Source organism: Pituophis catenifer, unplaced genomic scaffold (genome assembly GCF_029215685.1).
Source record: "Pituophis catenifer annectens isolate HBS135680 unplaced genomic scaffold, rPitCat1.0.hap2 SCAF_7, whole genome shotgun sequence".
Classification (NCBI taxonomy): Eukaryota; Metazoa; Chordata; class Lepidosauria; order Squamata; family Colubridae; genus Pituophis; species Pituophis catenifer.
In genome coordinates, this window is record NW_027256887.1 from 49,137,066 (window position 1) to 49,239,192 (window position 102,127).

General features: G+C 34.9%; 1 protein-coding gene across 1 annotated transcript; it reads left to right on the forward strand.

The window, feature by feature from the left end:
• The first annotated feature begins 505 nt into the window (after positions 1 to 505).
• Positions 506 to 91,238, forward strand: OTOGL (otogelin like). The gene is given in 56 exon segments (XM_070947882.1): positions 506 to 584; positions 4,347 to 4,417; positions 7,601 to 7,661; positions 8,642 to 8,740; positions 10,266 to 10,420; positions 12,330 to 12,451; positions 12,936 to 13,141; positions 13,715 to 13,842; positions 14,971 to 15,077; positions 17,059 to 17,165; positions 17,677 to 17,802; positions 18,251 to 18,359; positions 19,172 to 19,218; positions 21,666 to 21,811; positions 23,026 to 23,152; positions 25,439 to 25,616; positions 27,651 to 27,775; positions 28,163 to 28,372; positions 29,048 to 29,213; positions 30,511 to 30,585; positions 32,061 to 32,113; positions 33,159 to 33,321; positions 34,397 to 34,504; positions 39,386 to 39,524; positions 51,139 to 51,273; positions 53,107 to 53,253; positions 55,075 to 55,194; positions 56,706 to 56,822; positions 57,106 to 57,262; positions 58,053 to 58,079; positions 58,854 to 59,021; positions 60,081 to 60,359; positions 61,055 to 61,172; positions 61,383 to 61,482; positions 62,190 to 62,204; positions 65,609 to 65,858; positions 66,622 to 66,764; positions 67,141 to 67,164; positions 67,269 to 67,361; positions 68,967 to 69,156; positions 69,803 to 70,017; positions 71,317 to 71,458; positions 72,875 to 73,060; positions 73,928 to 74,140; positions 75,599 to 75,703; positions 75,831 to 75,938; positions 77,486 to 77,587; positions 78,315 to 78,419; positions 78,523 to 78,563; positions 80,187 to 80,250; positions 80,867 to 81,045; positions 82,372 to 82,473; positions 83,282 to 83,401; positions 84,908 to 84,953; positions 89,213 to 89,292; positions 91,038 to 91,238. Coding segments are annotated over 56 exon segments (6,999 nt in total).
• Positions 91,239 to 102,127: the final 10,889 nt, after the last annotated feature.

Genomic DNA, 102,127 nt, shown 5'->3' on the forward strand with positions numbered 1-102,127 from the left:
TATCAGAAAAGCAAATGTAAAAATCAATCTCAAACTACCACTTTGGTCGAGAGAATGGATTGGAAATGGCCAAAATGCCATTATAGTAATATTATTCTAGATTCCGTGTAAATAATATTAGAATGTCACCTGATTGCTAGAAGCTTCAAAGCAGACATGCAAAACGATCTCAAGTATTGTGGCTTGCCAGGTTTGCTCTCCCCCAGCATTATAAAGGATTGATTCAGTTCCACAGAGGAGTAGGAGCGTAGGGGCTCATGTAACCAATACTGATACAGGTTGCCATGCATTGCTAATGAGAAAAGCCTGGCTAAAGCATCTGCAGCATTTTCAAAGCTCAAAAGCTGTAGGCAGCAAGCTAATTTCATTCCCCACCACTACCTAACATTTCACTTTATCGAACTGGAAAGAGCCTGCAAATGATAGTGACTTTTAAAATGCCTTCCTAATTAAGGGACAAGGGACAATTTGGACAATATTTTTTACCTTAAGCTTCTGCACTGAAATGAACGTAGTGAGAAAAATCAATTTCATGATACTGTGGTATATTTTGGGAGTTCACATTCTGTTTTTAACCTTCAAAGGTAAGTCTTGGTTTTGTTTTTAAATTTAATATTGCTTAAAACACTTATAAATATGTTCTTTATTTATTTACAATTACTAATTGTAATTATACTATTAAAAAGAGGGTTCAAATATATTCTTTGGATTAAAAACAAGACCAGTGATGTCTACTAAAAATTACGTCCTATTGTGTCCAAAGGGTCTTACTAATAGATTGTATTCCACATGTGCTTCTCTTCACCATAGCAATTTTTTTCGTCATAGTAGGTAGAAAGTAGTTAACTGCAATGTGTTGGCATATTAGCATAAATGTTTAATTAGTAATAGCATTCTATGGATGATTTTGTCATTCTTATTTGTTTTGGTAGTTGAAAGAGTATTTAACAATCTCCTGTTTTGATTTTTTTTTTAAATTTTAATAACTAAACTCCAATAAAAGGCTGCCTTTAGAACTCAGATTATTAATATAGATTTCAGAAGAGTGTGAGAGAGAAAGAATGATTTTTCACTATTTTTATATAATAGAGTCTATCTGTGAATTACATCTCCTGAAAAGAACTGCAAGGTGAGTTTGAATTCCTGTTTGTTGATAACAACACATTCATGTTGGGGAATACAACACTGTACTAAGATTTAGAAATTTAAGAATTTTTAAAAAAATCTAAGCAAAGCTGTTTTAAACAACTTTTCAATAACTTCGGTGTTTTTCAAATCATGAACTGTCAGAGAAGGATTGCCTAAAGATGTTTGTATAATGTACACAGCAAATTTATAATTTCAGAAATCCTTATACGGCACACACTTTACAGTTGAAAGACCATGGTTTTGAGATACCCGCTTGGAAACTGAGAAATCCCCGTTAGGAAAAGTCTTAATTGTACTAGCATGTTTTGAGAAAATTTAGGCATTTTCTGTTAATCCTTATTTGATATGGATCCCAGAAATCAAGCACAGGATCCCTTAGCTGTTGCCTTAGATTCATCTATGTTTCTTAAACTTTTTTTCACTCAGGGCTGCTTTCCGCTTTTAAAAAATAATGGAAGACTCCCAAGAGCTTCTGTTTTTATGGGTTGTATTTATTTATAATTGCCATATTTAAAGGAAAATTGATGCATTTGCTGCTGTTACTGCTTTTCATGACTGATGGGATTTTAATATTGTATTATTTTTTAACATAGAATGGCAAATAACTTTGATTTTGCAGACCCGTGGGGGGTTCTAGGATCCCATTTTAACACTGCCTTAGGTCATGTAGGTCTAGTTTGGTATCATGGAAATGTGTTGAAATTGCAACTCCCAAAAATCCCAGGTCACAGAGGAAATGCAATACTATGATAAATGTATTGATGATAAAAACGGAGGGAGGGAGGGAAGGAAAAACTTTAGTATAAAATATTATAAAATCCAGCCAGATAATATGTTCAGTAGGTCTAAACAGTTAGGTTAAAAGAAGTAAATAGTGAAAATAAGTGGTTAATTTTCATAGCAAATCTTAAAAAAGGGATTTGCTGATAATTTATATATTAGAGAATGTGAACTTGAATATTTGGGCAGATTACCTATTTTCTTCTATAGCAATCCATAAAACAAATTTATATTTTTGTCAGCATTTTTATTATAATACCAACTGCACAAAAGCAAAATCAGTAAGATTATGCTTAGATTACTGATTCCCACCTTGCTCATATCTAATAAGAGCAACTTGATTTTAGATTTGAATCACTTATTGGATCGTTCAGATTATTTTTTTGTTGTGCTGGTCTCATTATTAATGTTATTATTAGCCCCATTATTACCCTGAAACCTATGCTTTCCTAAGACCAGGGGTGACAATTGTTCTAACATTAAGAACAGATAGGATTACATGTATTAAGCAATCTTGATTTATCATGAAAAGTTAAGCAGGGCTGGATCTAATTATTATTTTGATTGGAGATCACTAGGAAATGCAACCAATTAACATGGATAGTTGAAAATTATATCCTTGAGGGCTGTGGCCATTTTCATATTGTTGCTAAGAAAAGTAAGTGGAAGTGTTCACGAAGTCCTAAGTAACTAAAATTGACTCAAGGGAGTCTTTTATCTTTATCTTAGTGGTAGTTATAATACAGGTAGTCCAAAGGTGGGTTTCAGCAGGTTCTGACCAGTTCTGGAGAACCGGTAGTGGAAATTTTGAGTAGTTCGGAGAACTGGTAGTAAAAATTCTGACTGGTCCTGCCCCCATCTGCCTCCCAAGTCCCACCTGATCAGGAGGAAATTTTGCAGTAACCTTTCCCTGGAGTGGGGTGGGAATGGAGATTTTACAGTATCCTTCCCCTGCCATGCCCAACAAGCCACATCCACCAAGCCATGCCATGCCCACCAAGCTACACCCACAGAACCGGTAGTAAAAAATTTTGAAACCCACCACTGAGGTAGTCCTCAACTTACAACCTTACAACCATTCATTTAGTGAAGTTACAACAGCGCTGAAAAAAAGTAACTTTTGGCAATTTTTCATACTTATGATTGCAGCATTGCAATGGTCACATGATCAGAATTTTGACACTAGGCAACTGGCATGTATTTATGACAGTTGCATTATCCTGTTGTCATGTGATCATCATTTGATTACCTTCCCAGCCAGCTTTTGACAAGCGAAGTCTATGGGGGAAGCTAGATTCACTTAATGATTGCATGATTCACTTAATAGTGCAGTGATTCACAGTGCACTGTGTGGCAAAAATGTCATAAAATGGGGCACAGTTCATTTAATTGTCTTGCTCAGAAACTGAAATGTTGCGCTCAATTGTGGTTGTAAATTGAGTTCTAACTTTGAGGATTTTGTGGAAAGGAATTCCTACCAAATCATTGATGAGATAAAATTAGTTTGTTGCAAGTTACATATCTAGAGAACCAACTACAGAGAAAAATTGAATTACCGTAAGTTAATATATGCAAACTGGTGGTATGAGTTCTGAATGTGTCATGTACTTATAGCCCTGACAATAAAAATAATTTATTCAGCCAATGACCAGCAAAAATTCCCTCCACAAAAAGCACAGTACAGTCAAGTAGATGAGATAAATACTAGCATAACAATGTTAAAATAACATATAGAAATGTAACATAAACTCCTATAATGGTACATGAATTAGTTATGCAAGCGTAAATCTAAAATATTAAAGGCTATGAAGTAAAATATATATTGTCTAAAAACAAAATAGCTGGGATGCGTTAAATCTAAAGTGATCAATAAATCAGAATCAGAAATGATTATTTCCTAACTAGTTAAGCCTTATTTTCATTGTGGCAACACAGAATTTGGCTATTGTACAGGTGGTAGTTTCATAGATAGATATAGAAGATGGCTCACAGAGAGTGGAAATTTATATATTAGGGGCAGAATTAAAATGCTTAAAATGTAGTAGTACATGACCCTGAGTTTCAGTGAGCTAATGAATTTTAACATCACTGACTGTCATTCTGACCCATTGCCTTTTCTAGTTTTAATGAAACTATTCCATTTCCTTTTTTTATTTCTTTTCAATTATTAAATGTATCCAACTCTTACTGCTTTTTCTATGGCGAGTAGTATTTCTAACTATAATTAATGTCCATGAGCAAAAAATTGGTATCTCTTATACTTGTAAAAGAGGGGATGAAAAGGGAAACAAACTTGCACATTAACTGTTTCTTAAAAAAAAAAAAGCTTAGCTCAAGAAAGGTGTCTTTGATGAAGTGAGATAAATCAGAATGAAGCACCTCTCTCATGGGAGTCTTCACAACCTTTTATTATACAGGATTCTCTTTGTTTTCTTCCAGGAATGAATTTACTGTAGTTCCTCAAAAAGGAGATCTCTTAGCAGCTGAGGTAGGCTATACCTCAAAAGGAAGAAGAGAAAAGGCACATACACACACACACATTTGCCAACAAAGGGTGCTTGCTATTCCTACAATGAAGTCTTTGTAAAACAGAATGGAAATGTGAATATCACAGCAGGAAAGAGTGGAGTAGTTTTTCCATACTGTACCTATTTTCCTGCAATTCTCAAAATGCAAACCTATGTTTAACTATCCATTCATTCTTTGTAAATATATTATTATAATCACCCTAATGCACTAAGTGATGCACACATAAAATAGGGGAAAAAAGCATCTTTCATGTTATATTTCATGTATCTCTTTTGTGAAGGTAGACAAAAAGGAATTTCGTTGGTGCTTTGCAAAATGCATAATTGGGAAACTGTAGATGACCTCTCTTCTAGAGGCAATAGTTCTATTTCTTCCACAATAGATTCCCACAAACAAATATTATACTTGTGAAAAATCTTCTCGCTATTTAAGTGTCTCATTTAATCTGAAATACAGTGGATAGAAAAAAGTCTGCACACTCCTGTTAAAATGCCAGGTTTCTGAAATGTAAAAAAAATCAGACCAAGATTAATCACTTCAGAATTCTGTCCACCTTTAACATATAAGCTGTACAAGCTGGGGTGGAGGGGAATAACAATTAAAAAAATCTTACAGTAATGTGGTTGCATAAAGATGCACACCCTTAAACTAATACTTTGTTGAACCTCCCTTTGATTTTATGACTGCATTCAATCATTGGGGGTAGGAAACTATCAGCATGGTATAACTTGCCTTGGGGTCTTTGCTCACTTTTCGTTGCCAATAGATTTACAATTGGATTCAGCTGGAACCAATTTTGGATGTTCTAAAACTTTTATCTTCTTCTGGTGAATCCATTCTTTTGTTATTTGAAAGTAAACTCTGGGTTGTTGTTACGTTGAAAGATTAAATTCCTCTTCATCTTCGGCATTTGAGCAGGGGCCTGAAGCTTTTGTGCCAAAAGTGACTGATTGGTTGTTCATAATTCATAATTCCCTCCACCTTGGTTAAAGCCTCAGGTCCAGCTAAGAAAAGCAGCCCCAAAGCATAATGCTGCCATCACCATCACTGTGGGTATGGTGTAGTTCTGATGATGCCCAGTGTTGTTTTGGTACCAAGCATACTTTTTGGAATTATGGCCCCAAAGTTCAACCTTGGTCTCATCAAACCAGGACACATTCTTCCACATGCTTTTGTCATACCTGATGTAGGGTTTTGCAAAATATATCCAGGCTTGGATGTTTTTCTTTGAAGAAGAGGCTTCCATCTTACCACCCTACCCTGCATATGAATAATACATCATTTAGCATACAATTAGTACTTGCGAGAAATTCCTGCAGCTCCTTCAATGTTGCTGTAGGCCTCTTGGTAGCAGACCAGTTTTCTTCTCTTTTTTTTCATCAATTTTGGAGGAACATCCAGTTCTTCATAAACTTAAACTACTTACACATTTAAACTAACATGAGTTTGATTGCAGAAGGCTGCTCGGTCTTCATCTACAGAGGGTATAGAAAGTCCACACACCTCTGTTAAAAAATCAGGTTTTTGAGATGTAAAAAAATCAAACTTACAAAAAGAATTTACAATGCATCATAGGGATCTCATTGTTGGAAAGTATCAGTCTGGAGAAGGACACACAAAATTTCCAATGCATTGGCTGTACCATTGAACACAGTGAAGACAGTCATCAACAAGTGGAGAAAATATGCCATAACAATGACATTCTTCGTAATGTCACTGTTATGGCATATTTTCTCCACTTTGTAATGTCACTGTTTTCTCCACTAGTTGATGACTATCTTTACTGTGTTCCATAGTATAGCCAATGCCTTGGACATTTTGTGTGTCCTTCTCCAGACTGATTACCTTCTAACAATGAGATCCCTTTGGTGACTTTGTAAGCTCTTTGCAGACGATGGCTTTTGCTGTAGGAAACAACAGACTTTTCAGAATAAATGTCAGAGAAATCCTATCAGTACAACTGAACTTCATAATCACATCCCTACTTGTAACAGGGTATGAACAGTTGTGCAACCATTATTTTTGTTTTTGTTTTATTTTTTCCTCACTAAACAATTTCAGTTGGTTTGTTTTTCAGTTGACTTGTGCTGCTTATATATTTAAGGTAGAAAAAAATTCTGAAATGATTTATCTTAGTCTGATTTTTTTACATCTCAAAAACCTGTCATTTTAACAGGGGTGTGTGGACTTTCTATACCCACTGTAGATGAAGACCAAGCAGCCTTCTAAAATCAAATTCATATTATCTTAAATGTGCAAATAATTTAATCTTCATCTACTTTATCTTTTAGATGAGAGAGACAGGCAAAACATTTAGGTCAGCCTTCATAGCGGGACCAACCCACATAATATTGCGTCCTTATTCCACATTCAGTTAGAGTAAGTAACGTTCCTTCAGCAATGGTGGTTGATACTTTCACAGTGGTAGTGGGGTTGTTTTTTCCATCCAAGAAAAGAGTGGGAAACAAGCTTAGAACATGAAGGACAGGTTATGAAACACCCATAGCTTTGTCCATTCACAACTTGCTCTTTCCCAGGACCTGTTGCCTGCAATGAGGGCTTTATTTTGCTGTCAAGGCAGGTTATGTTGCAAGAGACTGTTTACTCAACTAAGTGGAGATGCTGACTGAGTTTATAGTGCAATAAATTATATCATGGTTTACTTGTTTTGGACATAGCATTTTGTGCAAACTGTGGTTTATGCAAAAAGCAGAAGTTGTGACTCAGAAATATTTAGTCAATGTAGTTAAAATACAAGAAACATCACTGAAATTTCAGTAATACGGCAAATTTCAGAAGCCACACCATACACATAACACTACATTTTAATCTATATTTCAACTGTGGAACAACATTTCATTTTCAATATAAGAATCATGTATCTTTTAAATGCCTTCACTTTGGTGATGTTCAGCATTGGTAAGTCTCTTATATTTTCCTAATATTGAATAAAATTATCTCTGAATTCACTGTTAACTAACCAAAAGCTTTGAGCTTCTCCTGAGAACAATCTTTATATAAACTTAAAGCAATTAATTTTTTAAAAATAAATTGTAATTTATGTAATTTTAAGTTTTGCTGATTTATTTTTGGTTTGGATACTCATGAGAGATTTGTTTGTTTTTCTCCCTTCCTCTCATAGACAACTGTTGTTTCATCAGATCTTCATGATGTATTTTCTCAGGATCAGAATTCATCAAGAGGTCAGTAACGTTATAACCCAGCTAACTATAATTAAATATATTTGTATCATTGCCATGTTTTTTTTTTCAGAGCTGTTAATGTAAACATCTGACAAGTTTACTGTTTTAATAGTTGGAAGAAGACTGCAAAAATAAATGGGTTAGATCAAATCCAGTTTCAAACCAGATGGAAAGAATAAGGTAGCTTCCTTCCATTCCACATACTTACAATAAATCAACTGGAGCAGATTTTTTCTTTAGCATGACAAGAAACAACGTGACTCTATAATTGGGGCCCAGGTCTATTTCCTAGTGAGTATTTATTTGCTTATGGGTTAAGAAATTAAAAAAAACCAGTCACTGACTTGTATTCCAAGGCAGAAGATAAACAGGCAGTATAATAAAATGCAATATTTATCATTCCATTAAACGGGGTGAGTGGATGAAAACTGATTTTTTTCACAAACTCATCAACCAGTTCTGTTACTTTCTGTTCCCAATTATATCTGTCTGCTGTGATAAAGCCAATTTTCTTTATTGCATCTTTGCTGATTATTCCAAATTGCTGGCTTAGACATTTCATTCACAAATTTATACACAGCTGCATGATGCGTATGGGATAATATTTTTTATCTTTGGATGAAAAATGCTTTCAGAAAATTCATTTCTGAGGGAACTTTCCCAGGTGTTAAAAAAAGGAACTAAATATGTGTTTCACCTAAATTTGCGAGAAAGAATTAATTTATGAATTGTGGATTTTTGCAGAAATAACTTTTTAAGAAGAGAGAACCCACTTGAACAGCTTATATGAAGGAGAATAAACTTAACAGAAAGCTATCTGTAAGATGATGTATATTTATTTTGGGCAATCTTTCTCAACCCATCTTGGATATGCAGTTCTGGATATGCAGAACTGAAACAGGTCTGGGAGGTACCAGGGCCTGTTTAAGAAGTTCCTCTAATCTGAGCAGTAATTGACACCTGTCTGTTTTTTTATGCAGCTTCTTGTTCTCAAGATTGTCTTAATGGAGCAGTTTGCACAAAGACGGGAGTTTGTGACTGTGAGACATTTCAGGCACAGGGGCAGCGCTGCCAAATCAGTAAGTTCCAGGAGAAGGTGTGATGCACTTTTATTGTAGGTATATTGCAAAAATGATTTAATCTCGTATTTTAATAATTCAAGCTAACATTTTGCAAAGATATAAGTACTGCTAAGCCTAAATGTAATTTGTAATTGTTGTTCTGTTGTTGTTCTGACATTCTTTTAACTGGTTAAGACTGCTAGGATTTTTTTTAAAAAAGATATTTAAAGTGGGCTTTAAGTGTTTGCAGTTAGCTAAATTGATGTCAGCTCTTCAAGGTAGCCCAACTCAAGAAACAGAGATTGAAGGAACCAATGGAACTCTATTTTATTGTGTAAGATATAATTATTACAAAATCTTGAAAGTCTGCCAGTTTCCTTCTGTCCTGTCTAATGCCACACAGAATCAAGGTGGGGTTGCTTTAAGTCTCTTAAAGTATGCTTACTACTTTCCCAGGGCTGAGTTTTCATTTACAGACTCTTTCATGAGTTAATGGCTCTCACATTCCTTCCCCAACATTATCTCATTCCCACCCACCCCAAACCTTTTTAACTGAACAGTTGCACAATATGAATCTCTGAGGCTGTGTGCAGCATAAAAGTCTTGAATTCAATCCCCAAAGATTTGCCATTTGAACAATTATTATTCTGTTTTAATAGAACTGGGAAATTATCGCAGGCAAGTATTAAAGAATATGATATGGATCTTTACATTTCAGTTATGGTCCCCAATCATTTTGGGAGATGCCCAGCCAGCACACAATTCAGAAGACAAAAGTTATCCTTGTCTTGGAAAATTTTATACAGCATTCTACTAATACACCTAAGCAATCATATTCAAAATATTTATGATTCCCATTCCTTCATCCTTAGACTCCAAGATTAGGTACATATAAAAGTATAATATTGCATTCGCTACCTTATAGCTTCATCATTTTTATTAGCAGATGCATCCATAGAGGGGTGAAAATTGCTTGTGATGCAAGCCTGGTCCCTTATTTGTATTGTGATGTGACAGTCACACACAAGACAGAAGAGTTTGTGGTGCCATGGTACTACAGTTTGTGGTGACATCCTTTCATATTATTTAACTCTTTTGCAATAATCTTGCAAAAGCCGCTGCTTAGAATATAATTCCAATTTTTATTCTGGAAAAGTCCAATTTGCATAGATAATCTTCACTATTTTTTCATGCACCAGTGTTTTCATGTCCTTGCAACATCCTGAACAAGGAAGATGAAAAGATGCCAGCTCTTTTGAGAAAGACAGCTACTGCAGGAAATATTCAGGAAGTAAATCTAGTTATAATATTATCTAGTTATACTTTAGTTTGTCTTCAGAGCATATATTATCAAATTTCCTTACTTTATTTTTATTTGTTTACATTTCCATCCTTAGGTTCTTTTTAAACATCTGATTATATTGTGATGTTTCAGGTGTTTTGTTTTTTTTACAACATAATGTGATGAATATCTTTGCAATGAGTAACACTCATCTGAAATTAATGCTCCTGGCTTGCAAACAAGTATGTTTGTTTTCTTTAGTTCCAAATACTGGCAAAGACAGAGGTGGGATTTGCAAATCATGGGGGCAATACCACTTTGAAACATTTGATGGCATCTACTACTACTTCCCAGGAAACTGCTCATATATTTTTGTGAAAGATTGCAGTGATCCAGAACCTCAGTACACTGTGTGGGTAAGACTTGAAATTGGGTCAAGAGAGACCTGAAAACAGCCTGCTGTTTTCTCTCAGTTATGTAAGAGATTCTTCTGTACTGTGTAACTAAACTGATTTAGATTATGGTATGGAAAGAGAAAGAACTATTTTCATTCTGTGGTTTACTTATTATTCTGTGGTTCAGTTTGTGGATTCATGATTCCATTCATAGAGCAATTAACAATAATTTGGTTCTGAGGTCGAAAAGGGTTCCGGGCAGTCAATATAAAAGGATAGGAAAACCAGGAAGTGATAAGTATACCCTAATTACATTAGTCAATATTGTTTCTAATATTATAGAAATATTTTGTTCATTTTCAATAATCCCTAGAAATTGGTCTGAATTCTTATACATGTTTCATTTTTTAACTTTCATATGGATTTGACAGGATTTTGTTACTGCTGGACCTAATTTTAAATACATTAAGTAGAAGGTGGGGATTTAGTAGTCTGTATCTATCTAGTAGATTGGAAAGATAGGTGTAATATCTATAAGGTTTTCAATCACACATTTTTTTTTTTACAAGGAAAGGTATCAGAAAATTTCCTCACTGATGGGAGCAAAAATCCATTCAGATATTGTCTAATAGAGGAAAATGCCAATTAGTTGAATGTACTATTCTAAATCGAACAATTTCATTCAGCATTTTTTTTTATCATTTAAATTCAGCATTATTAGTATTTTTAAAATGTTAATATATTCTCTATTGTCATATAATATTGTATGTGAAATTAATAAAAAATGAGATTAGAATCAGCATTATATCAAATAATGATCAAGGAATTTTGAAGTTTTGAAATAAAAAAGCACTCTGATATTTAAAAACTTCAGATTAATGATAATAATACTATTTTGATATCCCTTGTGTTGTTGGTGTAAGGGTGTGGTTTATCAGACTGATTAGCAAGGACAAAAGTAAAACCCATCCTAAACCCATGTTTGCTATACAAAATTTTTTAAGGTTGCATTAAGGCTGCATGTAAAAGTATTATTGAATAACTGTTTTAGGTTGGCAGCAAATTTAACCATGTTCTAGTTAGTATCTGTCTATCTCACCATCTGTCAATGATCAATCAATGATCAATCAATCATCAATTATCTATCATCATCTAATATCATCTAACATCTAACATCATGAGCTGTGGTGGCACAGTGGTTAGAGTGCAGTAGTGCAGGCTACTTCTACTGACTGCCGGCTGCCTGCAATTTGGCAGTTCAAATCTCACCAGGCTCAAGGTTGACTTAGCCTTCCATCCTTTAATGAAGGTAAAATGAGGACCCAGATTGATGGGGGCAATATGCTGACTCTGTAAATTGTTTAGAGAGGGCTGTAAAGCACTGTAAAGCAGTATATAAGTCTAAGTGCTTATTAGCACTGTTATTGCTATCATCTAACATATGTCACAACATTTGATACTTTCATATCTCCACAAAAATACACATACATAACAAACACCCAATTGGTTAAACTGATATGGGGTGGATAATTTTATTAGGTGATTCAGGATGAATACACAGGACAAAGATATTTTGGTTAGCAGAGATAAACTTTTAAATAAAAGTGTTAACCCAAGCAGTTAAACTTGGCACCTTGAGTTGGGCCTGTAAACCCATTGGTAATCAGTGGAGAAACCTCAATATAGGTGTTACACTTCTAAAACTATTTTTATGAAGATTGCATATGATCTGATAGTGGAAAATGTATCCACCATGTATTATTCATGTTAACATGCATACAGTTTTTCTTTAGAGACATGTACACTAAATATGCTATTGAAAAATTGCTCCAAATATTTCAGTTTGTTTCTTTTGAAAAATAAGTTGTATAGTATGTAAAACTTAAATCATGTTCTTACGTTTTATGTATCTATTTCTTCTCTCTTTAAGATTAACAATAGCCCTCACTGTGCTGGTTCAGTATACTCTTGTTCACGGTCAATAAGCTTGTTCTTTTCAAATCAGGATGAAATACACATATCGGGACACACAGTTAGAAAGGGTAGAATCAGGTAAAAACAATTGAAAAGTTTTCTTACATTTCTTAAAATAAGTATTCATAGGAAAATAAGTATTCATAGGAAAATTATTAAATTATTTTTCTTATGGTGAAAGTTTGATGATAAAAATATTCAATTCTGGTTGACATGGAGTCACAAAACCTGGAATGGAATCTCTGTTTTTCCCTTTCTGTGTCACTAGCAAGATTGTGGGAATTTATACCCAACCAGCTAAGGAAGGGAATCTCACTGATGCTAGTTGAATATCATTGATATAACATTGTTACATTACAAATGTTAATATTTGTATTATGAAAAAATAAAAATGGATTCAAATAAAAAAAAATTAAATGCACTTGTTATAAATTGCATTTTATGTATAAAAAGATAATTTCAATATTATATTACTATTATATATTTTTTTAAAAAAGAAACAGTATTTTTATTGGTAAAATATAGCATGATTATAGCTAGCTGAATTTATTTTATTTTTCAGGTTGTCTTTGCCCCAAACAATTGGAAATATTTTCATTGAGAAATTAGCAAATTATATTTTGGTGAAAACTACATTTGGCTTTTCCTTAGCTTGGGATGGAAACTCTGGGATTTACATTAAATTGACAGAAGAACACAAGGGAAAAACATGTGGTCTCTGTGGAAATTATAATAACAACACATCGGATGATCTCGTATTACAAAGTAGTAAGCAAATAACCCATGCTAAAATATATGATGATAAACCCAACCCACTTCCTTGCATTCTACTTATTTGTAAATGTCATCAGAGAATATTACTAGGCTATTGAATCTGTTGTGGATGGTAATTGCATACTTTTCGCAAGTCGTGGGGTGAAAACCATATATCACTGAACAGTGATATAATGTATTCAAGATTCATAACATCATTATCATTCTTATGACTTTATTTAATCAGTGGTGTTATCTGCCTATTGCACATAAGGACTGATTTTGAAATGGCATACACTGCTTAAGACTATTAAAATGAATTTGTGGGTATGGCAAAATTCAAACTGGGCATTTCTTAGCTGGTCTTGCCCACCATTAATAAGGTATATTTGTATCAACTATTGTTGTTATAACTCCATGTCAAGGCTCAAATTGATGTGATGGCAGATGCACTATGTTATCTATTTTAAAGGAATTCTACAATAACATGCATATTTTACAATCTAGGGATACATCATTTGAATAATTACACTTTGAATATCCTATTATATACGCTGGACTATATATAAAATTTATGTTTTTAAATAGGTGACTATAAAGAAGATGTAGCTAAATTTGCTAACAGCTGGGCTGTACAAATCCCAGATGATGCAACCTGTGTAGCTATTGCATCTAGTTTTCCTAGTCCTTGCAACATTGATACAGAATCTTATGAGGTAAGTTTAGGTTGCAATTTTCATATAATATATATATATATATATATATATATATATATATATATATATATATATATATATATATATATATATATATATGTTTTTCTTCTAGCCAGGTTTTCCCTACGTAGCCAAGGTTTTTTTGGTAGCTCCAGCTCAGTAGAATCTCATCTACTCGGTTCTGGGCTTTTTTCTTTTCTAACACCTAGCAAGCTCTCACTGCTAGGTGGGAGACCTAAATAGATCCATTTCTAGCTCGTTAGCTGTCATCAGTAGGCCACACCCATATCCTCCCTGTAAAGGCACAGTATCAATTTTCTTACTTCTTCGTAGGGTTTATGTGTGTTTTTCTTCTAGCCAGGTTTTCCCTACGTAGCCAAGGTTTTTTTGGTAGCTCCAGCTCAGTAGAATCTCATCTACTCGGTTCTGGGCTTTTTTCTTTTCTAACACCTGCAAGCTCTCACTGCTAGGTGGGAGACCTAAATAGATCCATTCATATATATATATATTATGGGCGTTGATCTCAAGAGCCACAAGTAGAAGAAAGCAAGTTTTCTCTTCTCTTCCCTTGAAAAACTTACTTGGAAGGTTGGAGGGACTGTCTTTGATTTGTGATGAGGACTGACTCCCTAGAGTCGGAAGTATCTCACAGAACATCTTCCATTATGTTTCAACGATGTACACAGGATAGTTCAGGTTATATCTCTACAATAAGCACAACTGATGTAATAAAAAGTGTATTGGCTTTTCAAAAGAGTTATTAGGCTAGGTTTATAAATAAAATATCCTTGGGTGGGAGGAAATAATTTGCATGTTTAAACTCCCCTTTTACGACCCTGTAATCCCTTAATTTGGGATAGAGTTGGGGCGATTGGATGGAGCTAAGCATTTACTGGCCAGATGCCCTTCCTGACACCATGCAGAATTTGCAGCAGATATGTTTTCTTTGCACCATAGGAGACAAGTATCTGCCACTACCTAGGATTGAACTCTCAACCTTCTAAATGGAAGGAGAGAATTTTCACAACTATGTCACCACGCCACTCAAATTTTTTTGCATGTTTAATTTTATATATAGGTAGATATGTATGTATATATATCTCAATACCATTTTCATTCTACATTTAGAGTATCTACTTCAAGTGCCAAATACTCCTGCAGTTTCCTTTTCTAAGTTGTCATCAGAGCATAGATCCTTATCCATACATTTCCAGCTGTATGAATGACTTATGTAGGTAAGCTAGTATACTTTTTTATTTTGTTTTGCAGGCCTATTAGCCATCATTATTGTTACCTTGCCTTTCTCCACTCTAACACAGTGGGACACTGTGTTATGTAATGTCTCTTAACTACAGTAAAAGAGAAATAAATGTCCTCTTGACTTGCAACAGAATAGCCGGAAATGAATTGCTTCCAAAGTATCCCTAGTTTAATGCTAGTTTAATCTTTTCTTTCTTCCTCCCTACCCGGATATCATAGTTCTCCCTCCTCCAATTTTTTTCCAAATGATATTCATCCGTGGGGAAAGTAAGCTGATAAAATATCTATTGTGGCAACTGTGATACAAAGTCCTCCCTTTTGTGTGCAACTCATGATGCAAAAGGGCAGAGCTTGTATTGCCATGTGTCAAGCAACAATGCACATTGAATCTTTTTGGTATCCTTATGATTCAGAATTGATGCCTGTGTCTCAATAACTTGTGGGTTAGATTTGATTGTGAGAAATGACTGGTTCAGAGTTATATTCACAATACAGTAGAACCTCTGGTCACGGCCATAATTCGTTTCATAACTTTGGTCCCAAACCAATTTGGCCATGACCTGAACCTAATTTTGGAAATTTGATGCTTACAAAAAAATGGCATGGAAGGGGAAATCGGCTGCAAAAATTTTTTTGTGAATTTTTTGGTCGGAATCCGATTTGGTCGTGGTCAGAAGCATTCATGACCAGAGGTTCTACTGTACAAGGAAAAATCAATGAGTGGTTTTGTAAATCAGATATTGAAAAAATGTGGACTGAAAGGTAATAGTCTCCTTTCTTGCTTAAGAAGTTTCCAAAGGCCAAATTTCAGAGAGGAACTATATTTCCTGGTGGATTTCCTAGGTGGATTTTAATTAATAAGTTTATTTTCTGTGCTGCCACTTACCTAAACAGAATCAATACTCATTTTTCTGAAACATTTAATGAATGTTAATGAATATAGACAATAACAATGTTTGTTAATTCTGCAGTTTAATTAACATTAGTTAATTAATATTAATTATTTTTTATTATTAAAAAGAATTATTGCTGTTTGATTTAATAAAGGAAATAGCATGTAATAATGAATTATATTGATTCACCATTTCTTATGATACACATTTAATTTGATATATATTGTAAGAAAGTTGTTCAGTGCAAAATAGCATACCCATTCTTGACATGATGATAGTATCATGAGATATTACTAAATTGTACATTGTGCAATATTACACCACAAGTTAAATTATTGGAAGCTATTAATTCTGGTGATAAAAGGTTAAAAAAAATTATCATCATTGGCTTTTATCCTAAACTCTTTTCCAAGAAAGTTCTATTTGTGGTCTTCCCACTTAAGGAAATCTCTATAACCATTGAAACATAGTAATAGAACACAATACAGGGAACTTCAGTTACAAGGATAATACAAGATCTTGAAGCTTTCATTACGATCTGATCTATTACCAAAAAACAAATTGGTTTTAAGGTCAGTTTTTTAAAAATGTTATTGCCTTTTCAAATAATTTCTATTCCTAAGAATTCCTAAAAATGTACCGTAAGGGTGTCAAACTCAAGGCCCGCGGGCTGGATTCAGCCTGCAATGTGGTCGGATCCAGCCTGCGGGGCAGTCCTGGAAAGTGGAAGGGGCCAGCCCACATTGCTTTGGCCTGGTCTACCCAGCGCGAAGAGGAAATATTGGGCCAGTTTGGCTTCGGCCCAGTCTACCCAATGCAAAGCAGAAACATTCCAGAAGTTTGGAGAGTGGCGTCAAACTGTCCATGCCCACCCAACTGGCCACACTCACCCAGTCGGCCATGCCCAGTGAGTGGCATCAAGATGGCCACGCCTACCCAGTCGGCCACGCCTGCCCTGCCCCCCTCCCCAGGTCAACCACAGCCCTGATGCAGCCATCAATGAAATTGAGTTTGTACCCCTGATGTACCGTAACTAACCAAAAGTTTCATTTTGCTGTTTCAGAAAGGATGATGATGAAACCTATTGCCGAGCAGTAACAGAATATGCTCGCTCATGTTCACATGCAGGCTATCCTATTAGAGATTGGAAAGATGATTTTCCAGCCTGTAGTAAGTATATTTTAATACTTTGATCAATCAAAAATCAGTTTCATGATGTTAAACAAAAGCAAAAAAATGTTTATTTGATATATTAGATCACTGGAATGTAATGGGTAGCATATTGCAACTGTTCTGCAAGAGAATGGAACCATTTTAATCAACATGTTTTAGAATTTGGCTTCATAGCCAGAACATTTCAGGGTATGAAAACGATCCAGGATCATGTTAAATAGGCTATATAAAGTCAACAGCATTTAAATTTTTTAAAATAGTTTTATATAACTCTTCATAATAAGTCTCGGAATGATTTACTGTAAATTTCAGGGTGTCTTTTTTGTGCACCATTATTTTTAATTATAAAATGTACATTTCTCCATCTTAATATTCATCTTACCAAGAATTAATATATAGGTCCTTTATTCTCATTTTCAACATTTTAAAGAGAAAATAATACATATTTTTTCTCATTAAAGTGAAGTATACTGCAGTGTAATCATTCTTGCCTAACTTATTATTTTAGCTGACAATTGTGAAGATACTTTTATCCATCGGGATTGTATTAGTTGTTGTCCACCAACCTGTACTTTTGAGAAAGACTGTCTAGGTAGTAACCTCCATTGCTTAGATGGATGCTATTGCCCAGATGGTAAGTGAACTTTTATCAGCTGAATTATTTTAATAATAAAGTTTCTGTCTATTAAAGAACTATTTGTCTTGCATCTTTAGAATTTTCCATAACTTTTAAGGAATTAAATTTTTATTAAATGTGATTGTCCTTAAAACATTGCTAATAAATAAGAAATGAACTAAAATATAGACCATTATATTCTTTTCTTAGTTTAAATTTCCAGACCTCCTCTTTCAATCAGTCTCTGCAAGAGATTATTGTATTATTAGTAAGGTCACTAGTTCATCTCATTTAGATTTAAAGAAATATCCACTGACAATATCAGATGTAGATTGAGTAATCCATTACATAATTATTTTAACTTCACTCTGAGGCATACTTTGTACATATTTAACAAGAACTATCTTACATATTGTGATCTCTTTATATTTTTACTACCTTTTTTTTTTTTTTTTTTACAAACCAGGCCTTATAATGGACAATGGAACTTGTATTTCTGCATCAGATTGCCCATGTGTTTATCATGGGACAGCTTTCCCTGTAGGTTCAACAATTGAACAAGAATGTAGTAACTGGTATGTAATTTGTGTGTCTTGTCAATTGTTGCTCTGTTTTATGAAGACCCACAGTTTCCGCTAAAATCAGACACAACTTTATTGAGTTTGACATAAATAAAAGGTTGACCTGGTGGTAGAAGAAACCTTAAGCACACTAAGGGATGAATCATTCTTATCGGCTCCTTTGCCACCTGGTTACAGGTGAACATGTAGACCTCTAAACTGGGCTGAGTTCCAGCACCAGCTTATGGTGAGCTTCACTCCTTCACCCATTTTGTACAATATAATTCCTTTTTAATTACTGTGGATCCATCCTATCACATTACACTTTATAGCTTTAGTACCCACATTAAAATTGCAACCAGGTAGGCTAGTCAGACAAAAGATTATCAGATGACTCCAGTTTCTACCCTTCAGCTAGAGACTCATATCATATCATAGCAACTGAACTGATTGAATGAGGGTTGGCAATATATAGTGGCAGCCAAGAAGGAATTGGCTGGTGTTCTTGATGAACATACATATCTCAGATGAGGATCAAAGAGGGAACTGCTTCCAGGATTGCTCATAGATTTGTCTTCTCGGAATTAAAGCATGCAGATCCCATTCTGCACTGATTATTCAAGTACTAGGAGACAAAGTGAACCCACATAGCCTGGTCGGTTCTGTGTGTGAAAAAATAACAACAAAAGGATATTAACTCCTTCTTTTATAGTTACTTTTATGTACTATATAACAAAAGGGGTATTATATAGGTTTGTGTTATGTACAAATTTCAGTGCTCAATCTTATCCCCAAATATATTTTTAATTTCTTATTTTAAATTTTAGCATTTGTATGGGTGGTGCTTGGAACTGCACTGAACATGATTGCCCAGGTAATTTTTTCTTATATAGATAATTGTGTGTGTATATATATGTGTGTGTGTGTGTGTGTGTGTGTGTGTATGTGTGTGAGAGAGTTGAATTCTAGCTAAAATGTACATGTTGAGCTTGCATCCTCCATAGTGCAAGTCAATGATTTGAAAACATTATGCTATTAGTTTTAATGATGGTAATCTTGAGATTGAATGTTGTTAACTATTGGACAGCACATACAGTCACAATAAATATATAAATGGCACATTGACTCAGAATTCAATTCAGTTGTCTAAATCCTTAAATTTCCTTACTTCAAAAATAAGATATTTTAGCTACAAAATGTAACTAAAGTACTTTTTCAGAAAAAAAGTAAGCTGTTATATGATTTGATTACAATGCATCCTAGTATAATAGTATTATTATTCAAATCAATATAGAAAGCATGATAAACATTTCCATGTAACAACATACCAGACTCCACTGATTACTTCATGTTTATTGTGAATAATGTTTTAATCTTTGAGCAGTGGCTGGCTCTGTTGATTATATTTCAGTTTAGGTATAGCTTCTTTATTTTTTTTTTAATTAACCTGAAATCTTAAATATGTTTGTATATGTATATACCTTTATGTACCAAAAACACCTGAGAAGGTAAACTGCAAAATCAATTTAAAACATAAAATATCATAAATGAATTAATATTGTCCATCATTAAATACTTGTCCAAAAGGATTAATTTTGAAATCAAACAAGGAAAGTTTTACCAATTGATCAGTAATGAAAAAAAAAAAAAAACTGGAACAGATTTAGTAAAATCAGCTAAGCCAGGCCAAATCTATTCAAAGCAGGAAATTCTTTCGGATTACTTTAGTGAATGGAATAGGATATTATATAGAATTATAATTATATAATTATATAATCCCATATCATCCTAGAAGGAAAGTAGAATTATGAATCAATCAAGCCTAATTCATAAATTTTTGTTTTGAGTGTAGTAATCTCAATATCTGAAACTGAAAATCCAGATACTAGCTAGTACAAAGAAAGAAGCAAAGTGCAGTTAGTCCTCAATTTATGTCCATAATTTTCTTGAGACTAGAATTTTGGCTGCTAAACAATGTGATCATTCAATGAATCATCATTGGATCCAACCTCATTTTACAATATTTTTTACCACAGACATTAAATGAATCACACAGTTGTTAAGCAAATCCAGTTTCCCCAATTAATATTGTTTGTTGGAAACCAGCTGGGTAGGTCACAAACCATGATCATGTGACCACAGGATGTTGCCACAGGTTGTAAATGCTGTCCAGTTGCCAAGCATTTGAATTACACTCATGTGACTCCAGGCTCTGTACAATGGTTTTAATTTCGAAGAGAGGTTATAAATAACTTTTTTGAGGTCATTGTAACTTTGAACCATCATTAAATGAATGATGGTAAGTTGAGGTCTACTTGTAAATAAGCAAAAGTACATTTATTTTTCTAATTGCAATCTATAACTACTTGACTACATGGAAGACCTTGAAAGATGTTTAAGACGAAATATCTCCTTGGGTGACCTTGAAAATATAAGCAGGATCACTTCTGGTTAGTACTCAGACAAGAGATCATCTGGAAATCCCCAGATGTAGCCTGGACAAGGAACTCGAACTAACATTACAGGAGAAGACAATGTAAAAACAATTCTGATTTGTTAAAACCCTTTTCTTATAAGGACCTCTCCATGAAACCACCAGGAGACTTAAAGGCAGGGTGAAATTCAAAATTTTTCCCTACCAGTTCTGTGGGTGTTGCTTGGTGGGCGTGGCAGGGGAAGGATACTGCAAAATCCAGCCAGAAGTGGTATTTGCCAGTTCTCCGAACTACTCAAAATTTCCGCTACTGGTTCTCCAGAACCTGTTAGAACTTACTGAATTTCACCCCTGCTTAAAGGACTGTTCAACTCAAAGGGACATTATCTTTAACAATGAACTTCTATGAGCTCTGAATTGCAAATTACTTTTGAAATTCTCTTGAACTTTACCTTATGGCATGTCCTGGAATAGCTTTACTTAGTCATATTAAATAATGTTAAGAAAACAAAAGAAAATGCACATTGTATAATGAAGGTTAGAAGAGCAATACATTGTGGCAATGAAGGCACTTTATATTTGCTTTGGTTCTATGCAATACAGATATTAGAAACTGAATACAAATATTCAACATCTACATAAAATCACTGGGTGAGATCATCCCTGGTTTGCGGTTCAAGATTATGTAATTCTTTTTGGATTAATTCTTATTTAATTTCTTTTTACTAGTTTTTATGTAGCTATTAAGTTGTAATGTTGCCCTTTAGTTTATGTTATTCTTTTAGTTATGTTGCTCTCAGAGTTGGTTGGAGTCAAAGAAAACTGAAATCAAATAAATAAAAATAAAAAATAATACACTTTTTGTATTGATCAATCTTTACTTTAAGCTGAATGTTCAATTGTTGGTGAATCCCATTTCACAACTTTTGATGGTCGCCATTATACCTTTCTTGGGAGCTGTCAGTATATTTTGGTAAAAGGCACCGGGAAAGACAAATTCACACTCACTTTACAGAAAAGTCCCTGTGGACAGGTAAGTTAACAGTTTAATTAACATTTTGTGTTGATAAATAAATTCCTATATATCTAATTCAGAGAAAGCCAATAAATTACTTAAGAAGATTAGCAATAAAAAAAAAATCAGTATTTTTCATGATATTGAGTGTGTTGTATGATCTGAACCTGGATTTTGTTTCAACTGTAAGCACTGGCTTTGTAAAAGCAATTGTGCCTTTTACTGTGATTAAATCCACAGGGTTTTTCATTCACGCATGATTACACAAGCATCTACATATTTGGTTACAGTCTGACCAGGTGTGTTAGACAGATAAATGCTCTTGGTGACAGGTCTGAACAGCTTGGTATATTGCCAACCAGATAAGAGCATTTTGAAGCTGGCTGAGATATTTATTTGATATTTTATGTGCTCTTTTCTTGGAACAATAGATCTGGAAGCTCAAAGTATATAAAAATATTTTATCAAGCATTTAAAATGATGGTTGGTTAAATCTGGGATACGCTGAATGCGATGAAATACTTGAATTATTTTAAAATTATTTTAGTTGAGTAACTGAAGTTATTGCATTTCAAGAGGGAGAAAAAGTTAGCTGGATGCTTTTTAATTAATATGGTTATGTTTCAATAGTTTCAATTGTTTTAGTTGTTTGTTTTATTTATCTTTATTAGGTACATTTTATCTTTATTAGTTACATTTTGCATCTGTGATTTGCAACGTACGTTTTCATGAAGTGACTTTTTGTTTTAAGTAATAAATATACTTTTCTTTATAATTCTAAACTGAACTTTCTTTTAATCATATCAAAAGGTCTTTAAACTCTTATACTAGTGCTTTACACTAGCATTTAATTCACAATTTTGTCTTGAAAATCATCATGTCACTCTCTGTCACCTAGATCAACTTTTCCAAACTCTGAGGCCTGGGGAACTCTAGACCACCATAAGTCTCACACCAGCATAACTGTTAGCTATCACTTTTTAAGTATGATCTTATACTGTTCAATATTCCCAGCTAGGTTGGTTCATATACATTACAATCTTAAAGGCACTTCAAGATTAATCTAGTTTACAAAAATGTAGTAAGAATAAATTTTGGGGTGGGGGTGGGGAGAAAAGTAAAATAAAAATGGAATATTGATAAAAATGGAATCTAATACAGATTAACAACATTTGCTCTATATGTTCCTTTTCCCATAAGACTCAGCCCTCCTCTTCCTTTGGTTCATACAGAGCATTGATTATGACTGCATTCAATCTTTGACGCTAATTTTTGAAGATGACATAAGCAAGCAAGTGACTCTCATCCGGGGTGGTGAAGTACAGTATGATCCCTTCAGCCAGGGATTCACCCTAAACGGTAAGATACCATTTATTATTCATTAGTTAATTATCTTTATGTGCCTAAATTCCTTTTAATGTACTGTATTAAGCTGTTTCTGAGAAATAAATATATTAACATCTAGTTTGCCACCAGCCCCTTCTGCCAGGCTGCATTGGGCAAAATACAGAGTCCTCTTCCCCTTTTGCTGGAAATCAAACAAGCCCCATTGTTTTAAAATAAAAAGCAGAATATTATTGAGCCTGTGGACCACATTTGGAAAAAAGCACCTTTGTTCTCACAGCTTTTTTGTTCTCACACTTTTGTTCTCAGTAAACTTGGGAATTTTCAGGAGTCTGGATAAATGAAGTAGAGGAACTTTTTCTTTGGAAAATTGTTATTCAAATTAAAACAGCTAAAATGTTTAAATAGAATTGGGCAAGTCTAAAATTTTATTTCTATCCTTTGTCTTTGCTAAGTCTCATTTTCTTTCTCCCTCTCTATAAATTGGGGAATTGCATACATTTTAACTACCATTTTGTACTTCAGGTTGTATTCCAGACAATATATTTTCCTTTGCCAAATCTTCTCCTAATAAATAATATTAATTTGTAACACAGTCTTGTCTATTTATGGAGACTTAAGGGCAGATGACATTTCATTTTAGCAAAACTGCATGATCTGCCTGGAGGATCTGCATTTTCTTTCAGATGCAATTTCAGCTTACCAACTTTGTTTTTTCTTTTTAATGGGCTAAGCAGCTCTGTGTAATTCATCTTCTTTAACATTCACAGTTTGCATTTTTATTTTTGAAGTTAAAGATAGGTTTTACATTTTAGCTATTTTTAACATACTTTATTTTTTAAATGTCTTATGAGATTGGTTCTCTTATCCCCAAAAAGATTGAGGAACGGATGACTTTCCTAAATACCATGTTTCTTTGTTACATGGTGAGGAGTTTACACTATTGAAATTATTTCCATTTTTTAATCCTTCATGGCTTTTTAATAAACAGAAAGACTGTGATAGCTCTATCTTTCTTAAACATTAGGAATAAGGGTAAATGCCAGGTGGGGCCTTCCCTAGAAGGAACTACCAAGCCATTAGTCCAAGCATGGTGTGAAGACAGAGGATTTCAGGAGGATTCTCTAATGAATGCAGCTGTTTCCTGCAATATGGTCCTGAACATATTTTCATGAAAGGATATTAGATCAACATTATCATGCCCAATCTTATTATTATTATTATTATTATTATTATTATTATTATTATTATTAATTTATTTATTTAATTTGTATACTGCCCTACTCCCGAAGGACTCAGGGCGGTGAACAGCCAAATAAAATACATATAATACAAATGTTAAAAAAACCATTAAAATACAATTAAATAATTGGCCCGGAAAATGAAATTTAAAACACCCCAAATTCATAAGACAAATTTAAAATTGAAGAATTTTAAAAATTTTAAAAAAGTTTAAAAGAGAGGTTAGGCCAGGCCGGCCTGCTGGAAAAGAAATGTTTTGATGGCACGGCGGAAAGCGCGCAGGTCCAGGATCCTCCGTATCTCCGGGGGGGAGCTCATTCCAGATGGCGGGTGCCCCCACAGAGAAGGCTCTCCCGCCAGTTGACATTGTTTGGCTGATGGCACCCTGAGGAGCCCCTCTCTATGGGAGCGTACTGGTGAGAGGCTACTGGTGGCAGAAGGCGGTCTCGTAAATACCCCGGTCCTAAGCCATGGAGCGCTCTAAAGGTGGTAACCAAAATCTTGAAGCGCACCCGGAAGACCACCGGGAGCCAGTGCAGCTCGCGCAGGAGGGGGGTCTCATGAGAGCGCCCCGTCGCTCCCAAACCACCCACGCGGCCGCATTCTGGACCAGCTGGAGCCTCCGGGTGGTCCTCAAGGGGAGCCCCATGTAGAGAGCATTGCAGTAGCACAGGCGGGACTACTGCTTATGACCTATGTTGCTGTGGTTGTTAAGTGAATTACATGAATGTTAAGTAAATCTGGCTTCTCCGTTTACTCTGCTTGTCAGAGCTAGCTAGGAAAGCAGCAAATGGCAATCATGTGGTCCTGGGAATATATGCCAGTTGCCAAGCACCTGAATTCTGATCATGTGACTGTGGGGAATACTGAGACAGTCATAAGTTCAAGTACCAATTATAAGTCCCTTTTTTCAAAATCTTTGTAATTTCAAACGATCACTGAACAAATGGTTGAAAGTCAAGGACTACCTGTATTATTGCTTATTCTCAAAAAGAATAGTGTAATGGGTATGAATCTATGTATGCATACAGAAGTTAATTCTTTTTCTGTTATATTCAGGATACATAGAAGTACAGAACCTGTCTTCATTGTTTGTGCAGCTAAAAACTAAATTTGGTTTAAAAATCCAGTTTGCTAAAGATGGAAAAAGAGTGTATATTCAACTCAGAGCTGAGTGGAAGAGCAGAACTATGGGTCTCTGTGGAACTTATAATGGAAACCTGAGAGACGATTTTCTGTGAGTTTGGATTTACAAGTGAATAATTCTGGTCATTTGCACTGGTTAAAATATAAAATGCATGCTGCACCTTGTTACAAAAAAAAGCAAAACCCATTTTTTAAAATTCAAAGGAGCCTTATTTTGACAGATGCTTTCATATTTCATTTATAAAAATAACCTGACTGTAGATATAAAGTAAAGAAAAAAAAATAAACATATCTAAATTACAAAAGGCAATAAAAATGTTATCAGATAGAACAGATTAAAGCCATTTTAAAGGAGAGCAAAAATAACAGCCTCAGACAAAAGCCAGCAGCACAATTCAACAAATATTTAATGGATCAAAGGAAACTGCAGTTGGCATGGAAACTTATAAGTTTAAACACAAACTACAAATAAGCAGGGAAGGAATTAGATGTTCTCTTTTTCACTAGCACTCTGAAGTTACTCTGAAGTCGTCGTGAATTATCATTGTTATGGACAGAGGGATTTTTTAGGAGTTGTGTTTAACAGGGTCTTCCATACCGTACCATATATGTGATTATATTATTGAAGTTTTAAAGGGCAGAGGACGTTTATGTAGCCTTCTAAATACAAAGTGTTCTTGAAGATGGTGATGAAGATTCTTTGTCATCCAGGCAGACTTTTTTTTTTTTAATTTGATTTATATGCCGCCCTTCTCCGGAGACTCAGTGTGGCTTACAATGTGCTATGCAATAGCCTTCATCCTTTTGTATATTTTATACAAAGTCAGCTTATTGCCCCCACAACTGGGTCCTCAATTTACCTACCTTAGAAAGGATGGAAGGCTGAATCAACCTTGAGCCTGGCGAGATTCGAACCTGCAGTAATTGCAGGCAGCTGGTCTTAATAACAGGGTGCTTTAGACCACTGTACTACCAAGGCAACTTTTCTGTTTTGGTTTGAAACATTTTCCTGCTTATCCAAGTAGCTACTTGGATAAGCAGCAAAACATTTCAGACTGAAAAAGAAAAGAAGTCCAGTTGCCATGGCTCAACTTCCAGGAAAGTCTGCCTGGATGACAAAGAATCTTTGCCAGTGTTCTCTCAGATGGATACATAAAATTGTACTAAAGGGCTATAGAATTAGTCTCATAATAAGCTATCATTATTGCTACTATGGAGCCATTGATTTAAATGGGAAAGAAGGCAAATGTGGCTTGTCTTTCTGAAATCTAGATAGGGCAGAGGAGTTTCTTTCCCTTACAGACACGTGGCCATGTAGGTTGGGTTTTGCATCAACTCAGGAGAGGGAGATGAGGTGACATGTGAAATTCAGGAGATATGTTAGCATCAAAGAATATTATCCCCCAGATAACTAGTTGTAAGGGAATGGTGCTCTTGATTGTCCTTCCTGTTGCTAGGCCATTATGAGAAGATTTCTAAGATCTGGAAGACAAAAAGTGGAACAACTTGTCTGCAGAAGTTGTGAATGCTTCAACACTGAAAATTTTTAAGAAGATGTTGGATAATCATTTGTCTGAAGTGGTGTAGGGTTTCCTGCCTGGGCAAGAGGACTAGAAGACCTCCAAGGTCCCTTCCAACTCTGTTAATCTATATATTTTAAATCATAGATTTACCTGATGCTCTGGGCACAGAACTGAAATAGTATCCATCCATCCATCCATCCATCCATTCATCTATTATTTAACTATCATCTCTATAAGACACACAGACACACACACACTGACTCAATACATGGAGTCCTAAGAAGATGGCATTTTTATAATTGCTATGCTAATATACAATAGTTGAAAATATAGACTGAGAAATTGGCAAGGTCAATATATGTATATATGTACATATGTAGCACAGTGCAACTGGAAATGTTCAGCTGAAGTTCTGGACAGCATGGTCCCCTCTTGGTACTAATATGAAGTCAAATCAATCAATCAATCTATACAACCATCATGTTAGCACAGAACTTTTCTATATGGGCATATCTCAGAAGATAACAGAATATTCTAGTATTAAGCATATTTTTCTGGATAGCTTGATTCTTTTGTTTAATCATTCTCATTTTTTCCCTTAGTTCCCCATCAGGAATGATTGAAGGAACCCCACAACTTCATGCTAATGCATGGAAGATTTCATCAGCATGTCACATGCCTGTCAACATTCCTGTAGTTGATCCTTGCAACGTTAATCAACAAAATGGTACACTTTTCATTTATTTGGAGATTTTTAATCTAAATTTTATCATACTTGCATTACTAGATTACAACTCTTGTTTGGTGTCTGAGTTGTTCCCTACTTTCTGATGTTTTAAAACATCAAACTATTCTTTTAATCTTTGTTTAATATTTTTAGTAAAGGCAACACTGTCTATTTGTTTACTCATTACTTTAAATAGCCATTGAAGATGTTTTACTATGGTTTAGTCCCATTTAGGTCAGTGGAATGGGACTATGTTGATATATTGAGATATATTACATTTTGATCAGTATCTAGTTTTACAGTAGTATCTATTATTACATATTTTTTGTTTTACTATTTACTTTTGGATTTCTAACTAATAAACATGGTAATATCAATTTTTCATAGTTGCATATGCATCCCAGTGTGATCTCATCAATCAAGAACTCTTTGCTCCATGTCACATATACATCAGTCCAGATTTATATTATCAGCTATGTCGCTTTGATGCTTGTAAATGTGGGAGAAGTTGCTTGTGCAATGCATTTGCCCACTATGCTTATATTTGCAGCAAACATGGGATTACTATAGATTTCAGATCTCATGTTTCATACTGTGGTAAGTAAAACAGAAAAGAGAATAGCAACCAGATATGATCTGATCTGAATTCCTTTATTTCTTGATCAAGTCTATAATATGAAGCTAGTATTATGTTGGAACTAAGTAGATATTCAAAATGTACGAGGCTATCTGTGTATAGTAAAAAGTAGCTAATTTAAGATAGCTTTAACCCAACTTACTGTACCTCTACAGAAGAAAAAATTCTGACACTTTTAGCTTCCTATTACCTAATGAATACATAAAACAATAGAAAACAATAGAATAACATCTACATGTCTATCCCCATGCAAAATGTACATTGGTGTTGGTGTACTGAGAATGGGAGTGAGTGTGCATGTGTTTCAAATTAGGTGATTTAAAATGCCGCATTGGCTGATGATTTATATTTCTAATTTGAAATTAGGATTTTCTCGGAGACCCCATGGGAGAAAAGCTGCCTAGCATGGATTTGTGATTAAATGCTTCCCCTCTGCCACCATGCTGCTAAATGTTGCTTTGAGTACCTGTGTTTGTCTGCCACCTATTATATGTAACCAATTTGTCAAGTGAAGTGCCTGGAGAACATTCTGTTCTAACTTAGAGTAGGCTTAATTGAGAAAGAGAGAGAGAAGATTTTGTGCTATATTTTGTATAGAATTTCTGATATTCCTGCAATTTGATGTATCTCCATAGCATTAGTATGCAGAAGTGGAATGCTGTATCACCCATGTTCCTCCTTCTGTGAGCACTCCTGTTCTTCCCTTTCTCTTGTGGATGCTTGTGATAATGACTGCGCTGAAGGCTGTAACTGCCCTGAAGGAAAATACTTTGAAGAATCTATTAATTTTTGCGTGCCAATGTAAGCTATAGCAAATTTACTTAAATGCATTTTTAAACTAGCACAAAGCCATGCTATTGTGACTCTGTGTTTATGAGGAAGAAACAATGAGGTTTAGCATCATGTCTCTGCTTAATTGCCACATTTGGAAAAAGGGTCGGGGTTAGGATTAAAAATGCAAAAGAATGCAACCAACATGATCAGGCGCCTCAAACATTTTCTCTATCAGAAAAGGTTAGAACATTTGAGACTTCCATAGTTTAGAGAAAAGACAACTGAGGAAAAACAGCAATGGTGGCACAATAATTAGAATGCAGTATTGCAGACTAATTCTGCTGACTGCCAGCTGACTGCCTGCTCAAGGTTGCCTCAGTTGTCCATCCTTCTGAGGTCAATAAAATGAGGAGCCAGATTGTTGGGGTCAATATGCTGACTCTGTAAACCGCTTAGAGAGGGCTGTAAAGCACTGTGAAGCCAGTATATAAGTCTAAGTCCTATTGCTAGTGCTAGTGCTATGGTCAGGCAAATGTTTCTCTCCAACTCACAAAGCAGAATCAAGTCATCCAATAACGCTGATAACTAAATTTAGGAACAAAAGGATGCAGTTTTTCATTCAGCATATAATTAACCTGTGTGATTCATTATCACCAAATCATGATGGTAGACAATAATTTGGATAGCTTTAGAGAAAATTGAATAAATTCTTGGAGGACAGAACTGTTGAGATCTATTTGTCTTGAAGTATTAAGTATTACCCCCAGATTTTTTTTTGGGGGGGGGGTCATCTATCTCAAAGGTATCTGGTTGGTCAACTGTAAGAAACTGGACTAAGATGGCTGTTTTTGGGTTCTTAAAATACACTCCTATTAGAATTTGTCTCAGCAGGTGGCAGCACCTATCTAACCTTAGTTGATCTCAGAACCTAAGCCAGAGCTTCCCAAACATGAGTAAATTATTCAAAATTGAGTAAAAATGAGGTTTTGGGGGATAACACCACACAAACCCACTATCCAATCACAACAGTGAGATTTAAACTGACTTAAAGTTTTTTTACCTACATTACATGAAGAGAATTTTCTGATAAGCAGTTTTGGATAATGAAGAGAAAAAAGTGGGAAGCACACCTTAAACGAGAAAGCTGGCTGGGTGACTTTGGGCCAGTGATTCTCTCTCAACCAACCCACTTTACAAGATTGTTTTTTTTGGGAGGGAATAAGAGGATGAAGGAGTATTAAGTGTATTCGTTGTCTTGAGTTATTCATAAAGTAAGAAAGGCAAGATAATAACAAACAAATAAAATATATTGTTTAAAAATTAGGCCTAGCTGTCGATGTTATTATAAAGGCAGAAGTTTTCAGCCTGGAGAAATTTTGCCCACACCATCGGGATCATGGTAAGTTTTGATACGAAGAATTTCATTTTGACTGAATTTGTAGATTGACTTTTTCTACATTTAATTTTTGAGTTAGATATAGGCCTGTTTTAATTTTATATAAATTTAGCATGTTTTCCTAAATAATTTCCTGCTTTTTCTTACTTAGTATGATAGTAAAACTGTGAACTATTATGGAAGAATAAAAACTGACGTATTTTGCCATCTGGATGCATCTTTCTTAACCATTTAACCACTTCTGTATGATTACTATCCAATATGCCAAGTAAACTTATTTTACTATTGTGCCAAGTACAGGAAAAACTGTTTGTTTATGTTTCCATGGAAATGTAAACTTATTTTTATATATCAAACCACTTAACCTTTTATTATACTTTACAAATGAATTCACTTAGGAATATGATTTATAAGACGCCCTTCTAGATTTTGCAACTTAAAGCAAGAGTTGGTTGTGATAAAATTTACCCATTGTGCTTTAAAAGTCATCCATATATATATGTAATTAAATTTATCAATACTCCTTAGGGTGCAAATGGTGGGACATCCATTAAAAATAAAAATATGAGCTAGACTCCATAAAGGGCATGTATACTTTATGAGCTATAATATTGGCCTTGGCTTTTGTCATCATAATCAGCTGTTTTGAGCTATTATGGTTGGGGATTTTACTGCCAATTTAGTCTATGTGCTCTTAAATCTACCATCAGAGTAGATCCCAATTCAGATGTAAGATTTTAATATAACTGAGAAATACAGTAGGTAGCCATCGATTTATCTTCAGAATACAATACATTTGTCCTGACAGATAAACAAAGTATATGGAAAAATCTAGCCCTTCTTCAGAGTGGTTATGGGTCCAATTCACTTGGTAGTTTTTGTGTTTTTTCTTTAAATGTTTAAGTCCAATGGATAATTGAATTACATGCATCATTACTAGGTATGTAAAGCTAAGGAATTAAATAACATAGATGTAGGGGAAAGAATGCTAGAACCTGGAGGTGGAGTTAAAAGAGAGATTAACCTAGAATCCCTATGTAGCCATAAGCAGACAAAGTCCATCCCTCTTGAATTCTATGGATCCTTATTTACAGTAGCTCCAAGGAGGCGCTAACTGTTAGTTGACAGGATTTCTGTGCATAGGCTGTTTAGCAATAAATCCATTTAATTGGACCTTCATGTATGGATCTGTCTTTCTTGCCTGACAATAATAGAACTTTGGAAGCCTTTAATTAAATTAGTATGAAATTTCTTTTTTATACTTTGCAAGCAGACCTGTATGCTTTAGAAAACTGGAAAACTCTGATGGAACTTTGGGGGAAGTTGAGGCAATATCCTCATGAGTGACTGCCAATTCCAGCAGTTGTGTTAATAATATAAATATTAGCATAATAATCTGATGTAATAAGAAGTTTAAATAATGACATCAGGAAAATGCTTTCCTTATTAAACTTTTTTTAAAAATTTTCTTTGACTAGCCAATGTCTAAATGGAACAATGAAATGCAATGAAGCACCAGCTGTCCCAGCAGGTAACTTTCTTGACTCGTTTAGAATAACAATTACCAAGTATGTCTTTCTTTTTTCTTACTTGCAGAAATTATGTTCAATGTCAAAAGAAGGGATTAAAATTTGTACCCATATATCTAACTGTGCTTACCAAATCTTTTTCTGCATAGCTCTTGTGTAAGCCTTTATTTTCAGCCTTATCTATCTATCTGCCCTTAAATATCTTTAAACTTTCTATCTTTATCTTTCTATCTTTATCTTTCTATCTTTATCTTTCTATCTTTATCTTTCTATCTGCCATTAAACAGAAAAAAAACATTAAAGGTAAAGGTAAAGGTTCCCCTCGCACATATGTGCTAGTCGTTCCCGACTCTAGGGGGTGGTGTTCATCTCTGTTTCAAAGCTGAAAAGCCAGCGCTGTCTGAAGATCTCTGTGGTCATGTGGCTGGCATGACTAAATGCCAAAGGCGCATGGAACGCTGTTACCTTCCCACCAAAGGTGGTCCCTATTTTTCTACTTGCATTTTTTACGTGATTTTGAACTGCTAGGTTGGCAGAAGCTGGGACAAGTAACAGGAGCTAACCCCATTACACGGCACTAGGGATTCGAACTGCTGAACTGCTGACCTTTCAATCGACAAGCTCAGCTTTTTAGCCACTGAGCCACCACATCCCACAGAAGAAACATTAGCCACCTACAATTTAAGAAAAGGGCTGTAGCTCTGGCTGACCCTTATCTAGTTTTAGTTTTAGAAGCTAAAAAAATGTCAGGCCTGATTAGTACTTGGGTAGGAGCCTTTAGAGAAATCCAAGGCTACAGGCTAGCTAGGAAATTGGGGCAGAAAAAATCATAGATAAGTCACAAATGTGTCCATAAAGAATTGCACTCAATTTGAAGAATGCTTAATCTTTTAAAAATTACTATTATATATGATGTTAGAAGGATATTCAGTTAGGGCATATTACTGAAAATGTACAGTGTTAGACAGCAAACCTAAGCACTAAGTTTAAATAATGGGAAATATAAATGTAAATTTATTATATATCATTTGCATTTCATATCCATAGTGCACTCATGTCCTGATGGAAAGATCTACTATGACTGCCAATCTCATATATCTGGCTTGCCATCAGCTGGAATAAACTGTGAACTAACATGTACAAATATTGCTATGAACTTTACCTGTACACCTTCTCCACCATGTTTGAATGGTTGCATCTGTCCCCCTGGGTAAGTGATACCAAAAGTCACTGTGGTATACAGCAAATGTATTCAAAGATCAGATGAATATATGTTTCTCTGACTATTGTATTATTTTTAATTATTCCCAACTACTCTGAACGCACAGAGATTTTACAGTAGTACTATAGGCTTTCTTTTAGGCAAGAAATTTAATAGATAAGCCTACAGCTTATCAAATGGATAAACCCATTTTCAATAAAAAGTTGTTTGTGGTCCGCCAGCAGCCTGTGGAGCTGTCAGCAGAGTAGGACAGTGAGAAGGCTGGGGAGGAATATAGGCCAGTCCTGGAGTCTGGGAAAGGCCCGGACGAGGGCTTGCGTCGGAGGCAGAGATGGGGCCAGGGCCATCTGGGAATGATGCACAGACTCCGGAGCCTCCAGAGTCAGACAGCAGAGGAACAGGAGGAGCCTGTTCCTAGTGCACACATGCGCAGAGCTGCCAGAAGGCAAGAGCAGCTAAAGCAAAATGGACTACTCAGGAGTAACGCCAGGAGATGATTGGCCCCTCCCATAAGGCTTAAAAGAGAAACAAAGGCACTTGGGCCTTTTGCAGAAAAGCAGCGTTGTTAACTCTGTTTCCAGTAGGCATCTCTTGTTTGTTTCTGAACTTCGTGGGGCTTTGCCAAATAAGGCCTTGGGACTCAGCTGGGAATGAACGTAATTCTCAGCTGTTACAATAAAATAGGTTTATTTGGGACTAATTGTGTCTTGTAATGACTCAGTAAGCCTAGATCACAACAAAAGTACTCTTTCTGAGAGTTCTAGGGGAAGCCTGAAGAAACCAAAGCTGCAGCCTGATTGAAGATCTGTTTGTCCATTTCACCATAAAGCTATGTGTAAAGATTCCAAGTTCAACTTTCTTGTTTTTCTGTTTCAAAATATATTTACCATGTGACCCAATAGTGATTTCTATAGAACTCAAAAGCTATCTCTGCTCTACTTTTTGACCATTGAGTCAACTAGAACAGAATTTATATCTGCAATTTCTATATAAAAAAGATTACAAATATACAGTATATGGATAGTTATTTTTTTTTCAAATTTATGCTTTTACTATTTTAAAGGATGGCTGAACATAAAGGAAAATGTTATGTGCCTGATAGTTGTCCATGCATGTGGAAGGATTGGGAGTATATGTCAGGTGAAGTGATAGCTACCCCTTGTTATACATGGTAAGTGTGATTATTATACTTTAATTAACTTCAGTACTACATAGTCTGTGACATGGCCATGTATGTGTTCTTTGATTGTGTAATGATTTAAAATAATTTAACAATGACTGATGACCCTAATTAGGGTTATACATTGATGGGTTACCTTGGCAACTCAGAAAATTACTCCAGAAAAAATTGGTAAAAAACTCAATCAATCAATCAATGAGTGAAACAATCAATCAGCGGGCATATCCAAGTAGTAAATGCACAAGAATCTTACTTCACCTTCAAAACTTTTTTTTTGAATTTAAAAAAAATTCTTATACATATATTGTAAATATACATTCTCTTATCCATAGTTGATCATACATATACATATTTTTTCTAAAGAAAGCATAAAGCAGTGGTTCTCAACCTTCCTAATGCCGCGACCCATTAATACAGTTCCTCATTTTGTGGTGACCCCCAACCAGGAGTGGGTTCTAAATTTTTTTACTATCGGTTCTGTGGGCGTGGCTTATTTTGTGGGTGTGGCTTGGAGGTCATGTGACTGGGTAGGCGTGATTAGCTGGTCATGTGACTGGGTGGCCATGGCTATGTGTATAGGGACTACTCAGAGGGCTGAAAAAAGTCATTTCTGATAGATCTCACACTTTTGACTGGGCCTCACACTTATGACCATCCTCACATTTATGCCCGTGCAGCATTCTTAACAACCATGTCATTCATTTCACAACTGCTTCTTTTCACCATGGTGATAAGATAGGGCAAAAAACGTAAAATGTGAGGACAGTCATAAATTCAAGGACTGGTCAAAAGTGCGAGGACCAGTCAAAAATAATTTTTTCAGCCCTCTGAGTAGTCCATGTGCACAAAAGGACTACCCAGAGGGCTGAAAAAAGTGATTTCTGACAGGTCCTCGCACTTTTGACCAGTCTTCGCACTTATGACCATCCTTACATTTATGCCCATTGTGGCATTCTTAACAACCGTGTCAATCATTTCACCACTATTTCTCTTCACCATGGTGACAAGATAGGGCACAAAACGTGAAATGTGAGGATAGTCGTAAGTTCAAGGACTGGTCAAAAGTGCGAGGACCGGTCAAAAATAACTTTTTCAGCCCTCTGAGTAGTCCATATGCACATAGGGACTATCCAGAGGGCTGAAAAAAGTAATTTCTGACAGGTCCTCGCACTTTTGACCGGTCATCATTTATGCCATCATTTATCTTCTAGTCCAGAGATCTCCAACCTTGGCAATTTTAAGCCTGGCAGACTTCAACTCCCAGAATTCCCCAGCCAGCTCTGCTGGCTAGAGAATTCTGGGAGTTGAAGTCCACAAGTCTTAAAGCTGCCAAGTTTGAAGACCTCTGAGCTAGGGCTTTGGGGCCAGCCTTTTGGGGAGGGGTCCCATTCGGAGAGACCCCCTGCCTCTCAGGAAGCATCAGGCCCAGGCAAAGAAAGTTGCCAAGGTTGGAGATCTCTAGACTAGAAACCTCCAAAGGTCCCTTCCAACTCTGTAATTCTGGTATTGACAAGCAAGCACAGTTAAGCTACTTAAATCCTCCAGAGCAGGGGTCCCCAACTTTTGGACCTCAGGGACCACCAAGTTCATAATTTTAAATTTCGCAGACCACTAATACGAATCCAGTGCGCCACTTGCTGAAGCACCTGGACTCCCAGTGACGGGATAGGGTCCTTCAGGCACTCTCCCCCCCTTTCTCTCTCTCTCCCCCCTCTCTCATTCTCTCTTTCTCTCCCCCCTCTTTCTCTCTCTCTCTCTCCCCCACTCTCTCTCTCTTTCATTGTCTCTCTCCCCCTTCTCTCTCTCCTCCACTCTCTCTCTCATTCTCTCTTTCTCTCCCCCTTCACTCTCTCCCCCCCACTCTTTTTCTCTTTCTCTCTCCCCCATTTCTCTCATTCTCTTTCTCTCTCCCCCCTTCTCTCTCTCCCCCACTCTTTCTCTCGCTCTCTCCCCCTCTTTCTCTCATTCTCTTTCTCTCTTCCCCCCCTTTCTCTTTCCCTCTCTCTCCCCCACTCTCCCCCACTTTCTCTCTTTCATTCTCTTGCAGGTGGCCGATCTGGTGTCTGCAATGGAGAGCAAAATCCAGCTTCTTCTCTCTGCTGTAAGTGCAGCATCAGGATTCACCTTGGTATATTTGCGGCGCAAGGCAGCCCTCGTTTCCGGCCGACTCGGAGTGGTAAATAGCGTCTGGTTCGGGGAGCAGCTGGATTTTGCTCTCCATTGCTCTCTCGGCCCCCTGCAAGCTCTCATCTCTCGAGAAGCCCAACCAAAGTCTCCCGCACCACTTCAGGGAGCGCTCCTCGAGAGACGAGAACTTGCAGGGGGCTGAGAGAGCAATGGAGAGCAAAATCCGGCTGATCCCCGAACCAGATGCTGTATACCGCTCTGAGTCCCAAGCAGCAGGAGAGGAGGGCTGCCTTGTGCTGCAAATATGCCAAGGTGGAATCCTGATGCCAAACTTACAGCGGAGAGAAGAAGCCGGATTTTGCTCTCCATTGCAGACACCAGATCGTATTGCACCACCTGCAAAAATGCAAAAATTTCCAAATGTAGCCCTGCCCTCTAACAGCCCTCCTGATGTTCAACTGTTGTCTCTCAAGGAGGATACTTGGCCATCTTCATGCTTGAAAGGATTCTACAGTGTAACAGCAGATGTCTCCCATCTTGGCAGCTTTAAGACTTGTGGACTTCAACTCCCAGAATTCTCCACAATTCCCCAGAATGGGTTAGGCGGGAGTTGAAGTCCACAGGTTGTAAAAGAGCCACAATTGGATAGGCTGACGCCGCGTGGGTGGGAGGCGGGACAAGGCAAGGGGCGGATGAGCCAGCAATTTAACAAATGGTTCGGTGTGCTGCGAGGCCAATAAATTGCAAAAAACACCGAACCCTTTGTTAAATTACTGGCTCACTCACCCCTCGCCCCACCCCCACTATTTATTGACAAGGGGCGGGGCGAGCCAGCAATTTAACAAACAATTCGGCCAAACCACCTAGAACCGGCAGAATCCCACCACTGGTTTGTTTCCCTCTAGCCATCAGCTGGGACTCCGGAGGCAGCAATAGATTGGGAGTGGGCGGGGTAAGCGAACGGCGAACGGCGATCCAACAGAGGCAGAGGGTGAGGGTGAGTGAAGGCGTGGGGGGGGCAAGAGAGGGCTTTGGCGACCCCTGTGAAATGGCCGTTCGACCCCCAAAGGGGTCGCGACCCCCAGGTTGAGAACCGCTGACATAAAGATAAGGCACTTTGATTACATTTGGGGTTGCTCTTCTACCCTTTCTTTTCCCTCATTTTACAACAACAAAACAAAAAAAAAGTTAATAGTAATTTTTTTTTAAATAAAACATTTAAAATATATACTGCTCAAAAAAATAAAGGGAACACAAGCAGAAGACATCTGAGATCTGAATGAATGAAATAGCCTTATTAAATACTTTGTTCTTTACCTACAGTAGTTTATACACTGCTCAAACAACTAAAGGGAACACAAAACTACTGTATGTAACGAACAAAGTATTTAATAAGGCTAATTCATTCATTCAGATCTCAGATGTCTTCTGCTTGTGTTCCCTTCATTTTTTTGAGCAGTGTAGATTAATGGATGAAGAAGAAAGTCGGATTTTTTTAAAGTCCATCATATAACATGATGAGTCTTAATCAATCTATCTAGGAATATCTTAATAATTATTACAATGCAGAAATATAAATTGTGGAGTTCCAAATGTTTGTCTTAGTATTAAAGTTTTTTTTAACTTCATAAATAACCACATTGCTAGAAACATCAAAATTAAATTAAAATATTAATGTATATGAGGACTGCCAAAAGGATCTCACCAAACTGCATCATGAACATGCAAATGGCAGATATTCAGTACAAGAACATATCAAATGTTGCATCTCAGGCTGAAAAATATTTAATTAATGATGGAGTTTACATTGGAAATTACTGGCAAGAGGAGATCTAGGGACTGTGATGGATGCTTTAAGGAAACCTTGATGCAGCAAGAAATTGCTTTGTGGCATATTTATTTAATTCATTGTCTTCTGTTTATTCTAACACTAATAGCATGAACTGTGTGTGTATATGTGTGTATTTCTACTATAGCACCCACCTTATGGAGTATTCACCCTCCGAAGACTAGAATGGCCCCAATTTTGCTGATCTTTTAGGGCTTTAAAGGTTAACACATCTTAAATTGGCTCATATAAGCAACTGGTAACCAGTGCTGTATAAAACATTTTAATCCAAATGCATCTGAACCAATGAAGCTACCATTTACTCAATTACCTTAGCCAGAAATGGAATATGTGAGATTATCATATAATTAAAAGGATTTTATGAGTTAAAGGAAAGCTTTTTCAATTAAAAAAAATCTCTTATAACTGTCTCTTTTAAGCACACAAAGATGCAGTGAATGAGGTGTTGATTACCTTGAATTTGAGCTAGCAAAGAAGGGTAAGAGTCTTCAGTCAGCCTATTCACATCCTCAGGATCTACAAGTCTATTGGAGATAATTAGAAATTAGATATAAAATATTATATTAATATAGAATTCACACATGTATAGGATATAAATGGAGTCATGGTGCCACGGTGGTTAGAATGCAGTATTGCAGTCTAACTCTGCCCACAGCCAGGACTGCAATCCTGACTGGCTCAAGGTTGACTCAGCCTTCCATCCTTTCCAGCTTGGTAAAATGAGGACCCAGACTGCTCAGAGAGAGCTGTAAAGCACTTTGGAGTGGTGTATAAGTCTAAGTGCTAGTGCTAAGTGTTATAAATATATTTGGACTCTTGCTATTTTATGTTTCATGAGAAAAGAGTGTATATATATTTTTAATAAGAAAATCTTGATTCTTCCCCTCACCCCACAGTATTTGCCGACGTGGGATATTTAATTGCACATACTATCCTTGTCCTGCTGTATGTACAGTCTATGGAGATCGGCATTATTATACTTTTGATGGACTAGAATATGACTACCTGAGTGACTGTCAAATTTATTTGATAAAGGTAAGAAGACTTTTGTTTTGCCCTTTTGCATGTAGAGTAATAAATTCTGCATACAGTGCTTTCAACACCTATGTGGATGGAGTTTACCCTGTTTACTTCAAATTACAAAATAGTATCAGCGCAAGCCTTTCAATGCATACATTTTAGGTTCTTCTCTTTTTCCTGCTTTATGTATTTAATATGATCATTTCTTCCTGTCAATAAAATAACATTTTCAGTTGCCATATCACAGATTTCTAATGAAACCAGATCAACCAACAGCAACCAGGATGCTGTTCCTTATTTTTTTTTATGAAAACTTGATACTCATAAAGTACCAAGCATCAATTTTAAGCCAGAACTTGCTTTACTTTCTATGTTTCTTAGTAGTTGTCAGACTTTTACAGCTACCTGGATTGGAATGATTAATTCTTCAAACAAGTTTTGATGAGGAAGATAAATTAGCAGAAAGGTGATAATACAAAAATTCTAGCGAGTACTCTACTTCCAAATGCCTACTTGTTTATAGGCAAAATAAGCCAGCAAAATTTTGTACATTTTGTGCTTGTGCTTTTTCTGCCTCTTTCATGAAGGCAAGGTGTTGATTGTTTGGAAGTTGCTACTAGAGCACTTATCATAGTGAGCACTAACAATCAATTTTCACAACAGCAGATCTTAATCTGATACATAAAATTAATTTATTTTATCAATAGAAGCATAAAAGAAATATAAGAATATATCTGTTTATTTTGTTTATATATGCATGGTCAAAGCTGAATATTTTTGCATTCTATTTTTATTTTTTCCAGTTTTTATTTATTTATTCTTGTATACAGATATACTGTATATCTCAATTGTTCCTGGTAATAACCAAACATAAAATATCCACAGCAAATCACTTTAAATTTAATTGATCAAATTAAATTAAATTAAATTAAATTAAATTAAATTAAATTAAAAATAATAATAAAGCTATACACCATCATAATAACAGGCACCATTTAGTTTTTGTTTAACTAAACGATCTTTATCAGGTTTTATCACTGAAACTTTAGTATGCACAGACAATTGAAAATTAAACCAGTTTTAACTGGTTAGCCAACATTTATTTATTTATTTGTTTCCATTTCTATACCACCCTTCTCCAAATAGGACTCAGGGCGGTGAACAGCCAAAGTAAAAAACAGAACATACAAAATTTAAAAAACAGTTTAAAATAATTTAAAGAAAACACATTGCTACATAGCTTTCACATTTCTCTTTTAGGTGTGCAAAATTTCTAACTAAAGAGAACTCCAAAAGTGTCACCTTTTCCATGGCATAAAATAGGCTCTCCAAGCAGTCAGAATTATCTGTAGGAAGAAGGAGAGAGAACAAATGATAAAATATTCATCACAATGTTGTGACATTGCCTAAATGATAATTGCCTCAAATGTTGGCACACAAGCATAAAGGGTTTACATTATAACATTGTGTCACCCATTTTGTCACAATTTGTCACATTTGCCAAATGCCTATTCAGTTCGCAGAGTCTAAACATATGGAAAGCAGCAACTCCACCAGCAAAGTTAATGATGTGTAGTGGAGGCATGCAATATATATCTATTTGTCTTTCTGAAGTATGACTAGCAATGCTTAGAAAGCAAATTCATTATTTCCCAGTTATATGATTTGCATGTAAGCAACCTCCTTGGGGCATCGGGGGTTCTAAAGTTCAGGGAAGAAGTTGGCATTCATAAAAAAAAATGATAAGTGCCCCATTGCCTACAACTCTTTTATCTAATGAGCAAGATGACACAAGCGATGAAAATACTGTCTGTGTGGAATGATGCTATTAGAATTAGCTTTTTTATTTTTTAGACAGGGGAAGTTCTCACCTCTCTAAAAGCCTTTGCAAATGTTGCATTTTTGAAAAAAAAGAAAGAACTATCAGCTATTACAAATAAATAACTAATTTGTTCTTAGTATTTGGACCATATGCAACTGTTGAAGGATTTCTTGGCTTTATAAAAAGTTCATAGACTGTAGTCTAAGCCAGGTATTCTCAGACTATAACAAACTGAATTTTCATGGGATAGATTTGGCAAAGCAAATTCCAGGCAAAGAGTGGTAGCAGGATCATCTATTCTATATGAATCATATATGGCCAAGTAAAGAAACAATACTGGAAAAAAAAACTTCAGGCTTACATCATTGCATTCTTTCACCATCAGCTGTCTAGAGAGTTAATCTATGTTTATTAATCATTTAGATATAATCAGTTTTCAACAATATGGTTGTCACATTCACCTGACACTTAAGATAACTAAACTATTTCTGCAGAGTGAACAAACATGCAATAAAGAGGGTGTGGACTCATAATGCAGTGTTTGAGATATATAGCCACCAAATATTATCACTGAACTAATTGCTTTCACAATAGAATTTTCTTAACTCTAGTCTCCATCTTTGTTTATGTATTTCTTTGCTTTGAAATTGATGTCTGTGTGTTTACTTGGCGGTATTTGTTTTGGCCATGAGCCTTTTGGATCTGAAGCATTTTACTTCACCTGTTCCCTTTTGAGTGATTGTTATATCCTACTGTAGAAAAGAGGCGTATCACTTTAATAAAGTTTAATAAGTTCCATCTGCTTGTTTTAAGAAAGATCTAGGGGAGGTGAATTGGAAATCTTAATATACTACTTTTAAATATAGGTTGCACAACAGCTAATTATACTTTGCAATTGCTTAAGTTGATTTTAATTAAAATAGTTTAATATACTCTGATTATGGGCTGCCTAATCTTTTACAGTACTATCAGATAATCCTGATACAAGATTGTTTATTGCGTGACACAAAATATCAAAACTTACTGGATTGGTAGCTGAGTCAGTATTGGCTATGGATATATATGGAATGATATATTATACCTGATGTAGCCCTCTGATTTAGAGATAAAACAAAAACAGAGAAGTCCATGAAAAACTTCTCTCTATAAGGCCCTATAAAAGGCACTTACCTCTGAATATTTGTCATGTGATTGTTTCACCCTGATTATTGCCAGGGTTGCCCTTGTCTACAAGCATATAAAATTGTATCATCTATCTGTTTAATCAGTCAGGCATACAACATATGATTCCCATGGACACCTCTTTTGTAATTTTAATTATTTTGAAGTATTTTAAGACAGTTGGAAACCAGTAGGCAGCAATTTCTAGCTCTATAGTTATTTTCAAGAATTATTCTAGGCCCTTTATAGGCCTGTAAATATTCTTTAAACATATCAATTTGATTCTAAGTTGTTGCAATGCAATGCTCAGTTAGAAGTTATGTTCACTGACCAGAGAAAAAGGGTAAGTACCAACAATAATGTGGTATTGTGTGTTGCATTCATCCCCAGTTCCAAAAATGAGCCTTGGTAGTACAGTGGTCTAAAGCACCCTGTTATTAAGACCAGCTGCCTGCAATTACTGCAGGTTCGAATCTCGCCAGGCTCAAGGTTGACTCAGCCTTCCATCCTTTCTAAGGAAGGTAAATTGAGGACCCAGTTGTGGGGGCAATAAGCTGACTTTGTATAAATATACAAAAGGATGAAGGCTATTGCTTAGCACATTGTAAGCCTCCCTGAGTCTCTGGAGAAGGGGGGCTTATAAATCAAATTTTTTTTTTAAAAAAAAGCACATCAGTGTCCAAAATTTCTCAATCTGGTCTTCATATTTATTGTAAATATATTTTAAAATTTCTGTAATAATGATTGTAGAGTGAAAGCTCTGTGGTGAAAGAGATTGAACAATGTGATAGTTCTGCCTTACCTGCCTGTGAAATAAATCTCTCTTAACATTGTCAGAAAAACAGTGGAAAATCACTTTTAGGGGATATTGAGTTTCATTGTAATAAATTAACTCATTTTACAGATTGTTAAAAGTTCATATTTTTTCAAGCCAAATAAGTTGTTTTTTTGTTTCTTTATTTGTGAGAAATATTCTGTTTTTCTGCCATTGGATACTAATGCAATTCATTAATATGATAAATTAATTAAATTAATTCCCAAATAGCTGGGAATAATATAATTTTTCTGAATAATACCAATTTTTTAAGGAAGTCTTTATAAAAATGTTTGTTGCTTTACGTTTTTGAATTTAACTGGCAATAAACTTTAGTGTCATCTGTCTTGTTTTGGAAGACTTTAATGGTCTGGATTAAAGTTTAATAAGCCCTCTTAACAAAATAGAATTTGTTTCAAATATCTAATATTTTTAAAGAGAGGTTTATTAAATTATCTCCTGCAGTCTTCCAGACCAAAGAGGTGGGTGGAAGGAAAGTTAGATTTTCCATTTTATAAAACTGGAGGAAAACAAAGATTAATATCTATGGGAGAGAATAATAACAGTGGCTCTTTTGTTGTTTTTCTCTCCCTAGAATGACGAATTAGAAAAGGCTGCAGATATCACTATTGCCAACTATAGTTTTGAAAAGGTATTTGTGGAGTGTGAGGCACATGAGAGAAAATACCTTTCAGATATACAGCAAGCAGTTCTTTGAGCTTGCAAACATATTAAAATGTAATATAAAACTTACCGTAAACTCACAGTTTGATATACTGCTAGCTCTCTTTTAGTTTCTGTATGAAAGAAAGCAACTTTCTTTCTATATACTACTAAAACTCTCCTGTCTGTGTATCACCTTCAATTGGGCAAAATGGTGCATCACAAGGCAACAATTATTGAATCAATATACCTCAAATGGGCTAACTGAAAGAATGGGTCAATTACTCCTATAGGATTGAAATTTCAAGGATCTCCAGATCTGTTGTATTGGCAAAGTTTGGGCCACTGAAACACTGCTCTGGTCAGCCTTGGTCACATGATCATGATCTAGTGGGAAGCTAAGCTCCCTGCTTAGCTTCCCACTAGAAAAGTCAATGGAAGTCACTCCTTCTCCCACTGCTTTTCTGCTTGCTTGTGATCATTCTGTTTATTAGTTTAAGTAAGAAATATCTTTAAAACAATGACCCAATAGGGAAGGATCTGTCACAGTGCAATCTGCATTTTTTCTTCCTTAAATATCATTTCATCTTATTGATAAATATACTTACTGATCTCATCCTGAATGTCCTAATGATGTTCTTGATAAATCTTCAGTCATGGTTAAGTTTATTTTAACACTGAAAAAACTCTCCGTGTCTCAGCCTACAGCTATATATTTAGGGATTCCACTGGTCATTTCCACATAGTTACAAAGCCAGTAAAAATACTCTGAAAACTTATTGTTGTAAAAATAGATATGTGAAAAGTGTAGACAGAATAGAAAATAGAAAATTCCTGAACTGAATTTTCTTTTAACTAATCTGTGATCCTTACTCCAAAATAAGTTTCATTCTGACTCAGATCTGTAGAACTGGCCTGTAAACTAGGAATTCTTGTAGAATTTTTTGAACTTTCTTCCATGTAAATTCTTATAGAATTATGTTCTATTGCCTAAGGATCCAAGCATCAATCTTGTTCATAGAATAATATTAAACCCCAATGGGCACCACCCCAATGATGCCCTTGAAGTGATGTCCCGGTGCCTGGAGACCATGAGGGTCTGGATGGGGAGAAACAGACTCCGACTCAACCCCTCCAAGACTGGATGGGGAGAAACAGACTCCGACTCAACCCTCCAAGACTGAGTGGCTGTGGCTCCGGCGTCCAGATATAGCCAGCTAGTGCCATCGCTGGCTATTGGGGGCGAGTCATTGGCCCCCATGGAGAGGATTCGCAACTCTGGTGTCCTCCTGGACGTGCGGCTGTCTTTAGAAGAGCATATAACGGCCATGGCCAGGGGGGCTTTTTATCAGGTTCGCGTCCCTTTCTGGATTGGGACTCCCTGCCCTCGTCACTTCCCGTCTGGACTACTGCAATGCTCTCTACATGGGGCTGCCCTTGAAGAGCATCCGGAGGCTCCAGCTGGTCCAAAATGTGGCCATGCGGGTGATTATGGGAGCAGCAGGACGCTCCATGTAACACCTCTCCTGTGCGAGCTGCATTGGCTCCCAGTGGTCTTCCGGGTGCGATTCAAGGTGTTGATTAACATCTTTAAAGCGCTCCATGGCTTAGGACCTGGGTACTTACAGGACCGCCTTCTGCTACCAACAGCCTCCCACCAGCCAGTACGCTCCCACAGGGCGGGGCTCCTCAGGGTACCGTTGGTCAGACAATGTCGACTGGTGACCCTCTGGGGGAAAGCCTTCTCAGTGGGAGCTCCTGCCCTCTGGAACGAGCTGCCCCCGGAGGTACGGAGGATCCTGGACTTGCGCACCTTCCGCCGTGCCCTGAAGACTTTGTTATTCCAGCAAGCCGGGCTAGCCTAATTTTAACGGTTTTAAATTTCAAATTGGATTTTAATGGGATGTTTTTAATTGTGGGCCAAAGTATTTAATCTGGTTTTAAATTGTTTTTAACTTTAATATTTATGTAATTGATCTTGGCTGTTCACCGACCTGAGTGCTTCGGGAGAAGGGCAGTATATAAATATAATAAATAAATGAATGAATGAATAAATAAATAAATAAATGAATGAGTGAATGAATGAATGAATGAATGAATGAATGTATCTGGCACTTATTTAAAAAGTATATAAAATAAATTTCAGAATAGTGTCAACTGTAAATTATGTACATTTCTTCCCCTCTAGTCCTGCTTTAAATGATAACAACATAAAATCATTCTGCTTTAAATGATAACATAAAATATCTCTTCATAAATGGAACACAGGTCATATATCTTAAATGACTTTTCAGCATTTTGTAGGGGGGAAATGGCATTTTCTCCTGTTTTCTTGTAGATACTCACAGTAAAACATTGTTAGAGTTTTATTACTTGAAAATTGATACCCAAGCATTTCTAGAACTTAATCTTTGCGCTATCATGTTTTTAATTAGAAACGGATTGCTGTAATGTAATCCAATAAATAACCAAATGGATTCTTAGTAGAACAGAACTAAATAAATGATACAAAAGAGAACTGTTTACTATGAATATTTGCAGCATTCATAATAGATTTTGACTGAAATCAAAGAGAAGTAGCACCTTCCTTTGTACTACAATTGTTATATATATCAAATGCCTCCTTTGTTTTACTTCTTAGAAGATTTATGTAGGACATTTGGCAGGTAAACAGAAAATATACCTTTAATAAACAGGTATGCAATTGATTTCTAATTTGTATTTACAGAAATTGTCATAATATGCCTACAATGATTTAGCCATCTAATCCTGGTATTTCCATTAGCTCCTACACTCCAATATAGACAACGCCTTTTATGCAGATCAGAGGTCTCCTGGCTATAGTTCTAAAATTTGAGGTTGTGTATTACATATGTACAAAAATAGAAACCTCTCTACAGTGGTATTCCAATTTTGGGTTGTCTCTCTGAGGGAAATATGCCCAGACACTTTTCTTGATTCTAATCCATCCATTCTTTGATACTTTTCTTGATTCTAATCCATCCATTCTTTATTATGGTCAGTGCCAGAATTCACATGTATGTTCTAAATCAAAATGTCTTTTATTTGTCCAAGATCTTTAAACAGAAAGTATATTTAGGATGAAAGTAATTTCATTATTGAAAGTACATTAAACATTTATATTTTTATACCAATGCTGAATAATGTCAATCAATGTAGGTTTTTGTATCGATATTTTAGATGATTCAATTTGTAACAGCACATTTGAAGTTGGAACTTTTTAATATACTATCCTGGGATCCTGTAGTATAAAAGCATACTTATAACCTGAAATATTATGAAGAAATATTTCACTTTGCCTGTGATAAACCCACTGGCAACCAAGGCCAAAGTGCAGAATTATTAGAAAGGTAGGATGTGGAATTTTTCTTGATGATCTCCAGATAGCTCATGGGGCAACAGGAAACCCTCTAGTGGCTGATTTTATATTTCTTTCTTCCTAATTTATAGCCCATGAAAGGAATTGGATGAAACCTTTAGTATTGTTTCCAGATTCTCTTTCAGTAGTTTTATTAGTAATTGCAGCTTCTGCTCTTTGTTTCATGGATTAACTTTACAAGGTGCAATATTTAAACATATGATGTCAATTAAATTATACATTAATATAGTTAATTGCTAATGATTTTAAGACCCACAATTAAGCTTATTTTTTCAATTACATTCAGGCAGAATAGCAGTTTTATTGAGCTATGATACATTTCATTTTGGAAATGCAGGTCCATTCTGGTAACTTGCCTGAATTTTTCATCCTGTTTCTCTGTTGCTTAGCAACACCATAGTATTGCGAAGAGACTGGTACAAAATTAGAGCTGTCTTGTTTTGGTAGTTTAATGGAAAGATAGAAGATAGTCTTATAAGAAGCAAAGAAATCTTTCTGTTTTTCTTTCCTATTGCTATAAATTGGCTTCACATGACAGATACTTCTTTTTTGTGTGTTTTGCCTTAAAAGGAAAATCTACCTCTGAATCAGTGATTACATAACAAGATATAAATATAGCATTTCATTATTCAACTCTGGGGCTGTATCAAGAAAGTTTAAGGGGACAGGGAAGTCCCTATTCAGTCATAAGGAAACACTTTTCTCCTTTTTCATAGCAATGAGGAATGGAGTTTGCTCAGTAGTAGAGATTATTTTACACAGAAATTCTCCCCTCGGCCTCTGCACTTAAAGCAGCTGCAGTTGGAAGATTTCTGCATGAGAATTTGCAAGGTTGCTGGCAGCTAGCATAACTATGATTCTACAAAATCCTTAACCATATGTTTGTTTAATATGCTACAATGGTTGTTGGCATATACAAGTAGTCCTCAACTTACAACAGTTCATTTAGTGACTGTTCAAAGTTATAAAGGCACTGAAAAAAATGACTTATGACTGTTTTTCACAGTTATGAACTTTGAAGCATGTGATTAAAATTCAGATGCTTGGCAACTGATTCATACTTATGACCATTGCTGTGTCCTAAGGTCATGTGATCACCTTTTGCAACCTTCTGGCATGTAAAGTCAATGGGGAAGCCAGTTTCATTTAACAACCAGGTTACTAACTGAATGATTAACAACTGTGGCAAGGAAAGTTGTAAAATGGGGCAAAACTCACTTAACAAATGTCTCACTTAACAATAGAAATTTTGGGCTTCATTGTGGTCGTAAGTCAAGGACTACTTGTAAAGGGACCCCATAATGTGTAGATTATCACACTAAATTAAAACATGGATTAGTGTGACTGAAGACTAAATGATCAAATTGTATGGCTTTTGACTAGAAATCTTGGTAGTCTTCTAGAAAAATTAATGAATTAACAGACTTGTTGCCATTAAAAACTGCCTTCCATGTGGTATGTATACAATAATGGGGCGGTCTGACCACTTTAATTTTTACTTTTAAAATATTTTGTGGCAATTTTTTACATGCTGTTTTAACATTTAAACATTTATTGTTTATTTATTTATTTATTGGTTCGATTTATATGCCGCCCTTCTCCGGAGACTCAGGGCGGCTTACAATGCATTAAGCAATAGCCTTCATACTTTTGTATATACGTGCTTAGTAGGGCTTTCGCCCCCCCCCCCCAGCGGTGTTCTTTTTTATACAAAGTCAGCTTATTGCCCACACAAACCGGGTCCTCATTTTACCTACCTCGAAAGGATGGAAGGCTGAGTCAACGTTGAGCCTGGTGAGATTTGAACTTGCAGTAATTTCAGGCAGCTGGTGTTACTTAACAGCACTTTAGTCTGCTGCGCCACCAAGGCATCATTGATGTTCTTTCTGTATTTCCTTTTAAAATGTTGTACATTGGTGTCATTTGTGTAAAGTAGCATATAACTATCACATATAAAACAATGGAAAAATTTTAGGGCAGATCCAGATTTAAATCTAGTTATGGGAGCAGCATGGCGCTCCCATGTGGCTCCACTCCTGCGCGAGCTGCACTGGCTCCCTGTGGTCTTCCGGGTGCGCTTCAAGGTCTTAGTTACCACCTTTAGAGCGCTCCATGGCTTAGGACCGGGGTACTTACGAGACCGCCTTCTGCTACCAATAGCCTCTCACCGCCCAGTATGCTCCCATAGAGAGGGGCTTCTCAGGGTGCCGTCAGCCAAACAGTGTCGACTGGCGGCCCCCAGGGGGAGAGCCTTTTCTGTGAGGGCACCCACCATCTGGAACGAGCTCCCCCCAGAGATACAGAAGATTCCGGATCTGCGCACTTTCCGCCGTGCCCTCAAAACATTCCTGTTTCAGCAGGCCGGCCTGGCCTAACTTTCCCTTTATATTGCTTTTGATTTTATTTTAAACTGGGATGTCTTGAATTATCTAGGACCAGTGTGTTTAGTATATTTTAATTGGTTTTTTTTTTAACGTTTGTATTACATGTATTTTTATCGTTCGCTGTTCACCGCCCTGAGTCCCTCAGGAATAGGGCGGTATATAAATTTAATAAATAAATAAATAAATAAATAAATAAATAAATAAATAAATAAATAAATAAATAAATAAATAAGTCACCTTTGCTGTCCAAGGAATATGCAGGAGCCTTCTCACAGCTCAAATGCGTCGATTTTCTTTCCACTAATTACATATTTGATTTCTTCTGTTTAAATAGTTAGCAGAATAAAATGGTAAAATTTTCTGAGTGGTATACCATCTTAGCTTGCAGGAATAAACATATAAGTAACAATTTCAATTCAAATTATGCACTTTGGTTTAAAGTATCAAACTTTAAAGACCAACCAATAGTGCCACTTTCTCTTCAGATTCTTCCTGTTTTAAAAGTAACATCATTCTTTCTGTGCTTTTTCCTTATAAGTAAGTATTTTGTATACTGAAAATAACACAACTAGATCAGAGTCCTTTCACGCTTTCTTTTCAAAATAGGTAAATGTCTGTAAGTCGGGAAAGCTTCTTATTTCAGTTCCCATCTTAATTTTCAAGCCTTATTTCTCATTCTGGGACAGACTGAACCACTGAAGCTTTTTTAGAGCATTCAGCCTACTCTGAAAAGTTATATGGTTGGCAAGGTCTGAAAAGAGCAGCAGGCAAATAATTACTTTTGGCAAATAGAAGCATACTGGATGTTTGTTTCAGTGCTGCAATAGTGTAATCTTTGACAGGAATTATATGGTTTATACTATTCTTTAAAGTCTTTGAACAATCCAAGTAATACAAGTGGTTGCACCAATGCCATAGATTATATTTCTTGTGGGTTTTTTTTTAAAGGACAGATTATAAAACTAAAAAGAAAGGGAAGATCACTGTTATGTTCAATCTGACAATAATACATTTGCAAATCTGCTTTAGAAAACATCCTTAAAGGAGAAATTGTGGTTAACTCCATCTTCAAGACTTAAATAATATTTTCATGCTCAAAGTGATTTGGTTTCACCTCACTCCAACTTCAGTTAAACAAGGGTCCCTTATACAGTATGAAACTCAGAGAGTAACATTTATTTCTTTGCAATCTGGCTGATCAAGGTTTATAGCTAGGTCAACCTGACATCACTTGATTTAGAACTGCATTAACTCAAGTTAACCCAGAAAACTTCCCAAGGCAGTTATAGTCCAGTTAAGGGAATGTAGTGCCTGACAATACCTTATGTAGATGTTGCAGTGCTCTGTCACTATGTTTGTACATAACAATTATTTCTCCTTCACAGAGTGTTGACAGTTCAAACTTGTCTCTAATTGTTCAAAATAAGAAGTGCTTTGATAATGACATCGTTTGTTCAAAAGATATGTTGCTAACTATTGGAGACTCTGAGATTTTTTTCAGTGAATCTCTAGACATAGAGGTAAGTTTAATTTCCACTTTTTGAAGTTATTGATTGAAGCTCAATTGATTATTAAAATACTGCTTTTTAGCACCAACTATATGTACAACATGATATAAAGAGAATTACAAGATAATCAGTAAATGAAGACTGGTTTAAGCAAACATATATAAACACATACTCTTTTATAACAATAAAAAGTTTATCTTTTCCTCATAGACTTCTATACAATCCCTATTAAACTTGGCATCATAGAACCTCTCTGCTGCCAAATTATCCTTCCCCTCCATTTAATAAGGAGCTACTGGGTTTCTGGGAGAAGACTGGCAGCTTCACTATACAACACAAAATTAAATTTAACTAAATAGAAAGTTAGTTTAAAAAATGGCAGTAGTGGTAGGTTAGACTAAATGTTCAAGTTTTCTGTCAGTTTTTGTAGTTTGAACTTCCTCTGAGTTTTAATATTTTGATAGGAAAAACATTATTTTCTAAAGTTCTCTGTGTTGAAAAAGTCAGTCCTATTAAAATTCTTCTTAATCAGCAGTTTAAGTTCAGCCAAACAAAGAGTTGGGAGATTAGGGATCTAATTTTACATAAATTTTTGATGTGGTAACTTATTGTATCAATTTAATACAATAACATTTCCCTGTGCTCTCATGTGTTCCAACTATTGATCTGCAATGTTCAGTAGAGGTCCTTCATTCAAACCCATACAAGTATCTGCCTCAGATATAATCAAAAATATGACTCTTCTGAAAGGTAACAGGTCATCTGTATGATGTGTCATTGAAATCTTCGGAAATTTATTTTAATTTAAATTGCTTCACTTTGTGGCTTGAGACTGGGTTGTGCCACTTCCTTTGAAAGGTAAAAACCTTAATGAATATTAGTAGTTAATTATTATTTATACTGTCATAGAATGTTTAACATGTTATAATTAGGGTGCATTGCAAAGAAATGCTTACTACAGGAAAAGAATAAAAAATAATACAATAATACAATAACTGTGAGGGGGCGGGGAAGGCAATTATGGCCCCTTTATGACTTGTGGACTTCAATTCTCAGAATTCCTGAGTCAGCCTGGTTTTCAGTCTTCCTTGGATTGAGAGCTACATGTAGATTTTGTGGAATATGTTGACTAATTGAAGTAGATAGGACAAAAGACAAACTGATTATGGGTGAAGTGAAAAGAGAGTGTGTAAAAGTATACTTTATTCTTAATCTAAATATATATTCATAATTAATGTTGCAAATTTATCACATATTCTAAGTGCAAAGCTGTTCACTTAAAAACAAGTAAAGAATATTGGAGACCTGGCTTGATAACAATGTACATAAAATATTTTGGAATTGTATCTGATTACAAATGAATATGAATCAGCAGTGCAATAAGGTTGTAAAACTGCAGTTTTAAATGTAATTTTTGGAAGTAAGGTTTCCAAATCACTGGAAGAAATAGAGAAATATGACTCGGTATTGTTTAGACCCCACCCCCACCTTGTTTCTAATTATGGGCACTCTGCTCAAAAAAATAATTCAAATCTGGGACAGGTTCTGAGAAGTTTAAATGTTTAAACTTCTAAAGGGCAAATGAAGACAGATTGAAGGAGTGGGCTATGTTTAATCTTGACAAGAAAAAATTAAAAAGGGGAAATGATTATGAACATCAAATATTTGAAAGGACATATTGAGAAAATTAATAATTATTCCCTTTTGTTCCTAGTTGCAGGATAAGGAATAATAAAATTAAGTGTGTAGGCAGAAAGATTTCAGCTGAATGTCAAAAAGAAAAAAAAATACCCCATGTAACTGCAGCAGCATCATTAGTACCTTACAAGTATCTATTATTTATAGGGGATGCTAAGGAGACACGGGGACAAATCCAAATATCAAGTTTGGAAAGCTGGATATTATGTAGCAATACATTTTCCAGAGGAAGAGCTCACAGTACTGTGGGACAGGAAGACAACAATGCATATCAAAGTTGGAGCTCGATGGAAGGTGAATCAATGTGAAGCTAAGTCACAATAACAGTAGGAAACAGGATGAGTATTCTACAAACAAGTCAATTTATTCAGTGGTGTAACTCTTCCCCGGTTTGCCACCAGTTTGCTGCCTACGTATGTGCGGTATGTGTCAAATGCATGCTGCATGCACACACATGTGCAGTATGCGCCAAACATGTGTTGTGCACAGAAAAAGGAGGCTTGGGAAGGTAAGTAGAAGAGTGAGCAGGGGAACAGCTTTGCCACTTGATTTAGATTCACTAGAAAGCAGGATTTCGCGCGGCACAGCTGATCATCAGAAATATCGGTTCGGACCAACCGGTAGCTTTTTTTTACCGGTGTGAACCGGTAGGATTTCACCACTGAATTTCTTCCTGAATTATGCTTGATATAAATAAAACAAGTTTATTAACAATAATAATTTACAAAGTATATTTTGTAATATTTATTATATAGCTAAGTGCTCCATGAAAAATATACAGATATACAGGTAGTCCTCAGCTAGTAACCACAATTGGGACCAGAATTCCCATTGCTAAGCAAGGTGGTTGCCAAGTGAATGATACATGATTTTATGATCTATTTGCCACAGATGTTAAGTGAATCACTGCAGTTATTAAATAAATCAGGCTTCCCACATTAACTTTGCTTGTTAGAGGCTGGCTAGGAAGTTTGCAAATGGCAATCACATGATTGTGGGACACTGTAGCCGGTTTCTAAATATCCAGATTTTGATCACATGACAGTGGAGATGCTGCAAGGGTTACAAATGTGAGGACTGGCTGCTAGTCACTTTTTTCAAAGGCAAAATGAATGATTGTAAGCCGAGGACTACCTGTATATTTTTTGGTTTGATACACCATAGGTTCCAAAAGTTCTTCAATTTGTAAGAAATGAAAACAGAAATATGGTTTCTAGAAAATGTGCGCTTTACATTCTTTTATACTAAAAATTATTTTCTATTAAGCTTGGAATTGCTGCATATTAATGGCCCATAGTTTTATATCACTTGACCTGGATTGAAAGAGGAAAAAATTAAATTGTAAGCTGTGACAGAGATGTTTCTCCACACCACCATAATGAAAACATTTTTTTTTTTTTTACAAAGCACAGTCCTTTAATTGACACATGTTATCATTGGCATCCAATGATACATTCATCCTTAATGAACTATGCGGATGCCATGAATCTCATGACATCATTTGATCCCCTCTTGTCTTCCTCATTTATGCCACATTTTCTTATGCAAGAAGTAGAAACACAATTCCTTCTGGTTTAAATCCACTTATATAGCTTGTGATGCTTGCAGAAATGTTTTCATTGCTAAAGCTATTTGATATGTTAACAGTTTTCTGCTGTTAGAATCATAAAAACTCTGCAAATGGCCTTAAACTGAGACGGTCCTAGACTAAGATTGCTAACTTTGACTGGCACTGGTTTTTCATATTTCTAGCAAGAATTCTCTGGCCCTATCTGGAGATGTTTGATTAGTTTAAAACTAATTAACATTAAATAAACATTTGCACCATAAGAATAAGGGGATGAGAGCTTATATCACTAGTAAACACAGGCTGTGAAAATAACAAAACAGTAAACAAAAAGTTAACATTAAAACAGTTATAGAAAACATTACGTTTTCCCCAAAGGTAGTCTAAATTGTGTCTGTTTTGTGGATATTAAATCTATATTAATACCCAAATTAAAGTTGAATTAAACATTTTTTTTAAAAAAATGATTGCATTGTTTGTTAGCTTTATAAATCTTGATTGCTCTAGGTAGAAATGTTTAGGAAAAATGTTTATGGTTTTATTTTCAGGGTAAATTAGCTGGTTTATGTGGAAATTTTGACAAATTTACTTCAAATGATCTGACTACATCCAACAATATGGAAGTAAAAAATGCTCAAATTTTTGGAGAGAGTTGGGCAATAGGACAGGTAAGCATAACATCTCCATTAATTTCAAAATAATAATATATTGATATTGCAATATGACAATCTGTGAAAATATAATTTGTTTTAAGACAGCAGCTGATAGCTCACAGTTATGAAAGCCAATGGATGTGGTAGTAGTTATAGTGTATATTTACTACCAGTACTGGTACTTCTTTCTTATTATTTTTTTCCTACTTTCTTCCTACCCAATATCCTACTATTAGGATATTGTACGGCAGGCTTCTTTAAATATGTTTGAATACAATGTCTGTTATCTCAATATCCATCCTCCTAGACTTCAGATCATCTGGAAGATTTCCCTTTTGGGGAATAAATTTGTTCTAAGGGAAGCCTTAATTTCATAACTACACAGCAAATAGTATTACAAAGCTCTAAGTACTGTTAAAAGGATATTTGTGGCTAAGTTTTCCATGCTAACTGAATAATGATATTTACCATACCATGGACCAAACAACACATGTAGGGTAGATTTCTCCTCCTTGCTGTAAGTCTTATTGTAATATCTGATATCTGCTACAAGCAAAACAATTTTCTATATGAATGATGGAAATCATTGCACAGTACATACAGAATACACTGTAAACATCTGAAAAACGGAATGTTTATCTAATGCATAATTGCTTGAAACAACAACCTGGGGGAAACAATATACTGTATGCAAACATCTGCAGCACTAACATTTTCCCCTCATATCTTTTTTACTACTAATTATTTCCTTGATTATATTTTGCATGTTTTTCAGGAGTCAATTTTTGTTAATTTGTTATTGAACTTATGAATGGTGTAAATTTATCAGAGCAGCAAATTTTAAGCAAAGGTTGTTAGAAGAACAAGGCTCTATTTACAATTTCCAACTGATTGTTTTGGAGAAAATTATGAAGAAAACATTTAATTGAGTATCAAAAAAGCAAAACAATGTTTTGTTTTAAAAACAAAACAGTAAACAACTATTTTTCCAAGTTAAATGTTTTCATTTGAAAGGAAATTATGAGACTGATTTAATAAAAGAAATATAAATTCAGCTTTTAAAAGGCTTTTGAATTTTTAATAGATATTTCTAATGAATAATAATATATAATGATAATAATAATATGTCTGGATAGTGGCTATGGCAGTATCTGAAAGAAGATAAGAGAAAGAACTAAAGAAAATCACAAATAACAAAGATCTGCAAATAGAATGACTGTGGAAAAAGAAATAAAATTTAGTACCAATAGGTTCCTTAGGTGCAATCCCAAAACTTCTAGAGTACCACTTGAACACCATTGGCATTGACAAAAATCACCATCAATCAATTGCAAAAGGCAGTTTTACTTGGAAAAGCTTATCTCCTATGACAATATCTTTAACACTATGAAACAACATCTGCCTAATCCAGGTTTTTATGAAGGACTCAATAGGTGGATAAAAATGCCAAATGCAATTAAACATCTGACCGACTATGCAACTTGACTGTTATGGTTAATAGTCATGCTTTATTTCTTTTTCATTAGTGTGCAAGTCCAAATGAGACCAACAAACAATGTGAAGTTCATCAGAGCAAGTTCCCCTATGCCAAAAAAGAATGTTCAGTTTTATATAGTGATATTTTTGCCTCTTGCCGTAATGTGGTAAGTGAATATTTTTTATAGCTTCTAAAACCGGGCAAGACAGTTTGTAGCTCAGGATTTAGTATAGCATTAATCCTCCTCCTCTTCCTCCTTCTCCTTTCTAATGTGCCCTTTGAACTTTCTAATGTCATGCTGATACATTTTTGCAGATATCCATACCCTAAAATACAGAATATATTTTAGATGAGATTACATTATACTAATTTTAAAATCTCTCTTGTTTCCTGATGGATTTTATGCCTTTACATTATCCCATACTATTATATTTCTCCATATTTTCCAGATCGATGTAACATCATTTGTGAAAAACTGTCATACAGACACATGCAACTGTAATCTTGGTGGAGACTGTGAATGTCTGTGCACTAGCATTGCAGCTTACGCTCACAAATGTTGCCAGCAGGGTGCAGTAATTCACTGGCGATCTCCTTCTCTCTGTCGTATGTTGAGTTTTTTGTTATATTGCTAAATATAATGCCTGTAAATAATGCAGATTATTTCATAAAGTGTTTTCCATTAAGTCATAGCAGTTCAATGTGCTAGAATATATACATAGATAGTGATAGCAGAAAGCATAGTATAGGATTTTTTAAAAATGTACTGTATATTTTTATAATTGGTCTTTATGTTAATCAGTACAGCTTTTACAACCAAATTTTCCTGACTCCCAGACACTCTCACTCTTTCCCTTCCAAATCAAATGGAAATGGGACCATGCTAATTAATTCCATCTTCAACATCACATGGATCATGTAGTTATTCCTTCAGCCATCGACCCATATAAAAATGTCTTCAGGCAGGGAAGCTTCCCTATTTATAAACTGCATACATGGAGGGCCTCATGTGACAAGAACCATAGTAATGTAAATTACAAGCATCCATCGACTAATATATGTTTATATATTGCTCATTTTTGAAAGAACACTCTCCCCTTTTGCATTGGCTATTGAGTGTGGATGAAAATGTAAATGTATATAGACTTATTTTTTATTTTGCAGTTCAAAACAGGCTAATCATAGGTAATAGTAATAAAATAAATCTTCATAACTAGTGGCTCTATGTTGATATATTTTCTTGTATTACTGATGAAACTGAGTAAATACTTAGCTCAGTAAAGGGCTTAATTAAAAGGTGTAAAAGTAGCTTTTTGTGAGTTAACTGTAAATATTCAATCACAAATTCTGTTGCTGTTGTCTACTATGTCTACTATTATGTTGTTCTTTTTTCCAGCTTACGATTGTGATTATCACAACCAAGGTATGAATTTTTCTCATTATTAAAGAAAATAATATTAGGTACATATACATGAATCAAAGACGCTTATCCTTTTTATTGAATAAGTAGGTTGCATTTGAAAAATTATTTCAAGTTGCAGAAAAAAAACAGTCATGTTCCATATGGTTCCATATGAGCAAAATTTGATGCAATATTTGACTATTAATGCAAATAAATGTAGATATTTTGTTATTGCTCTGTTTCTAAAAAAGGTACAGATACAAATATATTCAGGAAATCTCTTGAATTATGTCTTTGTTCTAATGCAAGGCTTAATAGAAGGTTTTCTCTAATTTGTTCTTTAGTTTTAGAAAACATTTTAGTAGTATTTTTGCTGTAAAAATGAGAGGAAATCAGTTACTTAACCAATAGAAAGAAACTGAAATTGGGTCACCTTCAAATAAGCATTTGGAGAGCCAATTGATAAATTAGTTATCACTACTTCCAAAATTGGCTGATACTATAAGAAATGTGGCTCTACTATTGTTTTTCTGAATGGTGAAAAACAAAGGGTCTTGTTAATGCACAAGAGCATATTGGGATAATATACTAGCTATATAAATTGTTGTCTGGAATGATCATGAAAACTCAAGCTATTAGACACAGTAGTCATCCAGATTTCAGGAGTTCTAATTTTATGTCCATTTTGCTTTTGATTCATTTCAACAAGTTTCTGTGCTTTCAAATGGCTTGTTATTCTTCCTAGATGACTAATTTTCCTATTACTAATTAACATCGTAATTTTTGTACTTCCAGAACTTGGGAAAGGGCCTTATATTTTGGCCAGTTATGGACAGAATGATACAGTTATAGGAATCAATGTTAACAGCAAAAAGGTTTTTCCTTTATCTAGAAACAATCTCCAAGAAAAAGTATATTATAATTTTATGCTAACTCCTGGACTTTACAAAGATAAAATTCTATGTGAGTATTTACTTCTGATCCAATATAATTAAATTCCAGGTTTTATACCTGCAAAAGGATTAAATTTTCTGCACTAGATTGTGTTCTTTTAAACACACTTCCTAAACTGGATTAAATGTTATTGTAATGACTGGATAAGATAAGCTTTGACAGCAACAAGAGACATTTTTCTATTTCCACAGTTAAAGCAATAAGAAGGTAAGCAGAGGTGGGTTCCAGCAGGTTCTAACCAGTTCTGGAAAACCAGTAGTGGAAATTTTGAGTAGTTTGGAGAACCGGTAAATACCACCTCTGACTGGCCCCGCCCCCATCTATTCTCTGCCTCCTGAGTCCCAGCTGATCGAGAGGAAATGGGGATTTTGCAGTAACCTTTCCCTGGATTGGGGAGGGAATGGAGATTTTACAGTATCCTTCCCCTGCCACGGCCACAAACCATGCCCACAAAGCCATGCCACGCCCACAAAGCCACACCCACAGAACCAGTGGTAAAAAAATTTGAAACCAACCAGTGAAGGTAAGTATTCACATTGTATGGAACTGTCACCAAAGTGCACTGTCTGGGCACTGAGCAATTAAAAGGGACCTTTCTACTTCTTGTGAAATGCTCCATAGGCAGACTTTTTCACCTGCTTTCTTTCCAGCAATATCCAGTATAAATCTCTAAAGCAAAGTATATTGAAAACAGATCACAGTTTTGGATATTCTGGCTGTAGAGTTTTTGTACTCTCTGAAGGGCCCCTGAATTTGTTCCTTGAGCTACAGCAGTAAATACTCTCCCTTCTTATTGATGGGTGGATTAAAAATGTACTTTTAAAGAAAATAAAAATACTGTCAGATGGGCAGAAATATACTTACTGGCATCAGCCTCATCAGATATTTGGAAGTGGAACACATTATGTTGCTCATACCTTTTCTAATATTACTTTGGATTGATCTGTGCTATTTAGCTTGTTTCTCTGAATTATGTACAATTTATTCATTCATCTGTATATTTAAATGCTGCTGTAATATGTATTAAAGCTTTTATATGTTGCTATGAATTTCATTTTTTTCTGGCAGCTTCATCTCTGATTTCACTTGAGTGTGCAGAAAGGCCAAACTACTTTCTTTATGTACACAATGACAACAGCATTTTGTTAGCACAGTGGGATGCAAGTTTGTCATTTCGTAGAAGAACGACTTTTATCCATCACCAAGGACTTTGGATCTCTAGTTATAGTACATTTGAACTGCACAGCAAAAGAGGTTTCTTCCTTACACTTAGCACTTCGGCAGTGAAAATCTCAAAGTTTGATGGTTCTGAAGAATTCAAAAGCTTAAGTAGCTTCAGTATTGAGGGTGAGTTACACATCATGGTATATGGGAGATGCTGTCAATAAATCCCCCTGCTGCAAAAAATATTTGATTTTTACCAACCATATGTGAAGTTTCCGAAAGAAAGTTACAGTTCTTACTTTGAAATTAATATATGTGTGTGTGTGTGTGTATGTGTGTATAAATATATATGTGTGTGTATAAATATATATGTGTGTGTGTGTGTCTCTACAGTATATCTATATTTATCTATCTATATCTATCTGTCTGTCTGTCTGTCTGTCTGTCTGTCTGTCTGTATTGAGAATAGATTTATTCAGTAGATTTTAGGTGAATATAATTATATACAATTATAAATTTTGTTTATAAGATTCAGTTGCTTTTATTTGGAAGAACAATTTATGTTTCATAAATATTTATTGCATTTATATCTGCATAAATATTCTTTAGAATCACACTGTGGCCTACATTCCCAAATACATTTACAGTATACTATTTCATAAAAGACACACAATTCTAGAAGTCTACAGAATGCATACATAACATTATATTTGTTTGAAGTGAGGGAGGAGGCAGACAAGAAAGTATTGCATTTTCCAATAGGGAAAAACTTGAGGGATACGTTTAGAGTAAACTCATTCACAGTATTTCTGCCAGCTTCAGCTATTGGTTTATAGAGAGAAAAGTATCATTTACTAAATGATTTTAAAATTTCTTAGAACTCCATTCAGCAATACCTTACAGGAGGATGTGTGAATGGAGATATGAACCTTGCACAAGTCCTTGTGTTAAAACATGCAATGATCCTGAAGGAACAGCATGCAAATTTCTTCCACCGTGAGTAAAAAGAATATTTATTGTAATACACGGTATTATTTTCCACTTGAATTGTCTACAAATAATATTAAGTTGGTTTTTAAAAAACTTTAATTAAGAAGTTATTTAGAATAATAATTCTAAATCACATTCAAGTATTTTGAGATCTGGATAATTTATATGGGCAAAATAATTGCTTGTATTGTATTTTTCTTGAATCTTTTATCGTAGGGTTGAAGGATGCTTACCATATTGTCCAAAAGCTATGATCCTAGATGAAGTCACACTTAAATGTGTTTATCCAGAAGATTGTAAGTGTCCTTTATATAATGTTCTTGCATTGCCACAACTTTATTCATTCATTCATCTTTTTTTGGAGGGGGCTGTGGTAATTAAGAGACTCTCAGTGGGTTACAATTATAGCAAAAATACTCCATGCAGAGTACAATTACATAGTAATAAAAATAGGCAGTACTCAAAATTAAACCACAGATAAAATAATCAAACAACCAACCAAAAAACATTGATGGATTTCATGGAGCAAAGGTTTCATAACATTGATGCCATCCTAGAGGTACAACATTTGTAAGGCTCTATTACATTTGTCATTACAGATTGCATCATTATTTGCTTATAGATATGTGAAAATAAGGCATATTACTACTACTTCTACTAAGAATAAATGGAAACATTTTGAAACTGTTCTCTACTTTTATCAAATTTAGAGACCGCCCATCTGACTCACAGAGCGATTCTGAGTTTATTGCCTAAGAGAGTAGATATACTGTTCATGAAAATTAGCACAGATTTCTGCATGTAGCATTGAGACAGTGACACCAGATTACAATTCTCATTATCCATGGTCTTTTCAAAATCATATGGAGTAACACTTTTTTCCCCCCAGGCATTGCTGTGAAACCAACAGAATCTTCATTTGGAACCAAACCAGATAGAACAAACCCTACAATATTAAGTTCCCAGATAACGAATATATCAAAAACATTTTCTCAAATGCCAATTACATTGGTCATTGAAGAGACTGAGCCAACCTATGTTAACTTATCTACCAAAATCACAACTGAACTAACAACTGCCAAAGATGCTTATTCAATAATGGTATCTCATTCAAGCATGCATTTACCTGATTTGTCACCAGGTTCAGAATTATTTTCTGAAGACAGCTACAACACAACCACCCCACCTATTCTGCTTAGATCTCTATCAACAACTTTCCCACCTACTTATGAAGCTCCAATGGTTAGTGTAAAAACAATATCCTACAATAAAACTTACAATTTCTCTTCATCAAGTAACCCTGCACCTACAGCTATACCATCAGTGACTGCTTCTCTTTTAATAACTAAGCCATCTACACTATTGGAAGTTGAAGTTCCTTCTTCAGTGGTAGCTAGAACTCTTCCAACTTCCACAACACTGACAGATTTACCTTTAACACAAACGTTTGCTGTAACTTCAGGAATTAGTTCTTATTTGTCTACATTTACAACAACTATGCATCCAGTTCCTGTATCTATTGCTACCAGTAGATTTACTTCATTTGCATCAAATCCTCTTCATAGTACTTCAGATTCAGATTCAGTGACTATTCAATCAGATTCAAAATTGATAAATAAAACATTAACGCCTGGATCTGTATCATCACAAAAAGCATCTCTGACATCTTCTGAACATATTGCTTCCTTAACCACAAAACATTTTTCTACTCTTGCTGATGTAGTTAGTAAAACAACTTCAGTTGTGACACAAAGTCCCATAAAATCATCTTTTAGTCTCCTAATAACCCACACAACATCAACATTAATGCCGCGTCGAATTACATCTCAAAGGCCCAAAGGAACTGGGGAAGTGACACTTATTTCAAAGAGCTTTCATTTAAGGCCTTCCACAGTTTCTCTTCTAGCTGTTCTTCAGAGTACCAAATCATTGGAGACAAGTTCAGTTTCAGCAGAAAGTAAACATGTGTGGCATGCAGATTCATCTTCAATTCCAACTGATTTTATAACTTTGTCAGAGTTTGCCGATACCAAGACGCCAAGTAGCATTCCTATTAAGATTTCACAGGATGAAGCACAAATAACTTATGAACCATTTGGTTCATATCCAGAATCAGAAATTTCATCAACAGTTAAAAGTGTTGATACTTTTACTACTTTATCTTCAGAAACCTCTTTTAAAATGTTGCCAACAAGAACTTCTACTCCTCAGATTTCTGTTACAGCATCACATTCTGGAAGTTTATCAACAGTTCCTATCACTTCTGCTGTAGTACCAACTAGCACTGATATAAAAATGTCTGCTATATTGCTAAATGATGATTTGAGCTCAACAAATTCAACTTTAATTGCAAATCTTTCCACTACACATACTTTGTCTTCAGTTTCTTTGACTACTTTTGATGATTCAGCCATGTATTTGGGAACAAGGAGGCCTTCTTTGACTTCTTCAGTAGATAGGAGAACTTTATCTTCCTTAACAGCTGCTCAGTCTGCAGAACCAGCAATGGAATCAGCTTTGACCCTGGGCAAACTTTGGAATATTACATCAACGCCACAAGATATTATTGAAAAGTACTCAACAATCCCCTCAGAAAAATTATTAGTTTCTTCTGCTGGCACAATAGCTCCTCACAAAATTTCTGAAGTTACTAAATTTTCTCCTATAAGTTTTGATTTTCACACAACTACTACTTCAATCCCTGTTCCTGCTGTCTCCCAAGCACCCATTTATGTTCCAAATGTTACCATCTTTACACCTAAACCATGCAAAGACTCTCTACAAACCATGCCCTTAGAAATGGATAAAGTTTCAGACTGGGTCGAAACAGCAATAACCCAGGCTTCAAAATTTCAAAATAGAACAAGCATTTTGTATGCCTTAAAAAGTAATAAAACCTCAGAGGAAAACATCACAACATATGCAAGGACTGAAAAGCCATCTTTACTACCTGTTCAGATGACTGTATCTGCTAGTCAAAGCAGCACAACTTCAGTAAAACCGGTTTCTTTCTCTGAGGTGACAGATATAACATTTGATTGGTCTAGGATTCCATCAACAAAATCTTACTACAGTGTGACTAAACCAGAGGAAGTAAGTATCATCAGCTCACAGAATTTCACAATAACAGATTCATCTCAAGTCTCTGCAAAACTTGTGGAAACCCAACCCACAGAGGCTGAAGTTAAAATGATGACTACAAAGAGTGACGAACACACTTCATTTGGCACAATAATACATACACTTGTATCTGTGACATCTTCAGAATGCACGGTAAAGATATTTTTGCTTTCTTTTTTGTTTTACTTTTTACTTCTATATTTTTAAAATATCCCTGTTTTATTTATTTTATTTATTTATTTATTTTCACATATTTATATGCCGCCCTTCTCCCAAAGGACTCAGGGTGGTGAACAAAAGTTGAAAAACAAACGACAACAGAATAAAATCCTAATTAAAACCAATTAGAAATCTAAAATAATTGAATAATAAAAACCCCAGAATCAGAATCAGCCCATTTGATGGAATAGCCAAGTCTTTAGGCCACGGCGGAAAGAGTGGAGATCGGGCGCCGTCCGGAGCTCGGTAGGTAGCCCATTCCAGAGGGTAGGTGCGCCCACAGAGAACGCCCTACCCCTGGGCACCACCAGCCGACATTGTCTGGTTGATGGCACTCTGAGGAGGGCAGCTCTGTGAGCAGACAGGACGGTGGGAGGCAGGCTGGAGGTGGTCCTGCAAGTACCCCGGACCTAAGCCACGTAGGGCTTTATAGGGCTTTATTGGAGAGATTTCCAGTTTTTTCAGGCCATGGAACCTGTTAATTTTTTTTTAAAGAACTGGAACTCTTGATTAAGAGGATGGGGCTTCTGAATGTCAGATGACTAGCCCCGCCTTTTCCACTGTTCCTGAATCCTCTCTGCAAGGTCACCCAGCTGGCTTTGTGGTAAGGCTGGACTAGAACTCAGTATTTGGGTTTCCAGTCCAGCGCTTTAAACCACTACATTAAACTGGCTCTCAAGATGTGTTTGCATATTTCTTAATTATAAAATGGTTCAGTGGTAAATACATCCTTTATGATTATCCCTTAATAGCACATTTACCTTATAACTATCATGACTAATAAAATTAGTGTTATTATAGTTAACCATCACATGCCATCCAAAAGGATCATATCCCAAAGATCTATATAAACCTACACATTTATAAACTTAAGGCTGGCTAGGTGGTTCAGTGGATAAGATGCTGAACTTGTTGATCAGAAAGGTCGGCAGTTCGGTGGTTCAAATCCCTAGTATAAGTCTCCTGTGTGAGCAGGGGGTTGGACTAGATGACCTCTGTTACTGTTATTTCCGAGGTTTTGTGATAAATGTTTATAAAAACATTTAGACTGCAAAAGTCAGAATTTCAATAGGTACATAATCACATTTTTATACTTAAAAGAGCCTGTTGATTTTGGTACATAAAATATGTCATCATATGTCAATGACTCAATTTTTTCCCCGATCATGGAAAAGCCAAGATACCTTGATCCTATAGACAAATGTAGCCAGTTCATCTGCATTAATATGGAGTGGATGCTGTACAATCTTTCAAGGAACTGCCATAAGAATGTGGAGAAACCTGACTGTGGTTTTCGAGGGATGCCAGTTCAGAAGAATAGCGACAGCTGCTGTCCTGAATGGGAATGTCCTTGTAAGTCTTGGCATGGTTATATTGGATTATATATGAATCCTAAACTTGTATTTAAAATATTACAGGAAAATTATGCCAAGAAGATCCTAGAATGCCAATTTTATTTTATTTATTTATTTATTAAATTTATATGCTGCCATCTTACTGTTGAAGTGCCTTGGGGTAACATATAAATTTACATCCTGTTTTAACTGCTTGCATAATTTTTATTTCTCATTTACTGAAATTTATTTTTCAGTATTGTCAGACAACTGACTTGATATATCCTTGCCCAACACATGCATTTTTCATTAGCAGAATAAGATATAAAAGTCTGAGTTGAAATAACATATTTGCACATCGCTATATTTGCACAGAATGACAAATCAGTTGTTTGATTTACCAGTGAACAAGCAGAATTTCAGTGTTTGCTGATCTGATCATTTCTGCTGATTGCCACCAAATGTAATTGTAGCTACGTCAGACAATCCATTCTCTGTTGACTGTTTGTTGTGTGATGCATAGGTGTAATTTTACATACTTTATAAAGTACCCTTTTTATCAGTACAATATATTACAAATTGATTTTAGTATATGGCCTATTGAAATCATAGAGTACTTCTAAGCAAATACAGATAGCAGTATAACTGTATGATTTCTTAAGCAATTTTTAAAATTATTATTTATAAATTCAATGCAATTGTAATTGATGCAGTGTATAATTCCAGATTGAAAGAGGCCTGAAATCTTAATGAGATCTCATTAATTGTAATTTCTTCCTTAGGTCAGTGTTCTATCCTCTCTGAACTGAGTATCATTACATTTGATGGAAATAATGTAGCACTATATAAAGTAGCATCCTATATTTTAGTCAAGTTACCCACAGAAATTATTGCGGCTCATATTGAAAAATGCCCGGCTAATCAGGTAGGAACCTTACATACCTTGCAGTAATTAGCATATTGATAATTTCACATGAATAGAACAATTAGTAGAAGTGTATTTATTAAGCAGGCTGACCTAGTAAGTTATAAATATTAATATCTAATGCTACTCATATCTTCTCAGAAAAAAGTTTGAGTTTAATGGGGGTTATTGTCAGGTATTGGATTAGATTCAGTTTTTCAATTGAGGATATAAATCTTCAGAACAAATGTGAAGGGACTAATGCAAATTATATATATATTGTCTAATTACTCATGAATATACACATGAGGGCAGTCTGTAATAATATTTATCACTGAGCTGGAATGATGTGTTTATGTGACAATAAATCTGACTCATTTTTTAAATTATTTTTCAGAGTGCAAATTCGATAAGAAAACTAGTGAGTATTTTTAAAGTACAGTTGTTAATACATCAATTATTGTTTAATAATTAGTAATCTACTAATTGTTTTAGTTTCAGGACACTTTGTCCTTTCTTTTCAAGGTCCCAGCAGGAAGTGCTTCTGGTCTTTGTTTTAAGAAACTTAATGTAACCATACCACCATATGCAGTACTTATTAACCGCTTAGCAAGAAAGGTGAGTTAAACTTTTGCTGGACTTTATAATCCTGCTGCAAAAATGTTATTATGTAAACAATCCAATTCTTTTACAGGCATAAACTAACTGACCTTAATGAATAAGAGGCTACTATTAATAGAAAGCCTAACAACTGTGTTTATCTTTGTATGTATAACATATCAGCCATCTATATAAAGCAGATCTGAATTTTTAATTATTTAAGAATTATAGATCATTAAATATTAAAATAATTTACATTAAAGTGCCTGACTAAAAATGTGTGTTTTAATAAAGCTTCTAATTAAGCAAAGGAACAGGCAAAGTACACTATGGAAGTACATTCTATAGTTTGGAAATGGTCCATAGAGCAGGCTAAAGATTTTAAATTTATGTATTTATTAAATTTTACACCGCCAATGTCGCCTAAGTGACTAAGGACAAGTTCATAACAAGAAAGCAATCCTTCAGAAAGTCATCCCCTAAAATGATTAGGACTTTAATAGTTTATTCAAACATTTTAATTTGTGTCCAGAAAGCAGCCTGGCAATTGGTTTTAAATTTTCAGCCTCAGATCTGAATAAATACCTTATATAGTATGTTATGAATATTAATCTCATTTGTCATGATTTTTAAAAACCTGCAATAATGCCTTTTCAAAAAATACTTCTCAGATCAACATTTCATTTTTAGTATTTGCTTTTAAAAAAAGAAAATTCATATATCTTCAAATTTGTTCTTCATTATTTTGTTGTTGTTGCTGTTCCTCTGTTGTTGGCTGTTGTGGCCTTAATCCCATTCAACTATTCTCAAAATTGGTTTAATTCTGCAGAAAAAAATAATACAATCACAATAGGATTTACAGGCAAATGAGGAATCACTAAGGATATTTTCTATAATCCTCAACTCAAAATGATATTTCCTTATCTTTTGTGATTATAATGTTGCATTCATAACAGATGCTAAAGAAAACAAGGCATACTCTAAGTTTTGTGTTCAAAACATAGTTATGAGTTATCAGAATAATGTCAATAGTGTAGGTAGTTTTGGGGTAGAATTAAATAGCTACACATTTTATAGTTAATACATAGCTATAGGATGGGTGTCGGCAACCCGTGGCTCCAGAGCAGCATGTGGCACTTTGACCCTTCTCCTGCGGCTCCCTGCTGACCCGGTCGCATGACCTGCTCTCCGCCCTGAGAAGGCATGAACCTCTCTGCAGAGCCACATGTCTGAAGTGCCCCTAGCATTTTCTCCGTATTGCCCGTGACCAGCTGCTTTTTGCGATTTTGCGTCCTTCACGGGCAGTTCAGTGCCGGCTGTGGTTCCCTTCGTGTCAGCTCAGGAAGAAGGGGAATGGGAGGAGCATTCACCGCCACAGGATGCAGGGAAGGAAGAGCTCCAGCTCTCCTACACAGCATGGCTGGCCAGTCACCTGAGCGCATAGTGGCAGCAGCAGGAGGAGGGATCGGCATTGCCGCTGTGATCCCGGCCCAGGAGGGTATCCTGCTTGTGCGCGCATAGGAAAAAGTGTATTGTCAGATTTAAATATTGTGAGATTGTTTGGAGGTTTAAGAACTTGGGAATTATTCTTTTAATTCCTGTAATTTTTCTGGATTATTTTAGGTAATTGTGAATTCTATAATCCAACCTTTGCCTTTCTTGCAAGATGGCATATATATTCAGGACACTGGAGCAATGTATGTAATCAATACACCAGCTGGAGTCAATATTAAATGGGCTCATGTTACAGGCATTATGGACATCCAATATGGCTTTAACTCTAATGTATCTACAAAGACAGAAGGGCTTTGTGGTAAGAATATACATAATTTATTTTGTTATCCTGACTTTGAACTTTTAAAATTTTAGACCTAAATTTGCTCACTAATGTCTTCTTTTCTAAGGTCTTACTTCTTTCTTCTCCTTTCCTTCCACAACTGCCATTTATTTTAAGTAAAATTATCATAGTAAATTGTTCTAACTTATCCAGCTTTAATATTCATTGCTGAAGTTAACAGAAAAGGTAATGGGGGATTTGAGGACAATTCTTTTTACTTTTCCAATTCTATGTTCTATGCAAATGCTCTGAATTTTAATTAATTGAGCTTGAAATTGGTGCTATGTTTTTCAATTTTTATTTTTCCTTCCTCGAAATGTATTATTAGTTAATGCTCCTAATAGTAATTAGAAATTTTGAACATAGTTATGATAAATAGAATGTATGAAACTGTTAAATAGAACTTTTATGAGAATTAAGTCTCCACTACAGGTAGATATCGACAGTGGGGCAGGGGTGGGTTCTAAATTTTTTTACTACCGGTTCTGTGGGTGTGGCTTATTTTGTGGGTGTGGTTTGGTGGGGGGGAATGTGACTGGGTGGGCGTGGCCAACTTATTTTTTTTCTTAGAAATGTAATCATTTCAATCATTTATATATTTTAAGTATATGTTTATTTTAAGGTGTCTGCAATGGTGATCCTGCTGATGACTTGAAAATGCAAAATAGAACAATAATTACAAATATGGAAGAAGTTGAAATTTTTATCAAAAGTTGGCAAATTGAGAAATCTTTTGATGTAACAACAAGAAGACCCATTAGAAACTGCACAGAGGATAATTGTACATATTGTATGGAACTCTTACAGAAGTGGGTTTTTGCCCCTTGTCACAAAAAAGTGAGTGTGAAGTAATTATAAGTACAGAATAGAGTGGCAAGCTTTGGTGCCAAAGTATCAGACTCAAATTTGGGTAGAGTATAGTAGAGTTGTAACCAGAGGTGGTATTCAGTAGGTTCTGACTAGTTCTGGAGAATCTACTGGAAATTTTGAGTAGTTCGGAGAACCGGTAAATACCACCTCTGACTGGCCCCACCCCCATCTATTCTCTTCCTCCTGAGTCCCAGCTGATCGGGAGGAACCTTCCCCTAGGAGTAGGGAGGGAATGGAGATTTTTTTAAAAAAATTGATTTATATGCCGCCCTTCTCCGGAGACTCAGGGCGGCTTACAATGCTTTAAGCAATAGCCTTCATACTTTTGTATATTTTATACAAAGTCAGTTTATTGCCCCCACAATCTGGGTCCTCATTTTACCTACCTTAGAAAGGATGGAAGGCTGAGTCAACCTTGAGCCTGGTGAGATTTGAACTTGCAGTAATTGCAGGCAGCTGATGTTAATAACAGTGCTTTAGTCTGCTGCGCTACCACGGCTCATTTTGCAGTATCCTTCCCCTGGAGTAGGGTGGGAATGGAGATTTTACAGTATCCTTCCCCTGCCAGACCCACCAAGCATGCCCACCAAGCCATGCCATGCCCACGAAGCCAGGCCCACAGAACCGGTAGTAAAAAAATTTGAATCCCACCACTGGTTATAACATATAGGCAGATAGGGCTGGGAAGTGGAGTTTTTGATTGTTTATATAAACTCCCAACTCAGAGGAAACAGATTCTTTCTCACTTGTTTCTCAAAGGATTAAAAACGTCTCTGGCTCGACAGTCTTCAGGCTAAATCTCCACATTCTAAATGAGGCCCTTGATAATCACCACCCAGCAAATTTCAGCTCCCTGTCTGGCTTCCAAATGAGCGCAATTGATTAAATAACTGTCTCCCTGATTTTTTGCAGCAGAATTTGAAAATGCAGAAGGGGCTGTAAGAAGGAAGTGGAACTAAACTTCCTTTTTCTACCGATAAACCAGGTTCCATATGCAAAAATGACTCACATAAATATGACTTTCAAAATGGGGAAAATGAATGAATGAATAAAAATCAATTGGGCAGTTATTTTTTTAAATATAGGAATTATATTAATATTTCAAAAAATAAGATTATTTGATTAATATTTCAGCAACTTTTATTGAACAGCTATATTACCCAAATGATGGTGGTTTTGTTTGTACAAAAGCTGTTAATATCAAATGAATGATTATTTTTCTCCAATTTATCCAGATTATTGATTTATCAAATATATTTGATCTAGGTCTCACCACAAGATTTTTGTGAAAAAATGTGGATTAACAATACTTATTTTGAGAATTATGAATGTGATGCACTTTCTGCATATGTAGCACTATGCAACAAGCATAATATCTGCATTAAATGGAGGACACCAGATTACTGTTGTAAGTTTAATGCCCTCATTCCTGATAATTTCATTTTTACTTGGCTTTTGCATTCTTGTTTGCTAGATATTAATGATACACAGAAGGCTAGATTTAGAACGGAACAACTCAAATTTATGTTTTGCTTAGCACTCCACTCAATAACACTCGAGATACTATAGGTTAATATTGATAGTTATTAACTACTAAATGCTAATACAGGTAGTCCTCAAATTATGGTCTTAATTGAGCCCAGAATTACGATCATAAATCATGCCAGTCATTAAGCAGGTCCCTTTCATGACTGTGCCTGATTTTACAACCTTTTTTGCAGAATATTTTTTTAAAAAAATCTAACATCTGCAATGGGCATATTTTGCTGGAAATAGAAATAAACACTGGTTTTCTGCCCTTTTTAAAAAAATAAATTACAGTCACATGAATTCTGAAAAGGGGTATAAAGGTGGGCCAGTTGCTAGTGCTCAAAATGCAATTACATGATTACAGGGGAAAGGGGCAGGGAAGCAATTGGTTGTAAATTGAAGATTACCTGTATGTTATGATAAACTATATAATCTAATTACTGATAAATATGTAGATTGTTTTCATCACTCTGTATCCCAGATTTTAGAGTAGGCATATACACTGTTGTAAAATATTTTTCATGTAGGATTACCAAATATCTGAACAGGCAAAGGAAGACATTGACAATTGGAAAGGAGGACAAATGGGGGTAGGGGTAGGAGGACACTCTGTTTACATTTCTTGGCATCCATGACAAAAGTAAAATTAAAAACTGAAAAACAATGCAGTATATGCATATGAAATTACTTTTTTCAGGGTCAGAAAAACTGTTTTTTAAATTGCAATATTTTTCTTAAAAATCTTTATTTTCAAGAAAATATGTTAGCAATAATATAGAATTGATACCAATGAACTTTTCAAATTTCACTGTAGAAATATATGACAAGTCCTGGGATCTACAGGTTACAAACTAATTTTTGTTACTGAAAACAACCCCTGAAAATCTAATCAGATGTAATCAGATATTTGATTTACTATTTCTTCTCCATCAGTTCAATGCATAATGCTAACACAGCAAGAGAAGAAAACTATATGTGACTACTTGGAGCAAGTAGTATCAGTTAAAGTATCAGTTAAAATAATCTTCAGACAAGGATTTTAATGGAAATGGCCTATATTTCTAATCATACAATTCATTGTTTTCTAATTTTATGATTTATTAGTTGTATTCGTTAACGTTTATCCTTTGATGACAAAGAAACATTTTACAAATTGTACAGACTGAAATGTGTAGCTAAACCTAGAAAAACTATAATTCACAAGAAATGTTTCCTCATGCCACCTTCTTTGCCGTCTCCTTTTCTAATGAATGTTAAGAAAATCTGAGCAATATTTATTTTCCTCCACATGTAGGGCTTGCTTGCCCTGATGGGAAGGAATATCAACCTTGTGTCCAACCCTGTGATGCAAAAACATGCCTAAATAAATGGTTTTATGAAGAGTCATCATGTTCCTATTTAAGAGAAGACTGTGTTTGCAAAAAGGGGACCATTCTTCATAGAACAAACTCTGACCTTTGCATTCCAGAAGAAAAATGTGGTGAGTAAGCCTATTAATATGCTAACATATTTTTCCTATTAGATTCAAGTATTCTTGCTTTCTGATGGGACAGAGGCATGATTTTTATTTTTATCTTCTCTTTATCCAAATAACATAAAATTAATAAACAGTCCAGTATAGCTCCAGAATTTATATTCCCTAATTGGTATAACTAGGAAGCTGATATTTTTCTATAGAGGTTTTACTGTAAAAGTAATCATAACTTCATAAATCCCATTAAATTCATTGCGATGATCCTCATTTTAATCTGGAATTACACCTTCCAACTGTTTCAGAATTTGAAAGAGCTTTATGAGTGTTACGAAATTCCAGTTTGCTAATAAAAATCCTTCCAAATATGTTAATTTTGAAGTGATAGAATTATAATTTCTGAGGCTCAAGGTAAAACAAATAAAATAAAACGAAGGAATCCAATATGATTATTTTATTGACAAAAAAGGTTCTTATATCACTTGCAGTATTGAATTAAGCCAGGCCTGTACTTTAATGTTCTAATGACTCAGATATCATATACAGAGTAAAGGTAGGTATCCATTCTGGATTTGTATAGCATAATTGCAGTCATATGAGCCTGAGGTCAAAACTATATAGCAAGAGGCATTAATTAATGATAGTTTTGCAAAAATGAAAAATTATCAGGTGCAAATAACAAATTCCTGTAATATTTCCTTTCTCTCCTTAGAAGTGTCAGCATTTATTTTGCTCCAGCTTCTTACAAATATCAGAAGTTATTTAACTTTCAGCTGCTGGTAACAGATATAGTTTATAGTCTTATATCATAATGCAAACAGGGCATTTTTTTTGGATGTCATTAAAAAAGATTTGTTTTTTACTTTTTTTTAATAGTCTGTACAGATAACGAAGGGCATCCTCACTCTGTTGGGGAGATTTGGATTGGCTCCAATAAAGGATGCTGCATGTATAAGTGCATGGAGAATGGGAACATTATTGATACAGAGCCTGAATGTGATAAGCAGCCATCTCCAATGTGTGATAGAGAGGCTGAAGTGATTGTCAGTGTAATTGAAGAACAAACTTGCTGTCCAAAAAATATCTGTGGTAGGTAATATTTATGACAGGCACGATATTCAGTTGATAGGAAAGAATCTGTGTGTAGTATAGAGGAATCTAAAATATTTGGCACAATTATTTATTTGTCTATATTTTTACAAATAACTCAGGGAGACAAACATATCAACAAACCTTCCTCTTCCTATTTTCCCCATAACAACAATCCTGTGAGGTGGGTTGGCCTGAGAGAGAGTGGTTGACCCAAAGTTACCCAGCTAGCTAGTGGTACTTGAACTTACACTCTCCCATTTTCTAGCCTGGTACCTTAATCACTAGACCAAATTGGCTCATAGCTAATGTATAGTGAGATAATAAGCTATCATTGTAAAAGTCAACATTTAAGTTTTTTTAAAAACCTATTTACCATATTTCATTTCTGTTATCTAATATGAGCACAGCCCATGAAAAATCTTCCTTTTTTGAATTATAGTAGAAATATTCAGTTCATCATTTGTTGACCAAAGTCAAGATGGCAAATATGAATTGAAACACATTTTTGGTAACACCTTCTCATGGAGAAGTGGGAGATGGCATACAGATTTTTAGACATGTTTAATTATGGACAATTAGAAGATCAATTAAAACATGAGCATTCCAAAACCAGTCTGAAAGTTGAGAAAGTGGTTTTGCAAACATTCTCAATTATCTCTTAGAAGTTAACAACAACAACAACAACACTAGGTAGGATTCCAAATGGCAATCCAGTTGTATGCTGAGCTAATCCCAGTGACATGTATTATTCTCTATGTAATTTAAAGCTTCAAGGGGCGCAGTGGCTCAGTGGCTAAGATGCTGAGGTTGTCAATCAAAAAGTCGGCAATTCAGTGGTTCGAATCCCTAGTGCCGTGTAACGGGGTGAGCTCCCCTTACTTGTCCCAGCTTCTGCCAACCTAGCAGTTCGAAAGCACATAAAAATGCAAGTAGAAAAATAGGGACCACCTTTGGTGGGAAGGTAACAGTGTTCCATGCGCCTTTGATGTTTAGTCATGCTGGCCACATGACTATGGAGATGTCTTTGGACAGTGCTGGCTCTTTGGTTTTGAAACGGAGATGAGCACTGCCCCTTAGAGGCGGGAACAACTAGCACATATGTACGAGGGGAACTTTTACATTTACCTTTAATTTCAAGCTTCTCTGCTTTTAGTTTAATGCATACATTAAAATAATGGTACATTAATGTAAGAAGCCAAATAGCTTTATATACGAGTTTTTATGTTAGCACAAGTTGTTCTTTGCTTTTAATATATTATATATAGTTAATATAACATTAAATATCAGTAATCTATAATGCTTTCTTTGGAAAAAGAACAGTTAGTCCATATTCAAATCAATTTGTTAATTCATCAGAACTGCTGGAACAGACAATAAACCTTTTCCTTATCATTTTCCCATGAAAAGGTTAAGCATATATATTTATTTGATTCAGGACTCTATTTTTTGTTTTAGAATGCAACATGACTCTATGTAGCCCTATTATCCCGGTATGCAAAAGAACTGAGAAGCTGACAGTCAGATATACTCCTTTCTCCTGCTGTCCTCAATACCAGTGTGGTAAGTGATAGGATGAAGAATGAAACTGAGAAAATATTTTTCATTTAGAGTCATATAACTTCTAAACTCTTAAAACAGCAAGTCATTGGTTGTATTTCACTAGATTGCTTTGTTTTTTTTAATTCAGAATGTGATATGTCAGCATGTCCTAATGTTACTCGTCCAGAATGCCGAGAAGATCAGTTTATTGTGGAAGTCAAATTGGATGATACTTGCTGTTTCTCCTACTTGTGTGGTAAGTAACATGTTAAAAATCTTGGGTAAATTGAGGATTTAAATATCTAAGATACTGTACCTGTAGATTTAGCGGTGACTTTTTAAATTTAGTTACAAAATCACCTAGTTTTTCATGGAAGAATTTGCGAATTTTCTTATTGCATAGTACCTATGCATAACTTGTTTTTGACTGTAGCAAGGAAGAGGATGGGAGTTAATTGTTAATGATATAGTCTAAATATGTACTGTTCTCCCTCCTTCACAATGACATTTAATAAAGAAAGGGGAGGAAAACCTATAAGGACTCATTATACACATTGGTGGGATTCAGGCAATTTAACAACTGGTTCTCTGCCCTAATGATTTCTTCCCACAACCAGTGTGCCAAACTGCTCAGGAAGTTAACAACTGGTTCTCCTGAAGTGGTGCGAACTGATTGAGTCCCACCACTGATTATACAGTATGCTTAATATTATACTTAGAATTAAAATGAGCTATTCTGTGTAACACTATTAATTGATTTTATTATGAATTACTTAAATATATTAAATTGTTAATATGTTATTTGGCTTTGATAAGCTTTATTTATCATTATTATAATGCCTTCTTATATTGGTGGATATAATGTAATTTAACTGCTATGGATATTCTTGTGATCTATATCCCTCTGTGTATTGCTTGAGTGGCATATAAGTAAAATACATACATACATACATACTGTGCATACATAATTTGATCATAAATTAACTATTGTGAAATGTTATAAATTCCTTTTTAAGTTAAATTCAGCAGTAGCTTTTTTCACAACACACGTATGAACTACAAAAATAGTTTCCCCATCCATCCATCCAATCATTCAGCCACCCAACCCACCCACCCACCCACCATTTATCTTCCTATATTTCTGGTATTTCTTTGTTTTTCACAAGAAGCAATAACTGGGCTCAATCTAGCTTTCAAGCTTGAATGAGGTCATATATATCAATAACCACCAGTAGAAATATACATAGAAGCCCTGGTGCATTATATGACATCTAACTACATATATCATGTGCTCCCTGTGTCTCCTATTTACATATTATAATACCATCATATTTCTACTGCAAAATAGGACATTATTTTCTCAGGAGTCATGTGAAGATTTCACATGTTTTCTCAGGTCAGCGAGTTGAATAAATGCATCTGATTTAATTCCATTTAATTTCTAGCACTTAATGCCTAGAACACCTGTTTAATATTAGAAGTTGTAATGCAAAGTTGGAGTCCGTTGCTTGAATTTTAAAGTCTTTTCATAGTTTGACATACATACTTATTTTGATTATTTATTTATTTATTTAGTCATTCAGTCATTCAGTCATTCAGTCATTAAGTCATTTTGCATTTTTGCAAGCTATTAAATATTCCATGATTCAAAACATGGTTACAATCTCTCTTGAATATGCCAGCATATAAATCTAAATATAAAACTGTCCCATAGCTGTATATATGGATGTGTGTGTTTGTGTGGATATATCTGTATATACATTACAATATATATATTAAACTATGTTTATGTTTCTCTTGAAGTTTGTGAATCTTGCATTGAACCTATTCCAGAATGCAATGAAGAAGAACTTCTTGCAGTAGATCTTAGTACTGCACATTACTGTTGTCCTCATTACCACTGTAGTAAGTTTTGTGTTGGATTACATAACTTGGAATGATTACTATTTGTTTTATTGGGATTTTTCTTTGTATTCTGTCATAAACTTATACTTATGCTTGTAATAAATACAGTATTGTTATAATGCAGCTGCCATGAATGTAGAATTATTATATTATTGCTAAGATAATTGCTATTCTAAAAATTCAGGAAAATAATCAGGCAAAAATATATTTAGCTATGTACAGCTATTCAAAATCTAAGCATGTATAATCTAAATGAGTTGCTCCTTATCTCAAGGGTTGCCAATGGCAGAAATCTAGATAGACCTGGTGTCTATCTTAGCCATTCAATGGGAAATATCTGATACCAAAAAAGTGATTTAGAGTTATGTATTTACATGTATTTACTTGGAGTGATACTTTGGGGTTTTATTTTACAAACAACTATTTCTATACTTTACAGTTAACAGATTTGAGTCAACATGAATAAGATTGGCTCCTTTATCTAAATCAGTTTGTGATATGAAATGTGTTCTGCTATTGAAACCTCAAAATTATTTTTGATTACTTGAACCTAAAATGATTATTCATTTCCAAACCATTAATTTAAGGTGGCAGGTAGCAATAATAAGTAATACAAATAGTAGAATAGCAGAAATAATAATATAATAGAGAAAAGTTTTTTATGTTTATTTTTCTCTAGTGATATTGTGGCAATAATCTTTTAAAGACATAATTTCTCTTTCTCTAGTATGTGAAGAGAATCTGTGTCCTTCACCTCTTCTGAATTGTTCTGCTGATATGAAACTAATTAAAAAAAGAATACCTGGACAGTGTTGCCCAGACTGGAATTGCGGTATCCATAATTTGCTTTTTTTCTAATTATATAAATGAATGAAATACAACTTCTATTTTCATTGATGTGGTCGTACTGAACCCTTCTCTCTGATTTTCTCCAGAATGTGATTGTGAGAATGGTACTGTACCAAGCTGTAAATTGGTAAGAAATGTTTATTTTTATAATAGTTTTGGAATTCTTATTTTTCTTTCATTTTAAATATTTCTATGCTACTCTGTCCTACAATGACAGCAATTATAAGTTTGCAAATCATGTAAAATGAATAAAATTATGTCAGTGTATGAAACGAAAATATCTTGATAGAACTGACATATACTGTGCAGTGAATTCTGATAAAATCAGAACTAATGATAGATATTGGTAGCAGAATGTTGGTAAACACTGACAGCTTTCAGAAATTGTTCTGTAACCAATCCATGTCAAACCAATGTTAAAATGAGAATGCCTGTAAAGAAGCTGAGACTGAGTGTAGAAAGTGACAGAAATATGGGCCAAATATGAATAATAACAAATACATACGTAGACAATAGATTAGATGATAGATAGATAGATAGATAGATAGATAGATAGATAGATAGATAGATAGATAGATAGACAGACAGACAGACAGACAGACAGACAGCTGGATGAATGGATAGCTTGTGGCATATTATGCTATAGAATATTTTTACTAATTCATTTATAGTAATAACAATGTTTATTATATTCTTCTATTTTTATATCAGGAACATAGCAATTTATGATACAAATTTCTTTGTATCTGTGTTATTCAAGTTTTAGTTTTCTTTTTTTCTTTTTTGACTTTTGGCAATTACCTAATACATTCATACAGTGTTCTTGTCAATATTTTCAGAAATGGCTTGTCTTTGTTTTCTTCCTAGAGAAGTAATTGATCCTAAATTACTTCATTAACTTTGTGTCTAAGGCAGGACTAAAGTCAACTTTTTCATTTTAGTCCAACACCTTAACCAGTACAGAAGATTGGCATATTAATACCAATATGAAAAGCAATGAAGACGTGACTTGATAGATATTTGCTGTAGTTTTTACAAGTTGTAATTATGTTGTTAGCTGTTGTGCTTGTTGGACAAATCTAAACCTACTATTAGACAAAAAAATTTGGGGCTGTCCTAAAGTTGCAACATTATTTGTTACATTTATAGAGAATTATTGTACTAAGTCATTCTACTGCACATATTGCCCAATATTCAGTATGTAGACACAATCTGCCTTTCTGCTGCATATAATAGAATGCCTTGGGGTTACCTAACACCTACAAAAAACATTCACAGATCAATCAACTGATTGGTCTTTTAAACAGCTGTACAGTTGTGACACACACACAAAAAATGGTCAGATCACACACTCATGATTGCCATCCTCATTTTTTTTACTACATTTTGTGGACTCCCTGCAGTTACACATATTTAGTTGCCTCACCTGAATATGCAACTGTAACAAGATTGAAAAGCAACAGCAGCTCCCATTTGACTTTCTCATTTCTGGTGAATATCAATGTAGTTTGAGTTTTGTAGAAAAAAAATAACAATTGTAACAATAACGAGGAGATAGACCTAGTGCTCTTAATATGGGCATGTGGCCTAATGGTTGCTCCAAACTTGCATTCAAATGTGCAACAATATTTTGCTGCTAAAATGCATTTGGTAATTTCATTTGGTAATTTATGTAGTTGTTCACTTTCTTACAAATCGAAGTACATGTATGTGTGCAATTGAACAAATCTATCATTGAAATATTTCATAGGGTGAAGTTCGGAAAATAAGTGCTAATGCTTCTACTACATGTGGATGTCCACATTATATTTGTGGTATGTACATAGGTGTATGTGTGTCCCCGCGCGCACACACATGCATATGAGCATTCTTTTCAATAACTTTTGTTTAATATTTAGTTTTAGTAACATAGTTGTTAAGACAAGCCCTGTACACTTTATGTGCTTACAATTTTCAGTAATCTTCTAGCTTAAAATAAAAAAGGGACAGATTCTGTTAGAACAGAAATATTCGCCTAAAGAATATTCCTGTTCTTTAGTAGTAGTTCTTTAGTAGTGTTAAATTTATGAAGGGAATGATAATACATAGATTGCTGAATATATTGTGCTATTTGTATTCCATTAAGCTATGTATTAAATATTATTAAATTCCCATTTATCCTAAATTATCAGGGCAGTATGCAAGGAAAAGAAAAAAAAATACAAATACAATAATACTAGCCAAGGTCACACTAACACTAAGCTCTAAGCATTGAACTTTGAAAATAAATCACAGTTGATCACCAAACGTTTCTTATTGTATATGAAAAAAAATTGATATTAAATAGTACTCTTGTTTTGCATATTCTATTTCCTTCCTTCCTTCCTTCCTTCCTTCCTTCCTTCCTTCCCTCCCTCCCTCCCTCCCTCCCTCCCTCCTCTCTCTCCCTAGAAAAAGAAAATGTCTGCGTATTCCGAGAAATCACGGTACTGAACCCGGGTCAGACATTGATTCAATATTTGGATGGAGAACTTTATTATATGGCAAAGTGTTCAGAAGAAAGAGACCCTAACTCAGGATTTCACACTATGAATCTGGCAGTAGTTAATTGTTCCCAAAAATGTGAAGCAGTAAGTAAAAATATGCAGACAAAGTCATTTCTGGACATAATTAATATACCATCATTTAAAATCTATAGCAAAATCTGTTTCCCGAGAATGGAGAAATTTGTAATTTATTTATAACCAATAGGTATTTTAAAACAAATGCGGGTGAAAAATATGAATTATGTGCCTAACTATGCAATGATCCTGTTATTTTTCCAGAGAAGAAACAGGCAATTTATTTCTTTTACATTATAGTCACAGAGCTTCTCAATCCATGGTCCTTCTATATTTTCCTAGTCTTCTTTTATAATTATGATTTTGGCTTTTGTGTGGTGGGCAAAACTGCAAACTCTGGACTCATTGCCTGAACTTTTAAAGCAGCCCCTTATCTCTTTTTGTGGTATTTTGGGATTATGCATGCATAGAAAAAAGTTATCCTACTTTGACAGTGAAGGCTGAATAAAGTAGCTTCCATGAGACTCAACTAACTCTGTTCATCTTGATCTTCACAGGCAATTTGCAAAGCATAGTCTGAGTGTGAACACATTATATTTGACCTAGTCTAGTCAAGGGAACATCTTACAAAGCTGTGGAACTCGTTTCATAATATTCTGCCTTATCTTTGCCCTGGGACAGGGAAAGGAATTTGCAGACATAAATTGAGAGTTGACTTCCATTTTCTCTCCAAAAACATAAAGTTAATTCATCAGACAATGTTAATTCAAGTGATACCTTTTCATAGCTTTATTGCACAATCTTTTTATGTTTAAAAAATCAGTCACATCATATATCACTTTTTTCTTTAAAAAAGGTCAATCTTCATTATGTTATCACCTCTTTGCTAATACTGTAATTGGATGAAAACCTGCATATTATAGTAGGAAGCAATTTTCATATTTAATATGGTAGAAAGGGAATCTTATTAAATACATAGGAAATAATAATGTTAAATGTACTTAATTATATATATATTTAATATAGCTATAATTGCATGCAATTTGTACCTTTATTCTGTTGCTTCCACTTTTAAGAGTAACATTCCCAACATATTCAAACTCTGAGGCCAAACTAGGTTGTGTACACCTGCTGTATACAAGGCTAATTTTTATTTGGTATAAGACTGTTACCTATATTACTTTAAAGAAAAAATGCAAAAACTAACCTGTTGATTGGCATTGTCAAACCTAAGCTTATATCTCATCAACAGGAAAGATATAGATATAGTTGCCAAAGAAAATCATATTGTTAACATATTGATACATGCTGCATATAGCAGCTAAATATAGTTTTAGCATTTAATTGCCTTATATATTTGAGACAATCCATAAGGATATTCTTTCTTTTTAACAGCATCAAGTACACAGCCCATCTGATGATCAACATTCTTGTGGTTCCTGCATAAGTGTTTCATGTCCTTTTTATACTGACAATGGAACTCTTGAGATTTATGAAGTAAGTGGGTTGAAAAATGGCTCAGAAAACAATGGATAAGGATTCCGATTAAATCAAGTAGTAAATTCTACAATTTTCTCATATGATTACTCTTGAGTCAAATTCTTCTTGATTGGAGATCATATTGCACATTGAATATGATTAACTAAATGGAGCTAAGTATATAACAACACCAGGAATATTGATGTTAGCTTGATATTAGTAAATGGATTCTGTTTAAGTTTGATTTACATATGAGCAGACATTTAACCAAAGTTACCTGCATCTGTGTGGACACCATACTCAATCAAATTTTCTGTTTAGCACAGCAAATTAAGTTACATGTGAGTTCTATTTCTGGTGTTAAGCAATAAAAAACAGTTGTTTTCTGCTGAAATTGCCCTTTTTGTAAATGCTTTCTATGAAAAATAGATTATGATATAACTCCTTTTTTATTCTTCCATTCAATCTTTATTGATGCTTGGATACTTGCTGGCAGATCCCTGCAGTTTCTTGGCAAGAAAAGTTTTCTTGGCAAAGTCACTGGCTTTGGGCCTAAGGCAGGATTGAACTCACAGTCACCTGGTTTCTAGCCTGGTATTTTAGTCACTACACCAAACTGGCTTCTACTACTGTATTAACTCATTGTTCTGATGTTCTCAGAAAACATTGACTGTTCAACAGAATTTAGTATTCATTAAACTAAAATTACAGCCATTAAGGATTGAAAAGTTGTCTTAACATATGATTCAATCATTATTTTTGCTACATGGTAGCCAGTTTTCAATTTCCTTCCTTTTCCACACTGCGTCTCTCTTTTTTTTAATAGGAAGGAAGCACATGGGACTCAAACTGCACTAAATATAAATGTGCAAAGATTGGTGTGGAGACAGTGGTACTTGGCTCCAGTGTGTTTTGCCCACCCTTTAATGAGACTGAATGTGTAAAGGTTTGTACTTTATAATTAAAATATTCCTTATTCATGAATGTTTAATTAATTGGGAACTTAATATAAAGGTTTGTTTAATATTATAAAAATATAAAAAACTGCTTTTACTGTCTTAATTTTTTCCTCCAAGTTATACCTTCATACAGATAATACTTTGAAATCTAGTATTCTCCCCCATTAGCCCATATTACCTCCAAAGGGATATATATGAGAGTTACAGGGGTTAAACTTGATTCTGTCTTCCCTTATTCATAATGATTTTAGAAACATATACTGTCTAGTGTCTTTGATTCTGACATATATTTCCCCAAATGCCTAAACAAAATTAAAATGCAAATCTAATCCACCAAATCAAAATCAATAAATTTTTCAAACAAAAATTGATCCAAAGTTATCTTATAGTCAATTGATTCAATTTTTGTATTGTTTTGATTTGTTTTGATTTAGTGAAAAAATGCTACCAATTCTTGAAAAGTAAATGTGTAGTGGAGAAGAATTACCTCAAGCTTATGTTACATAGTTTTAGTGAATTCTAAATAAATGTATAGAGGCAGTACAGGTAGTCCTTGACCTACAATTAAGCCCAAAATGTGTTTTGTTAAGTGAGACATATGTTAAGTAAATTTTGCCCCATTTTACTACCTTTCTTGCTTCAGTTGTTAAATGAATCACTGCAACTGAGAAGTTAATAACTTGGTTTTTAAGTGAATCTAACTTCCCCATTGACTTTGCTTGTCAGAAGGTCACAAAAGGTATTCACATGACCTTGGGGTACAGCAAAATTCATAAATATGAACCAATTGCCAAGTATCTAAATTTTGACTACATGATCATGGGGATTCTGGAAAGATCGTAACTCTGAAAAACGTTCAGCACTTTTTTCAGTGCCACTGTAACTTTGAATAGACACTAAATGAACTGTTGTAAATTGAGGACTACTATATTTGAGAGACTTCAAAGTAGGTTGTTATGTATAATTGCAGCCATTATTTTTTACTTTTTCTCCAAGATTTTTGGCTGCATAACCAATTTTCAATATATCAGGAATACATCAATATAACATTCTGAGGAAATAAAGTTTACCTTCCATTTTACATGAAGGGACAATCCATTGTGAATCTTTCAGTTCTTTTAAGATATAATTCTGGAATGGGAAATTTCCACAGGAATTGCAGAGTTCTAGCTGTATGCTATTTTTTCAGCTTGGTGTTAAGAAAACTTCATTTTTCATCTTAACATCTGGCTGAAAAAGTAGCCTATAGCTAGAACTCTGCAATTCCTGTGAAGTTCTCCCATTCATGAATTATATCTTTAAAAAACTGAAAGATTCATAGTGGATTGCTCCTTCATGTTAAATGTTCCCTTAATTAAAATAGTTAAATATTTGTAGATTGGATCTGATATCTGGCCTTTTCTTTTTGTTTATATGCATTGCAGTATCCATATGCCTCAATGTGTTTCTTTGAGCACAGTCTTTTTTGAAATATTCCTTTTTAATTTTCCTAGAATGGAGGCTCTGTGCAGACCTATCACAATGGCTGCTGCAAGACCTGTAAGTGAAGACAGCTATATTGTGTGCTAGTTCTGCGTTGGTATGGCTTTGGGTTTGGACAGCTGTGTGCATTCTTAACCTCTTTAAGGAGACATATGAAAAGAAAACAGCATGCTGTCTCTGAATCATGTCATATGTGTCCAGTCCTTAACAAAAGTAATTGACAAGCCTGGCTTTATATGGCTGCTAACGTGCTGATATTAAAATTTAAATTTGTGTTTTAACCTTTTCTTTTTGATATATAACCAGTTCCTCCCAAAATAATATAGATATGGCTAAAAACTGTTTTGAATACCTTTAGGAAACAAAGATTATCCAATTTATTAATAGGATTTTTCTCTAGTTTGTTAATTATAAGATTAACAAAGATGATAAGAAAATGGGAAAATGAGAAAATATGAATATTTTATTTAGGTCAGTCAATGCAAAAAAAAATATCAAATGATAGTAGTTACTGACCTATGTTCTATGGAAATATGTTAAGTACAACCATAAGGTTACATGAGAAAATGATATAAAATGCTTATATAAAAAGGGATAATTGCACTGTTGAGACATTACATAAAAACAGTAAATGTGAATATATATATATTCACACATATATATTTAATACTGTAGTTTCAGTAACTGCACTGTAAAACATATAGGTCGGCTCTAAAAGGTCATAAATTTTCTCGTTCAGGATAGTGGATAAATATTTTACTCAAAAAAATATATCAAGGTTTATTTTCTGATAATCTTACTTCTCAAAGTCTCAGTTTAAATGAGAACTTAAATGTAAGTACAGTATGATTACTTTTCACAATGGTGGAATTTGGATATTTTATTAGAGATAGTAAAAATCCATCCAACCCAGGATGGTTCTTTCTATTTGAACTGGAATGAACATTTTTTAATGAGTTTCTTTTGTTCATAATACAAATATTGCTAGCAAAACAGTTTCCTTCTCCTAGCCTTATTTGAAAATCCAACAAAGAAACCAGGATCAAATACACCTGAATAAAAAGCACCAAAGAAAGAAAAAGACAGCTGGGTTTTAATAATTGCTGGTACTCTCAAAAATGTTTTTCTCAATCAAGCCTATTTATACTTTTATTCTTTGGGAAATCCTTCATGTTGCATATCAACAAATCAGGGTGTGATCTTGTCAAGATACTAGATACTTGTTACCAGTATCTAGTATCTTCTAGAATACCTGTCTCTGGATTCAAAAAGGCTGTACAAAGAGACTCTGTTTTTCATAAATTCATATCCACATACTACAGATCTTACCCAACATCTAAAGCAGTGTTTTTCAACTTTAGCAACTTTAAGATGTGTGGATTTCAACTCCCAGAATTCCCCAATCAGCCATACTGACTAGGGAACTCTGGGAATGGAAATCCATATATCTTAGAGTTGCTAAGGTTAAGAAACACTGCTTTAGACGTTGAGTAAGATCTGAAGTATGTAGTCAAACTCACCGCTACTGTAATATTGCTTTTACAAGTAGTGATTTTTTTCTTCTGGTATTTATTTACAATAGATGGCCATAAAATAATACAGTCATTTGTTAGATCTCCTGCCTTCTGTTAAGAAGTTGATGGCAGTATGTCTAACACTCCTCTCTCCATTTTCATATAATATCCCTGTGACATAGATCAGACAGAAATTTATCCAGTGTAGAAGAAAGGATAAACTGGTCTCCTGGGTGCTAGTCTAACACTTTAATCACCATACCACACTGGCTCTGATGAAGCACTTGTAGAAAAAGATAGCTCACCAAGGAAATATCTTGCCACCAGCAATTCCTTTATCATCTTTCATATTTTGCTAAATGTTGTCTTGCACTCTGCATTGCCATTAAATAGTATTGGCCAGTGGTATAGTGTCAGGGAGAAGAAGAAATCTGCAAACACTGTGTGTCTCTTCAATTTTCCAGAAGAATGCTTTCTGATCAGATTTCTACTCAGAATATTCTGGAACCTACAACACACATACATATATTTTCTTAATAATTTCAAAGTATCTCTTTCTTCACATCATGACTTAAATCTAGAAAATCCTTTACCTAAAACAAGTTACTATTCTGAGTAGTACAATGACAAGGAAAATTTTGGCAATTGTGTCACTAAATTGACATATTGATATTAATAAATTGATATTTGAAGGTTAATAACATCTCATGAATACCATAAATTTCTCTCTCCCAATCAATATTTTATATAAATGAAGTAAATCATGTAAAAGCCAGCCATTGATGGGTAGAAGAATTTTTCTTTACAGTTCTCTAAAACAATGTTTAACCAAAAAATTTGGCTTTAGTAGTTATCTTCAGAACTGTTTGCTGAACTAGCTTAAAAAAAAATCAATATTAAATGCTGTTTTATATACTAATAGAGTCTTTTTTAGAACAAATAAAAGCATGTGCTTTTAATGGTTAAGGAGTATAACTGAGCTACAAGTACAGCTTAAAATCCCTTGGGTTTTAATGGTAATGAATGATCTTTATTTGAAATGGTGAATGATTATATGCATGCTGAGTGAGTTCATATGTTTAATTCTTACCTTGCCAAATCATGTTCCAGGTTTCTTTTTTCACATGTAAAATGTAAGGGCCTTATTATCCACATGGGTATTAAAACATAGGGTTATAATTAATTTAGAAAAATAAGAATACTTGTTTCTTTTTATAAAAAAGAACAGCTTCCATGAAAATTATTAGCAGTTGGCAGTGTAAGAATTAATGAAATGCTGTTTATGTAAAAATGTTTTTGCTTATTACAAGAAACTTATATTCCCAATAATTCTGCCAGGTTCTGGACGGGGTGTATTACCCTTTGCCATTAGCCCTGTAGTCTCTACTGATAGTATTAATTGTGAACCAGGTATTACTATTTTTAATAAATGTATTTTATTTTCTTTATTTTTTAAAAAAATTGTTGATATACATAGATATATTATATTAGGTTGTGATTCAGAGAAGTGTTGATTGACTCTATAATTATCAAAAAATATATTATTCCATAGTAAAACTAGCACTACCTAAAGATGCACTTCATGAATCTGATTTTGTAAACAATTCTGTGGATATAATTCTTGAAATATAAGCATTGAACATGGTCAGAAAAGGAGCAAAAATATATTTCTAGTAAAATTAATGATATGGACAAGACTCATTTTGTGACTTTTATTGGGATTTTAAATTTCTGCTGTTGTTTTCCCTCTGTTGATTTAATTGTTTTTCAACGTTCAAAGTAGTTTACAATCAATTCATAAAACAATATAAAATTTAAAAGCAAATCTTAACTAATACTGATAGAATATATATATTACAATACATCAGGGAAATCTACCCAAAGTGAATAGCAATATTAGTAACAGCTGAATAGTCTAAAAGCTGTATGAAAAACCAATCTAATCTTTCTACAAATGGAGCTTGAAAATCAGAATGCCCTACTTAATTTTCTATAGTTTGATAGGGTTATTTTACTCTGAGCGATGAATTATAACAATGAAGACTATTAAATATATTTGTAATAATTTCAATTCAGCTGAATTGAAATTGAACTGAAGAAATAGGAAAATAGGGAAAATAGGCAAGTTATGTTATGTTGTTTGCATAACGAAACTGGAAAGCATTCTGCCTTTGCAGTTATGCCTGCTATAATTGCAGCATAATTCAGATTGCAGGGTATTTTCTGCGGATACTTTCTTTCCATTCTAAAATTAAATGGCAATCTCAACTATGCTCTTATTTAAGAGTAGTTTCTTGGATAGTCAGGTGTGCTGTGTCACACAAAAAGAACTGCACCTTTGTTGAGCTCCTCTTGGAAATCCTCCAGTCAATTCAGAGATCTGATAGAAACTCTAAATCAGCTGCCCAAGGGGACCAGAAAAATGAGATCATGATAGAACTGCCAATACTAAGCATTCCATACTCTTAACTTTTATACACATTTTGATTTGACTGTAACCTTCTTCACACTTATTGAACATGCTTGTTCAACCTATTTTAAATCCAGTTGCTGTGCAGCCTTCATGTCTAGGTGTTCCATTAGGAAGAGAATAGGAAAAAAGTATATATTAATGTGCATAAACAGCTATGAGATGTTCTGCTATTACAAACAAAACAAAGCTCCACAAACGGATTATGGGTGGAGGATTAGACACCTTGGTGCATGTTCAGATGAGTACAGACACCTAAAGAGCTCTTTAACTAATGATGTAGTAAAAAAAAAAAGGCTTGAGTAGTGTCTTCATACTTTATGCTTTATCAGGTAAAAGAGACGAAAGGATTTGCCAAAAAATAATGGTCAGAACTACTGTAAGAAAAGAAGACTGCGTAAGCCAAAGTCCTGTAAGTATAAATGCCTAATTTGGGGGCTACTTCCTATATAGGAGCAAGAGGGTTTTTTTCTTCCATTCAACCCTGTTTGATTATCATAGACTGCCTGGACAAGTTCCTGCAGTTTGTTGGCAAGGTTTTTCAGAAGTGGTTTGCTATTGTCTCTAGTCACTTTCTCTCAGCCTTAGAGCATATCAGTTGCTAAAACAGGCTTGTGATTAGTGTGGTAAACATACATGCAAATCCTATTACTGTTTTGACATCTGGAAAACCTCTCTCCCTAGTAATATCCTCCTACTCATAAAAAGAATTTGCAGTTTAATTGCTTTTACCCTAACATTATTTAAATGCTGACTTCATTAGTTCAGAGACATCTCAAACCAGATCACTAGTGCAGAATACAATTGCCTCTAATTAGGTAATGACCATTCTTTAACATGGATACCAAAGTCTACTGATAACCCAAGCAAGAATTGAGTTTAATTAATATTGAGGGGACCTGTCCTGCCAATAATCAAGTTGTTGTATTTGCACCAGTGTAATTTCTAAGTGATCTCCAAAGGCAGATTCCAGTAGTTCAGCCTATTGGGGATCAGGGCATGGCCTGCCATCACTGTGGCCTCTTGGTCCATGTATGGTTGTAACTGGCACTCCAGAACCTCTATATGGAACCTCCCTAACAGCTATTGAACACATGCTTATTCAACTTACTTTAAATTGCTGTGTAGATTTTGGAAAAAGGCCTCCTGGCTGCCTTTTTCTACCTGCTATGGCATTAGCAGCTTTCATCTGCTATTGAAGCAAGAGTTGAGAATACAAGCAAACCCACAAGTCACAAAGTCCTTCTTTCAGGGAAATGTGATCCCACCCAGAGAAATGCTGTAGGATTTAATCTGAGTTTACTTTGCCCTATTCACAACTCCTCTTCAGGATCCTCGCAGTATCTCTTGGATGGTGATGCAGAAACCAGGAATCATCAACATGTTATCAACATTACACTAGATCAGTGGGTGATATCTTCCATAGCTTTATTCTAAATGTTAAATAGCAAAGAAAGAAGCCTGGACCTTGGAAGTCTCTGCTTAGGGGTTCCATGAGCTCAAATTCTTCTGCCCCAAGCACCATAGCCTGGAACCACCTACTCAAGTAGGAGCATAATCACCATTAATAGTATCCTCTCTACTTCAAACCCTTGTGGATATCCCTGAATGGTTTAATGGTAGATAATACTGGAAACCACTAAGAGGTCTAATAGAACCAAGAGGGACACCATTTTCCCTGTAGAGGGATATTTGCATGTGCAAGAATAAGTATTTGTGTGGACATATCACCTCATCTAACATGTCCATGAATATGTGTATGCAGAAATCTTAAGCTTGCTGCCTTGAACTGGAGATGTCCTGTTATTTATTAATATTCCTTTCTCTCCTTCCATGTCAGGCATGGATGCATTTAAGCAGCACACTGATATGTATATTAAAATAATATTTGCAAGTATTACATAGTAGTGTACAGATGTCCTTGTTTTAAGAATTAAATGGCAAAGTATCATAAAAAGGCAAATGGCAGAGGAAGCAAACAGGCTGATCGTGAATAGACCATGGGACTATTTCATGAGACCTGAACACACAAGAAATTCAGCAACATGATGAATTTCCAAACTTTTAAAATAGATTTAATGACTGAAGCTGTCAATAAATTTAAAGGCTAAAATTTGAAACTATCAATGACATTCTTCTCCTTCCTGTCTCCAACAGATAAGTGTGGCTTCTTGTGATGGAAAGTGCCCCTCTGCTACAATTTTTAATGTCAATGTCGATAGCCACTTAAGGTTCTGCAAATGCTGCCGTGAAAATGGAGTTCAGAATCGAACTGTGCCACTTTACTGCTCTGGAAATGGCACTGAAATTCTGTATGTCATGCAGGAACCTACAGACTGTTCATGCCAGTGGAATTAAAAACTTTGTGATTACTTGCAAACCAAGTTTTTGTTCTTTCTTATGATCAGATTTAATATATAAATATTTTCTCAATTTATATATGCATACTGTATGTAAAAAGGGAGCATATTAATTTTTGACACATATGGAACACTTAATTCACTTTACAGTAATATACTCAGAAATGTGAAGTATGTATGTAATTCATCAGGAGCAGTCATTTAGTCATGACTGACTCTTGGCCACTCTATGGATCAGCTCTCTCCATGTTCGTCTGTCTTGCATTGCCTCCTTCAGATCTGCCATGGTTATCCCAGTGTCATTCTTTATAGTGTCTAGCCAACAGATACGAGGATGGCACCTTTTCATTTTTCCACTGATCACTCCCAGCATGATTGACTTTTCGAATGAGTCAGATCGCAAAACGTGACCGAAGTATGATGCCTTCTGTTTGGAGATCTTGGCTTCAAGTAATATTTTAAGTGAGGTTCAGACTAGGACTTCTTCATTATTTTTGCAGTCCATGGTATGTGTAATAGTTGCCTCCAGCACCATAGTTCAAAGGCGTCCACCCTTCTCCTATCTGCCAAGTTCCACAGCCATAAGTACTAATCGAAAAAAATATTGCATTAACTAATCTGCATTTGGTTGTGGGTGTGATCTCTTTACTCTTCCAGATGTTATTCATGCCAGACATTGTAAGTGCTATACACTCTCATGTCATTTATGTAATTAGCCAACATTAACTATCTAATTATAACACATGCCTTGTTCTGGGGTTATATCAAAACTTTGCAGTTTATGAGCACTTCCACTGGCATCAGTGATTATTCCTCAAGAGTAATCCTATTCTGCGTTGTAATATTTGTGATATTTTATTAAAATTTTGAAATCCATAACATGGTGGTATTTCTTATTTTTCTGATTCTAATCTTTTCTAGCATACTTTTTATTACTATGACTGCATGTAGTAATATCTTATAAACCATTTTTGACATTATTTTATATTTACAAGAATTTATGCAAAAGTAAATGATAGTTTCTATACTTTGCCTGCATTAAAACATAATTTGAAATGCTATATGCACTCCTAAAGAGGAAAATGCATGAAAAAGCTGCATTTTTTAAAGAAAGGACATGTTGAGGTAGAAGGCTAACTATACTAGACTAAGGTATGTTTTGTGCAATCGTTCATGGTATTTCTAGTATCTCTTGATTATGTGTTACAATATTTTAATATAAATAAATATTTTTAAAAAGAATTGAGTATTACAGTATATTGTTGCCATAGGAAACGTTTAATAACTAAGACTTTTATTGGGAAGATAAAATGAATATTCAAGAAAAACCCTTTAGAAAGTATATTTTATGCAGCCTTTTAACAAATCATTTCTCCATTAAGTTCTAGGGGAAAATTACAAATCACATGAAAGTATGAATAATGAAGTTCCCAGATGTGCTTCTATTATATAGTAAAGGGGAAAGGAAAGAATCCATTGCTCATTTTTACTTTCCAAGTCACCTTTCAGATAGTTTTCTCAAATGGGATTCCAATTATTTATTTATATGTCAGAGAAAAATGGTAGGTAATTTAAACGTATGTGCAGGAAAGGTAATTCACTTCCTTCATCTGCTTTTCTGTTAAAAATGGCCCTCCTAAATAAAATTGTATTAGAACTACATCTGCGTTAAAATATAGTTTGGTACCTCACTTTATTTTGTGATCAATTATTTATACATTTACTAGAAACAGTGTATGAAATGAAAATATTTTCATTTAGGGGAGTATCCATTTAATTAAAATGAAATATGCTGTTCCAAACAAAGATGTTTACTCCTCCTGTAAAAGGGGCTTTTCTGCTGATCATGTAAAGCTGTCTTATTGTATTGATGAAAGCTTTATGCAGAGCTGAGAGTTGCAAACAAAGTGCATTTTTGCTCTAGAGATGTTGTCACTAGATAACTAGTGAATGTATGTATTTTAACTCCACAATAACCATACTATATTTACAAGAACTGTCACTGTTATAGCCAAACGTAAACAGGGAAAATGTTTGTCTTTCTTTAAACAAGTGGTCTAATTGGAAATGGGGTATGGGAAAATACACTTGATGATTTTAAACAGCAGTCCTAAACCAAATATTTCAGACTTAGTAGCATTTCCATTTGAGTAGCTTTGGACAAACTTTCATTATTAAAAATGGCTGAAACCTTTTGCACGATTATCTAATCCATTCAGGCTTGAAGGCAAAATACCTAGTTTATAAATACAATAAAATGCAATTTCCTACACTACAAACACAATTTTCTAATGCAGGTGGTGTACAACAAATATATAAGTAAGGTGTAATCAATCTATTTTGAAATCTGTTAGGATTATTAATAAAATAGATGACAATATATATTTACTTAGATTTATATTTTTGTTCTTCCATTTTGAATCATTTTGAAATAGTCTGTTTAATCCCAATTTCTTAAATTTCTTCTTCCTAAAAAAAACAACAAAACTCCTTTATGATTCTGTTATTCATATAGTTTAAAAATATTTCTCATTATTATTGTTTAGTAGTTTAATCTAGGAATCCTTTTTCCTGTTAACTGAATCCTGCACCCATTTCACAGATTTTCGGTGATCTGTAGCTGACTATAGGTGCAAACCCCCTACATTTAACTACACACCTTTAACTAATTTCAAAAAACTCAAATTATTCCAATTTGACTCCAATTCCTCTGGGGTCCCTTTGAAGATAACCAGTTGAATGCAGTTTTCCTAACCATGGTATCCTAAGTAATCTGGATATCTGTGTAGCTCTTGATCCTCCAAATACATTAGTTTTACGGAGTTTTCAGCAAGTAAACACAGTAAAATGAATGAGGGTATTATCCATTTGCCATTACTGAAATGCCCTATGAATCTGACACATGAAATAATAATAATAATAATAATAATAATAATAATAATAATAATAATAATAATAATAATAATAATAATAATAATAATAATAATAATAATAAAAAACGTTGTGCTTTCCAAGAATGTTCTGCACTTCCAATGGTGGGGATGACTGTATCCATGCTCCTGGCCACCAAAAACGTTCCTGCTGGAAGGCAGGAGGACCTTCTGCCCCCGGTGGAGGAATCGACTCCGCCCCCACCCGACTTTCCTTCAGTCAGGCCCTCAGCCCACCCAGCGGGGTGGTGAGGTGGCCAAAACGAGTTGGACTGGAGCAAGTAAAGGAAGCAAAGAAAACGGCGCAGGGACCCGGAGGCTTTCGTAGCCCTTTCCCCCCACCGAGAGCAGGTAGGTTTTGCGCGCTAGCGGCGGCCGAGCTAGGCAAGGTCTGCCGGCAGGAAGCTGCCGCGCTCTTTTGGAATCACTTGGTGAGCCAAACCCAGTGACAGAGCGCAAGCGCTGGATTCGGCAGCAAAGGTTCTCCCGAGGTGGGCAGAGAAAACTCTTTTGGAAGCGCTTTGGCTTTTCACTTTGTACAGAAGAGGGAAGAGGCTCTGTGCAAGCGAGCTACGCCAAATCGTAGTCTCCTCCCAAAGCGACCTGCGCGCCTGATCTTCAGACATTCAGTCTAATTTCCCTCGAATAACTGAGAACCTTGTGGATTTTGAAAAGAGGATGGTTTCTGGTTTAAGAATTATGGAGTTCGAGGTTGGGCACATCTGAGGAATAATTCTGGCAAAAAGGAATCCATGAACTCTGTGCTCCATCATGTGCATAGAAACACCTAATGATGCAATGAGTGTCTTTCTTTCTTTCGTTCTTTTGTTCATTCTTTCTTTTCCTTCCTTCCTTCCTTCCTTCCTGCCTGCCTGCCTGCCTGCCTGCCTGCCTGCTTGCTGTCTGACTTACTCAGATTAATGTGTGTTTTATATTATCCAAGGAGGCAACTTTGATTGATTTCAGAAAAACTAAATGGAGTCAGCAATCACCAGAAAATCTCAGGGCTATAGAATAACTGGGAAAAGCCATCCTGGATGAAGGCAATGGCAACCCTATTTGCATTATTGTTCAAATAACAGCAACATTAAATTAATAGCCCTCAAACTCAGCTTGTAGGAAATTTACATAATCAAGACAGGGTGGAAAGGGAAATCCAAAATTCAAGACTACTGTCCCTCATGGAAACTCACTGGGTGATTTTGAGACCCAGAAAAGGATTAACGCACCTGAAGAAGCATTTATTCAAGGTTTCTGGACCCAAAACAGATTGTTTGAATGTTGTTTCCAACAAACTTGACTTTCTAACCGTGAGATTTCTCCAGACAGCCTAGTCTTTTCTAGATATAGTTGGCACTTACTGGGGGTTCACAGTAGCAAGAGGATGCTTCTTCCTGGAAGTTAGACCTTCCAAATGAGCTATCCCTTGTCAGTCATCCCATTCCTTCTCCACATAGTAGCAGTAACCACATTTTAGGATTCAGTGTCTGATGTGCTGATTACGATTAGGAATAACAGGATCTGTAGAACTAAAAGGAATGGTTATGGCATCCAATTTAGGTTTTGAGTGAGGACACCTCCTATAGCAGATACAGGTCAATATATGAAATAGCAGATTTTAGATTTCAGCTTCCATGATCTCCAATGTACTTAGCTGTTCATCAGAGTGCAAGCTGGTCATGCCACAGAACATTCCTTTAATGATACTGGTTGAGTGTCTGCAACATCCTTCTGACATCTATTTTATTTTATTTTATTTTATTTTGTATATCACCTTTATTATTTTTTACAAATAACTCAGGGTGGTGAACATATCCAACACAAGTCTATGGAGATTTCAGTCGTCTAGTTCATAATTGTCCCTAAGGTGCTTTTTCAAGAGGCAACTGGTCTTTCTTGTTTTTCTTTGACGAAGAAGTTTCTTGGATGAGAAGTGAAACGTCTTCAAAGGAAAATACACCTTCCTCCTATTTTCCTTTGTTCCATTATGTTGCTATATACAGTATAAAACTCTTTCTTCCACCATATCCCACAGAAATAATTTATTTAGCATATAGCATACAACATCAGGGACACAACAACTCCTAGATTGTTAATTCATTCTATTCAGTGTTTGCATGCCTACCATTGGTGTACTGCAGGGGGCAAACTAGCTTTACACCAATCAGCTAGCGGCACTTGGGTTGCTGGCTCTTCTAGGCTGCTCCACCAGTCTTGCCTTGTCTTCGGCCAAGTCCTGTGCCAGCTTCTGCTCTCTGCACACATGAACACAGCTAGGTTTTTCCCACCTAAGTGGTACCCATTTATCTACTTGCAATATTGCATGTTTTTGAACTGCTGGGTGGACAGAAGCTAAAGATTGAGTGACGGGAGCTCACTCCTCCTCACGGAGCCGGACTCAAATTGCCAGAATGTAGACCATTTCTGGTTGGCAGTTCCAGTGTCATTAAGCTGCTGCGCCACCGCGTCTTCCATGAATAATGTATGATATTGCTCATATTTTAAATACCGTATTTTTCAGAGTATTAGATGCATCAAAGTATAAGACGTAGCTTAGTTTTGGGGGAGGAAAATAGGGGGGAAAAATCTTCCTACCAGGTATTCATCTGGCTAGTGTCCTTAGTCTGGTCAGCTTCAGCACATTAGTTTGCTGATTTTGAGTGTGTGCACGCACGCTTTTTATCCCCTGCTTGGGGATAAAAAACAGCTTCTAAAGCACAGCTGAGATGGAACAGCAATAAGAAAAGCAGGCAAAGCACAGAGATTGCTTCACTCACTAGTGCCTCGTTAGGGCTGAAAAAAATCTTTGAAAAAGCTACATTCGGAGTATAAGACACACCCAAATTTTCAGCCTTTTTTAAGGGGGAAAAAGTGTGTCTTACACTCCGAAAAAAACGGTAGGTATACATTAAAATTTCTTCCTATGTTACAATTTTAAATATAAAATTAAAAATGTAAGCATACACTTTTTTGATAGACACTGATAGTATCAAAGAAATTGTTAGATGTGCTAGATATAGAATATTACAAATACTTTATCAATAATTGAACTGTATGTGTATGTATATGCTGCATAATCATATACATCAGTAAAAAAAAAGTTAAGAACTTACATTTGCTCAAATTATTGCAGTTGTATATATCATTTGGATATAATGGAACTATAGATCAACCTGAATTAACTACTGATAGTTTTCAACTTACAACAATTCATTTAATGACCATTCAAAGTTACAATAGCACTGAAAATGACTTATGACCAGTTACGATCTTTGCAGTATCATGTAATAAAATTTCAGATGCTTGGCAACTGCTTCATACCTATGACCGTTGCTATGTCCCAGGTCATGTGATCACCTTTTGTAACCTTCTGACAAGCAAAATCAATGGGGAAACCAGATTCACCTAACAACCAGGTTACTAACTTATCAACTGTGGCAAGAAAGGTCATAAAATGGGGCAAAACTCATTTATCAAATGTCTCAACAAAAATTTTGGGCTCAATTGTGGTTGTAAATTGAGGACTATCTATATTACCACATGATCATATACTGAAAATATACTATACTAACTTGAAAACTGAAAAGTCTCATGTTTTCTCAAAGATGTGACTACAGAATAATGTATTTTAAAAAGTAGATTTTTAAGTAGATTTTGTTATATTATTTCTTTCTTTTTACAGGATTGGCTTCATAATTCAATTAGAAATTTGACTAATTTTAAAATCTGAGACTGAACCACACTATGGACAAGACAATGTGCTTTTTAATTGTGACCCAATGTGTATTTCAGGTAAGAATAGATATGACTTGGACGAGGGGATAGATGGGGAACTCATAAAATTTGCAGATGACACCAAGCTGGCAGGAATAGCTAACACGCCAGAAGATAAGCTCAAGATCCAGAAGGATCTTGATAGACTTGAACATTGGATGCTATCTAATAAAATGAAATTCAACAGTGAAAAAATTAAGGTTATTTAGGCAAGAAAAACAAAATGCACAGGTACCGTATATGTGGTACCTTGCTCAATAGTAGTAACTGTGAGAGGGATCTTGGAGTCCTAGTGGACAACCATTTAGATATGAGCCAGCAGTGTGCAGCAGCTGCCAAAAAAGCCAACACAGTTCTGGGCTGCATAAACAGAGGGATAGAATCAAGATCACGTGAAGTGTTAATACCACTTTACAATGCCTTGGTAAGACCACACTTGGAATATTGCATTCAGTTTTGGTCGCCACGATATAAAAAAGATGTTGAGTCTCTAGAAAGAGTGCAGAGAAGAGCAACAAAGATGATTAGGAGACTGGAGGCTAAAACATATGAAGAATGGTTGCAGGAACTGGGTTTGTCTAGTTTGATGAAGAGAAGGACTAGGGGAGATATGATAGCAGTGTTCCAATATCTCAGGGGTTGCCACAAAGAAGAGGGTAGAACAAGAAGCAATGGGTGGAAACTAACCAAGGAGAGAAGCAATTTAGAGCTAAGGAGAAATTTCCTGACAGAACAATTAATCAGTGGAACAACTTGCCTGCAGAAGTTGTGAATGCTCCAACACTGGAAGTTTTTAAGAAGATGTTGGATAACCATTTGTCTGAAGTGGTGTAGGGTTTCCTGCCTGGGCAGGGGGTTGGATTAGAAGACCTCCAAGGTCCCTTCCAACTCTATTATTCTATTCTAATTCTTCTGGTGTTTGGTATTCTTTTTAGGAACATATAGACATAGCATATAGCGTGACTAGATAAGATCTTTTGTTGCCACTTTATCCCGTAAAGGTTTATTTGGACAATATGAAATTAGGGGTAGAAAAATACTTGCTTACTCTTCACATATTTAGCTGAACTCTGGATATACACTTCTTTTCACTTAAATCACAACTTTTTCTAGTAGTGGCAGTGCTAGTTTAGGATTGGGGATTTATGTAGTCTCCATTTCTCATCAATGCTTTGGGTACTAAAACACCATCTCATGTCTCTTGATCCTTTAATCAAGGATGATGTCATGAGATGCTGGAAAGAATGTTCTCAAGATATTCTGCCATCTGTAATGAATGTTAATATCTAGAAATTCAGGTTTTTTTAATCCAAACCAGAGAATAACATTTAATGATGATCTTCATGATATGAACTAAGTTATAATCTGAGCCAAATAAAATGTTAAATTTGATGTCATTGCTGAATGATATGTATAATTATATATAGTAACAATATTGGAATGGTTTAATAATCATGTTGTGAAATATCTCCGCCTGACTGTTATTTTACTAAAGATAACCAGCAATCTGAAGTGTGATAAAATGAAGAACCCTTCTAGAGCTGTTTCTTTGGAATGGTCAAAATTTCCAGAAGATCAATATCCAGATTTTTATATTATAACATATCACATTCCAGATGACTTTGCTCAAAAAGTAAGTTTTCAAAGTAACATTGTTGTGCATTTTTAGTGGTGCTATTTTTTTCTTTGTTAGAAAATGTGTTAAAATATTGTGTAGAATGCTTATAATTTATAAATATATTACATTTATTGCCATTTGATAATATTGATAATATCGACATTGATAATACAGTATTGATAAGTAGGCATCAAATCATCAAACAGTTATGTCTGGTTAATGGTAAACAATGACACATATAAACAAGTTTTTTTAATGGTTATATTTCATGAACTATGAAAAGGCTAATGCTTGGTTCTTTAGTTGCTACTTCTCTGGTAGTTATTTTTTGATTTTATTCTTAAGCAATCACAATCACAAAGTAAAGCAATTGAAATATCATTGTAGAGCGGACTCTGCAGGGCTCATTATAAGTGTGGATTATTAGTGCAGATATTATATTAAGTTGGAAATCTTGATAAATATACAGAGGGCTCTAATTTATCCAAAAAAAGGAGCTATAAGTACTGAAAAGCAGATCATATTTTGTTTTAAAATTTGTTTATGATTTCAGCCTTAGGTATAATAATACTGTATTAAAATCTGTTTAAATTATAGAATATGAAAAGTGTTTCTGCAATTCAAGTAAAAGTACAAAAAGTTACAGTTCTGCTTGAAGAAGACAAGAAATATGATGTGATGATCCAATCAGTAAAAAGTGGAAAAGTTCTATATGCAAAATCATTTAAAATATGTAAGTAGGACAACATATACAGGTAGTCCTCGACTTGCAACATTTCATTTAGTGACCATTCAGAGTTACAATAGCACTGAAAAAAATTACTTATGACAGGTTTTCACACCTAGGACCATTGTGGCTTCCCTATGATCCCATGATTAAAATTCTGATGCTTGGCAACTGATTCATATTTATGAAGGCTGCAGTGTAGCACGATCATGTGATCCCCTTTTATGTTCTTCTGAGAAGCAAAGTCAATGGGGGAAGACAGATTCACTCAACTATCATGTGACTAACTTAACAACCACAGAGATTCATTTAACTGTGGCTGGAAAGATCATAAAATAGGGCAAAATTCACTTAACAACTTTCTTGATTATCAACAGCAATTTTGGATTCAATTGTATCATAAGTCAAGGACTACCTATACTCCATATAAACTTCCCACACATTAAGTTTGTATTAAAATTAATATGAAAACATAATATGATACAAATATTACTTATTACCGCTTTGGCATTTTGTTGATCAAAATTTTACATTTGCTTTTTGGTAATCTCATACAGTACAAATTTAGGGGTGACATTAAATTTTGATTCATATAATTGACAAATCAGATCAGATCACAATTGTTTTTTTTGAATTAATATTGATCACAGGGCATGTGTGAACTTCAGAGAGTAATTCATAGCTTGTCCCTTTGTTTGTTTGTTTATCTTATTTATGTGGCAGCCACCTCACAAAAAATGTGATTGTCATGAATGGATTATGGGGCTGCCTTTAAAGACCACTCAGAAAGTATCACTGTTCTAGAAGTGATGATGTGGGCAGTGATGGGTATGCTGTGATGTGCTATGCAATGCCACTACTGGTTCCAGGTGCAATGCCACGGGCTGGTTACCAACTATAAAGCTTTTCATGGCATATGGCCTGTTTATTTGAAGTTTGCCAAAATAAGCAATAGTTTCTGCCTGGTTTAATGAGACTGGGCAGTGGCTATGCTTCACGCTCCTTCCATGAAACAGTGTCAACCATGAGAATTTAGAAAGTATACTTCTTCGTTGCAGTGCCTGCCATCAGAAACAGAGATTCATATAGCAAAAACTCTGATGATATTTGGAAAGTCACTGAAAATTTGGCTACTCTCCCAGGCTTTAGGGCAGGGTAGTGATCAAAGTCTTATAGTGTGTTTGGTTTGTTATAGAAAAATTGCCTTCTGGATTTGTATGTATTTGTACTTGCTTTCTTAGCTGCTTACGTTGAGCACCTGTAAACTGCATTAAATTAAAAAAAAAACTATAATCAAGTTGTTCATTTAGAATAACTTAATCAAACTTACTCTCCAAACTGAATTAATTTAGTTCAAATATTTGATTTGATTTAATGTTATAGTCTGAACTGGACCAATCTAAACCAGATGGGAGCTGATCTGTATATCATTGATATACACTATCCTCCTTTGTAAAATTTATTTTTCAGAATTGATGACTGTCATAATGTTCATTCCAACACAGTAATCCCCTTTAGCTGCCATTAGTATCAAATCATTTTGCACACATTGCTATTTAGAGCAAAGAATTAAACATGCCTGCATTTTCGAAAATGAGCTTTTCACTTTCTCAACTTTAGATTGTTTTACATACTGTATAAAATGCAAATACACACATAAATACAGTTGTGCTGAACTGAAATAATTTTCAGTTTATTTGTTGACCACATTTCTATTTTGCTATTATCCATAGTGTCCATTTAAGAGTCTGATTCAAAATAATTTATCTTAATGTAAATAATCTAATATATAATTTGATTTTCTCTATGCCTATTATAGATGGAATTCCAGAAAGTAG